General features: G+C 40.1%; 4 protein-coding genes across 5 annotated transcripts; 2 read left to right on the plus strand and 2 right to left on the minus strand.

The window, feature by feature from the left end:
* Positions 1 to 5,801: 5,801 nt before the first annotated feature.
* On the minus strand, positions 5,802 to 12,506 carry LOC136333293 (sperm-associated acrosin inhibitor-like). Its single transcript, XM_066272233.1, has 5 exons — positions 12,466 to 12,506; positions 8,935 to 9,011; positions 7,958 to 7,995; positions 6,866 to 6,984; positions 5,802 to 5,986 (listed from the first exon to the last, which is right to left on the minus strand). The coding sequence occupies exons 2-5, from the start codon at positions 8,999 to 9,001 to the stop codon at positions 5,941 to 5,943; spliced, it is 270 nt and encodes an 89-aa protein (XP_066128330.1). The 5' UTR covers positions 9,002 to 9,011; positions 12,466 to 12,506; the 3' UTR covers positions 5,802 to 5,940.
* An 8,759-nt stretch (positions 12,507 to 21,265) lies between these two features.
* Positions 21,266 to 90,988, minus strand: LOC136336009 (ovomucoid-like). 2 transcript variants are annotated; one of them, XM_066277320.1, is made up of 5 exons: positions 90,936 to 90,988; positions 89,854 to 89,941; positions 88,596 to 88,633; positions 22,403 to 22,512; positions 21,266 to 21,675 (listed from the first exon to the last, which is right to left on the minus strand). In XM_066277320.1, the coding sequence occupies exons 2-5, from the start codon at positions 89,921 to 89,923 to the stop codon at positions 21,561 to 21,563; spliced, it is 333 nt and encodes a 110-aa protein (XP_066133417.1). In that variant the 5' UTR covers positions 89,924 to 89,941; positions 90,936 to 90,988; the 3' UTR covers positions 21,266 to 21,560. The 2 variants fall into 2 exon arrangements, with proteins under 2 accessions (XP_066133417.1, XP_066133418.1); XM_066277321.1 differs by lacking the exons at positions 21,266 to 21,675; positions 22,403 to 22,512 and adding exons at positions 84,986 to 85,133; positions 85,856 to 85,965.
* Positions 90,989 to 110,908: 19,920 nt separating this feature from the next.
* On the plus strand, positions 110,909 to 115,124 carry SPINK7 (serine peptidase inhibitor Kazal type 7). Its single transcript, XM_066272930.1, has 4 exons — positions 110,909 to 111,067; positions 112,268 to 112,293; positions 113,017 to 113,141; positions 114,838 to 115,124. The coding sequence occupies exons 1-4, from the start codon at positions 111,007 to 111,009 to the stop codon at positions 114,881 to 114,883; spliced, it is 258 nt and encodes an 85-aa protein (XP_066129027.1). The 5' UTR covers positions 110,909 to 111,006; the 3' UTR covers positions 114,884 to 115,124.
* A 4,665-nt stretch (positions 115,125 to 119,789) lies between these two features.
* Positions 119,790 to 124,608, plus strand: SPINK9 (serine peptidase inhibitor Kazal type 9). The gene is made up of 5 exons (XM_066277322.1): positions 119,790 to 119,804; positions 119,893 to 120,069; positions 120,997 to 121,025; positions 123,293 to 123,420; positions 124,469 to 124,608. The coding sequence occupies exons 2-5, from the start codon at positions 120,015 to 120,017 to the stop codon at positions 124,512 to 124,514; spliced, it is 258 nt and encodes an 85-aa protein (XP_066133419.1). The 5' UTR covers positions 119,790 to 119,804; positions 119,893 to 120,014; the 3' UTR covers positions 124,515 to 124,608.
* The last annotated feature ends 19,571 nt before the right edge of the window (positions 124,609 to 144,179 follow it).

The following is a 144,179-nucleotide window of genomic DNA, read 5'->3' on the forward strand; positions in this document are numbered from 1 at the left end:
ACTTCTCCCAGGGAGAAATACAAATGGCCAACAGATATATGAAAGATACTCATCTTTTTTAGCTATTAGAGAAATGCAAATCAAAACTACAATGAGATACCACCTCACACCTATTAGATGAGCTATTATCAACAAGACAGGTAACAACAAGTGTTGGAGAAGCTGTGGAGAAAAAGGAACCCTCATCCACTGTTGGTGGGAATGTAAAGTAGTACAACCACTATGGAAGAAAGTATGGTGGTTCCTCAAAAAATTAAAAATAAAACTACCATATGACCCAGCAATCCCTCTACTGGGTATATACCTCCAAAACTCAGAAACACTGGTACGTAAAGACACATGCAGCCCCATGTTCACATTGCAGCATTGTTCACAGTGGCCAAGACATAGAAACAAGAAAAAGCCCTTTAATAGATTACTGGATAAAGAAGATGTGGTACATATACACTATGGAATACTACTCAGCCATTAGAAATTATGACATCGGATCATTTACAACAACATGGATGGAACTTCATAACATTATACTGAGTAAAATAAGTAAATCAGAATAAACTAAGAACTATATGATTCTATATATAGGTGGGACATAAAAAAGACTCAAGGATATGGACAAGAGTGTGGTGGTTACGGGGTAGGAGAGGGGGATAAAGGGAGAAGAGGGGGGAAGGTAGAGGGGAGGGGCACAAAGATAACCAGAAGAAGGTCTCAGAAGACAATTTGACTTTGGGTGATGGGTATACAACATAATCAAATGTCAAAATGATCTGGAGGTGTTTTCTCTGAATCTGTGTACTCTAATTGATCAATGTCATCCTGTTAAAATTAATTGTCTAAATAAAATTTAAAAAATTTATTTTAAGAAAAGCTTTTTATCAACTAGAATTTTAAGGGAGTCAAGCTTGATTTAGCATTTGAAAACTAAGAAATGGAACTAACCACATTAACAGTAAAAGAGAAAATCTTATGACCATCTCAATAGCTATTCTAGATAAAAAAAAAATTTTTTTGATGACAAAAAATGACAGGAGACACTCAGTTGGCTGAAGGACATCAAGAGAGATACCATACAGAAAAATCCATGCTGTGGATTTGATTGCTTTTTCATAAAATGAGGAGATCTCAGTGTGATGAGGAAAGGAGAAAGAAAAAGCAGAAAGGGAAAGGTGGTTACCAATGAAAAAGAAAAGTAAAATTATCTCTATTAGCAAATGTTCTCTGCAGAACCGCCTAATACATACATACATATATATATATTGTATTTTTCTGAAGCTGGAAACGGGGAGAGACAGTCAGACAGACTCCCGCATGCGCCCGACTGGGATCCACCTGGCACGCCCACCAGGGGGCGATGCTATGCCCCCCCCCCCCGGGCGTCGCTCTGCTGTGACCAGAGCCACTCTAGCGCCTGGGGCAGAGGCCAAGGAGCCATCCCCAGCGCCTGGGCCATCTTTGCTCTAATGGAGCCTTGGCTGCGGGAGGGGAAGAGAGAGACAGAGAGGAAGGAGGGGGCGGGGGTGGAGAAGCAAATGGGCGCTTCTCCTATGTGCCCTAGCTGGGAATCAAACCCAGGTCCCCCTCACGCCAGGCCGACGTTCTACCGCTGAGCCAACCGGCCAGGGCTACATACATATATTTTAAAGGGCAGTAAACAAAAAGAGAAACACATTACCAATATATAATAGCAAAAATAATGAAAACAGATATTTTAACATTTTCTTCTCAACAGTTCTACTGAGGTGTAATTGGCATACAATAACCTCCTCATACATAAAATGTACAGTCTGATAAATGTGACATATATATATATATATGTGTATGTGTATATATACACTCACACACACACACACTCACACACACACACACACACACACACACACAACCATGAAACTATCATCACATTCAAGATAGTGAACATAGCCATCACATCCTTAGTTTCTTCCTCTCCCATCCTTCCTCTCTCTCCAGGCAACTGATGATCTGCTGAATCTCTGGATTAGTTCGCTTTTTCTAGAATTTTACATAGATGGAATATACCATATGTTTTCTGGTTTGCCTTTCATTCCTTATATTTATTTCGAGGACCATGTTTTGCCTATCAGTACTTCCTTGTTTCTTAGTACTGAGTAATATCCATTCTGTGGCTAGGCCACAATTTGTTTATCCCTTTGCCTGTTCATGAACATTCATAATGTTCTGCTACATGAGCCAGGCACTAATGAGGCAGAATGTGTCAGATTTTTACAAAACTTTTATTTTAAATTTATTGATTGATTTTAGGAAGTGAGAGAGAGAAAAACATTTATCTTCCTGTATGTGCCCTAATGGGAATTGAATACACAATCTTGGCGCAATAGGGCAATGCTCTAACCACCAGGCTTTCAGGCCCAGGCAGAACGTCGGATTTACCCAGGGGTATAGTTTGACCATGTGAGCAGGATGAAATCAGAGAAGAAAAGAAGACAGGTGTGTATGTATATTCATGGAAGTAGTTAAAATGATTGCCTGTGAAAGTAAAATTGAGTAAGAAGGAAGAGAAGACATTAGTCAGGGAAGGACTTTGAAAAAGTGGAAAGGTGAATATTTTAGAGATCCAGCTGTGGGATCAGAGCATCACTGGGGTTGGCGTAGAGGTGGAAGTGAGCTGGAAATATAGGAAGCTTTTGTCAGAAACTTAGATACTTGGAATTGAGATCATAGAGAGGTTGCAGTCATTTGCAAACGACCCGGTCTAGGATGTAACCATATGTTTATCTTCACATTTTGTGCTAGAGAAAAAAAACAACCTTTGTTAAAGCAAACACTTAGTTACACAAGACTGAACTTCAGTCATCTGGAAAAAAGTTTCCTGGAAATGTCAACAAAACTAGGATTGTTGTCCAAGAGAACTTGGTAAGAAGTTGGCTATTAAATGGAATATAAGATGTTGATTTTTTGCTCCCTTTCTGATTTCCACCCACCATCCATATCTCACAGATTTCAGATCTGGAGTTGTATCCAGCTGAGGATGCTGTATCCCAGAGTTCAGGTGATATTTGGGAAGAGTCGGTCTACATCAGGGTTCATCTCAGATAGTTAAATCCTCCATTTTCTACCATGATGTTTACAAAGAAGGATACTTTAAAAATAGGTTTGTGAGTTCATGCCTAGAAGTGCATTATCAAAAGGGCACTGAATATAATTCCAGGTAGCATATAAAAATCCTCAGACTATGTGCATTTATTCAATGAATAAATGGTGGCAATATTGCAGAAGTCTTTAGGCCAACAATAAGGCAAATTTGGCTTTGAGTTATAGCCACTAAATATTCATTTAAAAACAAAATATTGATATATCCAAACAATCAAATTTCTACTTCAATTAAGAAGATGAATTTTAGTAAAATCCAGAAAGAAAAAATAGAGAAACATTATGTATATATAGAAAATATATTCTGTGCACTAGGCCCTAGTAGGGCCAGGAAGATCGAACGCCTGAGGTGGAAGTAGGTGTGAGTGTTGAAGGAGCAAAGTGAGCAGAAAACAGCAGGAAATGTGGGAAGAGAGGGTAGTGGGAAAGGTTATCACAAGGTCCATTGTGAGGATGTTGACTTTGACTCTGAGACAAGAGAACAATGGAGGGTTTTGGACAGAGAAATAAGGTCATCTGACTTTTATTTTAACAGGCTCCCTCTGGCAGTTGTGCTGACAGTAGACTGAAGAGAGACGGGGTTGAGAGCAGGGAGTTAGTTAGGAGGCCACTGCAATGGTCAGGCAGAGATGAGTAGGACTTGGGCCATGGTAGCAGCATGAAGAGATGAGAAATGGGCTCGGACTTTGCTGATGAGTTGGATGATTCAAGCATGCCTTCTGGTGGTGTTCTGAAAACTGAGAGCAGATAATGACCATTTCTAAGAGAGGGAAGACTGCTGGGGAGAAATCTCAGTTGTGACCATGTTGAGTTTGAGATGTCTGTCAGTCTCTACTGTGGAAAACCTTCTTAAAGCTAAATATTGCCTGTCTCTCTTAACATAAAAATTCAGTTCAGTGTTATAATAATGTTCACAAGACTCTGCCCCTTGACTTGTTCTTGTCAAAGATGCTGACCATGCAGTCACATGAAGTCACTGTCCTACTATCCTATGCAAAGGCTTTCCACTGAATTTAGATACAATTTAAATTGCTCACCACAATCTCCAAGACCCTTCCTATATACCCACCTGCCCATCTTACCTTGTAACACCCTTCTTCATTCAGTAACACCCCCTCTTCATTCAGTAACACCCCCTCTTCATTCAGTAACACCCCCCTCTTCATTCATTATGCTCCTTCTATTGGGGCCATATTTCCCTCTCTTGAGCATGCCAAGGTAATTTTGGTCTTAGGGACCTGCTGTCGCTGTTGTCTCTTTCTGGAATACTCTGCCCACTGTTTCTCTTCTGTACCAGCAGCTCTGTGTTGATTCAGATTGCAGCCCTCCTGTTACCTCAGAAAGTTCTTTTATAATTATTATCATTATCTTCTTAGTTCTCTTCCTCCTCTGAAATTGTTCCTTCATTTATATACACATTCATTGTCTCCACCTCCCCTCCCTAACAAGGTGTCTTTTCTGACTAGTTTACCATTGCATTCTCAGCACCTAATACAGTGTCTGGCACACATTAGGCACTTAGTAAGTATCTGTGAAATAACTGTGTAGAGGTAAGAAGAAAAGGCTGAGATGCAGAGAGAAAACCCTATTGTCTCTTATAAAAAATATGCCATTTTGTTGGCTACAATTTTGCCTCCATTGATCAATGCATTTTATGTTATACTAGACCTTACAAATTACAGAGTATTTTATTTGGGATTTCGTGTAACACAAATCAATAGGCCAGACCATCTTCATTTCACATTATAAAAGACAAATAAAATAATGTAATTTCTTCCTAACTTTCAGAAGTCATAAACATCTTTGAAGAGGCTCTGCAACTCATTCAATTATAGACATATCCTAGGTTTTAGAATGTAAATCCATATGGCATACGATTCGTGATTGTAAGTCTGACATGGGCCACATGTTAGAATTCAACTTCCCCAATCCTTGTTCTAGAGACTTTCATTCTTTCTCATAAAGAGGAGGCCACATGTCCATAATTTTAATGAATAACCCAATAATGTATTAGATTTTCACCTTTGAAAGTATTTACTTAATTATAGTTGCCACAAGAATTCATGTATTTATTTTATTTTATTTTATTTTATTTATTTTCTGAAGCTGGAAACGGGGAGGCAGTCAGACAGACTCCCGCATGCACCCGACCGGGATCCACCCGGCACGGCCACCAGGGGGCGATGCTCTGCCCACCTGGGGCGTCGCTCTGTCACAATCAGAGCCACTCTAGCTAGCGCCTGGGGCAGAGGCCAAGGAGCCATCCCCAGCGCCCGGGCCATCTTTTTGCTCCAATGGAGCCTCGGCTGCAGGAGGGGAAGAGAGAGACAGAGAGGAAGGAGGGGGGGTGAAGAAGCAGATGGGCACCTCTCCTGTGTTCCCTGGCCGGGAATAGAACCCGGGACTCCTGCATGCCAGGCCGACGCTCTACCACTGAGCCAACCAGCCAGGGCCAATTCATGTATTTTAAACCTCTAATCAAACCCCCCAACAAAGCAAAGAAACAGTATTTTAATCAAGACATTTTATTTGCTTTGATTGAGATATTTATGATAGGAAAATACATTAAATTTTATATTATCAAACACAAGCCAGTTTTTTACTGTGATTGAATAATTGAAAGAGAATAAAATTTTTTAATTAAAGATTCTTTGAGTTGGAAGAATTCTTCTACATCCTATATTCTACAGAAGGCTTTATCTGGTCACCTAGGAACTGAGAGCCCTCATTGAGAAGACTCTAGTTGGTTGTAGAATTCACTGCAGCATAGGATGGCGATAAAAGCCATAGGAATATGTAGCTCAGGCAGACTCAGCATCTCCCATAATGTTTAAATGAAAATGTTCCACCATGTTCCCTTTAATGAAAAAGTTAGGGGGAAAAAAAGATGTGATTACAAACAGCACTGAAAATTACCTGGGTATTGCACTAAGTTCTTCCAACTAAGGAGCACAATGTACAAAGGCTGTGCCCCTCTTCCACTGCAGCTGGGCCCCATGTGCTCCCCAACCCTGCACACTATTCCCAACTGGGGCTGCTTGACCCTTACATGCTCAGCCCTGACACAGTCCTGGAGCCCACCCAGTCTTGAGAGAGGAGGCGATTAGAGACTGATTGAGTGGTTTCCTAGAAGTAGAAGCCATTTTGGGGATTAAAATAGAGGAAACACCCATGAGAGCAAATGAGGCAGGAGGGAGGACGGCTGGCTGAACTTTTGAACACAACCCTCTTTGAAGTGAGCATATATCAAGGGAGGTTTGGTGGGAGGGTCCTGGAACGTGCTCCCTTAAAGGTTTGGGGTCAGTCATAGAGGGGGGAGACAAGGTGGCCATCTGTCCCTTCCAAGTATGAACAGGCCCATTCTGATGGATTTCCAATTTGGTAGTCAGTAGGGTTTCTGCTCAGTTATACTCTCTGTAGCTTGAAGCTACATCACAGAGATTATCAGTTACTATATGGGCTTCAGAAATCAATTAGTAAGTCATAGTATTAAATTATGTTAATTATATGATTGCAGAATATCCAGGAAACTTAAATTGAGTGGTTAGACACAAAACTACTTGAAGGATAACTACTTCTGGGAAAGGTCCCCATGCATTTCTGTGGCAGTTACCCAGCTAGTTCAGTTATTTTCCAGACATACTGAGCCTAGGCCATCAGAAACTGGCTTTTCCTATCATTCTGTGATGGTTTCTTCAGTATTTTGGGAGAGCCGATATTTACTTTGTGTTCTTACATTACTTTAATGCAGAAAACGCAAGGATTGGAATAAGATTGACCATTGGTTGCACAGACTGGATCATATTCTCTGGTGCAAGCGTATGTGTCTTTCTTAGAAAAATCACAGACTGGTTCCTTAAACATAAAGAATGACATAAAATTTGTTAGATAATGCTTTTTAAATACAATGTTCTTCATTCTTAACACAAGATACCATACATCAAAATGGAATAAAATATGTTATTATTGAGGCTTAGAAACAAACAAACAACTGAGACATAAAATATTTCTGCAATATTTTATCAACCCCAATATTATATACTTTTAAGGGGCAGACAGGTGTGTGAGTGTGTTTCTATGATGCAGCCACTCTGTGCTCACTGCTCCTCACCCTGCCCCGCATTTCTCTGTTAGTTCCCACCCCAAGGAATCATAACACGGCTGTGTTCATAATGTCCTTACCTGTCTCAGTGGTTTCACTGCTGGGGAATCTGTACTTTCAGAATATCGCCACATATGTATGTATTCATATAGACTAGTATTTGCATAAATCTACTTGGTTAGTGATGGCAGCATTGGAAATTAACATAAATAAACAATGTTGTATACATTCTTATATGACCAGCTTTTAAAATTTTTATGTAACCTTTATCTCCTTTGATGTGTAGAACTGTAGTTCATTTTCTTTGCTTTTATATAATATGCTCTGTGAAAATATGAAAATTCTTACTTTTTTATGTTTAAGTGGAGAAACACTTTTAGTCCTCTTGTTTTGCTAGGATAAAGAATACTACTTTAAATACACTGTAAGCTTTACATGGTGCTTGAATATAAAGCTTTACATGGTGCTTGAATATAACAAGGATACCCAATAATGGAATCTTTGGATAATGGGATAATTCTATTAAGTAAAAAATACCAAATGTTTTTACATCGCTGGCTAAATTTTATTCCTTTAACTTACTGTAATATAATATTGCTTGTACAATAGTTTTGAAAGGTCATTCTGTTGCACATTTTGCTTATTGAAATTTTTTATAAAAATTACAATGTATAAAATTTTACAGTTTATGTTTTTCAAATTGCAAGTGAGTCATTATTAACTTACCTTTCTCTGTCTGCGTTTTGAACGTGAAAAACCAGTTTCTGTAACAAGCACACAAAAGAAATTGGAAAAAATTTGAAGAACAGAGGAAAAGAATCAATCTCTGGTGTGAAGAACCTATCTCTTTTAGAAGCAAAATACTATGTAATTGGCCTACACTGCAAGTTCTGAGGTGAGACTTCTGTGAATGTATCAATACAGTTAAGTTCACAAAATAGCTCCAAATTCAGAATCATCATTCCAAACTATCCTCACTTTGTGAAAAGTAATTTTATATATAGTGTAATAATCACCACACTCTTCGTGAGTATACTGTAGTTCTTTATATTTTTATTATGAATGAGGCATGCTAGTCAGAGAATACCATGCCTTGCTTAATGACACTTCATATTCCATGCATAAAGTCACGTGACATGAAGAAATGAATTACTACTTAATGAATTAGTACTCAGTTCTAATATCAGGGATCTTTGACACCTCACAGCTACTTTCCCCTAAAATTCACCAGTCTCTTGTGCTTAAAGGAAGGTCAGTTGTCAGGAGAGGGATCAATGAGCTCTCACCTTACGCAGGGCTTGATTTTAGCAGACTTACAACTGGCAATCAACAAATCAGACTGTCTAGGCATATCTGATATATAAATATCATTACTTCCTACACTCTGCTTTTAACAACCTTGGAACCAGCTAGCAAAAATGAAAAAGATTAGGTCAATGCCTTAGTCATTAATGAACCTAAAACTAAATTCCACTGCTCATTCTAGCCCCCTCTCTGTCTCCATCTCTAGAGCAAGAAGGGAAAAAGTAGTCCACCCATGCAGTTTTATAAAAGGTATTTGGAATAGTCTCCCTTTCATGAGGCCAGTGTAGGTATTGCAAATCTAATACAAGGAGCTGCTCCCCATCCAGATAACAGTAATCATCTCCTGCATTTTCCAAGATGTGTGACTCGCCTCATCCAGAAGTGAAAACTGTACTCACCAGAATAAAGAGGAAACACCAAGGCAGTGATGAAAATCGACTTGATCAACAGTGAGAAGAAAGACATTTTATTAAGTCTGTAGAAGAAACCCAAAAGGAATGTTTATAGTACATGACACAGAGACAAGTCACCAACTTCTAAAAATAGTATCTTACAAGTGAAGGACCTGTTCTACTGCCCTAGATTCCAGGTTATATTGGACATTTGCCTTTTTCTTCCCCAACAGGTAGGGTCAAGAAGACATAGAGAAATGAACAGAGGGTCTCGTAGAGTCTTGAAGGAAAAATCAGGACACAGTGTCGGCAAACTTAAGAAAGAAATATCCATTCCTAACTCGTGGCTCGGCCCACGGAGGCCTAACCTTATTTCAGGGAATACACACATTGGAATCTCAGTTGACCTTTGACACTAGAGACTGTGCAGAAGGACTGGCCAGCAGTTGTCCCCACAGCACTGCTGCACACCAAGGCCACCTGAAGACTTCCCACCTGCCTTTCCTGAAACAGAGAAGACCATGGAGAGTGGCCAGCCGCTCTGGGGACTGTGCTTCATTCACTCTTCCTTCTCAACCTCCTTCTCCCAGCTAAGGAGCCTCCTTAGCTGCCTTTTATCAGCCTGCTGGTAAGGAGCTTGAGGGGGATAGATGGCTCATGATATCATGAGACACAGAGGTCCTCTGTGTTCTATCTGGAGGCTGTAGAACAGCTTTTGAACAATGCCGCACAAATAATTCATAATAGGTCTTTCCACAGCAGGAGATTTGGGACAATCTTATCTGGTATGCCCAGAAGTAGGCAGTGAGATTTAAGTTAGGCAGTGCTTTGAATCCCTAAGATACAGAAGTGATGTGAAAAAGTTTTTCAAGCTACAGAGTTGGAATGGAGAATAAAATGAAGAAAGAGAATACATTTTGGAAAACTCTAATTAGTTGCATTTGTAGGCCCTCAATAGTTTGTAACACTAGAAGCAGAATAAATTTGGGAATTTGGGTGTTTATTAGACTTTTTAAATTTTGAGATAAATGGAAATGATCCTAAAGTCTTAAGTACTAGAACAGAGAGTTATCAGGTTCCTTTAATTGACTTCCTTCCATGGGAACATCTCCTAAAGGTATAATGCAAATTCACCACTTGAAATGTTCACAGCCCGAGATAAATGTGGGCAGCCAGCTGTGGAACGTGGGCTGGAGGACAGTGTGAAAGTATTAGATTAGAAGAGAAAGAAGGCTCAGAAATGAAGTTGAGAACACAAGGGATAACACCCTAAATTATATACTGAATAATATGATCTGAAGAATAAGTAAAGAAAACAAGATGAAGTCAGTATTGCTAAGCTGACTCAAAATAAAGTCTGTGTGGTCAAGCTGAGAAAACTAGTTCAAAGCAAATGGGCTGAAACAGGAGAAATAGATTTCAATTTAATTAGCCTGAGGACTCAAACTCTTCAACTTTTCAGTGTTGCACCAATGCCTGCAGATATATAAATTCTCATAGATAACTCTCTGAAAGACTTAGGAAAGAATGAAGAACTTAGGAAGGAATGTTCTTGTGTTCAGAGTGACATCTGTTAGAACATCAAACATGGAAAAGTTCTAGTTTGAAAGAATTTGGAGGCTAAGCCTTCAGGACTGGTTCTTTTCAAGATGTACCTTTGATTGTAAGAACTCTTAACTTTGCTCTTTCTTTTGAAAAACTCAGTGTTTACCAAGCATTGTTTTTGATTTGCAAATCCTAAGACCCTTGAGTAAAACTGTTATGTTTAAATTTTGCAAAGCCTTCTGATTCATTTATGCCGAGACAGCAGATACCACTTATAGAGTGTACACCATCAAGATTAAACATAATGTAAACTATAGGCTTTGGTGATTATGATGTGTCACTGCAGTTCCATCAGCAGTAACAAATGTACCAGCCCAGTGCAGGATATTGCTAATACTGAAGGCTACCTAAGGGTGGTGGCAAGAGTATATATGGAAAATCTCTGTACCCTTTTCTTAACTTTTCTATGTACATTAAACTACAAGGAAAGAAAGTTTCAACTTTTTAAAATGAATATAAAGCCTAAGTAGGTGGTGATGCAGTGGATAGAGCATCAGTCTGGGATGCTGAGGACCCAGGTTCAAAATCCCAAGGTCACTGACTTGAGCAGAGGCTCTTTTGGCTTGAGCCAGGGCTCATCCAGCTTGAGTACAGGCTCATCCAGCTTGAGTGCAGGCTCACCAGCCTATGCACGGGGTCTCTGGGTTGAATGTGGGATCATAGACATGACCCCATTGTCACTGGTTTTACCCAAAAGGTCGCTACCTTGAGGCCAAAGATCACTAGCTTGATTTTGAGGTTTCTGGCTTGAGTAAGGAGGTCACTCACTCTGCTGTAGCCCCTTAGTCAGGCACATATGAGAAAGTAATTAATGAACAACTACGGTGCCACAAGGAAGAATTGATACTTCTTATCTCTCTCTCATTTCCTGTCTGTATGCCCCTGTCTAGCCGTCTCGCTGTTTCTGTCTCTTTCTCACTATAGAAAAAATAAATAATAGAAATGACTAAGTAATACCATTTTAAAAAATGGACTGATGACCTGAAAAGAGATTTCTTCATTAAGATATTCAAGTGCATTATAAGCACATAAAAACAAGATTATCAGTAGTACACAGGCAAATTCAACCCAAAAGCACAAGGAGATACTTTCCAGATTCACTTGATTTCCAAACACATAGAAAGTGTAACACAAAGAGTCAACCCATTAGATAAACTTTGGGCTTTTTTTGACAATGATGTGTCAGTGTAGGTTCATAACAAATGTACAACTCTGGTAGGGAGTGTTAAGAATGAGGGAGGCAAGGATTCCCCAAGGTGCCAGCAGAGTGGGAAGACATACAAACTGCCATCTCATGGGACCAAACTGGATTACAAATTACTTTAAAAACAATCATCAAGAAAAATCAACTTTGGACTAAAAGAATAGGACTCAAAAACTAAGGAGTACCAAAGAAACCACACTGAGTCTGGTAGGAATAGCAGGGACACAGTGGGGGGCTCCCCTGCTTCGAGTAGCAAGGAGTGGCTGAGGGTCCAGAGGATTTCTAATTGTGGGCAGGGAGACCCTGAGGTGAGAGTCCAGAGGATTTCTAATTATGGGCAGGAAGACCCTGAGAGGTGAGGGTCCTCAGTCCCAGGACCAAAACCCAGCCAGAAACCAAGAAACTGAAGGAGCAGCCTGATAGTATTGAGTTTAAAGAAGAGAGAGATTTCTGTTTGTAGGAAACAGCTAGCAAAGAAGTTGTAGCCTTAAAGGGCCAGTGCAGAAAATATCACTTACATCTACTTGCCTGGGGCTCCAGGTGTGAGGAGGACTGAGAGAACTGCTGTTGTGTGAAGCCAGTGTGGAGATCAAGGCAGGGGGACACAAATGGTGATGGGGAGAAGAATAACTGAGCTGAGTCATTCTCCAATACCAAATCAGCCATAGTTAGGGGAATGGGCACTCCCTCTATCCAGGACAAACATAGCATAATGCCAAGTTACCCACCTCCAAAAAGCTCTCCAGCTTCAATCAGTGTGAGATGCCACTCTGATAGGAGGAACAAAAAGAAGGTGCAGTGACTCAGATTTGGGGGGAGACCTGAGCAATACCTCCCCCTTCTGATATGGAATATGCACCCTGCCCTCAGAGAGTAACTGAGCAGAAAACACCTTCTGGTTCACAGAGATCATACCCCCTGCATTCTTGGATAGAGTTTTAACAGAGGCCAAAGAGCAAGGTAAGCCCTCTACCCCCATCCTAAATACGGTGGTTCCCTGCTGAGCTCAGCAAACAAACTTAAGGGAAATTAGGACTTTTAAGCAGCTCAACTTGATAAGGAGAATTAAAATTCAAGCAACCAACAGAGGCTGAAGGATATAGCCCTGGAGGAGGGGCTGCATTCCATATACCAACCTCAGATGCACAAATCAAACAAGCTTGCAAATGGCACACAGAAATAATTAGAAGACAGAGAAATGTAATCGATATGTATCAGCAAGGGAAATCCCCAGAGAAAGAACTAAATGAGATGGAAGTAACCATATTACCAATGCAGAGTTGAACATAATAACTGTTAGGATGCTTAAGGATCTCAGAGCAACAATGGATGGACTTAAGGAGCACCTAAAGAAATTGCAACCATCAAAAAGGACACTGAAATCAGAAAAAAGAATCAATCAGAAATGACAATTAGCATATCAGAAATGAATACTACACAGGAAGGAATCAAAAACAGGTGTTGAAGCAGAGGATCAAATTAGAAGACAAGACAAAAACACATAAACAGAGCAGCAAAAAGAAAAGAGGCTCAAAAAGTCTGAGGAAACTAGAAGAGAACTCTGTGACAATATGAAGAGAAATAACATCTGCATCATAGGCATTCCTGAAGGAAGAGAGATAGAACAAGGGATAGAGACCTGTTTGAAGATATCATAGCAGAAAACATTCCTAAATGGATGAAGGAAAAGGTCACAAAGTTCAAGAAGCACAGAGAGTCCCAGTAAAGAGAAACCCAATGAGGCCTACATCAAGACACATCATAATTAAAATACCAAAATTAAGAGATAAAGAAAGAAATACTAAGAGCAGGAAGAGAAAAGAAGTCAATTACCTATAGAGGAGCCCCCATAAGGATGACATCCAACATTTTAACAGAAACACGTAAGGCCAAAAAGGAATGGCAAGAAATATTCAAAGTAATGCAAAATAAGAGCCTCCAACCAAGACTTTTTTATCCATCAAGACTGTCATTTAAAATTGCAGGAGAAATAAAAGCTTCCCAGAAAAAAAAAAAAACCCTCAAGGAATTTATTACAATCAGACAAGTACTTAGGAAATGTTAAGGGGCTTGCTGTAAAAAGAACAAAGGAAAAAATAAATAAAAAGAAAGAGCATTTTAGATTTAAAGAATAAAATGGAAATAAACAACTACATATCAATAATAACCTTAAATGTAAATGGATTAAATGCTCCAAACAAAAGACATAGGGTAGCTACATGGATAAGAAAAAAGGACTTGTACATATACCGTCGACAAGAAACCCACCTCAAAACAAAGGATACACGTAGACTGAGAATAAAGGGATGGAAAAAAGTATTTCATGTAAACAGAAAGGAAAAAGAAAGCTGAGGTAGCAATAATAATCTCTGACAAATTAAATTTTAAAACAAATGCTAGAGTAAGAGATAATGGCTACCACATAATGATAAAAGGAGCTTTACAACTGGAAGATATAACTATTATAAATATATATGTGCCTAATATAGGAGCACCTAAATATATAAAAGAGATTTTCATGGAGAAAAAGGGTGAGATCAACAGCAATACCATAATAGCAGGGGATTTTAATACCCCTCTAACATCAATGGATAGAACCTCTCCAGACAGAAAATTAACAAAGAAACAGTGGCCTTTAATGTCACTTTAGATCAACTGGATTTAATAGATATCTTCAGAACCTTTCACCCCAAAGCAGTAGAATATACATTTTATTCAAGTGCTCAAGATACAATCTCTAGGGCAAACCACACTTAGGACACAAAACAAGTATTAATAAATTTAAGAAGATTGAAATCATATCAACTCCTTTTCTGATCAAAACAGTATAAAACTAGAAATCAACTACAATAGAAAAACTGAAAAACATTCAATAACTTGGAAACTAAATAGCATGCTATTAAATAATGAGAGGATTAAAAATGAGATCAAGGAGGAAACCAAAAACTTCCTTGAAACAAATGAAAATGGACATACAACAACTCAAAATTTATGGGACACAGCAAAAGCAGTCCTGAGAGGGAAGTTCATAGCAATACAGGCATAACATGAGCAAGAAAAAGCTCAAATTAACAAGTTAACCTTGCACCTAAGAGAACTGGAAAAAGAACAGCAAGTAAAGCCCAGAGGAAGTAGAAGGAAGGAAATAATAAAGATCAGAGTGGAAATAAATGATATAGAGGCAAAAAAAAAAAAAAAAAAAAAAAGAAAGAAAAGAAAAAAATAAACAAACCAGAAGATCAATGAAACCAAGAGCTGGTTGTTTGAAAAGGTAAACAAAATTGATGAACCTTTAACCAGACTCACCAAGAAAAAAAGAGGGCTCAAATAAATACAATTAAAAATTAGCGTGGAGAGGTAACACTGACACAGGGGAAATTCAAAGGATTGTAAGAAAATACTATGAAGAACTGTAGGCCCAAAATGGGACACTCTAGATAAAATGGATAAATTTCTTGAAAATATAATCATTCAAACATCATTCTGGAAGAATCAGAAAACCTAAACAGACCTATTATAATAAAAGAGATGGAAATAGTTTTCAAAAAACTTCCAACAAACTAAAGTACTGGACCTGAGGGCTTCACGGGCGAATTTTACCAAATATTCAAAGAAGAACTAACTCCTATCCTTCTCAAGCGATTTCAAAAAATTCAAGAGGAGAGAAAACTTCCAAATTCCTTTTATGAGGTGAAAATAATCCTCATTCCAAAACTAGGCAAAGATACTACAAAGAAAGAAAAGTATAGGTCAATATCCTTGATGAACTTAGATGCTAAAATTCTCAGCCAAAGATGAGCAAATGGAATCCCGCAACATCATGATCTAGTGCAGGGGTCCCCAAACTTCGGCCCGCGGGCCACATGCGGCCCCCTGAGGCCATTTATCCAGCCCCCGCTGCACTTCCGGAAGGGGCACCTCTTTCATTGGTGGTGAGAGGAGCATAGTTCCCATTGAAATACTAGTCAGTTTGTTGATTTAAATTTACTTGTTCTTTATTTTAAATATTGTATTTGTTCCCGTTTTGTTTTTTTACTTTAAAATAAGATATGTGCAGTGTGCATAGGGATTTGTTCATAGTTGTTTTTTTTATAGTCCGGCCCTCCAACGGTCTGAGGGACAGTGAACTGGCCCCCTGTGTAAAAAGTTTGGGGACCCCTGATCTAGTGGGACTTACTCTGGCGAGGCAAGGCTAGTACAGTATTTGCAAATCAATCAACATGATTCATCACATAAACAAAAGGACAAAAACCACATGATAATAACAATAGATGCAGAGAGGCATTTGATAAAATCCAGCACACATTTATGATAAAAATTCTCAGCAAAATGGGAATACAGGGAACATACCTGAACATTATAAAGGCCATTTATGACAAACCCACAGCTAAGATCATACGCAATGGGCAAAAATTAAAAGCAATCCCCTTAAGAACAGAAACAAGGCTGGGGTGCCTCCTTTCACCACTCTTATTCAACATAGCTCTGGAAGTCCTAGCTACAGCAATCAGATAAAAAGAAGAAATAAAACGCATCCAAATTGAAAAAGAAAAGTAAAACTTGTATTATTTGCTGATAACTTGTAACTGTACCTAGAAAACCCTAAAGTCTCAGTCAAAAAACTACTGGATGTAGTAAATGAATTCAATGAGGTTTTAGGATATAAAATCAATATTCAGAAATCAGTGGCATTTATATACACCAACAATGAACTGTCTGAAAGAGAAATTAAGGAAACAATCACCTTCACTATTGTAACCAAATAAATAAAGTACCTCGATGTAAATTTAACCAAGGAGGTTAAAGACCTGTACTCAGAAAATGATAAAACACTGATAAAAAAAAATCAAGGAACATACAAACAAGTGGAAGCAAATACTGTGTTCATGAATAGGAAGAATACACATCATTAAAATGTCTATAGTATTCAAAACAATATATAAATTAAATGCAATTCCTATTAAAATACCAATAGCATACTTCAAAGATATAGAATAAATAGTCCAAAAATTTATATGGAATCATAAAAGAACACAAATAGCCTCAGCAATCTTGAAAAGGAAAAACAAGGGGGGGGGTATCACACTTCTTGATATCAAGTCATACTACAAGGCCACTGTACTCAAAACTGCTTGGTACTGGCATAAGAACAGGCATACAGATCAATGGAACAGAACATAAAACACAGAAATAATCCCACACCATATGGCCAATTGATATTTCACAAAGGAGGTAAGAGCATACAATGGAGTAAAGACAATCTCTTTAACAAATGGTGCTGGGAAAATTGGACAAATACATGCAAAAACAATGAAACTAGACCAACTTATATTATTCACAAAAACTCAAAATGGATAAAAGACTGGAATGTAAGTCATGAAACCATGATCACCTTGGAAGAAAACATAGGCAATAAGATATCCAACATCTCCCACAGCGATATGTTTGCTGATTTAACTCCATGGGCAAGTGAAATAAAGGACAGGATGGACAAATGGGACTAAGGCAAACTAAATAGCTTTTGCACAGCTAAGAACAACATAAACAGAATAGACAACCCACACAATGGGAGAACATAATCACCAACATGTCTGATAAGGGGTTAATAACCAAGATATATAAAGAACTTGTAAAACTCAACATCAGGAAAGTAAACAATCCAATCAAAAATTAGGCAGAAGAACTGAATAGACACTTCTCCAAAAAGTATATAGAGATGGCCAATGGGCATATGAAAAAATGTTCAACATCACTAATCATTAGAGAAATGCAAATTAAAACCACAAAGAGATATCACCTCACACCTGTCAGAATGGTGCTCATTAACAAAACAACACAAGTGCTGACAAGGGTGTGGAGAAAGGGGAACCCTCCTGCACTGCTGGTGGGAATGCAGACTGATGCAGCCACTTTGTAAAACAGCATGGAGATTCCTCAAAAAATTAAAAATCAAACTGCCTTTTGACCCAGCTATCCCACTTCTAGGAATATATTCTAAGAATAACAAAGCACTGATTCAAAAGAAGAAATGCACCTCCATGTTTATTGCAGAATTGTTTACAACAGCCAAGATCTGGAAACAGCCCAAGTGTCCAACAGTAGACAACTGGATTAAAAAGCAGTGGTACATATACACAATGGAAAACTACGTGGTCACGAAATAGAAGGAAATCTTACCATCTGCAACAACATGGATGGACCTGGAGTCTATTATGTTAAACGAAATTAACCAGGCAGAAAAAGAAAAATATCATATGTCCTCACTCATATGAGGAATCCAATGAACAGTGATCTGAGGAACGGAAGAGAGGCAGAAAAGAGGTTAAAGAGTCCAGAGAGAAAGCAGTCAGAAGGAAAGGAATGAGGGGAGCAGATCAAAGAAAGGAAAGACATTAGGGAAAATATATACACATAACACAGAGAGAAAGGGGGCAGGATAGTAAATCATGGAGGGAAGGGGGGTCGGTGGAGAAGAGATGGTTAAAGGAGGTGTCGAAAAGAACACTGGGGAGGAGGAAGGGCGATATATTCAGGAGAACACTTGTAATTGTGTAAACACAACCAATTAAAATTAATTAAAAGCAGGGAGGCTATGCATGTGTGGAGGCAGAGAGTTTATGGGAAAGCTCTCCTCCCTTTGCTTAATATTGCTATAAACCTAACAGTTTTTTTTAGAAAATAAAATACCCTTAAAAAAAGAAAGATGTCAAAACCACCCAATGTTACATTTTAAAGAAACCCAATGTAAGGGGAGGAAAAAATATTATACATTGTAATGAAAATGAATGAAATAGAGAATAGGAAACAATAGTGTACAGTTTGTCCTTGGAAGATATCAATAAAATTAACAAATCTTTAGCTGGAGTGACAAAAGAATAATTGAGCAGAAGTTTTCTCATGTCAGAAATGAAAGCCAAGCTATCGCTCCTGACCTCACAGAAATGAGTCAGCTTAAATGGCTTATGAAGGGCAAATATGTGTTAACAAATTAGATAAATGAAAATCATTTTAGAAAGACAAAAAAACAAATGAAAATAACTGAACATAAATGGAATATATAAATAGATCTGCAATGAGTAATGATATTAAACTAGTAATTTTAAAATGTCCTTCTAAGACAAGCACAGGTCAAGGGACTTCATGGTGAATCCTTCCAAAAATCCAGAGTATAATGACCACCGATTCTTCAAAAACTCTGTTAGAATATTTTAAAAATAGAGAATACTTTTTATTTTATTTTCTGAAGCCTATATGACCCTGATATATAAACTAGACCAAAATATCACAGGAACAGAAATACCCTTTAAAACATTTCTTATCAATTTAGATGAAACTTTCCAACAAAATACTAGTTAAACAAATCCAACACATACACACACACACACACACACACACACACACACACACACTTAAAGATTATTAACTTGGCCTGATAGGGTATATGACAGAACTTCATGGTAGAGAACATCATCCAAAAAACAGCTAATGCAATATGCCATATTAATAGAACAGAGGACTAGAGAAAATCATCTCAAAAGATACAGAAAGATTTTAACTAATGCCATTTAATGATTTTTTTAAATGTTATAATTTAAAAAAGAAGAGGGGACTGTATCATCCCAAGAAAGACATGCAACAATCCCCAAAGTTAACTTCATATGAAGTGGTGCAACAATGAATGCTCCTCTTCTCACACTGAGAAGATATCGAACAACGATAGATGTTGTTAACTAGTCAATATATCAATACCTCTGCGGTTCCCACAAGTATGTATAGAGTGCTGACCATGAACCTGAACAATGCTACTTTGTTGTCTTCAAATATTAATTCTACATTTGTATAGTAAAATTAATTCTAAGTGGGCATGTGGCCTTCCAGTTGAGCATCATTCTCAGAGGTAGAGAGGAATGGACCAATATCTGGCCTGGACACTGAAACGGAAGACTTGAGTGGTGGATGGAAGATTCCTTCCAGCCTAGACCTGTCCATCCACCTTGGAACCATTACATGAAAAAGAAAAAATCACAAATGAAGGTCCGTGACCCTTCTTTCTCTGTTCTGTTCATTTAGTCTGTATCCTGACAAATACAATCCTCTTGACCAAACCTCTGGGCAGAAACTGCCTTTCTTGGAAAGTTGATCTCAACCTATTGATAATGACACTAAGAGCTAGGACTGCCTGAGTCCATTGTAGCAGCCCCCATAGGCTTCTCCTGAGCAGGAGCCAATGTTGTGGCTGGATGCCATCTTGTGGTTCTTATTGTGATTGTTCAGTGTGATTGGGGAAAGAAACACACAAAACAACAGGGAAGTTAGAGGAAAAAACTTTTTTACGCACAGGTCCTGGAGGGTACAAGGCACGCCTGAAGACCATACATACAGCAGGTAGGTAGAGAAAAGAGGACGGAGCATAGACCTGGGTTCCGAATTTATTAGAATCTGAGAGTGAGGTGCTTAGATTTTTGTAGTTTCATTCTTTCTGGGTAAATTTAAGGATAAGAGTGGGACTTAGAGGTTCAGGCTGTTTGGCTCAGCAGTAGGGCGTCAGCTTAGCATGTGGAAATCCTGGGTTAGATTCCTGGTCAGGGCAGAGATGAGAAGCACCCATCTTCTTCTCGACCCTTCCCCCTCTCCTTCCTCTCTGTCTCTCTCTTTCCACCTCAGCTAGGGCTCCATTGGAGCATAGTTGGCCCGGACGTTGAGGATGGCTCCATGACCTCTGCCTCAGACACTAGAATGGCTTCAGCTGCAATGGAACAATATCCCAGATGAGTAGACATTACCCCCTGGGGTGGCATGCCAGGTGGATCCCAGTGGGGCGCAAGTAGGAGTCGGTCTGACTGCCTCCCAGCTTCTAACTTCAGAGAAATACAAAGAAAAAAAAATAGTGGGTCTTAGGGCATCGGAAGGGCAATGTAGGGTCACTCAAATGGTCAGTTAATTAGATTACCCAAAGCTTTTAAAAAGCAGAGCTGAGGTTGGGGGCTGCCTGATTCCTTAACTAGTTTTGTTGGTAGCTGTGTCCCGAATCTGGCAATATGGGTATTCAAGGTGGATGTCTTTGAAACGGATGCCTCAGCAATAAAAAGTTTAATGCAGCTACTTACACCACAACATATTAGGCTAAAATTTTCTATTCAGTCTTTGTGTAACCTAAGTGCTAGTTCAAATTTTAGGCACCAGGCTTTTCTGCAAAAGATTCTACTTCAGCAGAACCGGGACAATCTTCATCATCTATGCTTTTTACATACACTGTAGGTGGGTCCAGACACATGGCTGCAACTGGCATCGCCTCATTGGGTCTCTGTGACTCCACTGAGCAACCTCAGTGACAACAGTTTTCTTAATAACCAAGTAGCATGTGACATGTTTACTGAGAAAAGTATTTAATGATCAAGGAATGCCTTAGATATCAGGTGTAAACATATAATTAGTAGTTTTCTTAGGTTGTGACAGAAAGTTAAAAATTTGGAATTACAGAATTTGGGAGTGCAGTAACCTAATTCTAACAGTCCATCTAGCTTCCACAGCAAACCTAATGTACTCATTCAGGAGTTTAAGGCACTATTTCTATTGAAGGGACTGATATTCTATAGAATCCGACCACTGAGAAGGAGTAAGGGGGAGTCATATGAATGTATGGAGCCACATGGCGAAGATCAGCGTGGGCCATTGTGTTTAAATGTGAATTTACCATAACTTTCTCTGTCAAGAAAAAGAAATATTAATACAGAGCAATATGTCATGCTCCCTGATTGTGCTTCTGGTACCCTTGAGGCTGAACATGTGAACAAGTCTTAAGGCAGAGAGTCTTGTTGTCACTTCATGCAGCTGTTCCCAGCAGCTCTGCAGAATCCAAATGTAGGTTTGTTCCTCCTGTGGACAATATTCTCCTGCATGAGCCATTACATTGAAAAGTAATTTTCCCATGACTTTTTCTGTGTAGAGAGAAAAACATATTAAAAGAAGGCAGTATCATGCCCCCTAATTGTGTCCCAAGTGCTCCCTGAACTGAGCATATGAACAAGGCCCAAGGCAGAGAGCCCAGGCGGCCCCTCAGGCAGCTGTCACAGCAGTGCCCCGGGCCCTGCACGGGACCCTTGTCCTGTTGCGGGCATATCCTCAGGCCTGATGCACTATGGGGACCCAGCCCACACCTGAGGAATGAGTGGGTGGAGAGTGTGGTTGATTCCAGCGTCTCCACTTTACATGCAGTCCTAGTAACTGGAAACAGTTATAGTAAATCAAGGAGTGTTAATTGATTTCAATATTTGAAATCAAGTCGTTATCATACACAGGTGAGGCTAGCCTATGTTGAGAAGTGGGCATTCCAGGGTGGAGGTGAAGGATACAGGCTCAAGCTTTCATAGAATGCAGTAGTTGTTTACTGTGTAGAGCAGGCCCTTAAATAACGTCGTTTTGTTCAATGATTTGCTATTATAACCTTGATGAGATGTTGCAGGAACTTAACTCTTATTTATATCAATTAACCTATGGCAAAATTGGTTTTATTATATGTCATTTTCCTTACTGTTGCAGAATCTATGAAAGACGTGATGTGAGGACTTAATGTACCTGTAACTAGATTAGGAGCAAAACAAGTTTATAGTATATGGCACTGTATCAATAATTAAAAAGAGTAAATATTGACTATTGCATGCTTACCTGTTTGCCTTACAAAATGTGCAGAGATTAGTATAAGTCACTCCATTGGATGCGCAGACTGGCCTATGGTTTTTAGGGCATCCAAATGTTGGATTTTTTTTACATTCAGTCTGTAAAATGCAGACAACAAAGAAATAATCATAGAGTATATATCTAAAAATATGACCTAATATGTTATTACAAAATGCTGCACATTAAAAAATATGATAATTTATATGAGATTATCATGGGCTCATAACAAAACAAACATCCCTGTAATCAGAAACAAAATGTAAACATAAAACATGTTTATGAACTTAGCCTTCCCTATCAGGTATTTCCCGCAAATTCTATTTCCCTCTCATCTTACAGGTGATCATTACACTCAGTTTTCTATTTATTGTTGACTTTCTTCTCCTTATAGAATCTATACAGTTATTAATAAAATTATGTATTACTTAACTTTCGATAGTTTTAAAATATATATGTATAATCATTATGAACGATTCTGGTTTCTTCTATATATATAGTAAGTATAGATTACTTTCAATGAAAACTTTTGTAATTATTTTTTGAAATAATATAAATTGACAATTTTTAACACATTAATGATAAATTACAGTAAACCTAATCTAAATCAATCATTGCTGGTAAAGGAGACTGTCAAAATTTTGCTGTATTTTTATACACTGCTATGCTTTCCATACCAATTTTATTTTAGTTATGATTTTAGAGAGGAGAGAGAAAGAAAGTGAGAGAAATGGTGGTGTGATTAGCTAGAAGCATTACCTTGTAGTAGTAGCTTTTTTATTTTTTATTTTTATTTTTTTGCAAGAGAGACAGAGATAGAAAGAGACAGGGAGAGATAGAGACAGGCAGACAGAAAGGGAGAGGGGTGAGAAGTATCAACTCTTTGTTTCAGTGCCTTAACTGTTCATTGATTACTTTCTCCTGTGTGCCTTGACCTGGGAGCTACAGCAGAACAAGTGACCCCTTGCTCAAGCCAGCAACCTTGGGCTCAAGCCAGCAACCTAGGGCTTTAAGCCAGCGACCTTTGGGCTCAAGCCAGCAACCATGGTATCATGTCTATGATCACATGCTCAAGCCAGTGACCACGTGCTCAAGCTGGTCAGCCCATGCTCATGCTAGATGAGCCCATGCTCCAGCTTGCGACCTGGGGGTTTAAAACTGGGTTTTTTGCATTCCAGGCCAAAGTCCAATGTTCTATCCACTGCATAACCACCTGGTCTGGGAGTTGCTGCTTCTTCTTCTTTTTTTTTTTTTTTTTTTGTGACAGAGTCAGAGAGGAGGCAGAGAGAGAGACAGATAGGGACTGACAGACAAGAAGGGAGAGAGATGAGAAGCATCAATTCTTTGTTGCAGCTTCTTTGCCTCCTAGTTATTCATTGATTGCTTTCTCATATGTGCCTTGACCTGGGAGCTACAACAGAGTGATTGACTCCTTGCTCAAGCCAGTGACCTTGAGCTCAAGCCATCAATGTTGGGCTTTAAGCCAGCGCCCTCTGGGCTCAAGCCAGTGACCATTGGGTCATGTGTATGATCCCACACTCAAGTCAGCGACCCTGTACTCAAGCTGGTGAGCCCACCCTCAGGCCAGATAAGCTGGTGCTCAAGAGGGGGACTTGCAGTTTAGAACCTGGGTCATCTGCCTCCCAGTCTGATGCTTTATCCTCCGCACCACCTCCTGGTCAGGCAGGCAGTTGCTTTCACGTTTAAGGGAAATTACTGATCACAAGAATTAGGGGATCAAGGAATGTGCAGATACTCCAGTACTTTCAGCCTTTTGTCTAGTGCATTTTCACCAATGAATTAAAGTTTTGCATCTCATTTGCATAATTGACAACTTTCTTTGACTTGTCGTTTGCTTTTCTGATGTTCTTGTTTAAAAAAAAATCAAATGCTTCTTTTTCTTATCGCTTCATATTCATTTTGAAATAACCCCTAATTTTTGTGAGTGGTATATATACAAACCTGTCTGTGGCTAGTCTTATTCACACAGTATTTAAATTGGACTTCTTGCCAAGTCATCATACACATAATTTTATTGAACATTAAAGGATTTACTTAGTGGTGTATACATATAAATTAACTTAAATACACTTATAAATGGATATTTAACTTGTTTCAGAGTTTTATGATTCGGTCTCATGAAAAGGAACATAAACCCTAAAACAGGGGTAGTCAACCTTTTTATACCTACCGCCCACTTTTGTATCTCTGTTAGTAGTAAAATTTTCTAACCGCCCACTGGTTCCACAGTAATGGTGATTTATAAAGTAGGGAAGTAACTTTATAAAATTTATAAAGCTGAGTTACAACAAGTTAAAGCATATAATAATAATTACTTACCAAGTACTTTATGTCGAATTTTAGCTAAGTTTGGCAGAATAAATCTTTATAAAACATTTACTATACTTAAATGTATCTTTTTGTTTATACTTTGGTTGCTCTACTACCACAAACTATGAGCTGGAACACCCACTAGTGGGCGGTACGTTCCAGGTTGACTACCACTGTCCTAAAATGATCATGATAGCTTATTCTTGAAAACCTAGAGGCTGACAGCTGGGCTTCAGGTCTTAGCTCTGGGGCATAAGAGGTAAGGGACCTTGACAATTGCATATATGATCTGATTCTAAGTTATCTCATTTGTGAAGAGGATTATAAATAAAATCATTGCTTGAAATTGTTAATTGCTTAAAGTGCCTGACATGTTATATGTACCACATAAGCATAGAACAAAGACCTAGAAAGTGACAGAAGCATTTTCTAGGAGCTAGAGAAAACCTGTCATGTGAAAGGGCAGTGTCACTTATTGACAGACTGTCAGCAAGTAGAATAGAGCAGTAGTTTAAAAGCTTTTTACCAACTAGGATTTTGGGGGAGTCAAGGTTGATTTGGCATTTGAAAACTAAGAAATGGAACTCACTACATTAACAGAATAAAAGAAAAAATCCTATGACCATCTCAATAGACAGCTATGCTAGATTAAAAAAAAAATTTTGATGACGAAAAATGACAGGAGACACTCAGTTGACTGAAGGACATCAGGAGAGATACCATACGGAAAAATCCATGCTGTGGATTTGATTGCTTTTCCTTAAGATGAGGAGATCTCAGTGTGATGAGAAAAGGAGAAAGAAAAAGCAGAAAGGAAAGAGTGGTTACCAATGAAAAAGAAAAGTAAAATTGTCACTATTAGCAAATGTCCTCTGCAGAACTGCCTAAGTAATATATGTATTTTAAAAGGCAGTAAACAAAAAGAGGAACACAATAGCAATATATAATAGCAAAAATAATGAAAACTGAAATTTTATCAATTTTTTTTCTCAACAGTTCTACTGAGGTGTAATTGGCACACAATAAACTCTACATACCTAAAGTGTACAGTCTGATAAATGTGACATATGTGTACACCCATGAAACTATCATCACACTCAAGATAGTGAACATAGCCATCACATCCAAAGTTTCTTCCTCTCCCATCCTTCCTCTCTCCCCAGGCAACTGATGATCTGTTGTCTCTCTGGATTAGTTTGCTTTTTCTAGAATTTTACATAGATGGAATATACCATATGTTTTCTGGTTTGCCTCTCATTCCCCATAATTATTTCGAGGACCATGTGGTGCCTATCAGTACTTCCTTGTTTCTTATTGCCGAGTAATATCCATTCTATGGCTAGGCCATAATTTGTTTATCCCTTTGCCTGTTCATGAACACTCACAATGTTCTGCTACATGAGCCAGGCACCAATAAGGCAGAATGTGTCAGACATTTACAAAACTTTTATTTTAAATTTATTGATTGATTTTAGGAAGTGAGAGAGAGAAAAACATTTATCTTCCTGTATGTGCCCTAACAGGAATCGAACGCACAATCTTAGCGTATCAGGGTGATGCTCTAACCATGAAGCATTTGAGCCAGGGCAGAACATAGGATTTACCCAGGTTGTAGTTAGTCCATGTGAGCAGGATGAAATCAGAGAAGAAAAGAAGACAGGCGGGTATGTATATGGAAGTAGTTAAAATGATTGCCTGTGAAAGTAAATTTAAGTAAAGAAGGAAGAAAAGACATTAGTCAGGGAAGGACTTTGAAAAAGTGGAAAGGTGAATATTTTAGAGATCCAGCTGTGGGATCAGAGCATCACTGGGGTTGGCGTAGAGGTGGAAGTGAGCTGGAAATATAGGAAGCTTTGTCAGAAACATAGATACTTGAAATTGAAGTCATAGAGAGGTTGCAGTCTTTTGAAACTGACACTGTCTGGGGTGTAACCATATGTTTTATCTTCACATTTTGTGCTAGAGAAAAAAACAACCTTTGTTAAAGCAAACACTTAGTTACACAAGACTGAACTTCAATCATATGGAAAAAAGTTTCCTGGTAATGTCAACAAAATTTGGATTGTTGTCCAAGAGAACTTGGTAAGAAGTTGGCTATTAAATGGAATATAAGATGTTGATTTTTTGCTCCCTTTGTGATTTCCACCCATCATCCGTATCTCACAGATTGCAGGAGATCTAGAGTTGTATCCAGCTGAGGATGCTGTATCGCAGAGCTCAGGTGATATTTGAGAACAGTCAGTCTTCATCAGGGTTCATCTTGGGTAGTTAAGTCCTCCATTTTTTTTATCATTATGTTTACAGAGAAGAGTAATTTAGTATGAGGGATTTGTGAGTTCATGCCTAGAAGTGCATTATCAAAAGAGTACTGAATATAATTCCAGGTAGCATTTAAAAATCATCAGACTATGTGCATTTATTCAATGAATAAATGGTGGCGATATTGCAGAAGTCTTTAGGACAACAATAAGGCAAATTTGGTTTTGAGTTATAACCACTAAATATTCATTTAAGAACTAAATATTGATATATCTAAACAATCAAATTCCTACCTTAATTAAGAAGATGAATTTTAGTAAAATTCTGAAAGAAGGAAAAGAGAAAAATATGTGTATATGGAGAATATATTTTGTGCAATAGAGTCAGGAAGATCAAAGGCCTGAGGTGGAAGTAGGTGTGAGTGTTGAAGGAGCAAAGTGAGCAGAAAACAGCAGGAAATGTGGGAAGAGAGGGTAGTGGGAAAGGTTATCACAAGGTTTATTGTGATGATGTTGACTTTGTGACATGAGAACAATGGAGGGTTTTGGACAGAGAAATAATGTCATCTGACTTTTATTTTAACAGGCTCCCTCTGGCAGTTGTGCTGACAGTAGACTGAAGAGAGATGGGGTTGAGAGCAGGGAGTTAGTTAGGAGGCCACTGCAATGGTCAGGACAGAGATGAGTAGGACTTGGGCCATGGTAGCAGCATGAAGAGCAGAGAAATGGGCTCGGACTTTGCTGATGAGTTGGATGATTCAAGCATGCCTTCTACTGGTGTTCTGAAAACTGAGAGCAGATAATGACCATTTCTAAGAGAGGGAAGACGGCTGGGGAGAAATCTCAGTTGTGACCATGTTGAGTTTGAGATGTCTGTCAGTCTCTACTGTGGAAAACCTCTTAAAGCTAAATATTGCCTGTCTCTCTTAACATAAAAATTCAGTTCAGTGTTATAATAATGTTCACAAGACTCTGCCCCTTGACTTGTTCTTGTCAAAGATGCTGACCATGCAGTCACATGAAGTCACTGTCCTACTATCCTATGCAAAGGCTTTCCACTGAATTTAGATATAATCTAAATTGCTCACCACAATCTCCAAGACCCTTCCTATACACCTACCTGCCCATCTTACCTGGTAACACCCCTCTTCATTCAGTAACACCCCCTCTTTATTCAGTAACACCCCCTCTTCATTCATTATGCTCCTTCTACAAGGACCATATTCCCTCTCTTGAGCATGCCAAGGTAATTTTGGTCTTAGGGACTGCTGTCGCTGTTGTCTCTTTCTGGAATACTCTGCCCACTGTTTCTCTTCTGTACCAGCAGCTCTGTGCTTATTCAGATTGCAGGCCTCCTGCTACCTCTGAAAGTTCTTTTGTAATCATTATCATTATCTTCTTAGTTCTCCTCTTCCTCTGAAATTGTTCCTTCATTTAAATACACATTCATTGCCTCCACCTTCCCTCCCTCATAAGGTGTCTTTTCTGACTAGTTTACCATTGCATTCTCAGCACCTAATACAGTGTCTGGCACACATTAGGCACTTAGTAAGTATCTGTGAAATAACTTTGTAGAAGTAAGTAGAAAAGGCTGAGATGCAGAGAGAAAACTCGATTCTCTCTTATAAAAAATATGTCATTTTGTTGGCTACAATTTTGCCTCCACTGATTAATGCATTTTATGTTATAATAGATCTTACAAATTGCAGAGTATTTCATTTGGGATTTTGTGTTAACACAAATCAATAGGCCAGACCATCTTCATTTCACATTATGAAAGACAAAGAAAATAATGTAGTTTCCTCCCAACTTTCAGAAGTCTTAAACATCTTTGAAGAGGCTCTGCAATTCATTCAATTATAGACATGTCCTAACTTTTCTTTTTTTTTTTTTTGTATTTTTCTGAAGTTGGAAACGGGGAGGCAGTCAGACAGACTCCCGCATGTGCCCGACCGGGATCTTCCTGGCATGCCCACCAGGGGGCGATGCTCTGCCCATCTGGGGTTTGCTCTGTTGCAACCAGAGCCATTCTAGCACCTGAGGCAGAGGCCATGGAGCCATACTCAGCGCCCGGGCCAACTTTGGTCCAATGGAGCCTTGGCTGTGGGAGAGGAAGAGTGAGACAGAGAAGAAGGAGAGGGGGAGGGGTGGAGAAGCAGATGGGCGCTTCTCCTGTGTGCCCTGGCTGGGAATCGAACCTGGGACTCCTGCACGCCAGGAGGATGCTCTACCACTGAGCCAACCGGCCAGGGCATGTCCTAACTTTCAGAATGTAAATCCATATGGCCTACGATTCGTGATTGTAAGACTGAAATGGGCCACATGTTAGAATTCAAGTTCCCCAATCCATCTTCTAGAGATTTTCGTTCTTTTGCATAAAGAGGAGGCCATGTGTCTATAATTTTAATAAACACTCATTAGTTTTTTACCTTTGAAAGATTTACTTAATTATACTGACCTCAAGAAGTCATGTATCTTAAACCTCTAATCAACCCCCCCAACAAAACAAAGAAAGAGTATTTTAATAAAGACATTTTTTTTTGCATTGATTGAAATATTTATGATAGGAAAATACATTAAATTTTATATTATCAAACCCAATTTAAGCCAGTTTTTTACTGTGATTGAATAATTGGCCAGTGAATAAAAACTTTTTAATAAAAGATTCTTAGAGTTGGAAGAATTCTTCTACATCTTATATTCCACAGAAGGCTTTATCTGGTCACCTAGGAACTGATAGCCGTCATTGAGAAGACTAGTTGGTTGTAGAATCCACTGTAAAATAGGTTTGCCATAAAAGCCACAGGATTATGTAGCTCAGGCAGACTCAGCATCTTCCATAATGTTTAAATGAAAATGTTCCACCATGTTCCCTTTAATAAAAAGACAGAGGAAAAAAAGATGTGATTACAAACAGCACTGAAAATTACTTGTGTATTACACTAAGTTCTACCAACTAAGGAGCACAATGTACAAAGGCTGTGCCCCTCTTCCACTGCAACTGGGCCCCATGTGCTCCCCAACCCTGCACACTACCCCCAACTGGGGCTGCTTGCCCTTACATGCTCAGCCCTGACGCAGTTTTAGAGACTACCCAGTCTTGAGAGAGGAGGGGATTAGAGACTGATTGAGTGGTTTCCTAGAAGTAGAAGCCATTTTGGGAATTAAAAAAGAGGAAACACCCATGAGAGCAAATGAGACAGGAGGGAGGACGTCTGACTGAACTTTTGAACACAACCCCCTTCAGAGTGAAGATATATCAAGGGAGGTTGGGTAGAAGGGTCCTGGGATGTGCTGGTCTTAAAAAAGTTTTGGAGTCAGTCATTGAGGCAGGAGACAAGATGGACCATCTGTCCCTTCCAAGTATGAACAGGCCCATTCTGATGGATTTCCAATTTGGTAGTCAATAGGGTTTTGATCAGTTATGCTTCCTGTAGCTTGAAGCTATGTCACAGAGATTATCAGTTACCATATGGGCTTCAGAAATCAATTAGTAATTCATAGTATTTAAATTAAGTTAATTATATGATTGCAGAATATCCATGAATGTTAAATTGAGGGGTCAGACAGAAAACTACTTGAAGGATGACAACTTCCGGGAAAGGTCCCCGTGCATTTCTGTGGCAGTTACCCAGCTAGTACAGTTATTTTCCAGACATACTGAGCCTAGGCCATCAGAAACTGGCTTTTCCTATCATTCTGTGATGGTTTCTTCAGTATTTTGGGAGAGCCGATATATACTTTATATTCTTACATTATTTTACTGCAGAAAACGCAAGGATTGGGATAAGATCGACCATTGGTTGCGCAGACTGGGTCATATTCTCTGGTGCAACCATATGTGTCATTCTTAGAAAAATCGCAGACTGGTGGCTAAACATAAAGAATGATATAAAATTGGTTAGATAATGCTTTTTAAATACTATGTTCTTTATTCATAACACAAGAATACCATACATCAAAATGGAATAAAGTATGCTATATTGAGGTTTAGAAACAAGCAAACCACTGAGACATAAAATATTACTGAAATATTTTTTCACCCCCAATATTACTTTTAAGGGGCAGACAGGTGTGTGAGTGTGTTTCTATGATGCAGCCACTCTGTGCTCACTGCTCCTCACCCTGCCTGCATTTCCCCTTAGTTCTCACCCCAAGGAATCATAACACGGCTATGTTCATAATGTCCTTACCTGTCTCAGTGATTTCACTACTGGGGAATCTTTACTTTCAGAATATCGCCACATATGTATGTATTCATATAGACTAGTATTTGAATAATCTACTTGGTTAGTGATGGCAGTATTGGTAATTAACATAAGTAAACAATGTTGTATTCATTCTTATATGACAAGCTTTTAAAATTTCTTTGTAACCTTTATCTCCTTAAATGTGTAGAACTGTAGTTTTTTTTTTTTTTTGCTATTATATAATCTGCTCTGGAAATATATGAAAATTAACTTTTTTCATGTTTAAGTGGAAAAACATTTTTAGTCCTCTTGTTTTGCTAGGATAAAGAATACTACTTTAAATACACTGTAAGCTTTACATGGTGCTTGAATATAACAAGTATTCCCAATAATGAAATCTTTGAATAATGAAATATTTATATCAATTATAAATTTCAAATGTTTTTACATGGCTAGCTAAATTTTATTCCTTTAACATAGTGTAATAATAATATTGCTTTTACAATTGTTTTGAAGGATCATTCTGTTGTACATTTTTAATTGAAATTTGGTATAGAAATTATAATATATAAAATTTAAAGTTCATCTTTTTCAACTTCCAAGTGAGTCATTATTAACTTACCTTTCTCTGTCTGGGTTTTGGAGGTGAAAAACCAGTTTCTGTAACAAGCACACAAAAGAAATTGGAAAGTATTTGAAGAAGACGGGAAAAGAATCTGAGTCTCTGGTGGGAAGAACCTATCTCTTTTAGAAGCAAAATACTGTGCAATCTGCCTACACTGCAAGTTCTGAGGTGAGCCTTCTGTGAAAGTATGAATACAGTAAGTTCACAAAATAGCTCCAAATCCAGAATCATCATTACAAATTATCCTCACTCTGTGCAAAATAATTTTATATATAGTGTAATAATCACCACACTCTTCTTGAAGATAATGTAGTTCTTCATATTGCTATTATGAATGAGGCATGATAGCTACAGAATACCATGCCTTGCTTAATGCCACTTCATATTCCTTGCATATAGTCACGTGACATGAAGAAATTAATCACTACGTAATGAATTAGTACGCAGTTCTAATATCAGGGATCTGTTCTACACCACACACCTACTTTTCCCTAAATGTCACCTGTCTTCTTGTGCTTAAAGCAAGGTCAGTTGTCAGGAGAGGGATCAATGAGCTCTCACCTTACGCAGGGCTTGATTTTAGCAGACTTACAACTTGCGAACATCAAATCAGACCGTCTAGGAATATCCAATATAGCAAATATAGTTACTCCCTACACTCTGCTTTTAGCAACTTTGAAATCTGATCACCAAAAATGAAAAATATTAGGTCAATGTCTTAGTCATTAATGACCCAAAAGCTAAATTCCACAGCTCATTCTAGCCCCCTCTCTGTCTCCATCTCTAGAGCAGGAAATGAGAAAGCAGTCCACCCAAGCAGTTTTTTAAAAGGTATTTGGAACGTTCTCCCTTTCATCGGCCAGTGTACCTACAATTACAAATCCAATACAAGGAGCTGCTCCCCATCCAGATAACAGTAATCGTCTGCTGCATTGTCTAAGATGTGTGACTCGCCTCATCCAGAACCGAAAAACGTACTCACCAGAATAAAGAGGAAACACCAAGGCAATGAAGAAAATCACCTTGATCAACAGTGAGAAGAAAGACATTTTTTCAAGTCTGTAGAAGAAACCCAAAAGGAATGTTAATAGTATATGACACAGAGACAAGTCACCAACTTCTAAACGACAGTTTCTTACAAGTGAAGGACCTGCTCCACTGCCCTAGATTCCAGGTTATATTGGACATCTGCCTTTTTCTTTCCCAACACACAGGGTCAAGAAGACATAGATAGATGAACAGAAGGCCTCGTAGAAACTAGAGAAAAAAATCACGACACATTGTTGGCAAACTTAAGAAGGGAATGACCATTCCCAACTCATGGCTTGGCCCTCAGAGGCCTGACCTCATTTCAGGGAATACACACGTTGGAAACTCAGTTTGCCTCCGACTCTAGAGAGTGTTCAGGAAGGACTAACGGGAGCGGTCCTCACAGCACTGCTGCACACCAGGGCCACCCGGAGACTCCCCACCTGCCCTTCCTGAAACAGAGACGGCATGGAGACTGACCTGCCGCTTTGGAGACCGTGCCTCTTTGTTCACTCTTCCTTCTCAACCACCTCCTTCCAGCTGAGGAGCCTCCTTTATCAGCCTGCTGGTGAGGAGCTTGATGGGGGATAGATGGCTCATGATATCATGAGACACAGAGGTCCTCTGTGTTCTATCTGGAGGCTGTAATAGAGCTTGTGAACAATACCGCACAAATAGTTCTCAATAGGTCTTTCCTCAGCAGGAGCTTTGGGACAATCTTATCTGGTATACCCAGAAGTAGGGGGTGAGATTAAAGTGAGGCAGTGCTTTGAATCCCTAAGATAAGGAAGTTATGTGAAAAAGATTTTCAAGCTACAGAGTTGGAAAGGAGAATAAAATGAAGAAAGAGAATAAATTTTGGAAAACTCTTAATTAGTTGCATTTGTAGGCCCTCAATATTTTGTAACTCTAGAAACAGAATAGACTTTGGGAATTTAGGTGTTTATTAGACTTTTTAAATTTTGAAAAAAATGGAGATTGTCCTAAAATTTTAAGAACTAGAACAGAGAGTTATCAGGTTCTTTTTAATTGACTTCCTGCTATGGGAACATCTCCTAAAGCTATAATACAAATTCACTACCAGGAACATTCAACAGCCAGAGATAAATGTCGGGCAGCCAACCATGGAATGTGGGCTGGAGGACAGTGTGAAAATATTAGGTCAGAAGAGAAAGAAGGCTCAGGAGTGAAATTGAATTCACAAAGGATAACACCGTAAATTATATATTGAATAATATGATCTGAAAAATAAGTAAGGAAAACAAGATGAAGTCAGTATAGCTAAGCTGACTCAAAATAGAGTCTGTGTGGTCAAGCTAAGAAAACTAGTTCAAAGCAAATGGGCTGAAACAGGAGAAATAGATTTCAATTTAATTAGCCTGAGGACTCAAACTCTTCAACTTTTCAGTGTTGCACCAATGCCTGCAGATATACAAATTCTTATAGACAACTCACTGAAAGACTTAGGAAAGAATGAAGAACTTAGGAAGGAATGTTCTTGTGTTCAGAGTGACATCTGTTAGAACACCAAACATGTGCAATGTTTTATTTTGAAACAATCCCGAGGCTAAGCCTACAGGATTGATTCTTTTCAAGATGTACCATTCATTATAAGAACTCTTAACATTGCTATTTCTTTTGAAAAGCTCAGTGTGTTACCTAGTATTGTTTCTGATTTGCAAATCTTAAGACCCTTGAGTAAAACTGTCATGTTTAAATTTTGCAAAGCCTCTGATTCCTTTATGCTGAGACAGCAGATACCACTTATAGAATGTACAACACCAAGATTAAACATAATGTAAACTATAGGCTTTGGTGATTATGATGTGTCACTGTAGTTCCATCAGTAGTAACAAATGTACCAGCCCAGTGCAGGATATTGATAATACTGTAGGCTATCCATGGGTGGTGGCAAGGGGATATATGGCAAATCTCTGTACCCTTTTCTTAACTTTTTATGAACATAAAACTGCAGGGGAAATAAAGTTTCAACTTTTTAAAAAGACTAAAATGCCTAACTAAGTGGTGATGCAGTGGATAGAGCATCAGCCTTGGATGGTGAGGACCCAGGGTCAAATTTTCAAGGTTACTGGCTTGAGCACAGGCTCATCTGGCTTGAGCAAGCACTTATCCAGCTTGATAAACTTTGGGCTATCCAACTTGAAAGTGGCCTAACCAGCTTGTGCCCGGGTCTCTGGGTTGAGCGTGGAGTCATAGACATGACCGCATGGTCACTGGCTTCACCCTAAAGTTGCTGCCTTGAGTTCAAAGATCACTGGCTTGAGTCCAAGGTTACTGGCTTGAGTAAAGAGGTCACTCACTTTGCTGTAGCCCGCAATCAAGGCACATATGAGAAAGTAATCAATGAACAACTAAGGTGCCAGAACAAAGAATTGATACTTCTCATCTCTCTCTCATTTCCTGTCTGTATGCCCCTGTCTATCCCTCTCACTGTTTCTGTTTCTCACTAAAGGAAAATAAATAAATAATAGAAATGACTAAGTAATACCATTTTAAAAAATGGACTGATGTCCTGAAAAGATATTTCTTCACTAAGAGATTCAAGTGAATTATAAGCACATCAAAACAAGATTATCAGTAGTAAACAAGTGAATTCAATCCAAAAGCACAATGAGATACTTTCAGACTCACTTGATTTCCAAACACATCGAAAGTGTAATACAAAGAGTCAACCCATTAGATAAACTTTGGGCTTTTTTTGACAAGGATGTGTCAGTGTAGGTTCATAACAAATGTACAACTCTGGTAGGGAGTGTTAAGAATGAGGGAGGCAGGGATTCCCCAAGGTGCCAGCAGAGTGGGAAGACATACAAACTGCCACCTCATGGGACCAAACTGGATTAAAAATTACTTGAAGAACAATCATCAAGAAAAACTAACTTTGGACTAAAAGAACACAACTCAAAAACTAAGGAGCACTGAAGAATCCACACCGAGCCTGGTAGGAAGTGCAGGGATGTGGTTGGGGCTCCCCTGCTTCGAGTAGCAATGAGTGGCTGAGTATCCAGAGGGTTTCTAATTGTGGGCAGGGAGACCCTGAGAGGCGGGGGTCCTCAGTCCCAGGACCAGAACCCTAGCCTAGAAACCCAGAAACTGAAGGAGCAGCCTGATAGTATTGAGTTCAGAGAAGAGAAGGATTTCTGTCTGTAGGAAATGGCTATCAAAGAAGTTGTAGCCTTAAAGGGCCAGTGCAGAAAATATCACTTACAACCACTTGCCTGGGGCTCCAGAGGTGAGGAGGGCTGAGAGGACTGCTGTTGTATAAAAAGAGTGGAGAGATCAAGGCACGAGTATACAAACAGTGATGGGGAGAAGAATGCCTGAGCTGAGTCATTCTCCAATAGTGAAGCGGCCATAGCTAGGGGGAGGGTCACTCCCTCCGTCCAGTACAAGTGGAGCATAGTGCCAATTTACCCACCTCCAAAAAGCTCTCTAGCTCCAATCAGTGTGAGATGCCGCTCAGATAGGAGGAACAAAAAGGAAGGGCAGTGACTCAGATCTCCTGGGAGACCTGAGCAATACCTCCCCTTTCTGATATGGAGAATGCACCCTGCCCCCATAGAGTAACTGGGCAGAAAATACCTTCTGGTTAACAGAGATCACACCTACCACATTCCTGGAGAGAGTTTCAACTGGGGCCAAAGAGCAAGGCAAGCCCTCCACTCCCATCCTAGACACGGAAGTTCCCTGCTGTGCTCAGCAAACAAACATCAGGGAAATTAATACTTTTAAGCAGCTCAACTTAAGGAGAATTAAAATCCAAGCAACCAAGAGGCTGAGGGAAAAAGCCCCGGAGGAGGGGCCGCATTCCATATACTAGGGGTTGGGAATCTTTTTGGCTGAGAGAGCCATGAACACCACATATTTTAAAATGTAATTTTATGAGAGCCATACAATATGTTTAACACTAAATACAAGTAAATGTGTGCAATTTATGTAAGACCAACACTTGTAAAGTACAATAAGTCTCTGAATTCTTTTTAATAACATTGTTATGCTGTTGCTAACCAATGATGAATACAGTACTTCTTACAATTAATGCAACTTCTGGTACTGCTTGATTTTGCTGATGGCTTTGTAGTCTGGTTGATACATGGTGAGGTTAAGCTTTATGCAGGCGTTGAGACTTCCATCTGTTAAACGTGATTGTAGGTTGGTCTTAACATTTTTTTGATGTGAGAAAGACTACTCGCATGCATACGTAGAGCCAACATTGTCAGTACAGCAATACTCACACGCTGCAGTGTGTGGTATGTGACGGGAAGTGCTTTCCAAGTTTTGACAATCAGCTTATCCACAGGTTGAAGTGCTTTCATTTCTCCCCACTTGTGTTTACTCACCAACTCTGCTTGCTGTTGTGCAAGTCTTTCCAAATCTTCATTCAGTGACTTGAACTTATTCACCCACATGTCTGAGGCCTTAAGGTCAGCAGCTTGTAGCTCAAAATCTCTGACAGAGACACCAGGGATGTAATTCAGGTCGGCGCTGTCCACTGCACACTCATGTGGATGGGTGATGAACTTAAAAAAGATGAGTGCGCTCACAAAATTCTCCAAAGCACACTTTGAATGACTGCAGGAGATCAGATGTGAAGCCCGCTAGCTGCTGGAGATCAAGATGTTGGGTAGGGTCACTTGCTGTGCATGCATCTTTAAACTCTCCCAGTTTTTCAAAGTGTAGTAAACGACCTGATTCAATGTCAGCAATGAAGAGTTCCCGCTTGTTTTCAAATGCAAACACTGCTTGTTGAAGGGATAAGACTGTATTTCCAACACCTTGCATTTTCACATTGAGCTGGTTCAGATGTTCAGTCATGTCCACAAGATCATAGAACTTCAGGAGCCACTCAGGGTTAGCTAACTCAGGATGCTCAACATTTTTCATTTCAAGAAAAGTCCAGATTTTGCTCAGACAAGCTGCAAAACGGCTGAGCACCTTTTCTCTTGACAAGCAATGCACATTGCTGAGCAGAAGCAGACCAGGATAATTATTCCCAACTTCTTCCAGCAGTGTTTTAAACTGGCGATCATTTAAAGCTCAGGCAACAATAAAGTTGACCACCCGAATGACCAGCGACATCACCTCACCAAGCTGCTCGCCACACATCTGAGTACAAAGCGCCTCCTGACGTAGGATGCAGTGAAAACTTAAGATGGATCTCTTTTCATGTTCACAAATAAGCACTACAAATCCTGTTTTTCCCCATCATGCATGGAACACTATCAGTACACACTGAAATAAGTTTATCCATCAGTAGATTTTTTCCTTAGCAAACTCAGTGAAAGACTTGATTAAATCCTCTCCTCTTGTTGTCTCTTTCATAGGCAAAACAGCAAGACTTTCCTCACATAGTGTGTCACTGACAGCATACCTTACAATCATGCTGAACTGGGATAAATGGCTTACGTCTATTGACTCATCCAAAGTGAGAGAAAAGAATGGTGCTGCATTTATGTTTTTCACTTGAGTTGCCTCAATTTGATTGGCCATCATGATGGTACGATTGTGAACAATTCTTGCCAACAGAGGCATGTCTTTTATTCATTTGATTATCTTGTCTTTATCTGAAAAGCCATCAAAGAGTTCATTGGCAACATCAAGCATGAATGTTTTGGCATAGTCCCCATCTGTGAACAGCTTTCTGTTTCTCAAAATTGCTGAAGCACCAGCAAAGCTAGCCGAATTCCAGTCACCTTGTTGGGTCCAATCACGGAGTTGCTACTGAGTAGCTTGCACTCTGCACAGTAGCTCTTGACATGCTTTATTCCTGTTGTCCCCCACTGGATATTTCAATGCTAATGTACTATGGCATGGCATGTGTCGAAGTGCCTCTTTATATTTGACCATTTCATCGATGCAGAAAATTAACAAAGAAACAGCGGCCTTAAAATTACACACTAGATCAACTGGATTTAACAGGTATCTTCAGAACCTTTCACCCCAAAGCAGTAGAATATACAGTCTTTTCAAGTGCTCATGGTACATTTTCTCTGTTAGACCACATTTAGACACAAAACAAGTCTTAATAAATTTAAGAAGATTGAAATCATATCAAGCCCCTTCTCTGATCATAACAGCATGAAACTAGAAATCAACTACAATAGAAAAACTAAAAAACATTCAAAAACTTGGAAACTAAATAGCATGCAGTTAAATAATAATGGGTTAAAATGAGATCAAGGAAGAAATCAAAAACTTCCTTGAAACAAATGAAAATGGACATACAACAACTCAAAATTTATGGGTCACAGCAAAAGCAGTCCTGAAAGGGAAATTCATAGCATTACAGGCATACCTTAAGAAGCAAGAAAAAGCTCAAATTAACAAGTTAACCTTGCACCTAAGAGAACTGGAAAAAGAACAGCAAGTAAAGCCCAGAGGAAGTAGAAGGAAGGAAATAATAAAAACCAGGGCGAAAATAAATGACAGGGGAAAAAATACCGAAGATCAATGAAACCAAGAGCTAGTTGTTTGAAAAGGTAAACAAAATTAATGAACCTTTAACTAGACTCACCAAGAAAAAAAGAGGGCTCAAATAAATACAATTAGAAATGAGAGTGGAGAGATAACAACTGACACAGCAGAAATTCAAAGGATTGTAAGAAAATACTGTGAAGAACTGTAGACCCAAAATGGGACACTTTAGATGAAATGGATAAATTCCTTGAAAAATATAATCATTCAAACATCATTCTGGAAGAATCAGAAAACTTGAAGAGACCTATTATAATAAAAGAGATTGAAACTTATAAAAAAAACTTCCAACATACAAAAGTCCTGAGCCTGATGGCTTCACAGGTGAATTTTACCAAATATTCAAAGAAGAACTAACTCCTATCCTTCTCAAGCTATTTCAAAAAATTCAAGAGAAGAGAAAACTTCCAAATTCCTTTTATGAGATGAAAATAATCCTCATTCCAAAACCAGGCAAAGACACCTCAAAAAAAAAGAATACTATCGGCCAGTATGCCTGATGAACTTAGATGCTAAAATTCTCAACAAAATATTAGCAAATGGAATCCAGCAATACATGAAAAGATCACACATCATGATCCAGTGGGATTTATTCTGGTGAGGCAATGCTGGTACAGTACTTGCAAATCAATCAACGTGATTCATCATATAAACAAAAGGAAGGATAAAACCCACATGACAATAACAATAGATGCAGTAAAGCATTTGATAAAATCCAGCACGCATTTATGATAAAAATTCTCAGCAAAGTGGGAATACAAGGTACATACCTGAACATGATAAAGGCCATTTATGACAAACCCACAGCCAACATCATTCTCAATAGGCAAAAATTAAAAGCAATCCCCTTAAGAACAGGAACAAGGCAGAGGTGCCTCCTTTCACCAATGTTATTCAACATAGGTCTGGAAGTCCTAGCTACAACAATCAGACCAAAAAAAGAACAAAAGAAAGAAGAAAAAAAGAAAGAAAGAAAGAAAGAAAGAAAGAAAGAAAGAAAGAAAGAACGAAAACGCATTCAATTTGGAAAATAAGAAGTAAAACTAGCGTTATTTGCTGATGACTTGATACTGTACATAGAAAACCCTAAAGTCCCAGTCAGAAAACTACTGGACGTAATAAATGAATTCAATGAGGTTGCAGGATATAAAATCAATATTCAGATATCACTGGCATTTATATACACCAACAATGAACTCTCTGAAAGTGAATTAAAGGACACAATCCCCTTCACTATTGTGACCAAATAAATAAAGTACCTCGGTGTAAATTTAACCAAGGAGGTTAAAGACCTGTACTCAGAAAATGATAAAACACTGATAAAAGAAATCAAGGAAGGTACAAACAAGTGGAAGCATATACTGTGTTCATGAATAGAAAGAATACACATCATTAAAATGTCTATAGTATTCAAAGCAATATATAAATTAAATGCAATTTCTATTAAAATACCAATAGCATACTTTAAAGATATAGAATAAATAGTACAAGAATTTATATGGAACCAAAGAAGAACACGAACAGCCTCAGCAATCTTGAAAAGGAAAAACAAAGTGGGGGGTATCGTACTTTCTGATAACAAGTTATACTACAAGGCCATTGTACTCAAAACTTCTTGGTACCGGCATAAGAACAGGCATACAGATCAATGGAACAGAACAGAGAACACAGAAATAAACCCACACCTTTATGGCCAATTGATATTTCTCAAAGGAGGTAAGAGCATACAATGGAGTAAAGACAGTATCTTTAACAAATGGTGCAGGGAAAATTAGACAAATACATCCAAAAAAATGAAACTAGACCAGCTTAAACCATTCACACAAAATAAAACTCAAAATGGATAAAAGACTTGAATGTAATTTGTGAAACTATGATCATCTTGGAAGAAAACATAAGCAATAAGATCTCCGACATCTTTCGCAGCAATATATTTGCTGATTTAACTCCATGGACAAGTGAAATAAAGGACAGGATAGACAAATGGGATTAAATCAAACTAAAAAGCTTTTGCACAGCTAAAAACAACATGAACAGAATAAAGAGACAACCCACACAATGGGAGAACATAATCGCCAACACATCTGAGAAGGGGTTAATAACCAAAATATATAAAGAACTTGTAAAACTCAACACCAGAAAAGTAAACAATCCAATAAAAAATTATGCAAAAGAACTGAATAGACACTTTTACAAAGAGGACATACAGATGGCCAATGGGCATATGAAAAAATGTTCAACATCACTAATCATTAGAGAAATGCAAATTAAAACCACAATGAGTTACCACCTCACACCTGTCAGAATGGCGCTCTTATTAACAAAACAACACATGAACACATGACAAGTGCTGGCAAGGATGTGGAGAAAGGGGAACCCTCCTGCACTGCTGGTGGGAATGCAGACTGGTGCAGCCACTGTGAAAAACAGTATGGAGATTCCTCAAAATATTAAAAATCAAACTGCCTTTTGACCCAGCTATCCCACTTCTAGGAATATATCCAAAGAATAACAAATCACTGATTCAAAAGAAGAAATGCACCCCCATGTTTATTGCAGAATTGTTTATAATAGCCAAGATCTGGACACAACCCAAGTGTCCATCAGCAGACAAGTAGATTAAAAGCAGTGGTACATATACACAATGGAAAACTATGTGACCATGAAAAAGAAGGAAATCTTACCCTTTGTAACAACATCGATGGACCTGGAGTCTATTATGTTAAGCGAAATTAACCAGGCAAACAAAGAAAAATATCATATATCCTCACTTATGTGAGGAGTTCAATGAACAATGTCATCTGAGGAAAGGAAGAGAGGCAGAGAAGGGGTTAGAGAGTCCAGAGGGAAAGCAGTCAGAGGGAAAGGGGATGAGGGGAGGGGATCAAAGAAAGGAAAGACATTAGGGAAAATATATACACATAACACAGAGAGAAAGGGGGCAGGATAGTAAATCATGGAGGGAAGGTGGGGAAGGTGGAGAAGAGATGGTTAAAGGGGGTATTGAGGAGAACACGGGGTGGGGGAGGGAGATATAATTGAGAGAACACTTATAACTGTGTAAACACAACAAATTAAAATCAATTAAAATTTGAGAGGCTATGCATGTGTGGAGGCAGAGAGTATATGGGAAAGCTCTCCTCTCTGTTCAATTTTGGTGTAAACCTAACAGGTTTTTTTTTAGAAAATAAAATACTCTTAAAAAAAGAAAGATGTCAGAACCACCCAATGTTACATTTTAAAGAAACCCAATGTAAGGAGGAGTAAGGAGATGTTATACATTGTAGTGAAAATGAAAATGAATGAAATAGAGCAGGGGTCCCCAAACTATGGCCCGCAGGCCACATGCGGCCCCCTGAGGCTATTTATCTGACCCCCGCCGCACTTCTGGAAGGGGCACATCTTTCATTGGTGGTCAGTGAGAGGAGCATAGTTCCCATTGAAATACTGGTCAGTTTGTTGATTTAAATTTACTTGTTCTTTATTTTAAATATTGTATTTGTTCCCGTTTTGTTTTTTTACTTTAAAATAAGATATGTGCAGTGTGCATAGGGATTTGTTCATAGTTTTTTTTATAGTCTGGCCCTCCAACGGTCTGAGGGACAGTGAACTGACCCTCTGTGTAAAAAGTTTGGGGACCCCTGAAATAGAGAATAGGAAAACAATAGAGAACAGTTTGTCCTTGGAAGATATCAATAAAATTTACAAATCTTTAGCTGGAGTGACAAAAGAATAATTGAGCAGAAGTTTTCTCATATCAGAAATGAAAGCTAAGCTATCGCTCCTACCTCACAGAAATGAGTCAGCTTAAAGGGCTTATGAAGGGCAAATGTGCATTAACAAATTAGATAAATGAAAATCATTTTAGAAAGACAAAAAATAAATGATAATAACTGAACATAAATGGAATATATAAATAGATCTGCAATGAGTAATGATATTAAACTAGTAATTTTAAAATATCCATCTAAGACAAGCACAGATCAAGGGACTTCATGGTGAATCCTTCCAAAGACCCAAAGAATAATGACCACCTATTCTTCAAAAACTCTGTTAGAATATTTTAAAAATAGAGAATGCTTTTTATTTTATTCTCTGAAGTCTCTATGACCCTGATACACAAACTAGACCAAAATATCACAGAAATACCCTTAAAAAACATTTTTTATCAATTTAGATGAAAATTTTTAACAAAATACTAGATAAACAAGTCCAATAACATATATATATGATTATGCAACTTGGCCTGATAGGATATATGACAGAAATTCATGGTAGAGAACATCATCCAAAAATCAGCTAATGCAATATGCCATATTAATAGAACAGAGGACGAGAGAAAATCATCTCAAGAGATAGAGAAAGCTTTTAACTAAATCCAATGACATTTAATGATTTTTTTTAATGTTACAGTTAAAAAAAGAAGAGAAGGGGAATATATCATCCCAAGAAAGACATGCAAAAAACCCCAAAGTTAACTTCATATGAAGTGGTAGAACAATGAATGCTTCTCTTTTCACACTGAGAAAATATCGAACAATAGATGATGTTAACTAGTCAATATACCTCTGCAGTTCCCTCAAGTATATGTATATATAGAGTGCTGACCATTAACCTGAACAATGCTGCATTGTTGTCTTCAAATATTAATTCTACATTTCATAGTAAAATCAATTCTAAGCAGGCATGTGGCCTTCCAGTTGAGCATCATTCTCAGAGGTAGAGAGGAATGGACCACCATCTGGCCTGTACCACGAAACGGAAGACTTGAGTTGTGGATGGACAATTCCCTCCAGCCCAGACCTGACCATCCACCTTGGAACCATTACATGAAAAAGAGAAAATCACAAATGAAGGTCCTTGACCCTTCTTTCTCTGTTCTATTTGTTTAGTCTGTATCCTGACAAATACAATCCTCTTGACCAAACCTCTGGGCAGAAACTGCCTTTCTTGGAATGCTGATCTCAGCCTATTGATAATGACACTAAGAGCTAGGACTGCCTGAGTCCATTGTAGCAGCTTCCATAGGCTTATCCTGAGCAGGAGCCAATGTTGTGGCTGGACGCCATCTTGTGGTTCTTATTGTGATTGTTTAGTGTGATTTGGGGGAAAAAGAAACAAAACATCAGGGAATTTTGAGGAACAAATTTTTTACTCATGGGTCCTGGCGGGTACAAGGCACACCGATTGGCCACACAGGCAGCATGTAGGTAGAGAGAAGAGGAGGCAGCATGGACCTGGGTTCTGACTTTATTAGAATCTGAGAGTGAGGTGCTTAGATTTTTGCAATTTCACTCTTTTTAGGTGAATTTAAGGATAAGAGTGGAATTTAGGGGCCCTGGCTGGTGGGCTCAGCAGTAAGGTGTCAGCCCAGTGTATGGAAGTCCCAGGTTCGATTCCTGGTCAGGGCACAGAGAAGAAGCACCCTCTGCTTCTCTATCCTTCTCTCTCTCCTTCTTCTCTTATCTCTCTCTTCCCCTCCACATGCAAGGTTCCATTGGAGCAAAGTAAGCCCGGGTGCTGAGGATGGTTCCATGGCCTCTGCCTCAGGCACTAGAATGACTGCCGCTGCAATGGAGCAATGCCCCAGATGGGCAGACATTAGCCCCTGGGGGACATTCCAGGTGGATCCCAGTCGGGCACATGTAGGAGTCTGTCTGACTGCCTCTCAGCTTCTAACTTCAGTGAAATACAAAGAAAAAAAAGTGGGACTTAGCTGTAATTGGCATACAATAAACTCCACATACCTAAAGTGTACAGTCTGATAAATGTGACATATGTATACACCCATGAAACTATCATCACATTCAAGATAGTGAACATAGCCATCATGCCCAAAGTTTCTTCCTCTCTCATCCTTCCTCTCTCCCCAGGCAACTGATGATCTGTTGTCTCTCTGGATTAGTTCGCTTTTTCTAGGATTTTACATAGATGGAATATACCATATATTTTCTGGTTTGCCTCTCATTCCCCATAATTATTTCGAGGACCATGTTGTGCCTATCAGTACTTCCTTGTTCCTTATTGCCGAGTAATATCCATTCTGTGGCTAGGCCATAATTTGTTTATCTCTTTGCCTGTTCATGAACATTCATAATGTTCTGCTACATGAGCCAGGCACTAATGAGGCAGAATGTGTCAGATTTTTACAAAACTTTTATTTTAAATTTATTGATTGATTTTAGGAAGTGAGAGAGAGAAAAACATTTATCTTCCTGTATGTGCCCTAACAGGAATCGAACGCACAATCTTGGCGTATCAGGGCAATGCTCTAACCAATAAGCTTTCTGGCCAAGGTAGAATGTCGGATTTACCAAGTGGTGTAGTTTGGCCACGTGAGCAGGATGAAATCAGAGAAGAAAAGAAGACAGGTGTGTGTGTGTATTCATGAAAGTAGTTACAATGATTGAGTGTTGTAGAGCCAGTAGCCACGGCCACCATCACAGTACCTGGCCCGTGCAGGTTTGCATTTGATTCAGAGAGACGGTAATGAAACAAGGGAGCCAAGAACTGGTGGGCCACTAGCTTTAATCCTAGCTTGCAAAGGTGGGCAAGAAATACACACAGTGGAAAAACACTTTCCTTTCCATTCAGGTCTCCCAAAGCCACTGACTTATCCAAGTTTTTTAGAATCAAAGGTTTCTAGCTTACCAGCCTTATTCACCTCTGTTCCCCATCTCCTTCTCTGCACAAAATGGCTTCTCCATCAGCATTCTACCATCTTGGCTGCTGGTCTTCTCCTCCATGTGGCCTTTGTCTGCTGCTCCTCAGCTGCTCTGCTTTCTCTGCTGCTCCTCTACTCCATGTGGCCTCTAGCATGTGCTTCTCTGCCCCATTTTTTAGTGTAGAAATCAAAACTTTTAATCCAATATACAAGAAAAGAAGTCTCTGATTAAAAGTCACTTATCTGAGGCACAATGGGATTCCTCAATAGGGTGGGAAAGGCTTAGTCTTAAAACTAAACCTTAGGCTATAATGACCTTGCCTGCATACAGCCTCTCCCCCACACCCAATGCAACCATAAGCAACCAAACATATACATCATATCTGCAAACTTATTTGACCAACACCTGTGAAAGTAAAATTGAGTAAAGAAGGAAGAGAAGACAGTCAGGAAAGGACTTTGAAAAAGTGGAAAGGTGAATATTTTAGAGATCCAGCTGTGGGATCAGAGCATCACTGGGGTTGGCGTAGAGGTGGAAGTGAGCTGGAAATATAGGAAGCTTTGTCAGAAAATTAGATACTTGAAGTTGAGATCATAGAGAGGTTGCAGTCTTTTGAAAACGACCCTGTCTAGGATGTAACCATATGTTTATCTTCACATTTTGTGCTAGAGAAAAAAACAACCTTTGTTAAAGCAAACACTTAGTTACACAGGACTGAACTTCAGTCATATGGAAAAAAGTTTCCTGGAAATGTCAACAAAACTTGGATTCTTGTCCAAGACAACTCAATAAGAAATTGGCTATTAAATAGAATATAAGATGTTGATTTTTTGCTCCCTTTTTGATTTTCACCCATCCGTATCTCACAGATTACAGGAGATCTAGAGTTGTATCCAGCTGAGGATGCTGTATCGCAGAGCTCAGGTGATATCTGGGAAGAGTCAGTCTTCATCAGGGTTCATCTCGGGTAGTTAAGTCCTCCATTTTCTATCATTATGTTTACAGAGAAGAGTAATTTAAAAATAGGGATTTGTGAGTTCATGCCTAGAAGTCCATTATCAAAAGGGCACTGAATATAATTCCAGGTAGCATATAAAAATCCTCAGACTATGTGCCTTTATTCAATGAATAAATGGTGGTGATATTGCAGAAGTCTTTAGGCCAACAATAAGGCAAATTTGGCTTTGAGTTACAGCCACTACATATTCATTTAAAAACAAAATATTAATATATCCAAACAAATTTCTAGCTCAATTAAGAAGATGAATTTTAGTAAAATTCAAAAGAACGAAAAGAAAAACCTATATATATAGAGAGAATATATTTTGTGCACTAGAGCCAGGAAGATCAAAGGCCTGAGGTGGAAGTAGGTGTGAGTGTTGAAGGAGCAAAGTGAGCAGAAAACAGCAGGAAATGTGGGAAGAGAGGGTAGTGGGAAAGGTTATCACGAGGACCATTGTGAGGATGTTGACTTTGACTCTGAGACAAGAGAACAATGGAGGGTTTTGGACAGAGAAATAATGTCATCTGACTTTTATTTTAACAGGCTCCCTCTGGCAGTTGTGCTGACAGTAGACTGAAGAGAGACGGGGTTGAGAGCAGGGAGTTAGTTAGGAGGCCACTGCAATGGTCAGGACAGAGATGAATAGGACTTGGGCCATGGTAGCAGCATGAAGAGCAGAGAAATGGGCTCGGACTTTGCTGATGAGTTGGATGATTCAAGCATGCCTTCTGGTGGTGTTCTGAAAACTGAGAGCAGATAATGACCATTTCTAAGAGGGGGAAGACGGCTGGGGAGAAATCTCAGTTGTGACCATGTTGAGTTTGAGATGTCTGTCAGTCTCTACTGTGGAAAACCTCTTAAAGCTAAATATTGCCTGTCTCTCTTAACATAAAAATTCAGTTCAGTGTTATAATAATGTTCACAAGACTCTGCCCCTTGACTTGTTCTTGTCAAAGATGCTGACCATGCAGTCACATGAAGTCACTGTCCTACTATCCTATGCAAAGGCTTTCCACTGAATTTAGATACAATCTAAATTGCTCACCACAATCTCCAAGACCCTTCCTATACACCTACCTGCCCATCTTACCTGGTAACACCCTTCTTCATTCAGTAACACCCCCTCTTCATTCAGTAACACCCCCCTCTTTATTCAGTAACATCACCTCTTCATTCAGTAACACCCCCCTCTTCATTCAGTAACACTCCTTCTTCATTCATTATGCTACTTCTATAGGGGCCCTTTTCTCTCTCTTGAACATGCCAGAGTCATTTTGGTCTTAGGGACTGCTGTCGCTGTTGTCTCTTTCTGGAATACTCTGCCCACTGTTTCTCTTCTGTACCAGCAGCTCTGTGTTCATTCAGATTGCAGGCCTCCTGTTACCTCTGAAAGTCCTTTTGTAATCATTATCATTATCTTTATCTTCTTAGTTCTCCTCTTCCTCTGAAATTGTCCCTTCATTTATATACACATTCATTGTCTCCACCTTCCTTCCCTCACAAGGTGTCTGACACACATTAGGCACTTAATAAGTATCTGTGAAATAACTGTGTAGAGGTAAGAAGAAAAGGCTGAAGTGCAGAGAGAAAACCCTATTCTCTCATAAAAAATATGTCATTTTGTTGGCTACAATTTTGCCTCCATTGATCAATGCATTTTATGTTATAGTAGACCTTAAAAATTACAGAGTATTTCATTAGGGATTTTTTATTAACACAAATCAATAGGCCAGACCATCTTCATTTCACATTATAAAAGACAAAGAAAATAATGTAGTTTCCTCCCAACTTTCAGAAGACATAAACATCTTTGAAGAGGCTCTGCAATTCATTCTATTATAGACAGGTCCTAACTTTTAGATGGTAAATCCATATGGCCTACGATTCGTGATTGTAAGTCTGACTTGGGCCACATGTTAGAATCAAGTTCCCCAATCCCTCTTCTAGAGATTTTCATTCTTTCGCATAAAGAAGAGGCCACGTGTCTATAATTTTAATAAACACCCAAGTAATGTATTAGTTTTTCACCTTTGAAAGTATTTACTGAATTATAATTGCCACAGGAAGTCATGTATATTAATCCTCTAATCAACCCCCCCAAAAAACAATGAAAGAGTATTTTAATAAAGACATTTTATTTGCATTGATTGAAATATTTATGATAGGAAAATGCATTAAATTTTATATTATCAAACACAATTAAGCCAGTTTTTTACTATGGTTGCATACTTGACCAAAGGATTAAAATTTTTTAATCAAAGACTCTTCTACATCCTATATTCTTCAACTCGGAAGAATTCTTCAACATCCTATATTCCACAGAAGGCTTTATCTGGTCACCTAGGAACTGAGAGCCCTCATTGAGAAGACTCTAGTTGGTTGTAGAATCCACTGCAAAATAGGTTTGCCATAAAAGCCACAGGAATGTGTAGCTCAGGCAAACTCAGCATCTTCCATAACGTTTAAATGAAACTGTTCTACCAAATTGCCTTTAATGAAAAAGACAGAGGAAAGAAAAGATGTGATTACAAACAGCACTGCAAATTACCTGGGTATTGCACTTTAAGTTCCTCCAACTAAGGAGCACAATGTACAAAGGCTGTGCCCTTCTTCCACTGCAGCTGGGCCCCATGTGCTCCCCAACCCTGCACACTACCCACAACTGGGGCTGCTTGACCCTTACATGCTCAGCCCTGACACAGTTCTGGAGCCCACCCAGTCTTGAGAGAGGAGGGGATTAGAGACTGATTGAGTGGTTTCCTAGACGTAGAAGCCATTTTGGGGATTAAAATAGAGGAAACACCCATGAGAGCAAATGAGGCAGGAGGGAGGACGGCTGGCTGAACTTTTGAACGCAACACCCTTCAGAGTGAGCATATATCAAGGGAGTGAAGATATATTTGGTGGAAGGGTCCTGGAATGTGCTGCTTTTAAAGAAGGTTTGGGGTCAGTTATAGAGGCAGGAGACAAGGTGGACCTTCCAAGTATGACAGGCCCATTCTGATGGATTTCCAAATTTGGTAGTCAGTGGGGTTTTGCTCAGTTATGCTCTCCCTAGCTTGAAGCTACATCACGGAGATTATCAGTTACTATATGGACTTCAGAAATCAATTAGTAAGTCATAGTAATTAAATTAAGTTAATTATATGAGTGCAGAATATTCAGGAATGTTAAATTGAGGGGTCAGACACAAAACCACTTGAAGGATGACAACTTCCGGGAAAGGTCCCCATGCATTTCTGTGGCAGTTACCCAGCTAGTTCAGTTATTTTCCAGACATACTGAGCCTAGGCCATCAGAAACTGGCTTTTCCTATCATTCTGTGATGGTTTCTTCAGTATTTTGGGAGAGCCGATATATACTTTATATTCTTACATTATTTTACTGCAGAAAACGCAAGGATTGGGATAAGTTCGACCATTGGTTGCGCAGACTGGGTCATATTCTTTGGTGCAACCACGTAAATCATCCTCAGACGTACTACAGACTGGTGGCTAAACATAAAGAATGACATAAAATTTGTTAGATAATCTTTTTTAAATACAATGTTCTTTATTCTTAATTCAAGATACCATACATCAAAATGGAATAAAATATGCTATATTGAGGTTTAGAAACAAGCAAATCACTGAGACATAAAATATTACTAAAATATTTGCGTCGGCCTAGCGTGCGGAGGACCCGGGTTCGATTCCCGGCCAGGGCACACAGGAGAAGCGCCCATTTGCTTCTCCACCCCTCCGCCGCGCTTTCCTCTCTGTCTCTCTCTTCCCCTCCCGCAGCCAAGGCTCCATTGGAGCAAAGATGGCCCGGGCGCTGGGGATGGCTCTGTGGCCTCTGCCCCAGGCGCTAGAGTGGCTCTGGTCGCAACATGGCGACGCACAGGATGGGCAGAGCATCGTCCCCTGGTGGGCAGAGCGTCGCCCCTGGTGGGCGTGCCGGGTGGATCCCGGTCGGGCGCATGCGGGAGTCTGTCTGACTGTCTCTCCCCATTTCCAGCTTCAGAAAAAATGAAAAAAAAAAATTACTAAAATATTTTTTCAACACCATTATTACTTTTAAGGGGCAGACAGGCGTGTGAGTGTGTTTCTATGATGCAGCCACTCTGCGCTCACTGCTCCTCACCCTGCCCCTCATTTCCCCGTTAGTTCCCACCCCAAGGAATCATAACACTGCTGTGTTCACAATGTCCTTACCTGTCTCAGTGGTTTCACTGCTGGGGAATCTGTACTTTCAGAGTATGGCCACTTATGTATGTATTCAAATAGACTAGTATTTGCATAATCTACTTGGTTAGTCATGGCAGTATTGGTAATTAACATAAAGAAACAATGTTGTGAACATTCTTATATGACTATCTTTTAAAATTTCTTTGTAACCTTTATCTTCTTAGATGTGTAGAACTGTAGTTTATTTTCTTTGCTATTATATAATCTGCTCTGTGAATATATGAAAATTATTACTTTTTCCACATTAAAAGGAAAAACATTTTTAGTCCTCTTGTTTTGCTAGGATCAACAATACTATTTTAATAACATTGTAACCTTTACATGCTGCTTGAATATGACAAAGATACCCAGTAATGGAATCCTTAAAAAATGAAATATTTCTATCAAGTTTAAAATACCAGATGTTTTTACATGGCTGGCTAAATTTTATTTCTTTATCTTAGTGTAATAATAATGCAGTTTTAAAATAGTATTGAAGCATTATTCTGTTGCACATTTTGTTTATTGAAAGTTGATATTAAATATTATAATATATAAATTTTTAAAGTTTATCTTTTTCAAATTCCAAGTGAGCCCTGGCTGGTTGGCTCAGCGGTAGAGCGTTGGCCTGGCGTGCAGGGGACCCGGGTTCGATTCCCGGTCAGGGCACATGGGAGAGGCGCCCATTTGCTTCTCCACCCCCCCCCCTTCCTCTCTGTCTCTCTTCCCCTCCCTCCCGCAGCAGAGGCTCCGTTGGAGCAGGGATGGCCAAGGCACTGGGGATGGCTCCTTGGCCTCTGCCCCAGGTGCTGGAGTGGCTCTGGTCGCTGCAAAGCGACGCCCCGGAGGGGAAGAGCATCGCCCCCTGGTGGGCAGAGCATTGCCTTTGGTGGGTGTGCCGGGTGGATCCTGGTCGGGCGCATGCGGGAGTCTGTCTGGCTGTCTCTTTCCGTTTCCAGCTTCAGAAGAAATACAAATTTCAAGTGAGTGATTATTAACTTACCTTTCTCTGTCTGGGTTTTGAACGTGAAAAACCAGTTTCTGTAACAAGCACACAAAAGAAATTGGAAAATATTTGAAGAAGACAGGAAAAGAATTACAGGTCTCTGGTGGGAAGAACCTATCTCTTTTAGAAGCAAAATACTATGCAAACTGCCTACAATGCAAGTTCTGAGGTGAGTCTTCTGTGAAAGTATGAATACAGTAAGTTCACAAAATAGCTCCAAATCCGGAATCATCATTACAAATTATCCTCACTCTGTGCAAAGTAATTTTATATATAGTGTAATAATCACCACACTCTTCTTGAAGATAATGTAGTACTTCATATTTCTATTATGAATGAGGCATGCTAGTCAGAAAATACCATGCCTTGCTTAATGACATTTCATATTTCATGCATATAGTCATGTGACATGAGGAAATTAATCACTACTTAATGAATTAGTACTCAGTTCTAATATCAGGAATCTGTTCAACACCTCACAGCTACTTTCCCCTAAACGTCACCAGTTTTCTTGTGCTTAAAGGAAGGTCAGTTATCAGGAGAGGGATCAATGAGCTCTCACCTTACACAGAGCTTGATTTTAGTGGACTCACAACTTGCGAACAACAAATCAGACCGTCTAGGAATATCTGATATAGAAATATCGTTACTCCCTACACTCTGCTTTTAGCAACCTTGGAAACCAACCTCCAAAAATGAAAAAGATTAGGTCAATGTCTTAGTCATTAATGAACCAAAAGCTAAATTCCACAGCTCGTTCTAGCCCCCTCTCTGTCTCCATCTCTAGAGCAGGAAATGAGAAAGCATTCCACCCATGCAGTTTTTTAAAAGGTATTTGGAACGTTCTCCCTTTCATAGGCCAGTGTACCTACAATTACAAATCCAATACAAGGAGCTGCTCCCCATCCAGATAACAGTAATCGTCTGCTGCATTGTCTAAGATGTGTGACTCGCCTCATCCAGAACCGAAAAAGGTACTCACCAGAATAAAGAGGAAACACCGAGGCCGTGATGAAAATCACCTTGATCAAGAGTGAGAAGAAAGACATTTTTTCAAGTCTGCAGAAGTAACCCAAAAGGAATGTTTATAGTATATGACACAGAGACAAGTCGCCAACTTCTAAATGACAGTTTCTTTTAAGTGAAGGACCTGCTCCACTGCCCTAGATTCCAGGTTATATTGGACATCTGCCTTTTTCTTTCCCAACACACACAGTCAAGAGGACATAGATAGATGAACAGAAGGCCTCGTAGAGACATGAGGGGAAATCAGGACACAGTGTCGGCAAACTTAAGAAGGGAATGACCATTCCCAACTCATGGCTCGGCCCACAGAGGCCTGACCTCATTTCAGGGAATGCACACATTGGAGTCTCAGTTGGCCTCCGACTCTAGAGACAGTGCAGGAAGGACTGATGTGAAGCGGTCCCCACAGCACTGCTGCACACCAGGGCCACCCGGAGACTCCCCACCTGCCCTTCCTGAAACAGAGACGGCTGTGTGGAGACTGACCTGCCGCTCTGGAGACTGTGCCTCTTCGTTCACTCTTCCTTCTCAACCACTTTCTCCCAGCTGAGGAGCCTCCTTTATCAACCCGCTGGTGAGGAGCTTGATGGGGGATAGATGGCCCCTACACGAAAGTCTTCTGTGTTCTCTCTGGAGGCTGTAATACAGCTTGTGAGTGACACCACACAAATAATTCTCAAAAGGTCTTTCCTCAGCAGGAGGTTTGGGACAATTTTATCTGATGTACTCAGAAGTATAGGGGTTTGGGATAAAGTAAGAAGCAGGCTTTGAAACCCTATAACAGAGAAGAGATGTGAAAGTTTTCCAAGCTACAGAATTGGAAAGGAGAATCAAAGTGAGAAAGAATAAGTTTTGGAAACTTGAGGTAGTTGCAATTGTAGGCTGTCAGTATATTATAACACTAGAAGCACAATAGAGTCACGGGGAGATTGGATATTTATTAGACTTTTTAATTTTGAGATAATTGGAGATTCTCCTAAAGGTCTAAGTACTAGTACACAGAGTTATCATGTTCCTTTTAACTGATTTCCTCCAATGGGAACACCTTGTAAAGCTATGATACAAATTCACCACCAGGAACGTTCAACAGCCCAGGATGAATGTCTGGCAGCCAGCCGTGGAACCTGGGCTGCAGGACAGTGTGAATGTATTAAGCTCAGGATAGAAAGAAGGCTCAGGAGTGAAATTGGAACCACAAGGGAAGAAAAGACACAAACAAATGAAATAACTGAACATAAATGGAACATATAAGTAGATCTATAAAAAGTAAAGATACTAAAGTAGTAATTATAAAATATCCCTCATAGAACAGCACCGATCCAGTGGCTTCAGTGGTGAATTCTTTCAAAGACCCAGAGAATAACGACCACCCATCTTTCACAAACTCTGCTAGAATACAGTAGAGTAGCAAATAGTTTCTAATTCATCCTCTGAGGCCTATATGACCCTGGTATCTGAATTAGACAAAAATGTCCCAAGAAAAGAAATACCCTTTAAAAACATTGCTTATCAATTTAAATGCAGAAATCTTCAACAAAATAGTAGCTGATCAAGTCCACAACATATGAAAAAAGATTACAGTATACCACTTGACCAGGTGGGATATATGACAGGAATTCATACCTGATACACCATCCAAAAATCAGTTAATGCTATCTGCCATATTAATAGAATGAAGGACAAAAGGAAACAAACGGTCATCTCAAGAGACATAGAAAATTTTTAACAAAATCCAATACATTTTTTTGTTTTGTTCTGTTTTGGTTCTAGCCTTTTTATTGTTTGTTAAACATTCAAAATGTACCTTAGCAAACAATCTTTAAAGTCAGAAGTATCACTGGGAAGATTTTAAAGCAGAGTAATGGCCCCATTACCATTGTTTCTTTTATCTGTTTGCAGTAATATGATTTTGAGAACTTTTGAGTTGGTTATTTTTTGTTTGTTTGTTTAGACAATTAATTTTAATTGCATGATATTGATTAATTAGGGTACATAGATTCAGAGAAAACATCTCCAGGTCATTTTGACATTTGATTATTTTGTATACCCATCTCCCAAAGTCAAATTGTCTTCTGTCACCTTGTATTTGGTTTTCTTTGTGCCCCTCACCTCCCCCCCTTCCCACTTCTGGTAACCACCACACTCTTGTCCATGTCCCTGAGTCTCATTTTTCTGTCCCACCTATGTATGGAATCATATAGTTCTTAGTTTTTTCTGATTTACTTGTTTCACTTTGTATAATGTTATCAAGATCCATCCACATTGTTGTAAATGTTCCTGTGTCATCATTTCTAATGGCTGAGTAGTATTCCATAGTGTATATGTTCCACATCTTCTTTATCTAATCATCTATTGAAGGGCTTTTTCCTTGTTTCCATGTCTTGGCCACTGTGAACAATAGTGCAGTGAACATGGGGCTGAATGTGTCTTTATGTACCAGTGTTCTTGAGTTTTGGTGGTATATACCTAGTAGAGGGATTGCTGGGTCGTATGGTAGTTCTATTTTTGATTTTTTGAGGAACCACCATACTTTCTTTCATAGTGATTGTACTACTTTACATTCCTACCAACAGTGGATGAAGGTTCCTTTTTTCCCACAGCCTCTCCAACACTTATTATTACCTGTCTTGTTAATAATAGCTAATCTAAAGGTGTGAGGTGGTATCTCATTGTAGTTTTGATTTGCATTCTCTAATAGCTAATGAAGATGAGCATCTTTTCATATATCTGTTGGCCATTTGTATTTCTTCCTGGGAGAAGTGTCTGTTCATGTCCTCTTCCCATTTCTTTATTGCTTATTGGATTGTTTGCTTGTTTGTTGTTGAGTTTTATGAGTTGTTTGTAAATTTTGGATATTAGGCCCTTATCTGTGCTGTTGTTTGAAAATATCATCTCCCATTTAGTTGGCTGTCTGTTTTGTTGTCAGTTTCTCTTACTGTGCAAAAGCTTCTTAGTCTGATGCAGTCCCATTCATTTATCTTTGCCTTCACTTCCCTTGCCTTTGGAGTCAAATTCATAAAGTGCTCTATATGGCCAAGGTCCATGAGTTTAGTACCTCTGATTTTTTCTATGTACTTTATTGTTTCAGGTCTTATATTTAGGTCTTTGATCCATTTTGAGTTAATTTTAGTACAAGGGGACAAATTGTAGTCGACTTTCATTCTTTTGCATGTGGCTTTCCAGTTTTCCCAGCACATTATTGAAGAGGCTTTCATTTCTCTATTGTGTGTTGTTGACCCCTTTATCAAAGATTATTTGACCGTATATATGTGGTTTTATTTCTGGGCTCTCTATTCTGTTTCACTGGTCTAAGTGTCTATATTTCTGCCAATACCATACTGTTTTGATTATTGTGGCTCTATAATACAATTTGAAGTCAGATATTGTAATGCCCCCAGCTTCATTCTTTTTCCTTAGGATTACTTTGGCTATTTGGGGTTTTTTATAGTTCCATATAAACCTGATGATTTTTTTTCTTTTTTTCATTTTTCTGAAGCTGGAAACAGGGAGAGACAGTCAGACAGACTCCCGCATGCACCCGACCGGGATCCACCCAGCACGCCCATAAGGGGCGATGCTCTGCCCATCTTAGGCGTCGCCATGTTGCGACCAGAGCCACTCTAGCGCCTGAGGCAGAGGCCACAGAGCCATCCCCAGCGCCTGGGCCATCTTTGCTCCAATGGAGCCTTGGCTGCGGGAGGGGAAGAGAGACAGAGAGGAAAGCGCGGCGGAGAGGTGGAGTTGCAAATGGGCGCTTCTCCTGTGTGCCCTGGCCGGGAATCGAACCCGGGTCCTCCGCACGCTAGGCCGATGCTCTACCGCTGAGCCAACCAGCCAGGGCACCTGATGATTTTTTGTTCCACTTCTTTAAAAAATAACATTGGAATTTTGATAGGAGTTGTATTAAATTAGTATATAGATTTGGCTAATATGGTCATTTTGACTATATTTATTCTTCCTATCCAAGAACAAGGAATATTTTTTCATTTCATTGTATTTTTTTCGGTTTCCCTTAACAATGCTTTGTAGTTTTTCATTATATAGGTCCTTTACATTCTTTGGTATGTTTATTCCTAGGTATTTTGTTGTTGTTGTTGCAACCATAAAGGGGATTATTTTTTTGACTTCAATTTCTGATGTTTCATTGTTTGCATATAGGAAGGCAATAGACTTTTGTGCATTAATTTTGTACCCTGCACCTTACTGTATTGGTTTATTGTTTCTAGTAGTCTTTTTGTGGAAGCTTAGGGGTTTTCGATGTATAGGATTATATCATCTGCAAAAAGTGAAACATTTACTTCTTCTTTCCCAATGTGAATGCCTTTTAACAAAATCCAATAGTTTTTAGTGATAAAAAAAATGCTACAATTAGAAGTGTGACAGAAGAGGACTTTCTCATCCCAAGAAAGAATTGCAAAAAGACCCCCAGAGTTAACTTCTTATGAAGTGGTGATAGATGAATGTTTCTCTTCTCACAGTGAAAGGATGGACAGGATGTCCAATCTTGGTATGTCTATTTAATTTCTAACTGCAGATTACATCCAGGGTAATTAGTCAGAAAGAGTAATAAAGATAGATGATGTTAAGTCGTCATTATAACTCTTCTATTCCCACAAATATGTATGGAGTGATGACCATGAACCTGAACAATGCTACGTTGTTGTCTTCATATATTAATTTTACATTTCTATAGTAAAATCAATTCTAAGCAGGCATGTGGCCTTCCAGTTGAGCATCATTCTCAGAGGTAGAGAAGAATGGGCCACCATCTGGCCTGTACTCCAAAACAGAAGACTTGAGTTGTGGATGGACGACTCCCTCCAGCCCACACCTGTCCATCCACCTTGGAACCATTTCATAAAAAATAGAAAATCATAAATGAAGGTCCCTGACCCTTCTTTGTCTGTTCTGTTAGTTGAGCCTGTGTCCTGACAAATACAATCCTCTTGACCAAACCTCTGTGCAGAAACTGTCTTTCTTGGAATGTTGATCTCAGCCTATTGATGATAAGGCTGACACTAAGCTAGGACTGCCTGAGTCCATTGTAGCGGCCCCCACAGACTTTTCCTGAGCAGGAGCCAGTGTTGTGGCTGGACGCCATCTTGCAGTTCTTATTGTGATTGTTCAGTGTAATTTGGGAGAAAAAAGACACACAACATCAGAGATGTTTGAGGAACAAAATTTTTCAATCTCAGGTCCTGGAGGTTACAGGACACCCCTGAAGGCCACACAGGCAGCACATGGGTAGAGAGAAGAGGAGGAAGCATAGGCCTGGGTTCCAACTTTATTAGAATCTCATAGCGAGTTGCTTAGACTTTTGCAGGTTCACTCTTTCTGGGTGAATTTAAGCATAGGAGTGGGACTTAAGGCATGGGAAGGGCCAAGCAAAGTCACTCAAATGGTCAGTTATCTAGATTACCCAAAGCTTTCTAAAGGGGAGCTGAGGGTGGGGGCTGCCTCGTTCCTTAACTAGTTTTGCTGGTGGCTGTGTCCCGAATCTGGCAATATGGGCATTCAAGGTGGATGTCTTTGAAACGATGCCTCAGCAATGAAAAGTTTAATGCAGCTACTTATACCACAACATTTTAGGCTAAAATTTTCTATTCAGTCTTTATGTAACCTAAGTGCTAGTTCAAATTTTAGGCACCAGGCTTTTGTGCAGAAGATTCTGCTTCATTAGAACAGGGAGGGGCCCTGTAAATCCAGAGGGTAAGCCTAGGTTGTGGAACCGGAGACTGGGTCGGGTCTTGGGCGCCCTGCTGAGGTTGGTGGGTGCTGAGAGACAGGGAGATGGTCTTCCCTGCCTGCTGGCTCATTTGCCTTTAATAAACGGAATGGCCCACCGTTTTCTGGCTCCACAGTCCCTTAACCATTTGCCCGACGCCAGTGAGAACCTGAATGACCACGGTGATGGCCACTGACTTTACAATTGCACTGGACCTTCGGGGTTTAAAGTGAGAGGAGAAGAGATATAGAGACAGACTCCCACATGTGTTCTGACTGGGATCTACCAGGCAAGCCCTGCCTGGGGGCCATGCTAGAATCAACCAAGCTATCCTTGACAACTGAGGCCAAATCTTGGACCAACTGAGCTATTCTCAGCGCCCAGAGCTATCACTTGAACCAACCAAGCCACCAGCTGTAGGAGGGGAAGAGAAGCAGATGGTCACTTCTCATGTGTGCCCTGACTGGGAATCAAACCCAGGATGACCACACACTAGCCAATGCTCTATCCACTGAGCAACCAGCCAGGGTGGCTATTTTTGATTTTCATTTTAAGTTTTTATGCTTAAAAAAAGAGTATGTTATTATCATTTTAGTATAGACAGTAATCAAATGTATAATTTTAAGAAGTCCCTGCAAATTTCTTTTCGTTTTTTTTCTTAAGCTGGAAACGGGGAGAGACAGTCAGACAGACTCCCACCCGGCACGCCCACCAGGGGCAATGCTCTGCCCACCAGGGGGCAACGCTCTGCCCCTCCAGGGGGTCTCTCTGACAAAACCAGAGCCACTCTAGGACCTGGGGCAGAGGCCAAGGAGCCATCCCCAGCGCCCGGGCCAACTTTGCTCCAATGGAGCCTTGGCTGCGGGAGGGGAAGAGAGAAACAGAAAGGAAGGAGGGTGGGGTGGAGAAGCAAATGGGCGCTTCTCCTATGTGCCCTGGCTGGGAATGGAACCCGGGTCCCCCACACGCCAGGCCGACGCTCTACCGCTGAGCCAACCAGCCAGGTCCCCCTGCAAATTTCTTGACATACATTAACTCAATTTTGGGACAGAGAATATAAAATCTTTAGAAAGCAATCTAACAGGGTAGTGCAGAAAACAGACTCTGAAATCCCAGTGCTTTCTATATATTAATCTTCTGCATCAAACTGTTTTTTGGACAGAAACAGAGATGGTCGGAGAGGGAGATAGGTAGGGATGGGCAGACGGGAGGGGAGAAGGTTGGGAGGCGTCAGTTCCTCCTTGCGACACCTTGGTTGTTCATTGATTGCTTTCTCATGTGTGCCTTGGCGGGGGCACTGCAGCGGAACAGGTGGCCTCTTGCTCGGGCTAGCGACCTTGGGCTCAAGCCAGTGACCTTGGGCTTCAGGCCAGCCACCTTTGGGTTCAAGCCAATGACCATGGGTTATGTCTATGATCCCATGCTCAAGCCAGTGACCCCATGCTCAGGCTGGTGAGCCTACACTCAGGATGGCAAAAGACAAAGAAAATAATGTAGTTTCCTCCCAACTTTCAGAAGTCATAAACATCTTTGAAGAGGCTCTGCAACTCATTCAATTATAGACATGTCCTAGGTTAGATAATGTAAATCCATATGGCATACACTTCGTGATTGTAAGACTGACATGGGCCACATGTTGGAATTCAAGTCCCCAATCCCTATTCTAGACATTTTCATTCTTTCGCATAAAGAGGAGGCCATGTGTCTATAATTTTAATAAACACCCAAGTAATGTATTAGTTTTTCACCTTTGAAAGTATTTACTGAATTATAATTGCCACAGGAAGTCATGTATATTAATCCTCTAATCAACCCCCCAAAAAAACAAACAAAGAGTATTTTAATAAAAACATTTTATTTGCATTGATTGAAATATTTATGATAGGAAAATGCGTTAAATTTTATATTATCAAACACAATTAAGCCAGTTTTTTACTATGGTTGCATAATTGACCAAAGGATTAAAATTTTTTAATCAAAGATTATTCTACATCCTATATTCTTCTACTCGGAAGAATTCTTCTACATCCTATATTCCACAGAAGGCTTTATCTGATCACCTAGGAACTGAGAGCCCTCATTGAGAAGGCTCTAGTTGGTTGTAGAATCCACTGCAAAATAGGTTTGCCATAAAAGCCACAGGAATGTGTAGCTCAGGCAGACTCAGCATCTTCCATAATGTTTAAATGAAAATGTTTTTCCATGTTCCCTTTAATGAAAAAGACAGAGGAAAGAAAAGATGTGATACAAACAGCACTGCAAATTACCTGGGTATTGCACTTTAAGTTCCTCCAACTAAGGAGCACAATGTACAAAGGCTGTGCCCCTCTTCCACTGTAACTGGGCCCCATGTGCTCCCCAACCCTGCACACTACCCCCAACTGGGGCTGCTTGACCCTTACATGCTAAGCACTGATGCAGTCCTGGAGCCCACCCAGTCTTGAGAGAGGAGGGGATTAGAGACTGATTGAGTGGTTTCCTAGAAGTAGAAGCCATTTTGGGGATTAAAAAAGAGGAAACACCCATGAGAGCAAATGAGGCAGGAGGGAGGACAGCTGGCTGAACTTTTGAACACAACCCCCTTCAGAGTGAGCATATATCAAGGGAGGTTTGGTGGAAGGGTCCTGGAACGTGCTGCTTTTAAAGAAGGTTTGGGGTCAGTCATAGAGGCAGCAGATAAGGTGGACCTTCCAAGTATGAACTGGCCCATTCTGATGGATTTCCAATTTGGTAGTCAGTAGGGTTTCTGCTCAGTTATGCTCTCTGTAGCTTGAAGCTACATCATAGAGATTATCAGTTACCATATGGGCTTCAGAAATCAATTAGTAAGTCATAGTAATTAAATTAAGTTAATTATATGAGTGCAGAATATTCAGGAATGTTAAATTGAGGGGTCAGACACAAAACTACTTGAAGGATAACTACTTCTGGGAAAGGTCCCCATGCATTTCTGTGGCAGTTACCCAGCTAGTTCAGTTATTTTCCAGACATACTGAGCCTAGGCCATCAGAAACTGGCTTTTCCTATCATTCTGTGATGGTTTCTTCAGTATTTTGGGAGAGCTGATATTTAGTCTGTGTTCTTACAACATATCAGTGCAGAAAATGCAAGGATTGGGATAAGTTCAACCATTGGTTGTGCAGACTGGGTTATATTCTTCGGTGCAAACATATAAATCATCCTCAGATGTACTACAGACTGGTGGCTAAACATAAAGAATGACATAAAATTTGTTAGATAATTTTTTTTAAATACAATGTTCTTTATTCTTAATTCAAGATACCATACATCAAAATGGAATAAAATATGCTATATTGAGGTTTAGAAACAAGCAAACTACTGAGACATAAAATATTACTAAAATATTTTTTCCACACCATTATTACTTTTTTTTTTTTTTTGTATTTTTCTGAAGCTGGAAACGGGGAGAGACAGTCAGACAGACTCCCGCATGCGCCCGACTGGGATCCACCTGGCACACCCACCAAGGGCGACGCTCTGCCCACCAGGCGGCGCTGCTCTGCCTCGACCAGAGCCACTCTAGCGCCTGGGGCAGAGGCCAAGGAGCCATCCCCAGCGCCCGGGCCATCTTTGCTCCAATGGAGCCTTGGCTGCAGGAGGGGAAGAGAGAGACAGAGAGGAAGGAGGGCGGGGGTAGAGAAGCAAATGGGTGCCTACCCTATGTGCCCTGGCAGGGAATCGAACCCGGGTCCCCCGCATGCCAGGCTGATGCTCTACCGCTGAGTCAACCGGCCAGGGCTCATTATTACTTTTAAGGGGCAGACAAGTGTGTGAGTGTGTTTCTATGATGAAGCCACTCTGCGCTCACTGCTCCTCACCCTGCCCCTCATTTTCCCGTTAGTTCCCACCCCAAGGAATCATAACACTGCTGTGTTCATAATGTCCTTACCTGTCTCAGTGGTTTCACTGCTGGGGAACCTGTACTTTCAGAGTATGGCCACTTATGTATGTATTCAAATAGACTAGTATTTGCTTAAATCTACTTGGTTAGTCATGGCAGTATTAGTAATTAACATAAAGAAACAATGTTGTGAACATCCTTATATGACTATCTTTTAAAATTTCTTTGTAACCTTTATCTCCTTAGATGTGTAGAACTGTAGTTTATTTTCTTTGCTATTATATAATCTGCTCTGTGAATATATGAAAATTATTACTTTTTCCATGTTAAAAGGAAAAACATTTTTAGTCCTCTTGTTTTGCTAGGATCAACAATACTACTTTAATAACATTGTAACCTTTACATGCTGCTTAAATATAACAAAGATACCCAGTAATGGAATCCTTAAATAATGGAATATTTCTATCAAGTTTAAAATACCAAATGTTTTTACATGGCTGGCTAAATTTTATTCCTTTAACTTAGTATAATAATAATACAGTTTTAAAATAGTTTTGAAGCATTATTCTATTGCACATTTTTTTATTGAAAGTAGATATAAAAAATTACAATATATAAATTTTTAAAGTTTATCTTTTTAAAAATCCAAGTGACTCATTATTAACTTACCTTTCTCTGTCTGGGTTTTGAACGTGAAAAACCAGCTTCTGTAACAAGCACACAAAAGAAATTGGAAAATATTTGAAGAAGACAGGAAAAGAATTACAGGTCTCTGGTGGGAAGAACCTATCTCTTTTAGAAGCAAAATACTATGCAAACTGCCTACAATGCAAGTTCTGAGGTGAGTCTTCTGTGAAAGTATGAATACAGTAAGTTCACAAAATAGCTCCAAATCTGGAATCATCATTACAAATTATACTCACTCTGTGCAAAGTAATTTTATATATAGTGTAATAATCACCACACTCTTCTTGAAGATAATGTAGTACTTCATATTTCTATTATGAATGAGGCATGCTAGTCAGAAAATACCATGCCTTGCTTAATGCCACTTCATATACCTTGCATATAGTCATGTGACATGAAGAAATTAATTACTACTTAATGAATTAGTACTCAGTTTCAATATTAGGGATCTGTTTGACACCTCACAGCTACTTTCCCCTAAACGTCACCGGTTTTCTTGTGTTTAAAGGAAGGTCAGTTATCAGGAGAGGGATCAATGAGCTCTCACCTTACACAGAGCTTGACTTTAATGGACTCAGAACTTGCGAACAACAAATCAGACCGTCTAGGAATATCTGATATAGAAATATCATTACTCCCTACACTCTGCTTTTAGCAACCTTGGAAACCAACCTCCAAAAATGAAAAAGATTAGGTCAATGTCTTAGTCATTAATGAACCAAGAGCTAAATTCCACGGCTCATTCTAGCCCCCTCTCTGTCTCCATCTCTAGAGCAGGAAATGAGAAAGCAGTCCACCCATGCAGTTTTTTAAAAGGTATTTGGAACGTTCTCCCTTTCATAGGCCAGTGTACCTACAATTACAAATCCAATACAAGGAGCTGCTCCCCATCCAGATAACAGTGATCGTCTGCTGCATTGTCTAAGATGTGTGACTCGCCTCATCCAGAACCGAAAAACGTACTCACCAGAATGAAGAGGAAACATCAAGGCAATGAAGAAAATCACCTTGATCAACAGTGACAAGAAAGACATTTTTTCAAGTCTGCAGAAGTAACCCAAAAGGAATGTTTATAGTACATGACACAGAGACAAATCGCCAACTTCTAAATGACAGTTTCTTATAAGTGAAGGACCTGCTCCACTGCCCTAGATTCCAGGTTATATTGGACATCTGCCTTTTTCTTCCCCAACACACACAGTCAAGAGGACATAGATGAACAGAAGGCCTCGTAGAGACATGAGGGGAAATCAGGACACAGTGTCGGCAAACTTAAGAAGGGAATGACTATTCCTAATTCATGGCTCGGCCCACAGAGGCCTGGCCTCATTTCAGGGAATACACACATTGGAATCTCATTGGCCTCCGACTCTAGAGACAGTGCAGGAAGGACTGATGTGAAGCGGTCCCCACAGCACTGCTGCACACCAGGGCCACCCGGAGTCTTCCCACCTGCCCTTCCTGAAACAGAGAAGGCTGTGGAGACTGACTGTCGGGAGCCGATCAACGACTGCTGGCTGACAAGGTCACAGCAGGAGAAGACCCACAACTGCTGGCTGACAAGGTCACAGCAAAAGAAGACCCACAACTGCTGGCTGACAAGGTCACAGCAGAAGAAGATCAAAAACTGCTGATTGACAAAGTCACAGCAGAGAAGACCAACGGCCGCTGGTTGACAAAGTCACCGCAAAGGAAAGGCACAATGATACTTCCCCCTTTGACCTTTTTGTATTAATCTGGCCTTATATCCCCCCTTTTCCTGGGTGTGTGCTATTATTTATGGCACAGGGATAATAGTACCGTGCTTTCCCTGTAGAAAGATTCTTAGTAATTTCTTTGGAAATGAGACAGAGGGTGTGAGTTCCACAGAAAAACCTGTAAGCCCCTTGAACTGGGCTCATAGATATAAGAGGCTGGCTATGATATCCCTTGTAAAGGGTTAAGTTTGTAGGAGAATCTCTTCTCATTAATCATGTTAGAAAGAATAGATTGTGACTTATGAATAGGTAGGAAACAATAACTATACACAGAGCACCTTTCAGCCTTCACTTAATTCATCACTTTACCTCCCTAGCCTTTTCATGTGGTAAAGAAACATTCCTTTCTTCTTGCATACCTGACCTGCAGGGGGTGGAACACTCTGAGAAAATAAAGTTAGAACTTAACTAGTGTATGAATATAGTAAATAAATAAAATTTGACTAGACAATAGAATCTTAGACAAGGTAGAGTTATTAATCAGTACTGACCTTTTGGAAGTTTGTACCAATATTGTTATTGCTGTTCAAATTATTGTATAATTGTACTTTGAATGACTTACCACCTGATTTATACTTTATAGAAATGAAATAACTGTTACCTAGAAAATGTAACCATAGGGAAACAAAAACAATGATTAATCAATGTATTCTGAATATCATGTGATTATAACTTAGTGTGTGCATATAAAAGTAAAGTTAGAACAGCCATTGGCAGAGATGCCTGGCAGTAAATGCTAACAAGAGAATAAAAAGAAAATTAAGAATTCGGCTCTCTCAATCGATTCGCCAACGCCATCTCTTCCTGTGGGACCGTTGGATTCCCCCTGGGGCAGGACTCCGGCAACTGACCTGCCGCTCTGGAGACTGTGCCTCTTCGTTCACTCTTCCTTCTCAACCACTTTCTTCCAGCTGAGGAGCCTCCTTTATCAGCCTGCTGGTGAGGAGCTTGATGGGGGATAGATGGCCCCTGATAACATGATATACGAAAGTCTTCTGTGTTCTCTCTGGAGGCTGTAATACAGCTTGTGAATGATACCACACAAATAATTCTCAAAAGGTCTTTCCTCAGCAGGAGGTTTGGGACAATTTTATCTGATGTGCCCAGAAGTATAGGGGTTTGGGATAAAGTAAGAAGCAGGCTTTGAAAACCTACAATAGAGAAGAGATGTGAAAGTTTTCCAAGCTACAGAATTGGAAAGGAGAATCAAAGTGAGAAAGAATAAGTTTTGGAAACTTGAGGTAGGTGCAATTGTAGGCTGTCAGTATATTATAACACTAGAAGCACAATAGAGTCACTGGGAGATTGGATACTTATTAGACTTTTTAATTTTGAGATAATTGGAGATTCTCCTAAAGGTCTAAGTACTAGTACACAGAGTTATCATGTTCCTTTTAACTGATTTCCTCCAATGGGAACACCTTGTAAAGCTATGATACAAATTCACCACCAGGAACGTTCAACAGCCCAGGATGAATGTCGGGTAGCCAGCCGTGGAACCTGGGCTGCAGGACAGTGTGAATGTATTAAGCTCAGGATAGAAAGAAGGCTCAGGAGTGAAATTGAACCACAAGTGAAGAAAAGACACAAACAAATGAAATAACTGAACATAAATGGAACATATAAGTAGATCTATAAAAAGTAAAGATACTAAAGTAGTAATTATAAAATATCCCTCATAGAACAGCACCGATCCAGTGGCTTCAGTGGTGAATTCTTTCAAAGACCCAGAGAATAACGACCACCCATCTTTCACAAACTCTGCTAGAATACAGTAGAGTAGCAAATGGTTTCTAATTCATCCTCTGAGCCTATCTGACCCTGGTATCTGAACTAGACAAAAATGTCCCAAGAAAAGAAATACCCTTTAAAAACATTGCTTATCAATTTAAACGCAGAAATCTTCAACAAGATAGTAGCTGATCAAATCCAACAACATATGAAAAAAGATTACAGTATACCACTTGACCAGGTGGGATATATGACAGGAATTCATACCTCATATGCCATCCAAAAATCAGTTAATGCCATCTGCCATATTAATAGAATGAAGGACAAAAGGAAACAAACGGTCATCTCAAGAGACATAGAAAATTTTTAACAAAATCCAATACATTTTTTGTTTTGTTCTGTTTTGGTTCTAGTCTTTTTATTGTTTGTTAAACATTCAAAATGTACCTTAGCAAACAATCTTTAAAGTCATAAGTATCACTGGGAAGATTTTAAAGCAGAGTAATTACCCATTACCACTGTTTCTTTTATCTGTTTGCAGTAATATGATTTTGAGAACTTTTGAGTTGGTTATTTTTTGTTTGTTTGTTCAGACAATTAATTTTAATGGCATGATATTGATGAATTACGGTACATAGATTCAGAGAAAACATCTCCAGGTCATTTTGACATTAGATTATTTTGTATACCCATCTCCCAAAGTCAAATTGTCTTCTGTCACCTTCTATTTGATTTTCTTTGTGCCCCTCACCTCCCCCCCTTCCCACCCCTGGTAACCACCCCACTCTTGTCCATGTCCCTGAGTCTCATTTTTGTGTCCCACCTATGTATGGAATCATATAGTTCTTAGTTTTTTCTGATTTACTTGTTTCACTTTGTATAATGTTATCAAGATCCATCCACATTGTTGTAATTGTTCCTATGTCATCATTTCTTATGGCTGAGTAGTATTTCATAGTATATATGTACCACATCTTCTTTATCTAATCTTCTATTGAAGGGCTTTTTGCTTGTTTTCATGTCTTGGCCACTGTGAACAATACTGCAGTGAACATGGGACTGCATGTGTCTTTACATACCAGTGTTTTTGAGTTTTGGTGGTATATACCCAGTAGAGGGATTGCTGGGTCGTATGGTAGTTTTAATTTTTTGAGGAACCACCATACTTTCTTTCCTAGTGGTTGAACTACTTTACATTCCTACCAACAGTGGATGAGGGTTCCTTTTTTCCCCACAGCCTCTCCAACACTTATTATTACCTGTCTTGTTAATAATAGCTAATCTAACAGGTGTGAGGTGGTATTTCATTGTAGTTTTGATTTGCATTTCTCTAATAGCTAATGAAGATGAGCATCTTTTCATATATCTGTTGGCCATTTGTATTTCTTCCTGGGAGAAGTGTCTGTTCATGTCCTCTTCCCATTTTTTTATTGGATTGTTTGCTTGTTTGTTGTTGAGTTTTATGAGTTGTTTGTAAATTTTGGATATTAGGCCCTTATCTGTGCTGTTGTTTAAAAATATCATCTCCCATTTAGTTGGCTGTCTGTTTTGTTGTCAGTTTCTCTTGCTGTGCAAAAGCTTCTTAGTCTGATGCAGTTCCATTCATTTATCTTTGCCTTCACTTCCCTTGCCTTTGGAGTCAAATTCATAAAGTGCTCTATATGGCCAACGTCCATCAGTTTAGTACCTCTGATTTCTTCTATGTACTTTATTGTTTCAGGTCTTATATTTAGGTCTTTGATCCATTTTGAATTAATTTTAGTACAAGGGGACAAACTGTAGTTGAGTTTCATTCTTTTGCATCTGGCTTTCCAGTTTTCCCAGCACATTATTGAAGAGGCTTTCTTTTCTCCATTGTGTGTTGTTGACCCCTTTATCAAAGATTATTTGACCATATATATGTGGTTTTATTTCTGGGCTCTCTATTCTGTTCCATTGGTCTAAGTATCTATTTTTCTGCCAATACCATACTGTTTTGATTATTGTGGCTCTATAATACAATTTGAAGTCAGGTATTGTAATGCCCCCAGCTTCATTGTTTTTCCTTAGGATTACTTTGGCTATTTGGGGTTTTTTATCGTTCCATATAAACCTGATGATTTTTTGTTCCACTTCTTTAAAAAATAACATTGGAATTTTGATGGGAATTGCATTAAATTAGTATATTGCTTTGGCTAATATGGTCATTTTGACTATATTTATTCTTCCTATCCAAGAACAAAGAATATTTTTAATTTTTTCCATTTCCCTTAACAATGCTTTGTAGTTTTCATTATATAGGTCCTTTACATTCTTTGGTATGTTTATTCCTAGGTATTTTGTTGTTGTTGTTGAAACCATAAAGGGGATTATTTTTTTGAGTTCATTTTCTGATGGTTCATTGTTTGCATATAGGAAGGCAATAGACTTTTGTACATTAATTTTGTACCCTGCACCTTACTGTATTGGTTTATTTTTTCTAGTAGTCTTTTTGTGGAGGCTTTGCAGTTTTCGATGTATAGGATCATATCATCTGCAAAAAGTGAAACCTTTACTTCTTCTTTCCCAATATGAATGCCTTTTAACAAAATCCAATACTTTTTTTTTTTTTTTTGTATTTTTCTGAAGCTGGAAACGGGGAGAGATAGTCAGACAGACCCCCGCCTATGCCCGACCGGGATCCACCCGGTACGCCCACCAAGGGCGACGCTCTGCCCACCAGGGGGCGATGCTCTGCCCCTCCGGGGCGTCGCTCTGCCGCGACCAGAGCCACTCTAGCGCTTGGGGCAGAGGCCAAGGAGCCATCCCCAGCGCCCGGGCCATCTTTGCTCCAATGGAGCCTTGGCTGCGAGAGGGGAAGAGAGAGACAGAGAGGAAGGAGGGGGTGAGGGTGGAGAAGCAAATGGGAGCTTCTCCCTTGTGCCCTGGCCGGGAATTGAACCCGAGTCCCCCGCACGCCAGGCCGACGCTCTACCACTGAGCCAACCAGCCAGGGCCAAAATCCAATACTTTTTAATGATAAAAATAATGCTACAATTAGAAGTGTGACAGAAGAGGACTTTCTTATCCCAAGAAAGAATTGCAAAAAGACCCCCAAAGTTAACTTCATATGAAGTGGTGATAGATAAATGTTTCTCTTCTCACAGTGAAAGGATGGACAGGATGTCCAATCTTGGTATGTCTATTTAAGTTCTAACCGCAGATTCCATCCAGGGTAATTAGGCAGAAAGAGTAACAAAGGTAGAGGATGTTAAGTCATCATTATAACTCTTCTGTTCCCAGACATATGCATGGAGTGATGACCATGAACCTGAACAATGCTACGTTGTTGTCTTCATATATTAATTTTACATTTCATAGTAAAATCAATTCTAAGCGGGCATATGGCCTTCCAGTTGAGCATCATTCTCAGAGGTAGAGAAGAATGGGCCACAATCTGGCCTGTACCCCAAAACAGAACACTTGAGTTGTGGATGGACGACTCCTTCCAGCCCAGAGCTGTCCATCCACCTTGGAACCATTTCATGAAAAATAGAAAATCATAAATGAAGGTCCCTGACCCTTCTTTGTCTGTTCTGTTAGTTGAGCCTGTGTCCTGACAAATACAATCCTCTTGACCAAACCTCTGTGCAGAAACTGTCTTTCTTGGAAAGTTGATCTCAGCCTATTGATAATGACACTAAGCTAGGACTGCCTGAGTCCATTGTAGCGGCCCCCACAGACTTTTCCTGAGCAGGAGCCAGTGTTGTGGCTGGACGCCATCTTGCAGTTCTTATTGTGATTGTTCAGTGTAATTTGGGAGAAAAAAGACACACAACATCAGAGATGTTTGAGGAACAAAATTTTTCACTCACAGGTCCTGGAGGGTACAAGACATGCCTGAAGGCCACACAGGCAGCACATGGGTAGAGAGAAGAGGAGGAAGCATAGACCTGGGTTCCGACTTATTACAATCTGATAGCGAGGTGCTTAGACTTTTGCAGGTTCACACTTTCTGGGTGAATTTAAGCATAAGAGTGGGACTTAAGGCATGGGAAGGGCCAAGCAAAGTCACTCAAATGGTCAGTTATCTAGATTACATAAAGCTTTCTAAAGGGGAGCTGAGGGTGGGGGCTGCCTCGTTCCTTAACTAGTTTTGCTGGTAGCTGTGTCCCGAATCTGGCAATATGGGCATTCAAGGTGGATGTCTTTGAAACGATGCCTCAGCAATGAAAAGTTTAATGCAGCTACTTACACCACAACATTTTAGGCTAAAATTTTCTATTCAGTCTTTATGTAACCTAAGTGCTAGTTCAAATTTTAGGCACCAGGCTTTTGTGCAGAAGATTCTGCTTCATTAGAACAGGGAGGGGCCCTGTAAATCCAGAGGGTAAGCCTAGGTTGTGGAACCGGAGACTGGGTTGGGGCTCGGACGCCCTGCTGAGGTTGGTGGGTGCTGAGAGAGGGAGATGGTCTTCCCTGCCTGCTGGCTCATCTGCCTTTTTTTTTTTTTTTTTTTTTCATTTTTCTGAAGCTGGAAACAGGGAGAGACAGTCAGACAGACTCCCGCATGCGCCCGACCGGGATCCACCCGGCACGCCCACCAGGGGCGACGCTCTGCCCACCAGGGGGCGATGCTCTGCCCATCCTGGGCATCGCCATATTGCGACCAGAGCCACTCTAGCGCCTGGGGCAGAGGCCAAGGAGCCATCCCCAGCGCCCGGGCCATCTTTGTTCCAATGGAGCCTTGGCTGCGGGAGGGGAAGAGAGAGACAGAGAGGAAAGTGCGGCGGAGGGGTGGAGAAGCAAATGGGCGCTTCTCCTGTGTGCCCTAGCCAGTAATCGAACCCGGGTCCTCCGCACGCTAGGCCGACGCTCTACCACTGAGCCAACCGGCCAGGGCCCTCATCTGCCTTTAATAAACGGAATGGCCCACCGTTTTCCTGCTCCACAGTCCCTTTATCATCTGCCCGACGCCAGTGAGAACCTGAATGACCACGGTGATGGCCACTGACTTTACAATTGCACTGGCCCTTCGGGGTTCAAAGTGAGAGGAGAAGAGATATAGAGACAGACTCCCACATGTGTTCTGACTGGGATCTACCAGGCAAGCCCTGCCTGGGGGCCATGCTAGAATCAACCAATCTATCCTTGACGCCTGAGGCCAAATCTGGGACCAACTGAGCTATTCTCAGCGCCCAGAGCTATCACTTGAACCAACCAAGCCACCAGCTGTAGGAGGGGAAGAGAAGCAGATGGTCACTTCTCATGTGTGCCCTGACTGGGAATCAAACCCAGAATGACCGCACACTAGTTAATGCTCTATCCACTGAGCAACCAGCCGGGGCAGCTATTTTTGATTTTCATTTTAAGTTTTTATGGTTAAAAAAAGTATGTTTTTATCATTTTAGAATAAGCCAGTAATCAAATGTATAATTCTAAGAAGTCCCTGCAAATTTCTTGACATACATTGACAAGATTTTGGGACAGAGAATATAAAATCATTTTGAAAGCAATCTAACAGGGTAGTGTAGAAAACAGACTCTGAAATCCCAGTGCTTTCTATATATTAATCTTCTGCATCAAACTGTTTTTGGGGTTTTTTTTTTTGACAGAAACAGAGAGGGTCGGAGAGAGAGATAGGTAGGGACGGGCAGACGGGAGGGGAGAAGGTTGGGAGGCGTCAGTTCCTCCTTGCGACACCTTGGTTGTTCATTGACTGCTTTCTCATGTGTGCCTTGGCGGGGGCACTGCAGCGGAACAGGTGGCCCCTTGCTCGGGCTAGCGACCTTGGGCTCAAGCCAGTGACCTTGGGCTTCAGGCCAGCCACCTTTGGGCTCAAGCCATTGACCATGAGTTATGTCTATGATCCCATGCTCAAGCCAGTGACCCCATGCTCAGGCTGGTGAGCCTACACTCAGGATGGCAAAAGACAAAGAAAATAATGTAGTTTCCTCCCAACTTTCAGAAGTCATAAACATCTTTGAAGAGGCTCTGCAACTCATTCTATTATAGACATGTCCTAGGTTTGAGAATGTAAATCCATATGGAATACGATTTGTGATTGTAAGACTGACATGGGCCACATGTTAGAATTCAAGTCCCCAATCCCTATTCTAGACATTTTCATTCTTTCGCATAAAGAAGAGGCCACGTGTCTATAATTTTAATAAACACCCAAGTAATGTATTAGTTTTTCACCTTTGAAAGTATTTACTGAATTATAATTGCCACAGGAAGTCATGTATATTAATCCTCTAATCAACCCCCCCAAAAAACAAAGAAAGAGTATTTTAATAAAGACATTTTTATTTGCATTGATTGAAATATTTATGATAGGAAAATGCATTAAATTTTATATTATCAAACACAATTAAGCCAGTTTTTTAATATGGTTGCATAATTGACCAAAGAATTAAAATTTTTTAATCAAAGATTCTTCTATATCCTATATTCTTCTACTCGGAAGAATTCTTCTACATCCTATATTCCATAGAAGGCTTTATCTGGTCACCTAGGAACTGAGAGCCCTCATTGAGAAGGCTCTAGTTGGTTGTAGAATCCACTGCAAAATAGGTTTGCCATAAAAGCCAGAGGAACGTGTAGCTCAGGCAGACTCAGCATCTTCCATAATGTTTAAATGAAAATGTTTTTCCATGTTCCCTTTAATGAAAAGGACAGAGGAAAGAAAAGATGTGATTACAAACAGCACTGAAAATTACCTGGGTATTGCACTAAGTTCTTCCAATAAGGAGCACAATGTACAAACTGTGCCCCTCTTCCACTGCAGCTGGGCCCCATGTGCTCCCCAACCCTGCACACTATCCCCAACTGGGGCTGCTTGACCCTTACATGCTCAGCCCTGACGCAGTCCTGGAGCCTACCCAGTCTTGAGAGAGGAGGGGATTAGAGACTGATTGAGTGGTTTCCTAGAAGTAGAAGCCATTTTGAGGATTAAAAAAGAGGAAACACCCATGAGAGCAAATGAGACAGGGGGGAGGACGGCTGTCTGAACTTTTGAACACAACCCCCTTCAGAGTGAGGATATATCAAGGGAGGTTTGGTGGAAGGGTCCTGGAACGTGCTCCCTTAAGGAAGGTTTGGGGTCAGTCATTGAGGCAGGAGACAAGGTGGACCATCTGTCCCTTCCAAGTATGAACAGGCCCATTCTGATGGATTTCCAATTTGGTAGTCAGTAGGGTTTCTGCTCAGTTATGCTCCCTGTAGCTTGAAGCTACATCACAGAGATTAACGGTTACCATATGGGCTTCTGAAATCAATTAGTAAGTCATAGTAATTAAGTTAAGTTAATTTTATGATTGCAGAATATTCAGGAATGTTAAATTGAGGGGTCAGACACAAGACCACTTGAAGGATGACAACTTCCGGGAAAGGTCCCCATGCATTTCTGTGGCAGTTACCCAGCTAATTCAGTTATTTTCCAGACATACTGAGCCTAGGCCATCAGAAACTGGCTTTTCCTATCATTCTGTGATGCTTTCTTCAGTATTTTGGGAGAGCTGATAGTCTGTGTTCTTACAACATGTCATCGCAGAAAATGCAAGGATTGGGATAAGTTCGACCATTGGTTGCGCAGACTGGGTTATATTCTCTGGTGCAAACATATAAATCATCCTCAGACGTACTACAGACTGGTGGCTAAACATAAAGAATGACATAAAATTTGTTAGATAATGTTTTTTAAATACAGTGTTCTTTATTCTTAATTCAAGATCCCACACATCAAAATGGAATAAAATATGCTATATTGAGGTTTAGAAACAAGCAAACCACTGAGACATAAAATATTCCTAAAATATTTTTTCAACACCATTATTACTTTTAAGGGGCAGACAAGTGTGTGAATGTGTTTCTATGATGAAGCCACTCTGCGCTCACTGCTCCTCACCCTGCCCCTCATTTCCCCGTTAGTTCCCACCCCAAGGAATCATAACACTGTTGTGTTCATAATGTCCTTACCTGTCTCAGTGGTTTCACTGCTGGGGAATCTGTACTTTCAGAGTATGGCCACATATATATGTATTTAAATAGACTAGTATTTGCATAATCTACTTGGTTAGTGATGGCAGTATTGGTAATTAACATAAAGAAACAATGTTGTGAACATTCTTATATGACTATCTTTTAAAATTTCTTTGTAACCTTTATCTCCTTAGATGTGTAGAACTGTAGTTTATTTTCTTTGCTATTATATAATCTGCTCTGTGAATATATGAAAATTATTACTTTTTCCATGTTAAAAGGAAAAACATTTTTAGTCCTCTTCTTTGCTAGGATCAACAATACTACTTTAATAACATTGTAACCTTTACATGCTGCTTGAATATAACAAAGATACCCAGTAATGGAATTCTTAAAAAATGGAATATTTCTATCAAGTTTAAAATACCAAATGTTTTTACATGGCTGGCTAAATTTTATTCCTTTAACTTAGAATAATAATAATACAGTTTTATAATAGTTTTGAAGCATTATTCTGTTGCACATTTTGTTTATTGAAAGTTGATATAAAAATTACAATATATAAATTTTTAAAGGTTTTCTTTTTCAAAATTCAAGTGACTCATTATTATTATTTTTTGTGTGTGTGAGTGATTATTAACTTACCTTTCTCTGTCTGGGTTTTGGAGGTGAAAAACCAGTTTCTGTAACAAGCACACAAAAGAAATTGGAAAATATTTGAAGAAGACGGGAAAAGAATCTGAGTCTCTGGTGGGAAGAACCTATCTCTTTTAGAAGCAAAATACTGTGCAAACTGCCTACAATGCAAGTTCTGAGGTGAGCCTTCTGTGAAAGTATGAATACAGTAAGTTCACAAAATAGCTCCAAATCCAGAATCATCATTACAAATTATACTCACTCTGTGCAAAGTAATTTTATATATAGTGTAATAATCACCACACTCTTCTTGAAGATAATGTAGTACTTCATATTTCTATTATGAATAAGGCATGATAGAGAATACCATGCTTTGCTTAATGCCACTTCATATACCTTGCATATAGTCATGTGACATGAAGAAATTAATCACTACTTAATGAATTAGTACTCAGTTCTAATATCAGGGATCTGTTCTACACCTCACAGCTACTTTCCCCTAAACGTCACCGGTCTTCTTGTGCTTAAAGCAGGGGTCCCCAAACTTTTTACACAGGGGGCCAGTTCACAGTCCTTCAGACCATTGGAGGGCCGGACTATAAAAAACAAACTATGAACAAATCCCTATGCACACTGCACATATCTTATTTTAAAGAAAAAAAAATGGGAACAAATACAATATTTAAAATAAAGAATAAGTAAATTTAAATGAACAAACTGACCAGTATTTCAATGGGAACTATGCTCCTCTCACTGACCACCAATGAAAGAGGTGCCCCTTCCGGAAGTGCTGCGAGGGCCGGATAAATGGCCTCAGGGGGATGAATGTGGCCTGCGGGCCGTAGTTTGGGGACCCCTGGCTTAAAGGAAGGTCAGTTATCAGGAGAGGGATCAATGAGCTCTCACCTTACACAGAGCTTGACCTTAGTGGACTCAGAACTTGCGAACAACAAATCAGACTGTCTAGGAATATATGATATAGAAATATCATTACTCCCTACACTCTGATTTTAGCAACCTTGGAAACCAACCTCCAAAAATGAAAAAGATTAGGTCAATGTCTTAGTGATTAATGAACCAACGGCTAAATTCCACGGCTTGTTCTAGCCCCCTCTCTGTCTCCATCTCTAGAGCAGGAAATGAGAAAGCATTCCACCCATGCAGTTTTTTAAAAGGTATTTGGAACGTTCTCCCTTTCATAGGCCAGTGTACCTACAATTACAAATCCAATACAAGGAGCTGCTCCCCACCAGATAACAGTAATCGTCTGCTGCATTGTCTAAGACGTGTGACTCGCCTCATCCAGAACCGAAAAAGGTACTCACCAGAATAAAGAGGAAACACCGAGGCCGTGATGAAAATCACCTTGATCAAGAGTGAGAAGAAAGACATTTTTTCAAGTCTGCAGAAGTAACCCAAAAGGAATGTTTATAGTACATGACACAGAGACAAGTCGCCAACTTCTAAACCACAGTTTCTTATAAGTGAAGGACCTGCTCCACTGCCCTAGATTCCAGGTTATATTGGACATCTGCCTTTTTCTTTCCCAACACACACAGTCAAGAGGACATAGATAGATGAACAGAAGGCCTCGTAGAGACATGAGGGAAAATCAGGACACAGTGTCGGCAAACTTAAGAAGGGAATGACCATTCCCAACTCATGGCTCGGCCCACAGAGGCCTGACCTCATTACAGGGAATGCACACATTGGAGTCTCAGTTGGCCTCCGACTCTAGAGACAGTGCAGGAAGGACTGATGTGAAGCGGTCCCCACAGCACTGCTGCACACCAGGGCCACCCGGAGACTCCCCACCTGCCCTTCCTGAAACAGAGACGGCTGTGTGGAGACTGACCTGCCGCTCTGGAGACTGTGCCCCTTCGTTGACTCTTTCTTCTCAACCACTTTCTCCCAGCTGAGGAGCCTCCTTTATCAACCCGCTGGTGAGGAGCTTGATGGGGGATAGATGGCCCCTGATAACATGATACACGGAGGTCTTCTGTGTTCTCTCTGGAGGCTGTAATACAGCTTGTGAGTGACACCACACAAATAATTTTCAAAAGGTCTTTCCTCAGCAGGAGGTTTGGGACAATTTTATCTGATGTACTCAGAAGTATAGGGGTTTGGGATAAAGTAAGAAGCAGGCTTTGAAACCCTATAACAGGGAAGAGATGTGAAAGGTTTCCAAGCTACAGAATTGGAAAGGAGAATCAAAGTGAGAAAGAATAAGTTTTGGAAACTTGAGGTAGGTGCAATTGTAGGCTGTCAGTATATTATAACACTAGAAGCACAATAGAGTCACTGGGAGATTGGATATTTATTAGACTTTTTAATTTTGAGATAATTGGAGATTCTCCTAAAGGTCTAAGTACTAGTACACAGAGTTATCATGTTCCTTTTAACTGATTTCCTCCAATGGGAACACCTTGTAAAGCTATGATACAAATTCACCACCAGGAACGTTCAACAGCCCAGGATGAATGTCAGGCAGCCAGCCGTGGAACCTGGGCTGCAGGACAGTGTGAATGTATTAAGGTCAGGATAGAAGGAAAGCTCAGGAGTGAAATTGAGACCACAAGGGAAGAAAAGACACAAACAAATGAAAATAACTGAACATAAATGGAACATATAAGTAGATCTATAAAAAGTAAAGATACTAAAGTAGTGTTGAATAAATATAAAATATCCCTCATAGAACAGCACCGATCCAGTGGCTTCAGTGGTGAATTCTTTCAAAGACCCAGAGAATAACGACCACCCATCTTTCACAAACTCTGCTAAAATACAGTAGAATAGCAAATGGTTTCTAATTCATCCTCTGAGGCCTATCTGACCCTGGTATCTGAACTAGACAAAAATGTCCCAAGAAAAGAAATACCCTTTAAAAACATTGCTTATCAATTTAAATGCAGAAATCTTCAACAAGATAGTAGCTGATCAAATCCAAGAACATATGAAAAAAGATGACAGTATACCACTTGACCAGGTGGGATATATGACAGGAATTCATACCTGATATGCCATCCAAAAATCAGTTAATGCCACCTGCCATATTAATAGAATGAAGGACAAAAAGAAACAAACGGTCATCTCAAGAGACATAGAAAATTTTTAACAAAATCCAATACATTTTTTTTGTTTTGTTCTGTTTTGGTTCTAGCCTTTTTATTGTTTGTTAAACATTCAAAATGTACCTTAGCAAACAATCTTTAAAGTCAGAAGTATCACTGGGAAGATTTTAAAGCAGAGTAATGGCCCCATTACCCCTGTTTCTTTTATCTGTTTGCAGTAATATGATTTGGAAAACTTTTTGAGTTGGTTATTTTTTGTTTGTTTGTTTGTTTGTTTAGACAATTAATTTTAATGGCATGATATTGATGAATTAGGGGACATAGATTCAGAGAAAACATCTCCAGGTTATTTTGACATTTGATTATTTTGTATACCCATCTCCCAAAGTCAAATTGTCTTCTGTCACCTTGTATTTGGTTTTCTTTGTGCCCCTCACCCCGCCCCTTCCCACCCCTGGTAACCACTACACTCTTGTCCATGTCCCTGAGTCTCATTTTTGTGTACCACCTATGTATGGAATCATATAGTTCTTAGTTTTTTCTGATTTACTTATTTCACTCCATCCACATTGTTGTAAATGTTCCTAGGTCATCATTTCTAATGGCTGAGTAGTATTCCATAGTGTATATGTACCACATCTTCTTTATCTAATCTTCTATTGAAGGGCTTTTTGCTTGTTTCCATGTCTTGGCCACTGTGAACAATACTGCAGTGACATGGGGCTGCATGTGTCTTTACGTACCAGTGTTCTTGAGTTTTGGTGGTATATACCTAGTAGAGGAATTGCTGGGTCATAAGGTAGTTCTATTTTTAATTTTTTGAGGAACCACCATACTTTCTTTCCTAGTGGTTGTACTATTTTACATTCCTACCAACAGTGGATGAGGGTTCCTTTTTTCCCACAGCCTCTCCAACACTTATTATTACCTGTCTTGTTAATAATAGCTAATCTAACAGGTGTGAGGTGGTATCTCATTGTAGTTTTGATTTGCATTTCTCTAATAGCTAATGAAGATGAGCATCTTTTCATATATCTGTTGGCCATTTGTATTTCTTCCTGGGAGAAGTGTCTGTTCATGTCCTCTTCCCATTTTTTTATTGGATTGTTTGCTTGTTTGTTGTTGAGTTTTATGAGTTGTTTGTAATTTTGGATATTAGGCCCTTATCTGTGCTGTTGTTTGAAAATATCATCTCCCATTTAGTTGGCTGTCTGTTTTGTTGTCAGTTTCTCTTGCTGTGCAAAAGCTTCTTAGTCTGATGGAGTCCCATTCATTTATCTTTGCCTTCACTTCCCTTGCCTTTGGAGTCAAATTCATAAAGTGCTTTATATGGCCAACGTCCATCAGTTTAGTACCTCTGATTTCTTCTATGTACTTTATTGTTTCAGGTCTTATATTTAGGTCTTTGATCCATTTTGAATTAATTTTAGTACAAGGGGACAAACTCTAGCTGAGCTTCATTCTTTTGCATGTGGCTTTCCAGTTTTCCCAGCACATTATTGAAGAGGCTTTCTTTTCTCCATTGTGTGTTGTTGACCCCTTTATCAAAGATTATTTGACCATATATATGTGGTTTTATTTCTGGGCTCTCTATTCTGTTCCAATGGTCTGAGTGTCTATTTTTCTGCCAATACCATACTGTTTTGATTATTGTGGCTCTATAATACAGTTTGAAGTCAGGTATTGTAATGCCCCCAGCTTCATTCTTTTTCCTTAGGGTTACTTGGGCTATTTGGGGTTTTTTATAGTTCCATATAAACCTGATGATTTTTTGTTCCACTTCTTTAAAAAATAACATTGGAATTTTGATGGGAATTGCATTAAATTAGTATATTGCTTTGGCTAATATGGTCATTTTGACTATATTTATTCTTCCTATCCAAGAACAAGGAATATTTTTTCATTTCATTGTATTTTTTTCGATTTCCCTTAACAATGCTTTGTAGTTTTCATTATATAGGTCCTTTACATTCTTTGGTATGTTTATTCCTATGTATTTTGTTGTTGTTGTTGTTGTTGTTGTTGCAACCATGAAGGGGATTATTTTTTTGAGTTCATTTTCTGATGTTTCATTGTTTGCATATAGGAAGGCAATAGACTTTTGTATATTAATTTTGTATCCTGCAACCTTATTGTATTGGTTTATTGTTTCTAGTCGTCTTTTTGTGGAGGCTTTGGGGTTTTCGATGTATAGGATCATATCATCTGCAAAAAGTGAAACCTTTACTTCTTCTTTCCCAATATGAGTGCCTTTTAACAAAATCCAATAGTTTTTAATGATAAAAATAATGCTACAATTAGAAGTGTGACAGAAGAGGACTTTCTCATCCCAAGAAAGACATGCAAAAAGACCCCCAAAGTTAACTTCTTATGAAGTGGTGATAGATGAATGTTTCTCTTCTCACAGTGAAAGGAAGGACAGGATGTCCAATCTTGGTATGTCTATTTAAGTTGTAACTGCAGATTCCAACCAGGGTAATTAGGCAGAAAGAGTAACAAAGATAGATGATGTTAAGTCGTCATTATAACTCTTCTATTCCCAGAAATATGCATGGAGTGATGACCATGAACCTGAACAATGCTACGTTGTTGTCTTCATATATTAATTTTACATTTCTATAGTAAAATCAATTCTAAGCAGGCATGTGGCCTTCCAGTTGAGCATCATTCTCAGAGGTAGAGAAGAATGGGCCACCATCTGGCCTGTACCCCAAAACAGAAGACTTGAGTTGTGGATGGACGACTCCCTCCAGCCCACACCTGTCCATCCACCTTGGAACCATTTCATGAAAAAGAGAAAATCATAAATGAAGGTCCCTGACCCTTCTTTGTCTGTTCTGTTAGTTGAGCCTGTGTCCTGACAAATACAATCCTCTTGACCAAACCTCTGTGCAGAAACTGCCTTTCTTGGAAAGTTGATCTCAGCCTACTGATGATGACACTAAGCTAGGACTGCCTGAGTCCATTGTAGCGGCCCCCACAGACTTTTCCTGAGCAGGAGCCAGTGTTGTGGCTGGACGCCATCTTGCAGTTCTTATTGTGATTGTTCAGTGTAATTTGGGAGAAAAAAGACACACAACATCAGAGATACTTGAGGAACAAAATTTTTCAGTCACAGGTCCTGGAGGGTACAAGACACCCCTGAAGGCCACACAGGCAGCACGTGAGTAGAGAGAAGAGGAGGAAGCATAGGCCTGGGTTCCAACTTTATTAGAATCTCATAGCGAGTTGCTTAGAGTTTTGCAGGTTCACTCTTTCTGGATGAATTTAAGCATAAGAGTGGGACTTAAGGCATATGAAGGGCCAAGCAAAGTCACTCAAATGGTCAGTTATCTAGATTACATAAAGCTTTCTAAAGGGGAGCTGAGGGTGGGGGCTGCCTCGTTCCTTAACTAGTTTTGCTGGTAGCTGTGTCCCGAATCTGGCAATATGGGCATTCAAGGTGGATGTCTTTGAAACGATGCCTCAGCAATGAAAAGTTTAATGCAGCTACTTACACCACAACATTTTAGGCTAAAATTTTCTATTCAGTCTTTATGTAACCTAAGTGCTAGTTCAAATTTTAGGCACCAGGCTTTTGTGCAGAAGATTCTGCTTCATTAGAACAGGGAGGGGCCCTGTAAATCCAGAGGGTAAGCCTAGGTTGTGGAACCGGAGACTGGGTTGGGGCTTGGGCGCCCTGCTGAGGTTGGTGGGTGCTGAGAGACAGGGAGATGGTCTTCCCTGCCTGCTGGCTCATCTGCCTTTAATAAGCGGAATGGCCCACCGTTTTCTGGCTCCACAGTCCCTTTACCATCTGCCCGACTCCAGTGAGAACCTGAATGACCACGGTGATGGCCACTGACTTTACAATTGCACTGGCCTTTCGGGGTTCAAAGTGAGAGGAGAAGAGATATAGAGACAGACTCCCACATGTGTTCTGACTGGGATCTACCAGGCAAGCCCTGCCTGGGGGCCATGCTAGAATCAACCAATATATCCTTGACGCCTGAGGCCAAATCTGGGACCAACTGAGCTATTCTCAGCGCCCAGAGCTATCACTTGAACCAACCAAGCCACCAGCTGTAGGAGGGGAAGAGAAGCAGATGGTCACTTCTCATGTGTGCCCTGACTGGGAATCAAACCCAGGATGACCGCACACTAGTTAATGCTCTATCCACTGAGCAACCAGCCAGGGCGGCTATTTTTGATTTTCATTTTAAGTTTTTATGCTTAAAAAAAAAGTATGTTTTTATCATTTTAGAATAAGCCAGTAATCAAATGTATAATTCTAAGAAGTTTCTGAAAATTTTTTGACATACATTAACACGATTTTGGGACAGAGAATATAAAATCATTTTGAAAGCAATCTAACAGGGTAGTGCAGAAAACCGACTTTGAAACCCCAGTGCTTTCTATATATTAATCTTCTGCATCAAACTGTTTTTGGGGGGTTTTTTTTGACAGAAACAGAGAGGGTCGGAGAGAGAGATAGGTAGGGACGGGCAGACGGGAGGGGAGAAGGTTGGGAGGCGTCAGTTCCTCCTTGCGACACCTTGATTGTTCATTGATTGCTTTCTCATGTGTGCCTTGGCGGGGGCACTGCAGCGGAACAGGTGGCCCCTTGCTCGGGCTAGCGACCTTGGGCTCAAGCCAGTGACCTTGGGCTTCAGGCCAGCCACCTTTGGGCTCAAGCCAGTGACCATGGGTTATGTCTATGATCCCATGCTCAAGCCAGTGACCCCATGCTCAGGCTGGTGAGCCCACACTCAGGACGGCGACCTTAGGGTTTCAAACCTGGGTCCTCTGCATCCCAGTTCGATGCTCTATCCACTGTACCACCACCTGGTCAAGTTGCATTGAACTCTTTTAATACTCTTTTGCATGTAACGCTATATGATTGTACTCTAAAGCCATCTTTGCAAAAAGCAATGATGCCTAAATATGTACTTATTGTCATTTGCTGCATTATCAAAATTCATCTTGTTTGTTCATTTCTGCTGTAGAATGTATCCTCTCCTCAAGCTGCAAACTTGTCTTACTTTACAAGGAATCTCTGCAGCACAAAACATAGAACATTTATTACATTTGTTGAAAAGAACTGGAAGAGGTTATCTTAAGAACCACAATATCGGCAGAGCAAACTGACATCATTGCATAAATTTCTAATGAGCACCTATGATTGCCTGACAGTGGTCCAGGCGTTGGAGAGCTATCCAGTGGAGAATGCAGTGACAAATTTCTTTCCATTTACATTGTAGCATTTGTGTTTGAATACAACTAAAATATTTAATTTCACAAGTGTTCTCAGGAATTATCTTCCTAGAGTTCTCCAGCTATGAGAGTAATCTTATTTCACTTTTCCAATAAGAAGTCCATGTTGAAAATTCTCTACTCAAAACAAATATCTTGTTCTAGGACTCAAAGACGCTGTGACTATAAAATGCTTAAAACACTGTACAAGCAATTGGATTGGTTGTGTTATAAAGTGCATATGTGCACAACAAGAGGAAATAGTGAAGTGAGAAGTTAAAGAATCCACCCAGGGAGTTAGTTTAGAACAAAACCAGACAGCAGAATGGGTTGCAGTCGAGAAGAAAGATGTCCAAGAGGGGATGGAGTGCGTCCTCCCCTCTCTGCCCTTATCCGGAATCACTCCATCACGTCCTCCTTGCTTTCCTGATGTTTTTCTCTTCTGAACCAAATTAGTCCAAGAACTGGGTATCTCTCTGGTGCCCAAGATATACACCATAACAGGACTGTGAGTGAGTGTGTGTGTGTGTGTGTGTGTGTGTGTGTGTGTGTGTGTGTGTGAGAGAGAGAGAGAGAGAGAGAGAGAGAGAATGAGAATGTGTGTATACAGAGGACTTTGACCAGAAAGAGCTCCTTTTCTGATTCACTGGGTCATGGTGATTGGAACACTTTAGATAAATTTATAGAAGGAAAACAGAACTCTAGTAAAATAAACTTTTTCACCAGCATTAAGAAAAACACTGCATAAAAAAAAAAAGAACCGGGAGGATCTTCAGCATCTCTGTTTCTTACATACACTGCAGGCAGGTCCGGCACATGGCTGCAAGGGGCATTGCCTCATTGGGCAATTCTCCACTGAGAAACTACAGCGATACCTACCAACTTAATAGCCAAGCGCCACGTGACATATTTACTGAGCAAAGTATTTATTGATCGAGGAATGTCTTATATTTCAGCTGTAAACATAAAATGAACAGTTTCTTCAGATTTTGACAGAGAATTAAAAAATTGAAATTACAGAATTAGAGTTGCAGAAACCTTCCATTTCTGAATCCATCCGGCCTTCAAAGCTAAATTCATCTACTCATCAAGGGGTTTAAGGCACTGACTGATTGAAGAGACTAATATTCTGTTTAATCCGACAGCTGAGAAGGAGTGAAGGGGAGTCACTTGAACGTATAGAGCCACATCCAAAAGATCAGCATGGGCCATTGTGTTTAAAAGTAATTTCAATGTCACTTTTTCTGTAGAGAGAGAAAAAAAATTAAAGCAGTATGTCCTGCTCCCTAATTGTGTCCCAGGTGCTCCCTGAACTGAGCATGTGAACAAGGCCCAAGGCAGAGAGCCCAGGCGGCCCCTCTGGCAGCTGTCCCAGCAGTGCCCTGGGCCCTGCACGGGTCCCCTGTCCTGCTGCGGGCGTATCCTCGGGCCTGATGCACTATGCGGACCCAGCCCGCACCTGAGGAATGAGTGGGTGAAGAGTGTGGTTGAACCCTGCGTCTACCACTTTACATGCAGTCCTAGTAACTGGAAACAGTTATAGTAAATTAAGGAATGTTAATTGATTTCAATAGTTGAAATCAAGTCGTCATCATACACAGGTGAGGCTAGCCTATGTTGAGAAGTTTGCATTCCAGGGTGGAGGTGAAGGATACAGGCTCAAGCTTTCATAGAATGCAGTCGTTGTTTACTGTGTACAGCAGGCCCTTAAATAACCTTGTTTTGTTTAATGTTTTACTATAATATTGATGAGTTGCTGCAGTAACTTAATTCTTATTATATCAATTAACCTATGGCATAGTTGGTTTTATTATACGTCATTTTTCTTACTTTGCAGAATCTATGAAAGATGTGATGTGAGGACTTAATGTACCTGGTGACTAGATTAAGAGCAAAACAGAATTTCCTAGTATATGACACTATATCAATAAGTAAAAAGAGTAAATATTGACTACTGTGCACTTACCTAAGTCTCCTGCAAAACTTACAGAAATTACCATAGGTCACTCCATTGGATGCACAGACTGGCTTATAGTTTTTAGGGCAACCATATATTGAATAGTTGTTACATTCACTCTGTAAAATGCAGATAAGAAATAATTACAGTGTATGCATCTAAAAATATATTCTTAATATGTTATTATGCAATGCCGCATGTTTAAAAAGATGATAATTTATATGATTTTATTATAGGCCCATAAGAAAACAAATACTCCTGTAAGCAGAAACCAAATGTAAAAATAAAAAACATTTTTATGAACTTAGCCTTCCTTATCAGGTGCTTCTTGCAAATTCCATTCCTCTCCTATCACAGAGGTGATCGTTACACTCAGTTTGCTATTTATCATTCACTTGCTTTCCTCACAGTTATTCATAAAATTGTATATGACTTAACTTTGGATAGTTTTGAAATGTATATGGATAATCATTATTGCCTATTTTGTGTTTTTCCTAAATATTTTGGTAACTATCGATTATTTTCATTGAAAACATTTATAATTGTTTATTGAAATGACAATCTTTAACACATTAATGATGAATTACTGTAAATCTCATGTGAATCAATCATTGATTGCTTATAAAGGAAACTTTGTCACAATTTGGCAATACTTTTATACACTGCAATTCTTTGTATACCAACTTTTTATTTAGGATGTTTGGATTTATGTTATGGCTGACATTGTCCTCCAATGTTCAAGTTGAGGAGTCTGAATCCAATATCTTTGTAGAGAATCAGTTTTTCTCTCTCTGGCTACTGTTAAAACTATGTCTTTTTATTTGCTCATTTATAGTTTTATTATAATGTGTATAAGTGTAAATTAAAAAAATAAATGTCCTATTTAGAATGCATTGCGATCCTTAAATCTATTCATCATAGTCAAAAAGTGTGAATAACTCAATGTTCATCAATGATGAATGGAGAGATAAAAGTGATATATCAGTCAATGAAATATTGATAGCAATGGGTGGTGAGGAGTGGAAGGAAGCCAGAGAAGAACAGAGTAAAGGTATAAAAAATTACAAAGAGAGAAGAGGGGAACAGAGAAAGCCCATCACTCCTGGAAAAAAAGAGACTGTAAAGGATCTGGTAGACAAGGACATGTTTATAGGGAAGGAAATGAAAAGTGAGACTCAAGATAGAAGTCCCTGAAAGTCATCACTTTTCAGTGAATAGAAAGTAAAAAAGTGGGGAAGTCATGTAGAGACATAATGTCTTAGAGATAAGATAGTGAAAGTAAAAAGAAACAAGCGGGAGAGCTTCAGAATAATGCAATACAGAAGAGAACCAAACAGTATAAAAAAGACAAAAAAGATACAGCACACACACACACCACCTCATAAAGGAACCACATTTTGTCTATGGATGGAATCAGGCACTATTTCACTAGAAACACTAAACAAACCTAGAGCAAGAGCCAACTGTGTCCACTCAAATATATGGCACAAAGTGATCTTCACCTATGTAGAACTTCTATAAGAAGAAAGAAAAATTGAGCAGAGAGATGAGAGTTTTCAGGACCAAATAGAAATACCACAGATAAATAATACTGTAACATGCATGAAGACTGTCTTTGATGGACGTATTAGTAATTGGACATAGCTGTGGAAGGAATCTCTGTGCTAGAAGATATTTCAGGAAAAGCCTCGAAAACTGAAAAGTAAAATGAAAAAGGCTAAAAGAAGGACAGAAAATCCAATAGCTATGAGACAACTAGAAAAGCTGTAACATACATAATGGGAATAGCAGAGGAAGGAAAAAGAGAGAAGGGAACAGAAGAAATATTTGTAACAATGATGACTGAGAATGTTCCCAAATTAATGTCAGACACCAAACCATAGATCCAGGAAGCTCAGAGAACACCAAGCATAATTATAATTAATTCTAAAAAGAGAAGAGCTATCAAGCCATGAAATGACACAAAGGAACTATAATGTATATTATTAAATGAATGAAGCCAACCTGAAAAGTCTATATACTGTACAATTCCAATGATATGACATTCACGAAAAGGAAAAACTAAGGAGAAAAGATCAGTGTTTGCCAGGTGATTGGGGGAGATGGAGTGATGAATAGGTGGAATAGAAGATTTTTAGGGCAGTGCAAATACTTTGTAAAATACCATAATGATGACTATGTAGCATTATACATTTCTTCCAGCTCATAGAATAGACATCACCAAGAGTAAACCGTAATGTAAATTATGAAGTTGGGGTGATTATGATGTGTCAATGAGTTTCATCAGTTGTCACAAATGTATTAATACCACTCAGTTGCAGATGTTGTTAATGGAAGAAGTAATGTATGTGTAGGGCAAGTGGCCTTCAGGAAATCTCTGTCTCTTTCTCTCAATTCTGCTGTAAACTTAAATTACTCTTAAAAAAATAAATTCTTAATAAAATGCATATGAACAAGGTTACTTATTCTCTGATTTCAAAAGCTGGAAACATTCAAATACTGAAATATAAAAGATTGCATTATCTCTTGTACTTCCCCACAGTAGCTCGTAAGGAAGGAGTAAGACAGGCATGAATACGTATGTTTCTGGATTACTGTCATTTCTATATTTTCTCCAGAAAGGATAATAACTTGGGATTTTACTGTGTAACACATCGTTTTTATTGGAAACATTACTCCATATAACAATTTTACAATAATTCACAAAAATAAATGTTTTCAATTTTCTAATAACTTAGAAGTAACTTACCCACACCATAATATCAGAGATTTCAGCCGAGTTAGTTCCTGCACAAATAAAAGACATGAAATAACTTGGTACTGCCCGTGACATTTCCACATCTGTTGTGATAAGACATGGATGCAGTTCTGTCAATGAGGAAACAACATGACATTAGTTAGCCTTCTTTGGCACTGACTGTGGATAGGAAAGTCCAGTGACCAAAACTGTGAAAAATGCTGATTTCTACAGTAGATCTAACATTGTCTCTAAATCATTGTATTACTTAAACTACACAACACCTTCATGGAAGATATCATTTGCTTTAGTACCAATATTTTGTAGATGATGAAACTGAAGATTACAGAAGACAATAGCTTACTAACATCATTCTAATATAAAAGGAATTGACTGAGACCCGTTATTTTCAATGTTTCCGATGTCCATGCTGTTGCCTCACAAAGTAATAAACACTCTCAATTTCAAAGTAGATTACTTGTCCCTATAGATGTCACTGAGGTTTTGCCTGACATAAGGCTTTCATGTTAGAAATAAGAACCAAAAATATCAGACCTGAAAGAGACTATTCTAAAATATTCCATTGGAAATATGACCTCCAAAACAAAGAAGGATTTAAACAATTTTATCTGTAGAGGTGGGAAAATGAACGAATTTTCTTCCCTCAGTATCCGGTGGCCGTTCAAATCCACTACACAGGACCCTGGCCAGTTGGCTCAGTGGTAGAGTGTGGCCTGGTATGTGGATGTCCCAGGTTCAATTCCAGTCAGGACACACAGGAGAAGCGCCCATCTTCTTCTCTACCCCTTCCCCTCTCACTTCTCTCTCTCTTCTCCCCTCCTGCAGCCATGGCTTGATCAGAGCAAGTTGGCCACGGGCACTGAAGATGGCTCCATGGCCTCAGGTGTAAAAAATGGCTCTGGTTGCAATAGAACAATGACCCAGATGGGCAGAGCATCACGCTCTAGCGGGCTTGCCAGGTGGATCCCGATTAGGGCACCTGCAGGAGTCTCTCTGCCTTCCCATCCTCTCACTGAATTATAAAAAAATCCACTACACAGTTTCTCTCCTTTTACAATATTGGGATCCTTTTTTAAATCCAGCTAGGTAATTTTAAAGGGACATTTACACTGTTCTCTAGTTTGGTTTCTTGATTCAAGGACACTAAATCAAATGGAAAAACCAATTTTGTTCCCAGATGACTCCAAATCCTGCTTGCATTTTCTAGGATATGAGAACAACTCTACCCAGGATTGGAAAATATACTCACCAGAGAAAAGAGGAAATGCCAACACGATGATCAGAAAGCTGACTTGGATACACATTGAGAAGTTAGCCATTTGCTCTCCCAAGTCACCCTTGAAGAAAGTGGTAAGGAAACCAGAGGGTTTATGACAAGCCCCATAGCGTGTTTAGTGAACAGAACCAGAAACAGAAGCCAGTTTCTGGATCTTATAGCTTGAGGAAGAGCAGCTACAACTCCTGAGTTGTTACACTTTTTACTTTTTATTAAGGAAGACTGTTCCCTTTACTCCTCCCCCACCAAATCAATAAAAAGTAAGCATGTTACACAGTACATGTGGGGAAAAGTTCAGGAGAACTATCTTCTGTGTAGCATTCAAGGGTAGAAAAACAGACAACAGTGTGGTGACAGCTAGAGGGAAAGGGGGTGGGGGAAAGGGTGGGAAATGAGGACAGGAGAGAGTTTACTGGGGAGATGGGCACACGGTGCAGTGTGCAGGTGATGTGTTGTGAGTTTCACACTTCAACCTGTACCCCAACACATTCAATTTTATAAAATTAATTAATAGAAGAGTACATGCAGGGTTTTTTTTTTGTTTTGCTTTGTTTTAGTGAGCGAGACAGAGAGAGAGGGACAGATAGAGACAGACAGACAGGAAGGAGAGAGATGAGAAGCATCAATTATTCATTGTGGCACCTTAGTTGTTCATTGATTGCTTTCTCATATGTGCCTTGCTGGTGGAGGATGGGGCTCTACAGCAGAATAAGTGACCCCTTGCTCAAGCCAGAGACCTTTGGGCTCATGCCAGCTACCATGGGGTCATATCTATGAATCCACGCTCAAGCCAGTGACCCCACACTCAAGCTGGTGAGCCCATGCTCAAGCTGGTAACCTTGGGGCTTCAAACCTGGGTCTTCTGTGTTCCAGTCTGACACTCTATTCACTGTGCCACCGCCTGGTCAGGCATAAAAGAATACATGCAATTCTGAATGCTCAATTTGTCCTTCAGAGAACCAGGAGCAATGTTGCTAGAGGGACCAGAGCTAGAACAGTCTTGATAGCAATACTATATAAAAAAGCCACAATAATTTATGCCCCAAATTACTCACCTCAAGATGCAATACAAAGGGAGACTGTGGCTGTCTTGTTCAGCTACCTCCACTATATTGAGTAGTGTGTTTTAAATATCAAGAGAAGGAAAACAAGTCAGGGAAGATAAGACCCAGAGGGATCACAGGTCCTGGCAGTGACAGGGAAGTTGCCACACACAGAGGTCATCAAAGCTTTTCCTACAGCAGGAAGTTTAGAGCACAGGCAGTTTCATCTGATGGGCACAAATGAATAAGGAGGGGAGAAAATGATAAGTTGTTTTATAGGTCCTAAACTAGGGAAGACATCACACCTTTCTAAACAAGAGAGCTGTGTAGGAGCAAGAGATAAGTCAAACAGCGGTCAGACAAGAAGAAGAAATAAATAAAAGGCATCCAAAATGGAAAGGAAGAAGTAAAACTGTCATTATTTGCTGATAACATGGTACTGTACATAGAAAACCCTAAAGTCTTCACCCAAAAACTACTAAACCTAGTAGTTTTAAATCAAATTTGGCCAAGTGACAGGATATAAAACTAATATTCAGGAATCAGTGGCCTTTTTATATACCAACAATGAACTGTCATAAAGAGAAATTAAGGAAACAATTCTATTACTATTGCAACAACAACAAAAAGTACATAGGAATAAATTTAACCGGAAAGGTAAAACACTTATACTCAAAAAATTATAAGACTTTGAAAAAAGAAATTAAGGAAGATATAAACAAGTGAAACCATATACCGTGTTCATGGATAGAAAGAATTAACATCATTAAAATGTTCATACCACTCAAAACAATTTATAGATTTAATGCAATTCCTATTAAAATACCAATGGCATACTTCACAGATCTAGAACAAATATTCCAAAAATTTATATGAAACTAAAAAAGAACCCAAATAACCTCAGCAATCTTGAAAATGAAGACCAAAGTGGGAGGTATCACACACTTTCTGATGCAATACTGATCACAAGGCCATTATAATCAGAACCTGGTACTTGAATGAGAACAGGTAGACAGATCAATGGAACAGAACAGAGAACCCAGAAATAAGCCTATACCTTTATAGTCAATAAATATTTGACAAAGGAGGCAAGAATATAGAATGGAGTAAAGTCAGTTTCTTTAATAAATAGTGATGGGAAAATTGGACAAGTACATGCAAAAAAATTGAAACTAGACCACCAACTTACACCATTCACAAAAAATAAACTCAAAATCTATGAAATATTTAAATGTAAGTTACAAAACCATAAAAATTCTAGAAGAAAACATAGGCCATAGAATCGTGGACATCTCCAGTAACAATATTTTTGCCAATATAGTTCCTCAGGCAAGTGAAATAAAGGACAAAATAAACAAATGGGACTACATCAAACTAAAAAGCTTTTGCACAGCAAAAGACACCACTAATAAAATAAAAGACAATCCATTGTATGGGAGAAAATATTTGCTGATACATCTGCTAAGGGGTTAATAACCAAAGTTATAGAAATTTATAACACTCAACAGCAGGAAGAAAACTATCCGATTGAAGAATGGGCAAAGGACCTAGATAGACACTTCTTCAAAGAGGACATACAGATGGTCAATAGGCATATGAAAAAATTCTCAGCATTATTCATCATCAGAGAAATGCAAATCAAAATCACAAAGAGATACCACCTCACAACTGTCGGAATGGCTATCTTCAATAAATCAACAGAGTTGGGAGGATGTGGAGAAAAGAGAACCCTTATGTACTTTTTCCTCAAGTCTTTTATAGCCCAGATGGGGGGAATCAGATCTACATACATGGGGATAGCATTGCTGTTAATACGAGACTGATGTTAAATAGTATGTGAGTGGCCTGGTCATTCACTCAAAAATATTTATGGTTGAAGAAATAGTCTTTTCTATTTACATCGTGTGTGCAGGGTTTCCAGTAATCTCCCTCCTTCCATCTTCTAGATCTACATACAAGTTTGTCATTTCCTTGCCTGGTTTGGTCCAGCTTACTGAGAGTGACACAGGGGGTGGGGATTCTAGTCTTATGACCCAACCTTCTTTATCCTGTTAGCTAGACATTCTATGTCTCAGACTTTGGGCTTTTAAAAGAAAAGATGCTGCAATGTCTTAAGTATTTGTTTGTTTGTTTGTTCCATAGAGGTCTCTAACATTTTAGATGCCAAAATAAATAAATAAAACTTGGACTGTGAGAAAGATGTAGAGAGAAGAAAATATTTAAAGGAGTGAAATTGGATCATTTGAATGATATGTTGCTCTTTTGAAGTCCCCCTACCCTCACCACCACCAAAATTTCTCATTAGGACAGTTTTTCATTAGAACAGTACTTTTATTTCCTCCCAAATAATATGTGAGGCAGAAATCTAAAATTATTTCTCATATAAAACCCTATACAGCCTGACCTGTGGTGGCGCAGTGGATAAAGCATCAATCTTGAAACGCTGAGGTTGCCGGTTCAAAACCCTGGGCTTGCCTGGTCAAGGCACATATGGGAGTTGATGCTTCCAGCTCCTCCTTCCCTTCTCTCTCTCTCTCCCTCCCCCCTCTCTATAATGAATAAATAAAATCTTTGAAAAAAATTAAAAATACATAAATAAATAAATAAATAAATAAATAAATAAATAAAACCCTATACAGGCCCTGGCCAGTTGGCTCAGTGGTAGAGCGTCGGCCTGGCATTCAGGATTCCCAGGTTTGATTCACAGCCAGGGCACACAGGAGAGGCGCCCATCTGCTTCTCCACTCCTCCCCCTCTCCTTCCTCTCTGTCTCTCTCTTCCCCTTCCACAGCCAAGGCTCCACTGGAGCAAAGTTGGCCCCGGGCGCTGAGGATGGCTCCATGGCCTCTGCCTCAGGTGCTAGAATGGCTCTGGTTGCAACAGAGCGATGCCCCAGATGGGCAGAGCATTGCCCCCTGGTGGGCATGCCAGGTGGATCCCGTTCGGGCACATGCAGGAGTCTGTCTGACTGCCTCCTCGTTTCCAACTTCGGAAAAATACAAAAAAAACCCAAAACCTTTTAAATTGAAATTTAATTCATACCTTGAAAGATTGCTTTCTGGCCTTATATGGAAAAGGAAAGTTCCTGAGAATTAGTTCTTTAAACTCTGAATTAGAGTAACCAAGAAAAATAGGTGAAATGAGACTGTGCCTCTCATTGGTAAGAAAAATTTTGCTAGTAAATTTTCAAGCAACACCCAAATTTCTGTGTAGGAGTGAGGGCTCTTTTCTCTGGTCCTTGGTCTGTAAGGAAACTAAATTTCCTCTTCCTCTCGGCCAGCTATTAAGTTCTGCCTTTAAGTTCAGCACGAGTCAGTTAGGTCCTGTGCTCACAGGCAAACACCTCGGATCATCATTAAAAAGAAACTCTTTTTGCTGTAACCCTCTTTGTATATGTAGCTGACTTTTCCCCTGGCCCTGTTTGATGCTGCCACACCTGGCTTGTTCTTTCCCACCGTTCTGTGCAGGCAACTTTTCCTCCCTCATGGTGTCTGAGTCCATAGCTTTGGATCGTCATGACCTCTTATAGAGACCCCAGATGCTACCTCATAGCTTTACTCTACAGAACTTAATTCTCTGCTCCCCAGCCCTACTTCCGGAGCAGGAGAATCTGACTGACTGAGTTGCTTTCTGCTGGGCCCTGTCCTTAGCTGGTGGCTGTCGGAAGATTGCTGTGGCTCTTTGGGGTCTTTTGTGGTTCCATAAAAATTTTTGGAATATTTGGTCTAGTTCTGTGGAATATGCCATTGGTGTCTTGGTAGGAACTGTGTGGAATCTACAGATTGCTTTGGATAATATGGACATTGTAATGATAATTCTTCCTGTTCATAAACATGGTATATGCTTCAACTTGTTTCTATCTTCTTCAGTTTCTTCCTTCTCAGTCGAGAAGAGATGAAGTTTCCCATTCAAAGTAAGGTGAAGGCGATGTGGTCAGATAGTTGAAAAAGAATGAATAAAAAAGGAAATGTTATGGAGATGGTTGCATAAGAGGCAACATGATATTAACTAAGGGTCTTCCTCTGGAGCCTAGAGGGTTTAGGTGACGATAGCATTGTCGAATCCGTTGTGTGGAATCTGTTCTATCCTGGCTCCACAACCAAAACCTGGATCAGGAAAATAGGAAGCAGAATATGTCCTAGGTTGGAAGACAGATGCATGAATAAAGGGAAAGATGTCAAGAGAGTATGGTCACATCAAAGGGCTAACTATAAACGTCCGTCTGCGGGACTCACACTGGGAAGAAATACAAAGAACCGAATGGGGTACTGATGAGTCAAAGAGTTCAAGGTCTGTAAGATAGAAAAGTTCCAGATAATGGCAAATAATTTTTCGGCCTGCCTAAGTTGAGATGTCGTGGAGGGAAACAAGTGGAGATTTGGGGGGGGGGGGGGCTCAAGTATTGCAAAGGTTATTGGTTGTAAGGCAGGAGTTTCCCAGGCTGATGTCAGAAATCATGTCCTTGAAAGATAAAACAAGTAAACTTTCTGAAAAACAGGATGGACTCAGTGGTTCAAGGATGGAGAGGAGATGGCAAAGACTGGAACCAGTGTTGAATCCAACGAGAAATCTTACCGCGTCATCTGGTTGCAGTAGGTAGTTCATCTGATTTGCAAATGTCATCAGATATTTCAGACACAGGTTCTTTCTGTTCTCATGATGCATGACAGAAAACCACAAATCCAGAACCCCCAGGTCTGTCTGTCCCTGCCTGCTGGAACAGGAATCCTCAGAGGAAGTGCTTCAAAAGGGGGGCAGATGGAACTAGGAGACAGCATTCAATGTTCCTGGCCACAGCAACTCTGCTCAAGGCTAGCTGTGACCTCAGTGTGACTATAGCAGGCTGACATTTGAGAGCCACCCTATTCAGGTAACATCTCTTCACCTCTATCCCTACACCACGTCTGTTGTGGAATCTCTTTGGCTTTCTCCTCCTTGCCTGCTTGTTTCCTGGGCATGTAAAAGTAGGGACAGCTTCGCAGCTGATGTCTCTGTGAACTTCTCTGTGTACCTACCAGCTGTGCTCTGGAGAAGAGGCAGAATGGATAGAATAGGGCATGAAGAAATGGATGAAATGACTTGGAACGTGTCTTCTCCTCTGGGCCCCAACACTGCCATGCTTACCAAAGAAGGGTTTGGCAAAAGAAACTGGCAATTTAACATAGTTACACTCTGTACTTATAGTAATATCTCTTGATCCTCTCAATAGCCTATGAAGTTCATACTTTTTTCTCAGACTCACATTTCTAAGAGATGATGGAGCCAGAATTTGAACTCAAATATAAAGACGTATACATATTTATCCATATCAATGAGTATCTATATATGAGTCATAAAAATCATTGCAGCCTGACCAGGCGGTGGGGCAGTAGATAGAGCATTGGACTGGGATGTGGAGGACCCAGGTTTGAAACCCTGAGGTCACCAGCTTGAGAGTGGGCTCATGAGCTTGAGCGCAGGGTCAATGGCTTGAGCCCAAGGGCACTGGCTTGAGCAAGGGGTCACTCGCTCTGCTGTAGACCGCAGGTCAAGGCACATATGAGAAAGCCATCAATGAACAACTAAGATGCTGCACTGAAGAATTGATGCTTCTCATCTCTCTCCCTTCCTGTCTGTCTGTCCCTGTCTGTACCTCTCTCTGACTCTCTCTCTCTCTCTCTCTCTCTCTCTGTCAAAAAAAAATCATTGGATACCTGAATGTATCATAAAAATTATAACTAGATCTAGCTATAGATATATATCCTGATTCTTAGATCAGGGAAGATATACACAATTTTTATGACCCAGGACCAACAATCCCATTTTCAATCCATTCTTTGTATTTGAGCACATGTAACTGGTCCAGAAGAACAGACTCCACTAGAAAAAGAAGGGCTTCAGTGTGGGAGAAATGCGTCCATCCCAGGGAATGGAATGACTTGCATTATCAGGTGACATGTTCTTGATCATGTAGGACAAACCTGAGTTCACACCTGTGATCTAGGAATTCTTGTAAATTCTTAGAGCCTATATTCAATAACAGGAGTGTCCCAGTTGAGACAATCTATCACAAGGTGAAACTATTCATAGGTGACATGCTTGAAGTCATCCCTGGTGAGAGCCCTGAGCCTAATACTTCTTCCAGACCAGGACAGTGATTGTACACTGGCTGCTGGTAGGGGGGAAAAATGAACGAAAGAAAAAGTAACTTTAATTTTCTTTCCCTCTTTAGCACAGAAGGGCCCTCTCAGGTCAGAATGCTTGAAGACCAGGCCAGTGTGAGACAGCCAGGGCCAAGGTTCTCTCATGCTAGAAGGCCAGCTGTTCAAGGGATTAGGAATAAACTCTCTTGACCATTTTCACAGGCCTCGTGCAAGCAGGACATTAGGTGAGGTCAGATGGCTGCCTCTCCTAGTGTGACCATATATTTTCTGGTGTCCTCGATTTGGTCACATACCGTTTCTTCAGGTAAGCAAATGGATAGGTGTTGGGGGAGAACCATCGGATTTTCTTTTAGTTGTAGGAGAGAAAAAGGATAACATGACTGGATGGAAAATGTTTTGCTGAAATATAGGTCTTTGGGCTTGACAATGCAAATTGTTAATAATTGGACATAACCCTTGGAAACATCACTATCTGAAAACTAAGCCCATGCTTCTACATAAGGTATGGGTCGAGAAAGATCAAAAGGACGACTCAGAATTATTTTGAACATAAGGAACGTAAAATAAAAGTTTAGGTTACCATGTGCCGTGGCCCCCACACTCCTTACCTTCCACCCAGCCCCACTGTCACCCTGTGTGTCTCCATGGCCCCACACTCCTTACCTTCCACCCAGCCCCACTGTCACCCTGTGTGTCCTCATGGCCCCCACACTCCTTACCTTCCACCCAGCCCCACTGTCACCCTGTGTGTCCCCATGGCCCCACACTCCTTACCTTCCACCCAGCCCCACTGTCACCCTGTGTGTCCCCATGGCCCCCACACTCCTTACCTTCCACCCAGCCCCACTGTCACCCTGTGTGTCCCCATGGCCCCCACACTCCTTACCTTTCACCCAGCCCCACTGTCACCCTGTGTGTCCCCATGGCCCCCACACTCCTTACCTTCCACCCAGCCCCACTGTCACCCTGTGTGTCCCCATGGCCCCCACACTCCTTACCTTTCACCCAGCCCCACTGTCACCCTGTGTGTCCCCATGGCCCCCACACTCCTTACCTTCCACCCAGCCCCACTGTCACCCTGTGTGTCCCCATTTCATTAATCTCTGTTGTATCTCCCCTGGGTCCCTTTTTGCTCAAATAGACATACACACATCCCTTATGTTATCCTTCTTACTTTCTTCCATAAAAGACTGCATGCTATAAATAGATACCTGTTAGTTTTTGTTTGTTCGTTGTTGCTTTTAGTTTACTATCCCACATGTGAGTGAAATCCAGGCTCCTTTCCTTCCCTGTTTGACTTGATTCACTTAGCATAATACAACTCTCATTTGAAACACTTGTTCTTGGCTATTTTAAATAGCATTCAACGGTGAGAGATAAAGAAGGGCAGAACTACAATAGGTCTCTTTGTATTTCATTCTTCCACAGCCAACTGGTCATCCTCTGTCTCCAGGCAACACGGGAACCCTTTATCCAGACCAGGGCACCATATCCCTCCAGCCTCCCTAGGGCCAAGGAAGTCCTAAATTTTCTCATCATCATTCACTGCCATCTTCAGTTTAGCCTCTTGGCAGTAATAAGCCTAATACTCTAGCTACTATGTCATGTGTAACTTTTACAATAGTCTTTCAAATGCATATCCCAAGTGTTGTGAAGAGTGAAGAAATGCAACAAAAAACCAAGTCATTTAGCAAAAATGACATGGTAGGCAAATTATATGTGCAAACCTGAAGGGTAGGAACTCTTTTCTCGATGGCACCGGAAACTTAAAAATGAAGTCAGGGCTGTGAAAATGAAAGAAAGAATCGATGAATAGATAAAGTAATTACTACCCACAAAATCTGTTGTATGCTTTTGTGCCGATGAGTAATTAAATTATGTTTCTTTATTCAGTCAGTAACTTCACTGAGTGAAATCAGATTCTATGGGAAGCTATTCTTTTAACCCATTGTGCCTTGACTTTTTTTGCAGGTATACTGAAACCACGTGACCCCTCTAGATGGCCTCTGGTAAATAGAAATTTCTCAGTTCTGAATTCTGATTCTAATCTGATCAATCTTATCATGTGAGACCAAAATTTCATAGTAGCAAAGTACTGTAGAGTGGAAAGGTTTCTATGTGACCTTGGACATGTATCTTCTTCTCTCCAGACTTAGATTTCCTCCCAAGTAACACAAGCATGATAATTGGAAAATAGACCTCTGAATATTAAATGAAATAATACCTGTCACTTGCTCAAGGTCACAAGGTTTGACAGTGGTATATTACAAGATTTATTTCCCATCTCAATATAAACCCTCACTCTTTTGTTTTTTAATTTTATTTTTTCAATTACAGTTGACATCCAATATTATTTTGTATCAGTTTTAGGTGTACAGAACAGTGGTTAGACAATTGTATACTTTATAAAGTGTTGCCCCAATATTTCCAATGCCCACCTGGCACCATACAGTTATTACAGCATTATTAACCACGTTCCCTATGCTGTACTTGATATCTATGACTGTTTTGTAACTATCAAATTTACTTCTTAATTGCTTCCCTTTTTTCATTCTTCCCCCCCAAACCCCCCTTCACTCTGGCAAACATCAGTGTGTTCTCTGTATCTATGGAGTCCGTTTCTGACAACCTCACTCCTACAGCTACATTTGAGCCCTCGTTCTCTAAGAGTTCACAGACTCCTTGGGATGAGTTTCAGGCACTGGGACTCCAAGTTTAAATGGAAACTTTGCATTTGGGATTTAAGATGAGATAGAATTCTCATGACCTGAAGAAGTGATAAGATGGGTGCAGACTCAGCAGTCAGAAAAACAAAAACTAAACTTCTTGACCAAAGCCAGAGCAGAAAAAAATTTTGAAAAAAATCAACTGACTGGTTGTATTTGATATTATTTGTTTGTGGGGCAGAAGTATCAGGACAGGAATAAATGGGAGCAATTTATCAATCATTATTTATGTGATATTTCACAATATTTGTAGCCCCGCTGTAAGATGTACTACCCAGTGAATCTTGATTATATACCAAAGTGTCCAGATATAACTGCATATGTCTGCGCTACAAATGGCCACACTTACCAGAATGTGTGTGTTTTCTGCATTGATCAGTGGTAAGTCCAAGTTAAAATGTCATTATTTTTTCTCTATATTTCTTCACAGAAATGTCATACAATCTTAGCCAAGGAACTGGATTTATTAATGTATGGGATTTAAAATAAAAAGAAAGCCTCTATTATTCACAAGAGATTGCAGACAGACTATATATATAGTGATTTCTTTCTTAAAAATGTAATGAACATTCAAAATTGACTCATTAAAAAAGAAAGAAAAATCTTCCATGATTTTTGGTTGAATTGTGTAGAGACTTTAGTAGATAGTCCATTGATTATATCCAAGCAATGAGTAGAAATCCAATTTTTAAAAATCATTCAAATTATCTGTAACAACTCACATTGACTCACCTATGAATAGCACCTATAATTACTGTTTGGTGGATATAAATAGATATAGGTACAAATATAGATATAAATACAGGTGTAAATATACATATTAATAACAAAGTAGCTATGTGGTAAAAATTGACTGTTGACTTTTTATAATAGTTTGTTGATTTTTAAATAAATTCCATAGGAAATTTAGATTAAAAAAACTGATACTATTCCTTGTGATTTATTTGAACTCCATTAGAAATAGGTTTTACAGATCAGCCTTGTGTCTTGTTCATAACTCTCCCTTGAGTTTCTGTGTTGAGAGTCCCTAAAGCCTCCCCCGGGTTTGGTGATATGCTAGGCGGTCTCACAGAACTCAGGAAAGCTCTTCTGCAGTGGTAGTGGTTTATTACAATGAAAGGATATAAATTAAAATCAGCAGAGGCAGAAAGCTGCAGGAGGGAGTCTGGGAGATGTCAGGTACAAGCTTCCAGTTGGCCTTTCCCAGGGGACTCACACAGGCAGTGTTTAATTCTCCCAGCATTGATGTGTGGCCACAGATAAGAAGCAATGCCAACATGGAAAGCTCCCAAAGCCTTGGTGCCCAGGCTGTGTTTTAGGGGTCTGTCACCAGGCATGCAGCACCTGCATGACTGACAACTACTTAGTCTCCAGCCCCACCCCCCTCAAAAAAGAGGTCAAAGTGATACAGAGTGTGACCACAGACATTCATCTGAGCATAAACCTTCTAGCAGGGCTTATGACCCTGGATTATAAAACACCCTTTTTCTTTTCTCTCTTTTAATTTTATTTGATTTTAGTGAGATAGGAAGGGAGAGAGAGAGAGACAGGAGCATTGATTTGTTCCTGTATGTGCCCTGACTGGGGGTCAAACCAGCAACCTCTGTGCTTTGGGACAATGTTCTAACCCACTGAGCTATCCAACCAGGGCTACAAGACACTGTTATAAAGCTTGATATTCCAAGGCTTTATCACAACACAGAGGAGGAACAGGCAAACTGTCCTGCTGATAAACAAGAATGGAGAAGAGACTGGTATAAGGGAACTGCTCAAACAGCTCCCTTCCTTAGGATGGCCTTTGAAAGATAAGAGAATGTGAAATAATGCCCACCTCCCTTGGGGTACTAATCTTCTTCTCCCTTCTTTTTAGGAATTTTGGTGCTGATATTGTTCAATTTGATAAATATGGAAAATGTCGTTAGTGAGCAACAGTCTTATATTTGCTTATTCTTTTCACTACTTAATTCTGAAAAGCATTTAATTTGGAATCCGAGAACGCATAATAATGAACATACCTCTCTATGCTGCCCACAACTCTGTTACAAAATCGGAAAGAAACTGAACTGATGAAGAACTGAATATTGCACTTATTACAAATAAACATTATAATAAAAGAGGTGGTCAGTATTCATTTCTGGGTGTTTAAAGTCAGCTTTTATTTAGCTTGGGTCAGCTATCACGTGGGACTTACCTGACAGTCTCCCAAAATAATTAATTACAGATTACCAATTTAACTGCAAGGTCAGACTCTGCCTCTCTAAACTCACCTGAAGCCTTGAGCAAAAGAGAAAATACTTCCCACACAATACACACAGCTGCTTGAGGCTTTCTACCTCATGTTCACGAGCCAAGCCCACCTTGGTTAGGAGAGGAGACTTTCCACGTGCTAATAGAAGGAGGGAGAAGGATAGCCAAGAGTTGGGGGGGGGGGAGGAGAACAGGCATGTTTTGGAGTGATACTATTTGAATCCCTCATCCGAGCATACCTAATTCTCACTCCGTCCCATCGTTAATATTACACTGGTCAATAAATTACTTTTTCCTTTTTTGCTTAATGTGACTAATAATCTGTCACTTAAACTGAAAGATCTTGACTAATTACAGGGAGATGAAGTCATTATTACATTTCTGGCTGGGGAAATGAACCATGGAAGAAAGCCTTTAAGCTTGTGTGCTCTGTGTCCTTACCTATTCTTGCCACTAGATGTCAGTCTCACTCTTCTTAGTCTGACAAGTTCTTTAACCAGTAGTTTCCAGAGGAAGGTGTACAACTCTACTTTCTCCATCAACTTTCCAACTAATATACAGCCTGCCTTAGCTGGCAACAGGGACCCTCCTCCGCTTACAGCTTCCTCCTTCCTTGGTCTTGTACAAGTTTTTGTATAGAGGCCCAGGTCTACATTATTTTAATGACCAAGACTAATGTGTGCTGTGTTGATTCTCCAGGTGATTCTATGCACATCTACATTTGAGAACCATTTTCTTTTTCTTTTTAAATTTTATTAAACGTTGCCTGACCAGGCGGTGGTGCAGTGGATAGAGCATCCGACTGGGATGCGGAAGACCCAGGTTCGAGACCCTGAGGTCGCCAGCTTAAGCATGAGCTCATCTGGTTTGAGCAAAGCTCACCAGCTTGGACTCAAGGTCGCTGGCTCAAGCAAGGGGTTACTCTGCTGAAGGCCTGCGGTCAAGGCACATATGAGAAAGCAATCAGTGAACAACTGAGGTGTCTCAACGAAAAACTAATGATTGATGCTTCTCATCTCTCTCCATTCCTGTCTGTTTGTCCCTATCTATCCCTCTCTCTCTAACTCTGTCTCTGTAAAAAAAAAAAAAAATTCTTAAACGCATTGGGGTGACATTGGTTAATAAAATTATATAGCTTTCAAGTGTACAATTCAATAGTACATCATCTGTATACTGCATTGTGTATTCACCTCCCAAAGTCAAGTCTCCTTCCGTCACCATGTATTTGACCCCCATTACCCTCTTCTATCTCCCCCTTTTCCTCTGTGTCTATGAGTTTTGTTTGTCTTATTTGTTCATTTACTGTTTTCAGTTTTATATCCCACATATGAATAAATAATATGGTGTTTTTCAAGGTCAGACAGGTGAGACCCATAATAGAAGTTCAATCAACAGACACTAAAGCAGTGGTTCTCAAACTTTTTGAAGTTGAGGCGCATTTAAAATCCTACAAATAATTGTAGGCACACTATATACAAATTTCTGAGAAATATGTTATAATAATTAAGTCAAATATTAAAGAAAAAATATAAAGTCCAAGCATCCTTTTATGGTAATTAAACAAAATAAATATGACAAAATAAAATTTATTCTGACATTAAAAAACATTTTTATGTTACATTTTTTTGAGTTATGCTTTTTAGAATTCATAAAAAAGGAGTTAAAAAGAAAAAAAGAAAAAAGTTATCTTTATATATATATAGAGAGAGAGAGAGAGAGAGATAGATAGATAGATAGATACATTCTTAGTAAGATTTAGTAAATTCGGCAGGTCCCGGCACAAATGTGTTAAGTTTTTTCACTCTTGAGTTTATGAGAAACATGAGCCTGATGTGTCCTAGTGATTCTTCAATGTTTGGGCATATATCTGACAGACAAATTCTCATTTCCTTGTCAATACATTGAAGAATTCCTCTCTTTCTACTCTTAATTATGTTGAGTGCAGAAAACCCCCACCATACATATCATCTTAACTTTACACCAAACAAAGGATAGAAGAAACTTGCCTCCAGTCTTTCTGGGGAACATGGGGGGTAGTGTAAACAATCCAGCTCCACAGCTTAACAGCCTTTTGCAACCTAACCAGGCAAGTGAGGTGGGGGGTTGGGCAGACTGTCAGCTTTCAGCCAATTCCCCACACCTCTGTCCCCCAAAAAGCTAAACTCCAAAAACCCTGTTGGTTTTTTGGTTTCCAACAGGCACATATTTCTCTGGAATACCATAGGGCACACCTGGAAATCTTCTAGGGTGTACCAGTGTGCCCTGGTGCACACTCTGAGAACCACTGCACTAAAGGAATGTTTGAGACCATAAAATCCTAGACACAACTCTAATTAAAACCACCATCAGAAAAGCTCATGATAGAAAATAATAAGAGAGAAACATGGAGAAAAGGCCATTTAAAAAAGAAGAAGTGAAGAAAATTTTTTTTTTTTGCATTTTTCTGAAGCTGGAAACAGGGAGAGACAGTCAGACAGACTCCCGCATGCGCCCGACCGGGATCCACCCGGCACGCCCACCAGGGGCGACGCTCTGTCCACCAGGGGGCGATGCTCTGCCCATCCTGGGCGTCGCCATGTTGCGACCCTCCTGGGTGTCGCCATGTTGCGACCAGAGCCACTCTAGCGCCTGGGGCAGAGGCCACAGAGCCATCCCCAGCGCCCGGGCCATTTTGCTCCAATGGAGCCTTGGCTGCAGGAGGGGAAGAGAGAGACAGAGAGGAAGGCGCAGCGGAGGGGTGGAGAAGCAAATGGGCGCTTCTCCTATGTGCCCTGGCCGGGAATCGAACCCGGGTCCTCCGCACGCTAGGCCGATGCTCTACCGCTGAGCCAACCGGCCAGGGCCTGAAGAAAAAATTTTAATGCAATCCCACATAAAATTCAGTATAAAACATTTAGCCTAATCATAGAAGGCCCTGCTTGGAGCCTCTCTGATTTACAAGTTGAAAGTTTTAAGGAAAAACCAACCATTCTGAATAATACTGGAATTGGACAAAATGTAATCTCTAGACTGGCTTTTTCTCACCATTTGGGTGTCCAAATAGATCATCTCCTCTAAGAACCCTTATCTGGTCAACCAATCTAATTTTTCCCCTATTTCTATGTCATTCTCTAGCCTGATCCCATGATATATTTTCTTTTAAATACTTGACAACGTATGAAATCATTTTATTATCTCATTGGAATATTTTGTTTTACTCAACAAGAAAACAGAAGTAGAGTCCTCATCTGTCTTGTTCACCTGTGCACCTGGTGTGGGGATAACTCTGCTGGGACAGAGAGGGGAAGTGATGAAGTTGATTGTTACTTGTGTTTCACTGTTGCTAGGTAAGGCTATGTTAATATGTCAGGGAAGAGAGGACTCCTAGGGTTACATACTGTAAAGGAAATAATAAAGAAGCTGATCTCGGTTGGCTCAGTGGTAGAGCATGGGCCTGGAATGCAGGAGTCCTGGGTTCGATTCCCGGCCAGGGCACACAGGAGAAGCACCCATCTGCTTCTCTACCCCTCCCCCTCTCCTTCCTCTCTGTCTCTCTCTTCCCCTCCCGCAACCAAGGCTCCATTGGACCAAAGTTGGCCCAGGCGCTGAGGATGGCTCTATGGTCTCTGCCTCAGGCACTAGAATGGCTCTGGTTGCAACAGAGCAATGGCCCAGATGGGCAGAGCATCGCCCCCTGGTGGGCATGCCGGGTGGATCTTGGTCGGGCGCATGCGGGAGTCTGTCTGACTGCCTCCCCGTTTCCAACTTCAGAAAAATACAAAAAAAAAAAAAAAAGCTGATCTGTATCATCTGCAGAAAGAAAGACTTTTCTGGGTACTCATGAGCTGTCTGCATATCTGAAGAGAATTACATGAACAGAGTAGACTTGTTTTGTTGGGCTCCATTGTAGAGAACTGGAATGGATGGAAGCCATTTAGAGCTGGAGTTCTTCTCAGTATTAGAAAAAAACTTCAGAGCTGTCCAAGTAGACCAAAATGAAGTCATTTGGTCCTTCATTTACAGATCTATCAGACATCATGACGTTGTAAAAAAAAAAATATATATGGAGTCAAGTCTTTTTTCTTAATGTCCAAAAAATAAATAAAACCACTAACATCTTTTTAGATGTTATTAGACATTCTAGAAAATAATAAGTAAACTGTAGCAAATTAATTTTGTGGGAAACTAAGTTAAAGTGAAAAGAATTATGTATTGCAAAAAAATTTAATAGTTACTTTCATAAATAATTCCCCAAAATGAAAATTAGAAAAGAGAGACCAGGGTTGGTGTACTCAGGGCAAAGGTTATGAGAGGACACAGTGGGAAGACAGTGACTACAGGCCAAAGACAGAGCCTTAAGAGAAACCAGCCCTGCCAACACCTTCCAGCCACCAGAACTGTGAGAAAATTGTTTAAACAACCCATTCTTTGGTATTTTGTTAGGGTAACCTTAGCAGACTAATATATTCAGTCATGTTGGCTCATTTGGTGGTTATAGGTATTCCCTTCAGCACTTAGGATAACAGACATGACTTTACTAACAAGAACTGCAAGGGGTGTGTGTGTGTGTGTGTGTGTGTGTGTGTGTGTGGTCTCAATCCAGTTAGTGTGAGGTCATCTAGGAGCAACATGAACCAATAGGAAAAAATAACCATTCACTCAATAGTTCCATGACTGGAACTATTTAGCCTCAATCATTCAAAGAAAATAAAACCAAAACATACATGTGCTAACTTCCTTCATGTGCTAACTTCCTGTCCTAGGAAGGGCAGGGAACGAGGTCCTGCCAGACACCAGATCAAAATGCAGGTGTCACAGTGCCTCAGTGCACCCAGAGGCATGGTCACCATGGGGGAAGCATCTCTGACAAGGCCTCAACGTGTGGCCCCTTGCAGGAACATGAGGAGGAGAAGATAAACCGACCTTGGCATAAAAGGGATAGCACTTTGCTTTGCAATTTTCACAAGCTTTATCTTTCAGCCCCCAAAGACCCTCGGTAATTTGTGGCTCTGTCTGCACCTTGACAATTTTCTCTGTGTGTGAACGGTTGTCAAATCCCCAAGCAACCCAAACCTGATCATTTGACCTCACTTGTCCTCAGCTTTTTAAATCCAAAGACCTTTATCTCCACCCACTCTTCATCTGCTTGCCTTTGGATACACCCTGGACGATTATCTCGGCACCGCCCTTGAGAAATGCACCTGAAACGTTGCCTACTAGCCACAGGCTCCATACACAGTTGTTCATCTTCCCCACACACAGCCGGACCTTGACCTCTAAATTCTTCACTGCTCACACCTTGCATAATCCATCAGAATCTTCTTGAACTCTGACTTCTTGAACATTTGGAAGAGTCCAAGCCTACCCCAGTCTTCATGGCTCCCCCTCAAGTCTCCAATGCACACACTCCACTCCCTATCTATAAAATCCCTTTTTTCCATTCATCACTCAGTGTCATAACATATTTTGGGAGAAATATTCAGCATGGTCCTGACAGCACCTGCTAACACCTACTGCTAATTTTGTCCGGTGGCCATTAATTTTTTTTTTTTTTTTTTTTTTTTTCTGAAGCTGGAAACAGGGAGAGACAGTCAGACAGACTCCTGCATGCGCCCGACCGGGATCCACCCGGCACGCCCACCAGGGGCGACGCTCTGCCCACCAGGGGGCGATGCTCTGCCCCTCCTGGGCATCGCCATGTTGCGACCAGAGCCACTCTAGCGCCTGGGGCAGAGGCCACAGAGCCATCCCCAGCACCCGGGCCATCTTTGCTCCAATGGAGCCTTGGCTGCGGGAGGGGAAGAGAGAGACAGAGAGGGAAAGCGTGGCGGAGGGGTGGAGAAGCAAATGGGCGCTTCTCCTGTGTGCCCTGGCCGGGAATCGAACCCGGGTCCTCCGCACGCTAGGCCGACGCTCTACCGCTGAGCCAACCGGCCAGGGCGGCCATTCATTTTAAAATCCTGGTCGATTCTCTGACATGCCTTCACTGATGTCTGTGCCAAACCTCCTCCATCTGTCTTCAGCTCCCAGATCAACTCAGTGCTTCTGCTGCCAGACTCAGCGCTGGAACTTAACAGCTGGAGCCAACCTCACAATGGTCGGCACATTTTTCTCTTTCTCCTTTTCAAAATATCTGTCTTTGCATTCATCTAGTCTTCTCTGTCCCTTGTAACAGAGGGAATGGGATTCCAATCCATGCTTTTAATTTTTTTTTTTTTTTAAGATTCTATACAGAGGAGAGAGACAGAGAAGGAGAGGGGAGGAGCAGGAAGCAGCAACTCATAGAAGTTACTTCTTATATGTGCGTTGACCTGGCAAGCCCAGGGTTTCAAACCAGGAACTCAGCATTCCAGGTTGTCACTTTATCCACTGCGCCACCACAGGTCAGACTGTGCTTTTAATCTTATTTCACACTTTTCTATACTCCTCCAATTAGCCACGCCCCACCATGTATATCTTACATTTCTTCTTCCCTTTGGCTTTGAGACAGGCACTATCTATCTTAGACCAGTCCCCTCCTCTCTTTTACTATCTCACATTCAAAAAACTCTTGCAACAGTATCTTTCTACTTCACCTGAATCATCCTTTGATCCCATTCCCACACTGCTGTTAAAGTTGCATTTTCAAATTGTAACAAAGACTCTTCTTCTTGAAACATCGTGACTTTTTCTTAGTATTCATTCCCTTCACACATTCATAGAAACAATAAAACTTATAATTAAATCTCTTTATTAGAACATTTACTTCCTTTCCTTTCCAGGACTGAACTCAACACAGTATTCTCCATTAATTCGTGTCATGATCTTGGGTGAGATTACTTAAACCCTCTGAGTTTCAGTTTACTCACTGGTGAAATTAGGGTCATAAAAATCCCTTCCTCAATGAGTTGTCATGAAGCTCACATTCCATACAATTAGTTACCATGTGTCAAGCTCTAATTAGGATCTTGGCATTCTGACACACACACCTACACACACACACACACACAAACGTGTGTGTCCGATTATCTATATATAATCTCATTTAACCCTGAAAACCACTCTGTGAGGTAAATGTTATTTCTCTGTCACAGAGGAGAAACTAAAATATCCAGCACTTAACCCATATACTTAAAATCACAAAATCAACATTTATTAAAAACAAGATTCCAAATAAAACCCACTGGATTCCACACCCATATTTTTAACTACTAATTTATGTTACTCCCCGTAAAATATAAGAGTCAAAATTTTAGGGAGTTATGCAATGCCACTTATTATTAGCTTATTACCTTTTGTCGATACTGTGTTGCAGAATGTACTAAAATAAACCTGTGGAGCAGAGCACTGTGGAGAAGAATCAACTGCCTTCCCCCAGGTTTATATGCATGATGCCCATAAACTAGCAACAAACCACAGCCGTTTGACCAATTGTGCCTGCACAATACGGGTTACAAGCTAATACCAAGAACCTGTAGCAGAGACTCTTGGCTCATCAGTAATCGTAATCATCATCATCACCACAATTATAATGACATGCAGTGTACTTGGGAACAGATTTTTCACATAAATGATGCCAAGTATGTGAACTCTTTTGTGGCAAGCCATAGTTCTTGCTCTACATGGGTCAGGACTGAAATACTGGGGTGGTGTCTGTGTCATTTGCCATCTATTTCCAGTCTTCCCCCTTCTGGTTGTCAGGGGACAAAGTGAGATCACACTTCATATTCTTTATGGTTGGACCGGGCCACAGGATGATGAGAGAAAGTGGCAGTGGTGTCACTTCTGGGATGAAATATTTAAGTGCTGAAAAGGGAAATCCTTGAGAACACATCTTCATTTAACCTTGACAGTGAGCATCATTCCAAAGAGTGACCACTCTGCCCATGTGGGACCCACTGAAGACAATACAACACTATCTGCTGACCACCATGCCAGCACAGTTTGATGAAAATAAACCTATTGTATTAAGTCACATTGGTCTTGGAGTTACACATTACCTTGACATAACCAGGTATTCCTGGTTGATACAGGCTCACAGGACATAAATGACTCAGCCAAGATCACATAGATAGAAACTGTCAGTGGTCTTCTCCAAACTTCATAAATGCTAAAGCACCTATTCCATCTGCTAGGTCCCAGCTAGCTTTGCAGTTTTATCACCTCAAAAGTAAAACAATAGGCCCTGGCCGGTTGGCTCAGTGGTAGAGCGTTGGCCTGGCATGCAGGAGTCCCAGGTTCGATTCCCGGCCAGGGCACACAGGAGAAGCGCCCATTTGCTTCTCCACCCCTCCCCCTCTCCTTCCTCTCTGTCTCTCTCTCCCCCTCCCACAGCCAAGGCTCCATTGGAGCAAAGTTGGCCCAGGCGCTGAGGATGGCTCTATGGTCTCTGCCTCAGGCGCTAGAATGGCTCTGGTTGCAACAGAGCAATGCCCCAGATGGGCAGAGCGTCGCCCCCTGGTGGCCATGCCGGGTGGATCCCGGTCGGGTGCATGCAGGAGTCTGTCTGATTGTCTCCCCGTTTCCAACTTCAGAAAAATACCAAAAAAAAAACACAAAAAGTAAAACAACAGTTTCCAAGAAGCCAAAATATAAACATGAGTCTGATCTGTCTAATCTGGGTACAATATCTCTTTTTGTGTGAAATAAACTTTGATATTTTCACATATTTCATAACTAGGCCAAGCAACTTATACTTAAGTTCTTCTAATCGTGAGGTTCAAAATTCTAACAGTCTCCACCTCCAACCCAGAAAGAAAAATACTTGTCACCTCAAATAATTAATGTGTTGGTCAGAGAGGGAGTAGCAATTAAGTGACAAGGACTGCGCCACCACCCAGGGTGTGTGACATTGAGCTTTAACAACCTCTCGAAGTCGGCATTGACTCTGGATGACCTCCAAGAGAAGGCGGAGAAGCCAGAATTGCCATATAAGCATGGCCCCTTTCCCAGTGTGTGGCTGATGCAGCCACTGTGACAGCCCTGGGCAGCCTCTGCATCACCTCCACCATGAAGGCTGCTGGGGGTCTCCTTCTGCTCTGGACAGTGGCCTGCTTCTGCAGCAGCTCTGGTGAGTTGAGAGTAGAGAGGGTACAGCCATTAAGCTTGTTTTCCCAAATAACCTCTCTTGGGAGGCGAGCATCCTAGAGCAATGTCTAGTCATGTGATTTTTTTTTTTTCTGAAGTTGGAAATGGGGAGGCAGTCAGACAGACTCCTGCAAGTGCCCAACCGGGATCCACTCAGCATGCCCATCAGGGGGTGATGCTCTGCCCATCTGGGGTGTTGCTCTGTTGCAACCAGAGCCATTCTAGCACCTGAGGCAGAGGCCATGGAGCCATCCTCAGCACCCGGGCCAACTTTGTTCTAATGGAGCCTTGGCTGCAGGAGGGGAAGAGAGAGACAGAGAGGAAGGAGAGGGGGAGGGGTGGAGAAGCATATGGGTGCTTCTCCTGTGTGCCCTGGCTGGGAATCGAACCCGGGACTCCTGCACGCCAGGCCAACGCTCTACCACTGAGCCAACCAGCCAGGGCTAGTCATGTGAATTTAAAGTGCACTGGTTTACAATGAAAAGCATACTGGTTTAGAAAATAAACGGTCCTGGCCTGGGAAGGGAGCCTCTTATGTCCCTAATGGGGTTGGGGGATTTGGGTCTAAGTGTCTCCCTTTTCAATGAGCTTTATTCTCAAATCCACAGGACAAAGAAATGAGCTCAAGTCTATATAAGTTTTCTATTTCATACGGACAATGGACGTTGTGAGATGTTATTGGATACTATTCCTCTGCGCAAAAACAATTGCGTGCCTCCCCAAATCAATCCTGGAGGATTGAAATAAAACAATTCTCCAAAGGCCAGCAGTCAACAATTGGACTTTTTATATGGCTGAAAAATTAAATAACATAAGACCTTAATGCCTTAAAGACATTTTATTCCATTTCTTTTTATCAGTTAGAAGGGGATGACTGTCAAAGATGGTGCTTCATGTTCTTGGGAGTAGTGACTTCAATACTACCTATTGCTGTCTGACTTTGAACCATGATAATGAAGGGAGGAAATTTGGGTAATTCTCTTGCCTGAACCAAGGGCTTACCTAATCCATTGGCTGTTTGGCTTCCTCAGCAAACAGCTGGAATTTTGTGTAAGGATGGGGTGTATGCTGAGATCTATTGCCAGAGGAAATGCAGAGTCTTAATCTATGGGACCAATTTTACATTAATTAATGAGACTTCAAGACTTTATTTTTAACACTTCCATGTATATCTCTCTTCCAGAAGCTGCTAGTCTGTCTTTGAGAACTGTGAGTATGTTGAATTACATTTTCATTTCAACTCCTATTGGCTGGCATTTAATCAACAAATAGTTATCAACTATATATGTAGGATTAAGTCCGTATGTTTAGGGAGGTAAAAAGTGGAGGCAGACACAGATAAAGAACTCTCCTGGCTGTTTGAAGAAATATAGCATACATGTAAGTAACCAGAACCTTAAAAGAACCTATTCCAGAATCAAGAGAGCTGTGACTTCCAACTGAGAGGTGGGTGAAGTCTTCAGGGAAAGGGCCGGAGGGAAGAGGCAGGACCTTGATTGATTGCACAGGCTCTGGAATCAAAGTCCACCACCCTACTTTCTAGCTGTTATACTCTACAAATTCTATCTCTTAAGCCTTTATGTCTCTCCCCACCATCCCTGTCTGTAAATAAAGGTAATAGGAGAACCTTCTCTATTCAGTTGTTCTGAAGGTTAAACAAAGAAAATTCACCTAAGATTTAAGTTTAATGCCTAGCATAGGAATGCTCAGGAATTGTTAACTGAATGTACTAGTCATAATAGAAGTGGTGTTAGTATTACTGGTATTTGTCATAGTGATTACATTAGTACTAATAGAAGCAGTGGCAGCAGCATCAGAATATCTGGGCTGGAACTTTCAGGATGGTATTTCATTTCCTGTACAATAGAGGAGGGGGTAGCCCAGCTTGGGGGCCAGGAGCAAGGCAGGACATTCCTCTTGTGTCTGTCACAGGTGGACTGCAGCATTTACAAGAAGTACCCAGTGGTGGCCATCCCTTGCCCCATCACATACATGCCTGTGTGTGGTTCTGACTACATCACCTACGGGAATGAATGCCACTTGTGTATTGAGACCTTGTGAGTATCTTATGGGGGAGGGAAGCAGTTGGGGCCATTATCTTCCACTGCAAACCTCTCCTCTTCCCGGGAGCCTGCTTAGCTTTCCATGGGCTATACTTATCCCCAGCCAGAAGCAGCTGGTGGGGAGAGAAAACTACCTGCCTCACAATCAGACCAGGCTTGGGCCACCCTGCCTGCCAGCTCGACCTGGGTCCGTCCATCACAGAACCTCCAATACCTGTCTGTCAATTGAGGAAGTCCAACAAGACCATGAGTTTTTAAATTACTGTCCCAGAGCCCAAGGTTCTATAGAGGCAAGTCAGAAGTCACCGAAAGTGTTAAGCAGATCATTTGGGATGGTCTCCAACTCCAAGTTCAGCTTTTGACTGTTTTAAGCCATGGACTCGCATACAATATCTTGCTTGAAGAAAGGGTTCTAAACCCCACACTAAAATATTGTTGAAAACCGTGACTTCTCAGAAACCATACGTAGCTTGTTCTTTAGACAAACTATGGCTAGAAGGCCTTTATCCTCCTCAATTTCCTAGTGGCTTTAAACATCTGTAACCTTAAGAGGAACAGAGGGAATAAGGCTACCACAAAGATCTTTTTCTTTTATCTAAAACAGGAGGATACAGCTGTCAGTATTTGGAGCTACATCCCATGGGTTTGTTTCCTTCACATATTTTATTTGACCTGCACAGTTGAAGGCAAACAATGGGGAAAATGTCACTTCTTTTGTGCAGTACAGAAAACTTAGCATTTACTGTTCTAGAGCAAGTCTGCTTTGCTCATGGTTAACTCTCTTTTAAAGCACTGAATGTGGGCCACCTGCCTCAGATCTTATCTTTTCCACCTTTGTGATTACCTAAACATGTTAAAATATCAAGCTAGACCCTGCCTGACCAGGCGGTGGCGCAGTGGATAGAGAGTTAGACTGGGACTCGGAGGACCCAGGTTCAAAACCCCGAGGTCACCAGCTTGAGCAAGGGGTCACTTGCTCTGCTGTAGCCTCCCCAGTCAAGGCACATATGAGAAAGCAATCAATGAACAACTAAACAGCCGCAAGAAGAATTGATGCTCCTCATCTCTCTCCTTCCTGTCTGTCTGTGCCTATCTGCCCCTCTCTCTGTCTGTCTCTGTCACCAATATAGATAGATAGATAGATAGATATAGATATAGATATATTTATCAAGTTAGACCCTGAGCGCCGTAGGATGTACTCACATATTTATTCCTATGCAGGAACGCTTACTTCACAAAAGGAAAGTTTCTCTAACATGTACAATCTGAGCCCTTGACCTAGAAATGAGCTTGAGCTTATACTCAAGGACACTGAGGGCAGCTGTCATCTCTAAAGCAGGATCCAGCTTCATCCCAGGCCCTGCTGCTCAGGAAAGGCTGAGGGGTGGGCCACTTCAACTTCCCTTGGCAGCACCCCTCTTTCTGCGTTGTTTTAAGACATCAGGTGATCAGCCTGGGCTCTGGAAGCAGTGGAAGCAGCAGGTGGTGTGGATGGGTCACTGGACCCGGGAAATTCTGCTCTGCCTCCGTCAGAAGCTGCCTGTGGCAAGGACATTCCTTTTAAGAGACTTCTTTACCTTACCTGCAAAATGAGGCTCTGCCTCAAAATCTGTCCGGTCCCTTTCGGCTCTGTTCGGGTACAAAATTTCCTCTCGTGCTAATGAATCTTGTTAACTGTGTCTTTCCATAGGAAAAGTCATGGAAGTGTTCAGTTCCTTCATGAAGGTGTATGTTAGCTCCTCCGCAGATGTGGATGCGGAGCGGCGATACCCTCAGCGTCATCTTCGTGGTCCCTGCGCTCTGACGACCTTCCCTTCCCCTCATCATGGCAGAGGTTTGGGGTGGGGGGCAGCGGCAGATGTGGACCCACCTTTGCTGAGGAGAGAAAGTTGTGCTTTCCTCAGACTCATGCCTAACTGCCCAACAGGCTTCTTTTGGCACCTCATTAAAAGAATCTCCCCAGAGAGCTTATCTTTACTTCTGTTTGTGTTTGTTTCTTAGATCAAGGGGTCATATCTCAGTTTACAAAAAAAAAAATCGTGGAACTTGTAAATTAGATTGTTCAAGAGTGAGTTTTGTACAAGAAATCTGAAGTGGCTTCCAAGAAACAGATGTACACACACACACACACACACACACACACAAATACACACCTGGTTATGTACACACAGAATGGAATGGAGTTTTAGTTCCATTAAAGCTCAAACTCTAAAGGGGAAGATAAATGTAATCATAAAATAATGATACACTATAAGAAATGCGGGAATGTAGGTCTACACTAGGGACCATACTGGAGTAATCTTTCTGCAGTATGATTCTGGTTCAATTACTTCTCTGTTCAAAATCCTATTTGTCACCCATTGCCTACAGGATGAAAGCCGGACTCCTGAGCATAGTCCCACCCAGTCTCCTCTCCTCCCGTTACCTCCGTTACCTCCGGAGGACTCTGACTCTAACCACGCCCCCTCCCAAGCGCTCCTGTGTGCACATGTGCAGTCTCCTCTGCTGGGAATGGCCTCCCCTTCCGGATTCAGCTCCAGAAAATATTAGAGCCTTTGCCTGACTACCCATCACTTTGCTCATCTGTTGTTTCACAGCATTTTGTATATTATACTGTTTATCACACTGTCCTGAATACTTAGTGAATGTGTTCCCCTACTCCTATTAGATTGTAAGCTTTTTGAGGGCAGAACTATATGCATCTTTATACACCTAGTGGTTAGTATAAGGCTTGGTTCATGGCTAGGGTTTCATAAACATTACCAAATTGCTATGGACCCTAGAAGGTGAGTCTCATCCAGCCTGGGTGTTGAAGAAGCCTCCCTTTGAGTTGTATGTAATTTATTGAGTATGTATGGGTTGGGCAGGGGACAGGTGATTCCAGGGGAAGAGAAAAGCAAGTACAAAGGCACAGAGCTTGAAGAAAGGCATAGGAATTAATTACCGAACACAACTTCTCAGTTTGTAAAACTATTACTTGAACACCTACCATGCTCATATCTGAAATCAAACCCAAACTCAGCTGCCGGACTCACTCTCCCAGCCGCATCCCCCAAATCAGGAAATGGCCTGCCCTTCAGCTGTGGCTCCAGCCCAAAGCAAGAGGCCTCCATGATCTTCCTCTTTGTCTAACTCCACAGCTGATGCATTAGCAGGCCTGTCAGCTCTGCTGTTAAAATATCTGCAGAATCGCCTGACCAGGTGGTGGCGCAGTGGATAGAGCATCGGACTGGGATGCAGAGGACCCAGGTTCGAGACCCCGAGGTCGCCAGCTTGAGCGTGGGCTCATCTGGTTTGAGCAAAGCTCACCAGCTTGGACCCAAGGTTGCTGGCTCCAGAAAGGGTTACTCGGTCTGCTGAAGGCCCGCGGTCAAGGCACATATGAGAAAGCAATCAATGAACAACTAAGGTATCGCAATGTGCAATGAAAAACTAATGATTGATGCTTCTCATCTCTCCGTTCCTGTCTGTCTGTCCCTGTCTATCCCTCTCTCTGACTCTCTGTCTCTGTAAAAAAAGAAAAAAGAAAAAAAAAATCTGCAGAAACTAATCACTTTCCACTGCTTGCACATCTCCCTCCCTGGTTAAAGTCTCTGTAATCTTGCACCTGGACTATGGTAAACCCTCCAGATTGGAGCTTTTAGGGACATCAGTAAATCCGTGGCAAAGGTGGTAGAAGAAACTGAATTTGATTTTTTTGGATGTATAATTAGCAAAGACACAGTAGTTAACTGGAAATGTTTACAGAGAGAGAGGAAAATATTAAATGGCATGTAGTTATGCATATGGTGGTCAGATTTCTAGTTTCTAGCCAGGGTAACCAGGTGGATATTGAGATAAATTCTTTATATTGAGAGTGTCTTAATTTGTTTGTATTATTGGAGTCACTTTTAGCTATGAGCACTTATTTATGAATATGTTAGGATATTCTCACATTTTAATAAAAGAATTATCTCTGTAGGGTGCCAGAAAGGTAGTCACCTGGCCTCCAGTGGGACACTTAAAACAATAAGATTCTCATTACCTCTAGTCATTATCAAAGATCTCCGAGCATTACAAAGTTCCTTTTTCTATCATGCCAAGATCTGGTATTTCCGGTAAGGCCACAAAGATACATCATTTGCTTATTTTAAGATGGTTCCTGTTTTCAGAATGTTTTCTTCCTTAGATCACTATCACCATCACTGGGTTCATTACTATGGTCATTGTCATCAAATACTAACATTTCTTGAGAGCTTACTATCATGCCAGACCTTAAATAAGTGCTTTACATGTACAATCTTATTTAAAACTCACAACAAGCCTGTGATGATGGTGTTATTACTTTTAGTCTGTAAGCTTGTTAAAGAAAAATTATTTGACATTTGTAAAAATTATAAGGAAAATATTATTCAAAGGTATACCATGAATTTTAACAAGTCTTGAATACCCTTACTGCAATACCCCTATTGCAATAAGAGAGAGAGATTGGACTCATTTCCAAATACAAGTGGGCATTTATTTCTAAGGAGCAGGATAAGGAGGCCAGTAGGTAGAAAATTCCTAACAGGAAATATCAAGGGTAGGAGGATTCTTGCAAAACTAGACTAACAGAATTTTAGCTTAAGGCAGGTCAAGGGTTCGTACATTACAGATGGGAGGTGAAGAACCTGATCAGGTGTCAAGGGTTGTCAAATATCAATGGTAGGGGCTGCATTGGCATCCCAGCACATGCTGGGGAGGACCGCTGACCCAATTTAGCTTATAGCTACAGCTGAAGTAGAAAATTCTCACGAGCCTCAGCATTTAGGCCCGAATCTAATCTTGCTAGCAAAGGTAGGATGCGTTCCACAGTGTGTGCTTGTGTGCTTTTGCAAAGATATTGTACAAACGTGCTGAAGTAACTGTAACCTTGTGGTTTTTGCCTATATATACCCCCCTCCTGCGACTTCATTGCTGTTCATTGCAAGAGGCACAGTGGGCAGACCACTGGCCGGTGAATAAAGTTTCCAAATTGATTGCATCAATTTGGGCTCCGGTTCCTGTATGTTGCGGTTGCACCACAACAGGGGCATTACTTAGCAGGGTTATATGCTAAAAGAAGGTTGGGCAGGCCAAAGACATGAGGTACAGAGAGAGGCTGGGAGCAAGATCAAGATCTAGGCAAGAAGAGGACTCAGAGGAGCCTAACTAAAGTTTGGTCAAGGAGATAGTCTTTCTCAAGCTACAGTGAGGACAGTGACCAAGTTGCTCATTAATCACGGGATGTTTATGTTGTAATATAGTGTCTAAGGCAGAGTAAATGCTTATTGACAGTTACCAAATGATGAAGTGAAGATAAACTAAGTTAAAGAACTTGCACAAGGTCATGCAGGGAATGGTAGACCTGGCAATGAATTAATATCTGCAAGACTCTTAAGCTTTCAGCTCTCAGTAATGTTATGATGCCTGCCCTTCCCCCAACCATCCCAACACTGCTTTCAGCTGTCTTTATGCTTTCCAAGGGAAACAAATGTGAATTTTAGTCTCTCTGCTTTTGGCACTGCTTCCATTAAACATAGACAGTGTCTTCCAATTCCAGCTACCAAAACTGCAGAAGCTGCTTCCAAAATTACTCATAGAATGACTCAATTTGAAAATTGGCACATGCTCAAATAAGTGTCCCTGTAGCCTTTACCAAAGATTTCAAATGAAGCATGGTTTGAAGAAAGCACAATAAACTTACATAAACCATGTGCAAAGGATTTATGGCTTGTCTATTAAAAGTTATTGTAGGCCCTGGCCAGCATCGTCTTAATACACCGAGGTTGCTGGTTCGATTCCCAGTCAGGGCACATACAAGAAACAACCAATGAATGCATAAATATGTGGAACAACAGATCGATGTTTTTTTCTCTTTCTCTCCATCTGTCTCTCAGTAAATAAACACATTTCTAAAATTAAAAAATACAGTACTAGAAGATGTCACTGGCCATGTTTGTCTATGGCCCAGGACAAAGTTAGCATCTTATTCTTGAATCATAAGTTTGCATTTGAGGATGAGACTCACAGCCAAAGCTTTAGGGACAGTCTAATTGCTGTAGCCACTAGATCCATTCTTGGTTAAGAGGGTCACAAAGCTTTTATTATTAGGGCCTCCTTGAGGAGGCCCTTCTCCCCAGGGCCCTTGATAAAGCAGGTCCCCCAGGGATCTGGTGGGTAAATGAGCTGTGACTACTCACCAGCTCCACCCATGGTACTAGCTCCCCAGATCTGGGGTTCTTGGGGAAATTACCTTTCTGCTAAAGAGTACAAAGCTAGTATGAAGTTTCTGCTTCATCTAGACAGGTGTTGATACCTCTTCTCTGTGTGCAGTCTGGGATCTCAACTGGCAACATTTCCCTTTGATGATGGAGAAGGAAGGAGGAACGAGGGGAACCCGGAAAACGCCCATGCCTACAAAGCTGCCACGCTGCTGACTGTCCCTGGCAAAGGCAGTCCAGCGGGCAGTAAACCCAGGGAAATCACTCAACTTCCTTGTAACCTCACTTCCTCATCTGTAAAGCAAAGAAAATGGTGACAACTATAAGACAGACTTGTTACGAAGATGAAATCATGTCACAGATGTGAAAGCACTCAGACTTTTAAGAATATAAAGAGGGAAGGAGATAACGCCAGCCTTATCCATTAAAAGGGCATGTGAAACCGTCTGTCTTTCACAATGGAAGAACTTCCATACCTAGCACACAGCTCTGACCTAATTCCAGGATTCTGTTTCTGCAGATAGCTGTTTCACAATGGAGGCAGGAACTCTTGGCAATATATAAGGCAGCGTTCAAGTGGGCTGGAGCCACACCGGAGAGTCACTTCTTTTGCCTCCATCAGACTGCCCTTGGCCACTGCAGCAGCATGAGAGTGGGCGCCTTTGTCCTGCTTTTGGCTCTGGTGCTTACAACCGTTATCTGTGAGTATCTCCCTCACAACGCTGCCCCTGCCTTGATGCCAACAGCTCGTGTCCTTTCTGCCCACATAAATCTGGGACATACACATCATACAAATAAGAAAGGCTTTTTTTTCTCCATCAATAAATCACTAAATCATATCATCTCAAGCACCGAGTGGACTTAAATGGTCAACTAAGGTCAAATTCTTTTTTTTTTTAATTTATTTTTATTTTATTAATTTTTTAGAGAGTTGAGAGAGAGAGAGAGAGAAGGGGGAGGGAGGAGCAGGAAGCATCAACTCCCATATGTGCCTTGACCAGGCAAGCCCAGGGTTTTGAACCGGCGACCTCAGCGTTTCCAGGTCGACTCTTTATCCACTGCACCACCACAGGTCAGGCGGTCAAATTCTGATCTATGCCCTTTGTGTGACTTCTTTGGAAAGCTTTCAGACTCGGCTCTGACTTGACATCATTAGTGACAGAAACCTTACTCCTTCGTAAAGCAGTCCAGCACGTTATCTGGCAGCACGAATGGTTACGTTCCTTCCTCTATCGAGTTAACATCGGACTCCCTAGCATTTTCAACCGCTGCTGTCCATGCCTGCTATAGGAGAGCAGACCTTCCTAAATACAAAGCTCCCTTGTTCTTGTTCTTTTTTTTTTTTTTTTACTATTTCCTAAGCTCTGATTATGAGGCAGAAAAGAATACAACAAATTCATTATTATTTTAGCAGCTTTTCCATCCTTTTGGCTACTCTCTAACCCTGCTCCAAAAATAGATCTGCATTGAGCTTCAACCTTTTGTATATTATGCTGATACGAAAGTTCTAAAGAGAATTTTATATTATTATGACAGGTTGAGAGAGCTGAAACATAAAGACTACTTTTCTAATAAGATTAGGGTCTTCTTCCAAAGTGTAACTTTTTTTGTACTTGTTTTCCTTGCAGACGTAGAATGTGCCAGACATGATCAGCAGGTCAGTACGTGCATCTTGATATGAAAGCCTACTTTTATGTTATTTTGAAGCCAGTATCAAAAGGGTATAAAGAGGGACAAATATAAGGTGATGGAAAATGATTTGGCTTTGGGTGTTGGATATACAACATAATTGACTATTCAAATGATGTAGTGATGTTTGCCTGAAATCTGTGTACACTTATTGATCAATGTCACCCTGTTAAATTTAATTCTCTAAATAAAAAAAAGAAATAAGTAAGCATTTGGTTTTTGATAGAATTGAAAAAAGAGGTATGTTAGATAATAAAATGCTTGTACTACGTGCCTTAAGGAAAAAAAGCCATTATCAGTAAGAAAATTTTTGATACTGGACATAATTCCAGTCCTACATATTTGAAGAATTATTAAGTATCAAAACTGCCTTTATTCAAAATCTTTAAACAGACTTTTCTATAATGGAGGTGATGGAACAAAATGGTTAGACAGCTGGCATCAGAGTTAGAAAGTCCTGCGGTTTGAGTCCAGCTCTTTGATCGTGTAGCCATGGGCAACGGTGCTTGGCTCCTCAGGTTATGGTGAGCCTTAAAGCCATAGTGATTGCAAAGGGTTCAGTGCAGTGCCTACACCCAGTGAAGCTCTGTGAGGACAAGTCCTGATTCTTCTCACTTTGAAATGAGCCACACATATATTTGTTCTCTATCTAAAAGAATAACTTTAACTGGAGCTTGCCTTCATAGCTCATATTAAGAAATGGCTATTGTTGGGAAATGTAGGTGTGGTGGCCAAGACTTTAAACCAGCAGTCAGGTTCTTTGGGTTCAAGTCCAAGTGCTACAGCTTTATAGCTATGTGACCCTGTGGCCTAGGCAGCTCTTTTGATGTCTTTGGGTCTTTTGTTTTAATCTACTAAAGAGAATAATTAAGGCAGACCTGAGTTCAAGCCATCCCTCATGATTTAGTAACAGCATGAGAATGGAAATGCTTCATGAGTATTAAGCCTCAGTAGTTTGCTGGTCACACTGAGTATGACATTGATTCTGGCACTAGGGGCTGAGCAGGCAGGGGAGGAAGTGAAATCATGCCATCTTATTCTCAGCACAGGGTGCTCTAATTTCTGTTCTGCTCCACTAGCCTCTGAAGTCCCTCTGCCGATGACTCAGGCTTACCAATCTTTGAATCGCTGGCACTCAGCTCAGCCCTAAGCCTTAGGTGCATGGAGCTTAGTAACTCAAGTAATGAATAGGTTACCTAGAACATATCCAAAGGGTAGGGGGGATTCTACTTTAAGTTTGAGCACATTTCAGGTTATCCAAGTAGAAATATTCAACAATTAGTAAAATAGCATGTTGGACAGAAAGAGCTGGAAATGCATTCTTCTGTATAGAACTAGAGTTTGGGCAGACCTGGAAGTGAGCTCAGGGGATAGAAAGAATAGCCATTATTTATTCAGTATTTTTCATGCCAGGTAGTGCTAAACATTTTACCTATATCTTCTCCATTATGTATTTGTTACTTTGATCTGACAATGGAGGCATATCCCCTTTATTTTGCAGATAAAGAAACTAAGGCGTAGAGAGGCAAAATAATTGTCCCAGGGTTGTATGGTCAGGATTTGAATTCCACTGTGTTTGACTTTACTATTCACACTCTTCAATTTGCTCACAGATGGAAAACCCCGGAAATTTCTTTCTTGGTCTTGTCTACTTGTTTCCACAAGTGGTTTATCACCTTGGCTTTGCTCCAGGAATTTCAAACAGTGGTTCTCAAATGTAAAGTTAACATAACATGTATCCATCTATGTTATATGTATATGTTAACTGCTTATATGTATAACAAGTAATTCGTTACCAATATTTAATGGTAAAAAGTTGTCAATGTACTAGTTATTAAAACTACAGCATATATTTCTACAATATACCTCACATTTGCATTTACCATAGATAGAACATTTTAAGTGAAAGAGAGAAATAGCAAGAAACAATGTGCCGTGGGCGTTGAGAACTGATACATCAGCCTATAGGGAAATAGATTCTATATCTAAAGAAATTGTGATTTGGTTACCAGCTACTATGAAGAAATTTATCACTCATGATTTCATATCCAATATAAAAAATCTGTATACTCTATATATTTCAAATACTTGATATAATTCAAGGTTAGATGAGGACAAACAATTGGAATAAGAAATAAATGCATCAAGAGCCTTCTGAACTTGCTTGGGATATTCTAAATCCTGAGACTAAAGATTTGGTTGAAGGAATTGAAGACTTTTAATATGTATTTTCAGGTTGATTGCAGTAAGTTTAAAAAGTTACCCCCAGGAGAAGAGAGACTTTGTAATAAAATATATGGACCAATTTGTGGATCTGATGGCAAGACTTATGACAATGATTGCTTCTTTTGTTCTGAAGTTGAGTAAGTATTGAAATAATTTTCTTTTCTATATTTAAAGGTACAATAATTACATGTTAAGACAAATGTATCTCAATTCAAAGAAGTGGTTTGAGTCATAAGGAATATGTGAATCATCTCACATTGACTCTGGTGGACAGAATTCTTGCAATTGACAGGATTTGGAGTCCCTGGTGTCACTGTATCCTTATATATATATTTCTAGTAGTAATAGGCAATCAGGGAAGCCTAGCATCTCTGAGTTGGAAGGAAACTTAAGGGTCTAGTTCAACTTCCAACTACGAATTTATTGCTTAAACTCCCTCTACAAAATGTCACCAAGTCATCCCATAGTCTGTGCTTGATTATTTCCAGGGACAAGGAACATCCATCCTCCTAGGAATGCCAGTCTGCAACTGTTAGAATGAGCCATGTTTACTGTTGAGCTTAGCTGAATTTGAATACATTAGCGCCCCCTAATGGTTAGTACAAAAGGGAAACAATATCTGAAAACTGAAGAACTTGTTCTGTTTTAGAAAATGATTTCTCCACAAAATATATGTTGGAGCACTAACAAAAATTAAATTTAGAAAATCAAACAGCCAACAGTAGTTTAAATGTTACAAGGTAATCATCTCCAAGATATAATAGTGTCTGCTCAAAAATAATTAAATGATGAATTATATACTAGAATGCATAGAAACATATAGTTCCTTTTAACTCTTTCCAAAATATACATGAATAAAAACAAACATTTAATATTTATGTTATATTGTTCTGGTTCTTTTTGTGATAAAAAAAGTGTTATAAGAAGCATCTGTGTATCCCCTTTAAATTAAAAAATTCATTGAAATATGGTTTCAGGGACATAAACTGTGATGTATTTGAAACATTATCCTCATGTAATCAGTACTAGTTGCTAAAATATTTCTAAATTATAATCACTCCTCTTTAACACATCAGTAAGTGGAATGATGTGGGTACATTTTTGTGTTTCATTGGTAAAGTCTGGATGCTAATAAAATTCCTGAGCCTTCAGCATTTACCATTTCTTATTCTTTCCTCTCCACAGAAAAACTGACAACAAACTTAAATTTTTACACTTTGGAAAGTGTTGAATCTGTCTCATGATTCTATTCACAAGAAACACATTTCTTTTCCCATATAATCTTACCACCATTACATCTTGATTTCTTTGTGGAATAAAAGAGATCCAAATGAAATAAACATGCGTGATTTTTTCAGTTGAAGAGTTGAATCTTCTAGACTTGTTTCACTTTTGGGTGATGTCTAATAGACTATCTTCAAGCACATTCTGGAGGGGAGCAGGCAATGAAGACCAGTAGTGTGAGTCAGAAAATCAAAGGACCTAATGCTGATATCTTATTTATCTCAAGCTAGGAAAATGCCCCCTGTACATTACTTAGTTCTGAAAAGTGAACAGCTTAAGAAGGGGTTGAATTCAAGCTTTACAGGTAAACTAAATGTAGATGATTAAATTTGACTTCTATCAGCACAAAGCAAGGACATTATAGTATCTCATCCCAGATCATCTTTTTTGTGTATGTGACGGAGACAGAGAGAGACAGAGAGAGGGACAGATAGGGACAGACAGACAGGAAGGAGAGAGATGAGAAGCATCAATTCTTCATTGTGGCACCTTAGTTGTTCATCGATTGCTTTCTCATATGTGCCTTGACCGGGGGGCTACAGCAGACCGAGTAACCCCTTGCTCAAGCCAGTGAACTTGGACTCAAGCTGGTGAGCCTTGCTCAAACCAGATGAGCCTGCGCTCAAGCTGGTGACCTCAGGGTTTCGAACCTGGGTCCTCTGTGTCCCAGTCCAACACTCTTACCACTGCACCACTGCCTGGTCAGGCTCACCCCAGATAATCTCGTAAGTCAGATGTCAACTCCTGGCCCAGCTGTGGAGTTTGTTAGTAGCATTTTAATGTACGCTATGAATGCTTTCAAACTCTGAATTTCTTCTAGTTCCCATAAAAAGAATCCACAGACACACAGAGGGAAATGAATGTTTTATTAGAGATTGTGGGGAGTGCCCAGGATAAGTATCACCTGCACACCTACAGCCTAAAACTCCTCATTATATTTCTACCCTCCACACTCGGCTCTTGCAATCCCACTGTGCAAATCCTTGTCATTTGTAACATGCAAAGAAAATTGCCATAACATTTTAAAGATGCAGGAATAAAACAGCATAAAAACAATGAAATACATTACCAAAACATGTAACTAGACGTGAAGCCTACTCAAATTCTGAGATCTCACTCTGTTTCCTTTTTAATTAGTTCTTCCTTATATATACGCATAGCAGGTATTACTACATCCAATAAACAGGTCCTTCTGGGACAGGTAAACTCCTATCTGTCTCAGAGAACAAAGTTCAGCTGAAACACTGACTTTGGAATTTTAATTAACAGTAAGAATATAGATCAAGGGAATGGAAGTCAGGTCTATAAATACGTGTCTTAACAAAAAACAGCCACCTGGACTTCCTGAAAACTTTTCAGAATTTCTTAAGAGGGGAAAAAAAAAAACTACGTCAACATAAAATTAAACATTTTAGATCACCTGCTTAAACACTGGAAAGAAACTACTCGAGTTCTGAAAGATGCTTCTGGAGAGTTTGGGAAACTATCCTATCATTTCCAGGTGCTTCTTCCTTGGGACATGGGGACATGAAGCATTTACTGCTCAAAAATAGGCTCAGAGTTTGTTGAAAACTAAGGCTGGGCCAGCCAAGCCCTGTGACTCAGCCAAGAAGCAGCCTGAGTCTGGTGTCTCATTCACCAGATGCCCAGTTCCTGAACCTCATTCCGGTGAGCAAGCGCACAGTTCTGACCACGGCCGCCTCCCCAGGAGAGGCCCCTACCTCTCACCCTGCCCAGTAGCCAAACCCTCTGGTTCTCTGCACGTCTCGGTTGTGCTCCTTGCCTCTCTCCTCCTCTCCACTTGACTTCTTGAAGCCCAGGGGCAGATACTCCAAAATATTGGCAAATGTCTGTTGTGCTGCTCAGCGCCCTGGTCGCCCCATCTCTGTTTTGGCTGCCTGCCTGGGTTCCAGTTTTTCTTATTTATTTTTGAGGCCCACAGATTGCCTGAACGACCACCCGTTTGCTGGAGCACCACGTAGATATGACCACATCTACCCTGCGAGACTGGATTTACTCGGTTATAATATTTATATAAATGGTTAAGACATATAACCATTGATTAAGAGAGTGATCATTGTGCAATATATACAGTCATGATGCTGTGCATATGAATCTAATATAATGTTACATGTCAGCTATACCTTAATTTTAAAAAGTGCATTAAAAAAGAAAACCTAATGAAATTAAAAAAAAAAAAAAGGATGGGAGCTCTGGAGCTAGAGAGCCCTGGGATCAAATCTAGACTCGCCATCTGAGTAACCTTGAGTTAGCAGTTTAAGCTTTGAGACTGGCGTGAACCAGTGTACATCCAGTATATAATATGGGGGTTGCACATAATTAGCAAATGATAAATGGATGGTTTCAGAATTAATGACAGCAAAATTCTGTGGTTGTCCTAAGTTTGTTCCTTATGCACAGTGGATGGCTCTCATTTAGGTTTGACCCCTCATCGTCTACTTCCCACCCCATCACACCTACCTGACCCCTGCCTGACCCTGTCTTGATGGACGCCACCACGAACCTTCTGTCAGAGCTATTGGTCACTGTCCCAGCCACAGAAGCCAGCAAAGTAGTCTGATTGCAATGAAATGAAAATACACAACCACCCATTAGGAACTTTGGAAGGATATTTTAAAAGTTATTCTCATTTTTTTTAAAAACAGAAACATATATATCTTCTTGTCTTGAGGCTCCTGAGAGCAGGGAATTGGGTCCTGTTTATCTTTCTGTCTAAAATAACTATTTGTTTCCGTACTGCCTGACAAGTAGTGGGCGGTGCCTGATATACACATGCAACGTATACATTTCTGTAATCTTTAAACTGGCAGGGGAAATAAATCCAAACACACTGAAGCTTAATGTATGTACACAAAGCCTTGGAACTGACATCCAAATGGTATTAAGAGCCCCATGCTAAATTCTGCCGTGCCTGAAAGTACCAGTAGGGACCTGTATGACGTAGCAAAGGGCAAGGACCAGGGGAAGCAACTGAATTCCTCCACAGATGGAGAAATGCTTCCAGAGGATGTGGTTGCCTAGCGTCCGTGCTGAGGGAGGGGAACACGGGCTAGACCTACATGGCAGCTGGCAGCCTGAGCAGCTATAAAGAGTGCGAGTTAGGTCAGGGGCATATACAACTTGTTCAGATACAACTTGTGCTATGTCCTTTTTTCTTCTCATCCTGTAAAATACGGAAAACTTTCAAATGATTTATTTACTTATTTTTACTGTCAGTATTTTCACAGGGAACAAAGTTTACTCTGTTTTGATTGTTTAAAGCAGTGGTAGTCAATCTTTTTATACCTACCACCCATTGGTGGGTGTTCCAGTTTTCATGGTGGGCGGTAGCAGAGCAACCAAAGTATAAATAAAAAGATAGATTTAACTATAGTAAGTTGTTTTATAAAGATTTATTCTGCCAAACTTAGCAAAAATAAAGTACTTGGTAAGTAATTATTATTATATGCTTTAACTTGCTGTAACTCTGCTTTATAAATTTTATAAAGTAAAGTTACTTCTGTACTTTATAAATCACCATTACTGTGGAACTGGTGGGCGGTTAGAAAATTTTACTACTAACAGAGATACAAAAGTGGGCAGTAGGTATAAAAAGGTTGACTACCCCTGGTCTAAAGTATAGTTGCCTTACAATAGTCTGTTAGTTTCAGGTGTACAACATAGTAATTTGACCTTAATGTACCTTAGAAAGTGATCATCACGGGCAGTCTAGTAACCATCTGAACCATACAAAGTTATTACAATGTTATTGACCATATTCCCTATGCTGTAAATAAGCTTATGTACCCATGACTTATTTATGTTATAGTTGGCAGTTTGGACCTATTAGTCCCCTATTTTGCAACTTGTGCTATTTCTTAAACAGCATGATAGACCTGTGATCATTTGTGCTGTTGTTTTATTAATATTGCTGTTAGTTCAAAATGTATGCCTGTGTCCTATACACTTTTTTTGTATGTATGATCTGTGACAAAGTGGAGAAGAGATAAGAAGGAGGACAGAGAAAAGAAGCAGGTACTCTCAAGTATAAACTGGCCCTGAATTCGAGATTTGCTAAGTGGAAAGCATCAATATGTTGGCCTTGGAGGCTTCCTCTTTCTTCTCTGAGGATCTACAGGCCTCAGACACTTTTTCCTCCAGGACAGAGACTTACTCTTCTCCTATAATGATCCTAGATTGATCAGGAAACTAATCCATACAACAGCCCACTTTATAGAGACGGTGATGGTGGCTGGAGTCAGGCATTATGTGGCTCAATTGGCCTGAGTATTTCCACTTTCTCTGTAAAAGTTCCCACGAAGAGCAAGGCCAACAATCAAGGGCATCTAGAATATTCCTGGTAGGTTACATAGTAAGTACTTAATAAACACTCTGATTATGGTTTAAAAATATAAAATACTGATGGCTATAAGCCTCACACTCAATGAGAGATTGCCTGTATGAGATTCCTAACAGACAATCACACAGCTTTTCTTGGACTCTGAGTGAGAAGGAGCTCACTCTTGCTGAGGTCATTATTGGGAACTCATACCATCAACACTTCTAATCAAGCTTAGATTTTCCCCATAGCATTCACTCCCTCATTTGTCCTAATACAGCCCTTGGTGCCACAAACAAAAGACCTAATTGGAAACCCTTTTGGTATTTTTCAGACTGTTCTTGTGTACCTCCTGAATTTTCTAATGTGGGTTGATGAAAACCTTGGAACAGGTCCTATACAAAATCATGACCTCATTTAATTCACAAAACAACTCCAATATTAGATTTTTCTAAATATAAATGAGAGTATTTTTATTATCTACTCTGGTAAATCTAGCATCTCATTTAGTTTTGGGACATGATAGGAGCTCCTCCCCAAAAAGAGGAGTAAGTTGATGAATGAATCTGCTTTTTTCTCACTTAAGAAAAATATGGTTGCCCTGGCTGGTTGGCTCAGTAGTAGAGCGTCGGCCTGGCGTGTGGGGGACCTGGGTTTGATTCCCGGCCAGGGCACATAGGAGAAGCACCCATTTGCTTCTCCCCCCCCCCCCCCCCCCGCTCCTTCCTCTCTGTCTCTCTCTTCCCCTCCCGCAGCCAAGGCTCCATTGGAGCAAAGATGGCCCGGGCGCTGGGGATGGCTCCTTGGCCTCTGCCCCAGGTGCTGGAGTGGCTCTGGTCACGGCAGAGCGACGCCCCGGAGAGGCAGAGCATCGCCCTCTGGTGGGAAGAGCGTCGCCCCTGGTGGGCATGCCGGGTGGATCCCGGTCGGGCGCATGCGGGAGTCTGTCTGACTGTCTCTCCCCGTTTCCAGCTTCAGAAAAAATACAAAAAAATAAAAAATAAAAAAATTAAAAATAAAGAAAAATATGGTTAGTGGAGACAGAACTGCTGCCCAACATGAATAGGAAATGGTTGGGTTATGCCTGCTAAGAGCTCTGTTTGACTCTAGAACTCAAGCTCATAAGCACTGTTGTGCTGTGTTCCCTAGGCAACATCATAATCCCTGGCCCTGGGGCAGCTCACCCGAACAGATTCTGACTGTCTGTATGCATTTACAGGGAGATCAATGTGAATTCTCTATTGGAGTATGTCCGTTAGTGTTAAAGAGATTGCCTTCCAGTTCATGAGCTCAAAAGGCTAGAGGAGCTGCCAGTGTTTTTGTCATAGATCCATGGAATGGCTCTCTGACATTGTCATTTTTTATAGTCAAGAGTCCTTGTAGTGTTTAGCAAACACCATAAATGAAGAGTTTTATTTTGAAATACTTATTCAAGATAAGTAAGTTACTTTCTAATATTTGGCATAACGAGAAGTGCAAATGGAACCTTTGCTTTGGACAATGGCAGGGTGGTTGATAACTCTCACTAGCTAAGCATGCTGCTCCACACTAAATGCAATGGGGGTCTCTAGCTCTTGGTCCATCAAACTGTATTTGACTTCTTAACGTTAGCCCTGTTTGGAGACAAAGCAAGTGTGGCGCAAAGCATCAGACCAACCAGCTTCTGCACCATTGGATTGTTAAGATATCCACACAGACCCTCCTTCTTGTGCCTGAGGATACCAGTGATCTTTCCCTTACAAATTTGAATAAGCAGCTTCCAACAGAAAACAGGTCTATTCCCAGTAGACATCTGACTAGCTCTCTCACTAGCTGCACTTGCACCAAACTGGGACTCTCCAGAAAGCCATGTCTACTGTAGAGCATAGATCGCTGCTTAAACCTTGTCAACCAAGATCAGTCAAATGGATTCCTCTGCTTTGTGTCTAGTCTGGAACCAGAGGAGGACTCCATGTAAAGGGCCAATATAGCAGGTGCTGATAGCCATGCTGATCACTGCATCAGACACGTGAAAATAGCATGATTGCAGAAAATGAGGACTCAATCTGTGAACCAGTCTTTAAAACTTATTTCAGACGTGTACTAGTTCTGATATCTTGGGCAACTTCTCTAAGAACCCATTTCCTCCTCTGGATGATGATGGTCATGCCCAACTCAGACTTAACATGGGAATCCAGTAACACATGTGAGGGTACAAACAACGGTTTATGCACCACCCAAATGTAATGTCGCATTAAATTGGGTCATATGATGTAATCGTCTTTCACAAGGAAATCTTCCCCATGATTCATTGACTCTTTAAAACCTGTTCTCGGGTCTTGCTCTTGGAATTATGCATTTCTTAGAGATGACACATCTGGCCAGGATTGAATGCAGGTCTCAATGGGGTAGGCTGATAATAGCAGTTCACTTCCCTTGACTCCACCTTACTGCCCTTGGCCACTGTCAGCATTGTGGAGGCAATGGCCCCTCTTGGTCCTAGAACTTTCATTAATCTGAGAACCCATGTCCAGGAAACTCAGATTCTTTTCATTTCAGAGATGAGCAAGTCTGTTTTGTTTTCTGTTTTTGTTTTGTTGTTGTTTTAATGCATTTCTCCCTCTCTATTGAGAAATCACTGAATCACATAAACTCAGAGTTAGTGACCATGAAGCTCATCTAACCCAACCTCCTAACCCTATATAGAAAGCTTCCTGGGAATGCTGGGATAATAAGAGACACTAATGCAGGTTTTGTAGTCATCTGGATGTATAACTGTAGTTACAACTAAACATAATCTCTAACATATAGCCCATACTATTTGTGATACATATTCTAAGCCCTTGATTGCTTTTATTACTTCTCAATACAAATGCACAGGTAGTTATGATTATACATAATTTATAGACAAAGAACAATAGTTTTGAGAAGTAATTCACAGAGGTTCATCTCCTTCATATACGTTATAGGAGATAGCTATGAAGCAGGTTTTTTCATTGAGAGTCTACAAGACTTAATTAAAAAGCTAAATACTTGGAATTAATAATAGCTCAAAACAACCTGACCTGTGCTGGCGCATCGACCTGGAATGTTGAGATCGCTGGTTCGAAACCCTGGGCTTGCCTGGTCAAGGCATATACAGGAGTTGATGCTTCCTGCTCCCCCGCCCTTCTCTCTCTCTCTCTTTCTTTCTCTCTCTCTTCTCTCTAGAAATGAATAAATAAAATCTTAAAAAGAAATAATAGCTCAGAACAGTTAATATATATTATTAAAAATATTTTTAAAAACTTTCTTATAAGAAACTGCCACCAGGAGAAGAATAATTATATTTCAAAAGTTAGGAACCTTTAGGCAAAACTCATTCTAAAAAATAATATTTTTGTTTCAAAGCTAAATATATAAATGCCTTTTTATTTTTAAGTTAAAAAATAGCTTTGGAAAATTTTAAAAGGGATTTAATGTGTTACATGTTTATGCTAAAGAATAGTCTTCTGTTGGTGTATAGGAGTTTCAGGTTCATTATGTTATTTTTCTCACAGCATATGCTGGTGGCTAAAAGGAGCTAGAGAATCATGATAAATCCTGTCCATGCATCATTGCTTAAATTCTGTCACCAAGAAGCCTACCAGATGGCCTACCAAGCCATATGGAATACTTCCAGTGGCAGGAAGCTCACGCCTTGTCAGTTTGCCCAACACATTCCTGATAGCTCTGACAGCTAGCAAGAGGCCACATTTTATTGTTGTTATTGTTGTTCTAGATGTTAAAGATTGGCAAACGGTTTCAATGTCTTGCTAAACCTAGAGCAATTTTGTTGTTCTAAAAACCCCAAACAGGAATTTGAATAATTAATTGCATAGACTAAAATTGTCTAAGTGATGATCTTATAAAAACATTAGTACTAGGTAAAGAAACATAGAACAAAATCACAACTGAACTTTAAGAAGTACATATCCTTCCTTTTAATTATTTCTGAAATGTATTGTTTATGAAGGAAAACAAGCATAAAATATTCTTGGCTATTTACTCATATCTCCTTACCCCTTGCCAAAAATGAAAGAATGAATGAATGAATGATCCAGAGTAAAAGAAAGTTTATAAATTATTTTGACTCCCTTAAAAAACAAATTAATAAAATCTCAACTGAGGGTATTAATTGCAAGGAGTTTTGGAAGATATTTGTCTTTAATGCATGGCATCAGTCACTAAATTATTTTCATGCTACAGCCATTCCATATGGAATTGTTGAGAAGGGACAAGTTTTTTAAGTCATAAGGATGAAGTTGGACGCTAAGAAAATGCTTACATGCTTAATGTCTGTTACTTGTATTTATTATCTCCCCAGAGAGCAAGGAATAAGCAATCTGAGTTTTTACAGTTGGGAAGCCGCAGTGGCTCAGGAGTCATTGATGGTGCATTCTAAGCACAAAAGGCAATCATTTCCCCAAAAAAGGGAGTCTTGTCTGGGGCACCATGACACATTTACCTGTTTTTAAGTAAAATGGACCTAAAGGAAATTCTTTCTGAAATTTTTGGTATGAAAAGTAAATTTGGGGGGTTTACTTTAGTCACAATTAATGGCTCATTGACCAGTACAGATGGTCTTCCTGTAGAAATTTTTTTTTTTTTTACTGGACAACAGTGAGAATCAGCAGCTTAACGGGGTCAAGACATATGCTTTTTCCTAACCCAGGCCAGGGCAATAAATGCTATGATTGGCTTATTTCATGTGGATTTTTTTTACTACAAACTGAAAAAAATTAAGGAAAACTCCTTATGCATAAGAAGCTTACATTCCTGACATCTGATAACTAGGAAATTGAACAGGAGTTGCGGTGTCCCCTGAAGTGTGACAGTGAGTTAAGGTGACCAACTTTTTTACAATGAAAAGGAGGACAAAAATAAATGGAAGAAAACAATATCGTAAATAAAAGAAACATTTTATTCATTGCAACAATAATATAATATGATAAATGCATAACAAAAACATTTGTAATATTTTATATTGTAATGTTTACACATCTTAATTTTTAATAATAATTGTAAGAAAAAATATTCATTTCCATTGAATGAATATTTTTTGTCAATGTATCATCTTGTAACAATATATTGGAAATATATGAACAAGAAATATCCTTCGTATTGAATTTTATGGCAAGTGCTGCAGCTAGAATATCAACATTCAATCTCGATTTCTCAGTTGTCCAAAAATCATTAGTAATTGAAAAAACTCTTTCAACTGCTGCATTAGTTTCAGGGCAGCACAATGTAAGTTGAACAAGAATAAATAAAGTTTCACATAGAATATATTCATTTTTGAAATGGCTGAATGTTTCCACCCATCTTTTATAAATTTTGACGTGTTCATTTTCCCATTGTATTAATTTTTCAGAATTTAAATATACATTCAGTCTTCTAATTTCTTCAAAGAGACAATTGTCATCTGTTTTGATGTCTGGCATTTCTTTAGATAAAAACTCAAGACAAGATTTAATATCTTTCCAATATACTTGCGATGAAGTATAAAAACACCATTGAAAACTGTTATTTCCCGTGATGTTTGTTTCAGACCATTCTTCGATATATTGAAATCATGTCTGTTAAAAATTCTGAACTTCTTTGATAAACTTTTCAGTTATGCCCAAATTTGATTCCTCTAAGTCTGACAATTTTCTTTTTATAGTTAAAGGAAGAAATTTTTCTTCAAAACGCGATTTATATTGGAGGATAAAGTCATTCAAAATAAGACTAACTTCCGTAGCTGAAATGTGTTCACCTTCAATCTTTTGAATTGTTTTGTGAAAAATAGATGCTTTATTATGTACAAAATACATTAATATCTCAGATATTTTATTACTGAAAAATGATTCTAGAATTTTAGGACATTTGTCTAAACTTAAAAAATATGAACGTAGAGGCTCAAATAATTGTAGAACATTCTCTATAGCAGGTGTTAGAGCAAGTCATCTAACTTTTGAATATACTAAAAGTTTTTTGTATTCAACATTTGCTTCTTCACAAAATTGTTTTAAAGTAGCAACACGAATGGTAGAATGACTAAAATGCAAATAAATTGTAGTTATTATTACTTCTACATCAATTAGCATGGCACATGACACTGTGTTGATTGCATTTGACAAAATAAGTGCATTACAACCTATTCCTAGTATTTTCTTTTGGAGTAACTCTTGTAATTTTACATACACATTATTCACCCCTTTGTGTCTTTGCCCACCAAAATTTGTATTTGTATTATCAGCCATTAGTGCAACAACTTTGGATTTCAAATTATTTTTATTCATTACTCTGTATACTATAGATGGTTTGACAAAATTTCAGAAGTTTCACCCTCAATGGATTGCAAATTTAAAATTTTTATGTGAATGCCCTTGGTAACATTAAAATATTTTACTATTATTGGATACAATTTAATTTCATTATGATTTGATGCATCAGATAAAATTGTTACAAATGCTGCAGTTTCCAAATCCTCTGTAAGTATTCTGTCACAGTAATTTTTAAATACTGATTTCAAAATAGCCTTGCATTTTGTCCTGGCACATGAAGATTCTGCATTGTGAAACGTTTTCAATAATTTAGTTGTACAATCCATACTATGAAAACTTTGATTGTGTATTATAGTATGAAATGCAAATGTTCCCTCCATTGCAGCCAATTGTTTTTCATCTTCAGAATAATTTGAAGTTTAAAAAAAACTTGTTACTTTACAACTGGAAGCTGATGCATCTAAGGACTGCTTATGTTGGTTGGTGGTCAAGTGTTTCGTTATAGCTGCTTTGTCCCCAACTGCAATACAAAATTCTCCACTGCAAATATTGCAGAAAACAATGGTATCTTTCTTTGATATGAGGAATGGAAATTCCTTTTTCAATTTATCATTGAAATGGCATTTTCTCTTTTTTTATTTTTCCATCCCTTAAATGAAATTAAAAATAAAATATAGAGCTACATGAATGATGCAAGCACATTAGGAACTGAAAACATTACATTATGGTAAGCGAATTTTCTGGAAGCTAAATTAACAAAACTAAGTATCAAACAAAACCACTAATCTGGAGTGATATTTGGGTGTATTTATCATTTTCTAATTAAAAAACATCTGTTTTATGCATCTATTTAATCAAAATGTGTTATTAATAGATATGGTTTGAGGTTAGATTTCCACTTTAAAACTCCAATTTCGGGAAAATACTTGTAAATAAAATTATACGTATTTGGAAATTATTAGATTAATATTAATTATTCATTAATAGATAATGAATTAATAAAACATGAATTGTGCTTACTGTCTATGATTGAATATTCACTGAGAAAGGAATAATCGTGAGTCTACAATGTCGTATGTGCCATGTCATGTTTCAGTAAGAAGTACACAAAGCCATTTGCGCACTTGGTATATCACACACTCTCTCAAGGTCTCCCGTGCGGAGCGCATGCGTCTCACTGTACTGTACTGATCCTTGACGAATTGTCATGTCAAATACAAATACATCACATCACACACAATGGATCAACTCTGCATTGATCAAATATGGACATTTACAGTTTAGTCTTCTAATATCAAAAGGGAGGACATGTAGGAGGGCACTTTTTGAGGGAGGATGGAACTTACAACAGAAGGACTGTCCTCCCTAAAGGAGGACGATTGGTCACCTTACAGTGAGTATGACTGCCCTGTGACTGTTCTCACCCTCCCAAGTGGATAAGGCAGAAGTGTTTAGGAGGTGAACCAAGATAAAATTTTGCGTGTTCCAGTGGGTCAGTTTCTGTCCTCCCATCACTTTTTTTTATCCCTACAACCTGCTTTGAATGCGTTTTATACTCTGTTTGATCCCATGATCTTAACAAGTCAAGGAGGGTAACTTGATCCTCCTGGAATGCTTTCACATATTGTTAACCAAACAATTATTGAACCCCTAAATGCATGGTATGTGCTAGGTTCTGAATCAACAACGAACAATATAGACATTGTCCCTGCTCTTACTGAGTTTTCTTTGTAATCAGGGAGACATGATACACTCAGTTCAGTACCTTGAATATAACAAACACCCAATAAATACTTCTTAAAGAAACGATAATTGGGCTTAAGCAGCACTTTCATTGTGTTATTACCTACCTGAAAATCTCCCGTGGAGACTCTGAGAATTCAAAGAAACGGTTCCTGATTTCCTGGAGCTTGCATTTGGCCTTCGGAGATAGGTATGTAGGAAGTATTTGCAAAAACAAACAAATACTACAGGAACCCACAAGAAATACCAAAGAACAAGCATCAAATAGCACAGGCAATCAAAGGATAAAATACTTACTGGGCTGGAATGTGGTGTGATGCTTCTGAACGACCTGGGCCTTACTCTGTACTTGACACTAAAGCCCTCTTGCCCATCCTTCGTCTGGAACCTCTCCTTTGACGATTTCTTGGCTCCTCTGACAGTATTTTCTGATGCTACCATTACATATCATATACTTTTGTATGTTACTTGTCACATTGAAATGTAATTGTCTGCTAAAAAGCAAAACACCATTAGAATAATGTACCTCTTGAAGAATGAGATTGTGTCTTAATCATCATTTGCCCCCATGGCCTAACAAAGTCTGAACACACTTAGAGGTCATTTAATAAGTAAGTGTTGGACTAATATTTTTAATATGAATAATTTACCCAAGAAAACCCACCCTGACACTACCACAGCCCATCACTGATCCCAGCTATGCATTCAACAGCCTGGATAAAATAACCCTCCCTCCCACCATAATGGGTCCCTAAGTGCCTGACAGGCTTCGAGGAATAAGCATCAGTTGTTAAAAGAGCTAAGAATATGATTTTTTTTTACTTTATTTCCCCACAGGCAAGAAATTGATATTATAGGTGATATGATAAGGTGAGGTGTCCAGAAGTAGGGTAGGACCAATAAAAAATAATGGCTAATATTTCATTTTTATCATTTGCCAGGTACTATCTATGCATGCACTCTTTATGCATTAAATTATTTAAATTGTATAGCACCCCTAAGAGCTATGTACTATCATTATCCCTATTTTTAGATCAGAAAAATTAAGCTCAGGAAGGTGACTACCCAAAGTCACAATATCCCAAGTGAGTGGTCCAGCCAGGGTTCTACTTAAGGGAATCAGATTCTAGAAAACTATACTCTTAACCACTACATCAGTTAAGTCAGTGGCCAAAATTTGCTGTAGCTGCGCCTTGGGTATAATTCCACTCTGAGTGGGAATTATGTCCCATCATGTAAGGACAACATGTGGCAATATGTACCAATTTGAAGGAAACCAATTTGAGCTCCCAACCTTTCTAAATTTAGTTACAGAACAGTGGGAGTACATCAGACTTAGAGTTTAAAGATGGGTTATGGTCCAACTGTGCCATAAATAAGGGAGGGAAATAAGGGAGGGAAAGACCCAGAAAATTAGTACATTCGTACCAAATTATGATCTCCTAATCTATTGGTTCTCAATTAATAAGATGAATCAAATTCTACTATGCAATTTAAATGTGTGTGTGTGTGTGTGTGTTACATGTCTGAGTCACACTCTGGACCAACTGAATCAGAATCTTTGGGTTAAGGGGAACAGATGTTAAAAAGCAGACATGGAAATTTGAAAAAGTTTCCAGGAATTACTCATTCCCCCCACATCTGCTACATTTGTTTCTTATTGATAGTTAAAAAATCAGGATGTACGTCTATGGAACAAATAATTAACAATCAGACAAAACACTGTTAAATAATGCTGTCATGCTATATAGCTCTATAGTCTATTAAGAATGAAATATTTTCGCCTGGAAGTCTTCTTGGTCTTCAGGGTGACCTGGTGACTTAATCCTCGGCGTGTCACATGTAAACAGAGCATTTGCAAGTGACATCATAATGGGGTCTGAGGTTCTCACAATGGGGCCATAGCCCCCCCCCACACACACACACACGCATCATGATAATCAAGAGACTGAGACTGTTTGCTAGGAAACGCTTGACTTAAGGAACTCTGGTGGTGAGTCACGTTGTTCCTTAAGGAAGAGACGATGAAGAGTTTCTTTGTTGCTGCCTTGGCTATTAGCTGTTTCTCATGTAAGGACTTATCAGAAAACCTTGGGGAGGGAGTCAACACTTGGTCTTCCAAATGAAATAACAAGCCGATGAGAACTATTTTCTAGATATAGGGATTTTTGAAACTTTGAAGTTTCTCTCAGAGACAAAGAATTCACTATCTCAACTATAATGAACATCAGTGGTTGAATCTATTTTTTAAATATTCCAAGAACTTCCATAGACAGGTTCATACTTGAGATACTTTACGGGGTGATCTATGAGAGGTATAATCAATGTTTGACAAATAATTTGGTTTTATGAGTTGATAATCAATTTTATCTCTCCTCCCTCTTCTTTGTAATACTTTCCCATCATACTCCTCACACACTGGTATTTCATGTGTGTATCACACACACTAATGCCTTTTACTCAAAACAGTGTCGGTTTCTGGCATGGCTTACTAATAGAGCACAGTCTGATGTTATCAACTCTCAAGAGAGGGCTCAACAATTCCTAATTAAATCCAGCAAAATGATACCAACAAGTGGAGCCCATGATGTGAAACTCAATCTGCTGTCAGGTCAGCACAACCAGAGGGTAGGCAAAGGGGTTCAGCTGTAGTCACTGAAAAGGTCAGGCTGTGGAATGGAGCGCAAAAAAAGAAGGTCATAGGAACTGCTAGTAGTTTGGGTAAGCAGTTGTTGACACAGAGGTCCCATGCAAAGGAAAAGTCTTCCTTCGAAGCAAATAGAATTTGGAAAAATAATATACTCAGGACTAGATATTTATTTAAAATGAGTTCACACAGTAAGTAGCCCAGCTGTCGATGATATGCTGAATCCCAGAGGATAAAGCTTGGGTTTAAAACTCACTTATCCTGACCAGGCGGTGGCACAGTGGGTAGAGCTTTGGACTGGAATGAGGAGGACCCAGGTTCGAGACCCTGAGTTCGCCAGCTTGAGCGCAGGCTCATCTGGTTTGAGCAAGGCTCACTAGCTTAGACCCAAGGTCGCTGGCTTGAGCAAGGGGCTACTCGGTCTGCTGTAGCCCCACGGTCAAGGCACATATGAGAAAGCAATCAATGAACAACTTAAGTGCCACAACAAGAAACTGATGATGCTTCTCATCTTTCTCCATTCCTGTCTGTCTGTCCCTATCTCTCTCTCTCTCTCTGACTCTCTCTGTCTCTGTAAAAAAAAAAAAAACCAAGAAAACAAAACAAACTCTCTTACTTAAGGTCAGATGACACTTAGGAAGGGACAAAGGATGAATTTTCAAAGGATGAATTTTCAGACGGGCATAAGGAGAGGAAGGAAACAGTGTTTGGGAACCAGGATGGCCAGATAAACATTGTGTGGAAGAGCCATATATTTTTCTATGAGGTTCATGGTTCTTAATGTATGAAACTACTTAGTGGGCTAATTAACTTTTCATATCTCTACACCATAATGTTTTATTTGATCCTTTTTTCTAAAAATTTGTGTTTCAGATATTTTGGGTCACTTTTTAGACATGGTAAGTTTGCTACTTCTTGCATAAGAATGATATTTCCACCTTTCGGCTTATTGTATTTCTATTAGATTGAACCATATCAAACCATATGAAACTGCTAATATTTGACGATTTTTTTATCTCCATAATGGCAATCCATTATGGCTCAATCCAAACATTTCCATCAAATAGATTCTGGGGAAAACTAGGACTCACCCCTCTCTCTTACTGCCCTTTCAAAACCTGCTTATGTGTCACTGGTAATTAAAGCCCTCGTTTTTGTTTTTACTTTTTTTCTCCTTCTAAATGTGTTGCTTTTGCCCATATTCAAGTCCTCCTTTCTTGCCCATGGTATTACAATAGCCATCTTAAAGGTGTGAGGGGTGGGGTTAGTTAACTAAAAGGATTCCTGTGGCAACTGGACAGTGCTTGTAGTCATTCCCAGACAGTAGTTATCGTTATTTTTGTCACTTCCCAGAATGGTCCCCTTTCCTTCTCATGGGTTACAGATATTTATTACACAGTCTAGAATCCGGGCTGTAGAGCCTCAGCCGACTTGCGAAGGGGAAACCCTAAAGAGTCTGGGCCCTGCATTTAAGATCAGGAAATTTTCATGTTTAAAAGTTTAAAAGAAGACATTGTATCATTATCTCCTCTCTGTACAGAATAAAATCCCCAAGCATTTACAATAGAAACTATTAAGAGATCATTGCAGGGCGGAGAGCTTGACCTGTGAGCTTTGTTTTAGAACATTTCGTGCAGTTATTATCAGCAGAAGACTGTGCACCAGAGACACGTATGCTACATGAGAGTCAGCCCATTGTGCGCCTCTAATAATGTTACGTATCCAAATTCCTGCGTGTACTGCTTCGCTAAAATGTAAGTGAAACACCCCAAACCTCCAACAGAACCCCCTTTTGAGACTGTAGTGTGTAGCTAACTGGTCATAATGCCACATATTTTGGAGAATGTGTGTGACCTCCTCAAGATGTGATTCTGTAAACTAAGAACAATATCATTTGGGGCTTCAGTTCCACTGGCTGAACCCAGGGTGGGGCAGGGTGTCAGGGACGAAATGACTGAGATTCCTAGTCCCCTCCTTCAACTCCAGGATAGAAGCCTCCCTTTATCTATTTTGAATGTTAAGTTTAGATATGAGGTTTTATATGAAAAAAAAAAGGTTTTGTTCCTAAAATGTTTGAAAATCATAGCTGTAAGAAAATGACCCTTTTCACGATAAGGCTAAAGCATCCAGTCTCAGTACTCAGAAGACCTCGGGGTGAACCCTACCCTTGTGGTTAGTGATACTGGGAAGTCTCCAGATTCCTCCAAACCTCCAGTTCTTATCTACAGATCTGAAATGACATTTACTGCTACATATGCTCCAACCATACTGACTCTTCTTTCCTAATATATTCAAATACACAAACTTCTCTCCTGCTTCAGGACCTTTGGGCAAGCTTTCCTCTCCTATGAGAATGTTTTCTCCTGCTGTTCACAGGGCTAGTTTCTCATCATTTGGGTTTCAGCTTCTATTTTCTTCCTAGGTCTTAACATAACCCCCAGATATTTTATTTTCCCATTGCTTTGTTTTTGGTCTATCACCAAACAAAGCTTCTTGAAGTCAGCAGGCAGGTTTGTGACTTAGTCCTAGCACATAACACAGAGTCTGACATCAAGTAGGTATAAGTACTTGCCTAGATAGATAGATAGATTGATAGATAGATAGATAGATAGATGGTTTTGAGGGGCAATGCATTAATAATGGGTACTAATAACATTTTTTAAACTTAAAGCACCCTTATAGGTAATTATAAAATAATTTTTGGCCCTGGCTGGTTGGTTCAGTGGCAGAGGGCTGGCTCAGCATGTGGATGTCCGGGTTTGATTCCCAGTCAGGGCACACAGGAGAAGCAACCATCTGCTTCTGCACCTCTCCCCTATCCCTTCTCTTTTCCTCTCTCTCTTCCCTTCTCAAAGTCATGGCTCCATTGGTTTGAGGGCATTGGCCCTGGGCACTGAGGATGGCTCTGTGGAGCCTCTGCCTCAGGCACTAAAAATAGCTTGGATGCAAGCATGGCACCAGATAGTCAGAGCATCGGCCCCCCGACAGGGGTCACTGGGTGGATCTCAGTTGGGGTGCATGCTGGAGTCTGTCTGTCTACCTCCCATCTTCTCACTTGAAAAAGAAGAAAAAAAATTTTATTACATTGTATTGGCTTAATCTCTGAGAGTTGAATATGTGGTTAAAAATGCAGATTCTTTTTTTTTTTTTTTTTCTGAAGCTGGAAACGGGGAGAGACAGTCAGACAGACTCCTGCATGCGCCCGACCGGGATCCACCCGGCACGCCCACCAGAGGGCGACGCTCTGCCCACCAGGGGGCGATGCTCTGCCCCTCCGGGGCATCGCTCTGCTGCAACCAGAGCCACTCTAGCGCCTGGGGCAGAGGCCAAGGAGCCATCCCCAGCGCCCGGGCCATCTTTGCTCCAATGGAGCCTTGGCTGCGGGAGAGGAAGAGAGAGACAGAGAGGAAGGAGGGGGGGTGGAGAAGCAAATGGGCGCTTCTCCTATGTGCCCTGGCCGGGAATCGAACCCCGGTCCCCTGCACACCAGGCCGATGCTCTACCGCTGAGCCAACCAGCCAGGGCTGAAAATGCAGATTCTTTATCCCATCAACTTGGATTGAAATTTCAGCTTTTCTATTTAAATACATGACCTAGGACAAATTATTTCACCTCAGTAATTACCTGAGAGATTGGCTGTGAGAACTGAAAAGGATGAAGCTTATAGAGCTTAGCATCATGCCTGCCACATAATAGTTCCTTAGTCAATAATCACTGTCAGTATCCTCACTGTGTTGCTTCTTACTAGAGGACCAACCATCCCAGTTTGCCTGAGACTAAGGGTTTTTCTGGAGACTTTTACTGCTAAAACAGGACAGTCTCAGACAAACCAAAATAGTTGGCCACCCTCCCATCAATAGGTCTTGATTCCTAGGCCCTAATTTTTCCATGTTGACCAAGCCTATCTTTCACTCAGTCCATATAACCTGTATTATAGTTGTTCTCAGCCAGTAGAACAGTAACTTCCAAACAATCTGACAACTTCATCTCATAGGCCTTCAGAAGTAGTCATGATAATTCCATGATGTACAATGAGATTACTTAGAGGGGAGAGAAACTACAGATTATTGCTACCCCTTCTCCCAAATTTATTATAGCCTTTTACTTTCATTCTTTCTTGAAGCTGTCCACCCTTTTCCCTAAGATAGCAAGGTTTCATGGAATTAAAAAATAATTTAGTGCTTAGAATTTATCCTTAGAAGTTGTAGGTTCAATTCTCAGTCTAGGCACATAAGAGAGGCGAAAATCCACTTCTCCATCCCTCCCCTTTTCTCTCTCTATCTCTCTCCCTCTCCCACAGCCAGGGCTTGAATGATTCAAGCAAATTGGCCCCAGGCTCTGAGGATGGCTTCATGGCCTTGCCTCAGGCACTAAAATAACTCAGTTGTAGAGCAATGGAGCAGTGACCCCAGATGGGCGGAGTATCACCCAGTAGGAAGCTTGCCAGGTAGATCCCGGTCAGGGTGCATGCAGGGGTTTGTCTACCTCCCTGCCTCTCACTTAAATTAAAAAAAAAAAAAAAAAAAAAAAAAAAAAAAAAAAAAAAAAAAAAAGCCCTGGCCGGTTGGTTCAGCGGTAGAGCGTCCGCCTGGCATGCGGGGGACCCCGGTTCGATTC

The sequence above is a fragment of the Saccopteryx bilineata genome, chromosome 4 (genome assembly GCF_036850765.1).
Source record: "Saccopteryx bilineata isolate mSacBil1 chromosome 4, mSacBil1_pri_phased_curated, whole genome shotgun sequence".
Classification (NCBI taxonomy): Eukaryota; Metazoa; Chordata; class Mammalia; order Chiroptera; family Emballonuridae; genus Saccopteryx; species Saccopteryx bilineata.

Coding starts and splice junctions, on each gene's coding strand:
- LOC136333293 (XM_066272233.1), bottom strand. CDS start 9,001: ATGTCTTTCTTCTCACTGTTGATCAAGTCGATTTTCATCACTGCCTTG. Junction 7,996..8,934: donor GGTGTTTCCTCTTTATTCTG/GTGAGTACAGTT, acceptor TGCTTGTTACAG/AAACTGGTTTTTCACGTTCA. Junction 6,985..7,957: donor CAAAACGCAGACAGAGAAAG/GTAAGTTAATAA, acceptor TTTATGTTTAAG/GAACCAGTCTGTGATTTTTC.
- LOC136336009 (XM_066277320.1), bottom strand. CDS start 89,923: ATGGCTAACTTCTCAATGTGTATCCAAGTCAGCTTTCTGATCATCGTG. Junction 22,513..88,595: donor TCTCTGATATTATGGTGTGG/GTAAGTTACTTC, acceptor TGCATTTTACAG/ACTGAATGTAAAAAAAATCC. Junction 21,676..22,402: donor ACATTTTGTAAGGCAAACAG/GTAAGCATGCAA, acceptor CTCTCTACACAG/AAAAAGTCATGGGAAAATTA.
- SPINK7 (XM_066272930.1), top strand. CDS start 111,007: ATGAAGGCTGCTGGGGGTCTCCTTCTGCTCTGGACAGTGGCCTGCTTC. Junction 111,068..112,267: donor CTGCTTCTGCAGCAGCTCTG/GTGAGTTGAGAG, acceptor TCTCTCTTCCAG/AAGCTGCTAGTCTGTCTTTG. Junction 113,142..114,837: donor CACTTGTGTATTGAGACCTT/GTGAGTATCTTA, acceptor GTCTTTCCATAG/GAAAAGTCATGGAAGTGTTC.
- SPINK9 (XM_066277322.1), top strand. CDS start 120,015: ATGAGAGTGGGCGCCTTTGTCCTGCTTTTGGCTCTGGTGCTTACAACC. Junction 120,070..120,996: donor GGTGCTTACAACCGTTATCT/GTGAGTATCTCC, acceptor TTTTCCTTGCAG/ACGTAGAATGTGCCAGACAT. Junction 121,026..123,292: donor GTGCCAGACATGATCAGCAG/GTCAGTACGTGC, acceptor ATGTATTTTCAG/GTTGATTGCAGTAAGTTTAA.